This window comes from Plecotus auritus (genome assembly GCF_963455305.1).
Source record: "Plecotus auritus genome assembly, chromosome: 10".
NCBI classification, from domain to species: Eukaryota; Metazoa; Chordata; class Mammalia; order Chiroptera; family Vespertilionidae; genus Plecotus; species Plecotus auritus.
In genome coordinates, this window is record NC_137785.1 from 23,828,350 (window position 1) to 23,946,386 (window position 118,037).

A 118,037-nucleotide genomic window follows, 5' to 3' on the forward strand; every position below is an offset into this window, starting at 1 on the left:
GGGTGTGGCCTGAGGTACCCCGACCCAGCACTGGGGGTGCACCTTGAGGTCCTCTGTCAAGCCCAGCCAGGCAGGGGAGCGAAGCCTGAGGTCCCCTGTCAAGCCCCACCTGGTGGGGGGAGCAGCCTGAGGTCCCCCGGCCCAGCACCAGGATGGGAAGCGCACCTTGAGGTCCCCTGTCAAGCCCTATGGGGGCGGGGGAGGGCGTAGCCTCAGGTCCCTGCTGATTGCTCGTTAAGGCTCCTTATGGGAACTTGGCTTCAGCTGTGGGTGCAGCCGTCTTTGTGACGGAGTGATGGTCAATTAGCATATTCCCTCTTTATTAGATAGGATTTTTTTCTGAGATGTTAATTTCATGCTAGAGAAGGGAAACTATTATAGGTCCACAGAGAGGAAGAACTTAATATGGACAATATGCAAATAAAAAGCCACAATTGTCTGCAGTGTTTGTTAAAGTAAGCATCTCATTGGCGTTAACTGACCCATAACAGCAGCATGCAGTGCGTAGAGACATATTGTTTAAGTTAATTAACAGAGAATACTCCATTTAATTCAATAAATACAATGAATTAAATAAATTTAAAAATCTGTTCCATATTTGGACATTTAATAGACAGAGATGGAGACGGGGCTGGGAATAGCAGAGAAAAAGAGAACCTGGGAGAATAGGAAAAAGAGAGCAGACAGAGAATGTCAGGAAGACGAGGAAGCTTTCTTATCCTATAAAATCAGGACTTCTGTCAACCGGCTAACTGTGACTCTAAGAAGTCAGTTATCACATACTGTAAATTCATCCATACTGTATGTCAGTTGCTTGACCTAACATATATGAGTGTACGTCTACGGGCACGGCTGGCTGAAATAGGCCTGTGTCTTTCTTCTCACACAGGCCACGTCTATAAGCCTCCTGCTTCAATGCCCCGTTTCCTCTTCTTTCCAGAGACTGGAGAATCGAAAGATGCTTTCAGAATAACCGACGCCCAGAATCATTCCCTCCAACTAGGGCTCCCAAGTCCCTTCCACGTAGTCTTTCCCAGTTTCCACAGAGAATTCAATTTCCTTAGTCTCGCACGTCAAGTCTTCCTGAGTTTCACCTTAATTTTCATAGAGACAATATTCCTTTTTACCCTCATGTTCCCACAATTTCTGTATCGCTTAATTTAACCAATTAATGACAATAATAAACACAACTGTCTCTAGATAAGCATATAGACCAACGGGTAGAGGAGGAAGTATATTGGTGGAGAGTTCAGCCTGCTAATGTGTTTCCCAGAAGAAATGCAACAAGTATGTTAATCTAGTGGGTCAATTAGGTGAAAGTTGGTCAAGAGAGCAACTTAAACGTTTTGTTTAAAAATTAAAATTTGATTGGACATTAGAAGTTAGAGGTGGCTTTTTTGCATTAGCTCACTTTGTTCAGCCATTCATTTATTCTTTCATTCAATAAATATTCCTTCCCCGATCTCACAATACTAGACAATGCTTGCTGCAGCCTGATTGGCCGGGTCAGTATTATCGTGCCCATTTTATTGATGGAGAGACTGAGGTTGAGCCATTTGTCCATTTTCCCACACATTGCAAGTAATAGAACCAGGCCTCAAACCCAGGACTCCTGATTATAGATCCCCAGATGCTTTGTACTATGCAATGCTGTGGGTTCAGGTTTATCTTCCCCTTAGACCAGAAGTTCAGGTTCTCTGTATTGACAGAATTAGGTAGGAAGCATGCAACTAAAAGCCATTTTGGGGAAAAAAACAGATAAATGGACGGAAAGGCAATGTTCCCAGTGTAGGGAGCCAGAGTGCTGAGGGCAGAGAGAAGTCACACCAGATGGAGTTCTGAAGAGAATTTAAATAAGGGACTATTTAGAGAATCAAGTTAGAAGACCCAACAAGGCCTATTGGGCACGCAGGGACCAGCAAGAATGGCGCGGTCACCACCCTAGGCCTAAAGACAGGAGAGAGTGTTACTGGAGCCCGGGGGCTGGAGCCATGGAGGAGGGATGGCAAAGGCTCTTTCTTAACTGAACAACTCAACTTTAGTCAGGCCCCTCTCAGCCCTCTTCTCCATGAGGCCTCAACCTTGGCGCCATCTTGTCTTTGGCCTGCTGAGCCCAGCTTTAGCAAATAATCATGCTAATTAAGTTTAGAAAGAACCCCCACCTTTGATATCCTTGGCCTGCCTTTAGCAAGAATCCTCTTAAGTCAGTTTAGCAAGGATCTCCCTACCCTTGATGTCTCCTCTTAGTGATTTTCCACCCTCTGACCCAGCTGTCTCTGCCATATTCAGAGGTGAGCTCAGATTCTCTCCCTTGTTGCAAGAGTCTCAAATACAGTCTATCTTGCATCTTTACCAAGTGTCAGAATAATTTCTCTTTAACAGGATCTCCTGGCAGGAGATGTGTCCATGGAAAGAAGCAGCCACTGAGGGAACCTCAGCCCAAAGCGGGGAGTGTGCCGGGAAAGAAATGCCCCCACCTCTCTCCTCCCACCTTCCAATAGCCTGGCTGAGCCCAACAGGCAATCATAAGGGAGGGAGCCCAGGTGATGGTGCAATTGATAAGGTCAGAATTCGATTTCCCTTTACAATGTTAAGAATTCTCTGTGCCCTGACCGGTTTGGCTCAGTGGATAGCGTCGGCCTGCGGACTCAAGGGTCCCAGGTTTGATTCCGGTCAAGGGCATGTACCTTGGTTGCGGGCACATCCCCAGTGGGGAGTGTGCAGGAGGCAGCTGATCGATGTTTCTCTCTCATCGATGTTTCTGGGTCTCTGTACCTCTCCTTCCCAGTCTGTAAAAAATCAATAAACTATATTTAAAAAAAAAAAAAGAATTCTCTGAGACTGACCCGAGAGGAAGTGGCAGGGGGAGGGCCTCCCAGCAAGGGCAGTATTGGTGCCAGCCCATTGAGGGGGTCAGCGGGAGTGGGCAGGGGCAGGAAACCGATAGGCAGACTCAGGCCTGCCAAACCTCTTGACTCCCAGAAGGTGACACCTAGACCAGAAAAGGCATTTGCAAGAGATTGAAGTCCGACAAGGTGTGGCAGTGACAACTCTCCAGTCTTTATCCTGATTCAGGGAAGTCCTGGTAAGGGCGGACTGTGGTCTTCAATCTGTTCGATGAGAAATGGTCACAGAGCCTCTCTCCCCACCTTTTACCCCTGTTACTGCACAGCTAGCAATTCTGCAGAGGCCTCAGCTACTTTGTGCAAAAGCGAAATTAGGGAGACCCCCACTCAGGACCACGTACATCTAACCTTCAGCCCCTGGGCTTTTCAGATACCAGGGCACGCAGTACCGTAGAGCCTTCGAGGGACTCGCGCATGCACAACCCAGAACTCAGCAATGGGCTACTGCTGACCAGTGGGGATGCAGGAAATGATAAACAAATGTGTCCCCTTTCATCTTCTGGGTGGACAGTTTTGAGATGAATTTCTTGGGTCCCCTAGGAGGTCCCATAGGATCGACCACACAGTCACCCTAGCATTGGGCAACTTGGTATATATCTGGCCCAGCAACCTCTGATTCCCTCTTTCACACCCCCATCCTGCATTCCTATTTTCTGGAATCATGTGTATTATGTAACTTGGAAAAGAAAAATATGAAGCTTTCCAATTGATCTCAGCCTTCTGGGAACCAACGGGATGGGAATGGCCTTGCCTCGAGTACTCAGACTCATAATCCAACCAAGATTCTTGGTCAACAAATACATCTTCATCCCTGAAATGCTGCCACTTCTGAGTCTGAGGGATTAAAATATGAATAGTCGCTGCATTAGTTAGGACTCACTTGTTGCAAGTGAAAGAAGAAGATATCACATCAACTTAAGCCAATAGTTTGGGGGAGGGGAGAGATGGGGAATTTACTGGCACATGTAAATTAGAGGTACAATGGGACCAGGGGTTCAACATCATCATTGTCATCCTCTCTCTTGGTCTCTCTCATCTCTCAGTTCTGTTTGTCTGCATGTTGGCCACATTCACTTCTAATGCAGATGAGCTATTTCCATGCAAAGGACTTTGAGCTTACATTCTACTCAGTTAGTGACAGAAAATAGCAACTGTATAAAAATCCCAAGGAACAATTCTGATTGGGCCTGCTTGAATAACATGTCCACCCCTGAGCCAATCACTATAGCCAAGGAATCAGCTACTATGATTGGCTAGACATGGGTCATGTGCCCACACTTGTGAATGGGGCCTGTGAGGTTCAACAGAAGCTTTTGGAAAGAGCTTTGGGGAGTAATAATTCCCTAAAGGAAGGTACAGCAAATGCTGTTGGTGTTCCATGTATATCCCTCAGGGCTTACTTCTCCAACTGCCCAAATCTGCAGCTCTGGGTGGAGGGCTTTATCCCAGATTCACAGAACATGTTCTGCCTACTGGCCCAGCAGGCAGGAAGTGCGGGCTGGTTAGCCCCGTGAGCAACTGTCAGCCAGAAAGGATGTATACACTGAGTGGGAAGATTATTATGATCACTGAAGGCATAATAATCTGGCCACTCAGTGTATATCTTATATAATAAAAGGCTAATATGCAAATTGTCCCCTCAACCAGGCGTTCGACCAGCAGGCAGGCTGGCCAACCGTCCATGTCCCCTCCATATATATATAATATATATATATAGAGAGAGAGAGTGGCCAGATTATTATGTGTTCAGAGATCATAATAATCTGGCCACTCAGTGTATGTACCCTATCAGTCTCTAAGGGGGATGTTATATGTTATACACAGGGAACTCTATTTCCCAGAGTTCCCTGTGTATAAAGCTCCAACCACCCTCAGAATCGACTGGCTTTATCTGTGCTGTTAGGACCCCTTCCCTTCACTGTCTTCTCTTCCCAGTCATTATATCCTGGACTTTCCAAATTAACTACTTTAACTTGAATTCTAGCCTCAGCGTCCATTTCTGGGGGAACCCGGGCTGGAGGGGGGCATTGGTAGGGACAGGGTTATTACTTTATAAGAAGGACAAAAATAAGGTTTGTCTCCCATGGCCCTGCCCCTTCATTCACATGCCCATCTGTGGTATCTTGGGTCAGGCATCTGAGGAACAGCCCCTGAGGCCTGGATTCTCTGGCAGTGCTTGGTGGAGGACAGCTCTCAGAAGAAACTTAAAGGAGCTTAGGAAGCAGGATGGGGCAGGAGAAAACCTGACTAAGGTGATTTTAGCTTAATCCCAGAAGGAGCTCTGGAGCGTGAATAGAGCCACAATATTGTGCCCTCTCCCTTGAGGAAAGGTAGACCTTGAGTCTCTGATATGGCCAGGCCTTGGCCGCAGGCTGCCCTCAGCGGGAGGGGGCTGACACCTTTCAGGCCTTCTAGGGTAGGAGGGCTGCTAGTCACAGGGGGCGGGGATTCGACAGTTTATGGATTACAGGTTATAGGCTCTTCCTGGACTCAAACTGCTGCTCCACTCCTCCAGGCCTTCCATCTTGGTCTGGGATCCCCTTTCCTCCCTCATCTGCCTGCTGATCTCCCACTTATCCTTTCAAACACAGCTCAAACACGGCCCCAATAGTTGTATGTCATGAGCAGATAAGGGTGCCAGGAAGGTTTAGTGCTTGAAAAGAATTTCAGTTCCTAGAATTTACCATGGCAATAGAGTAAAAGAGAATTCTAAATCTCTGGGAAACCGGAGATGAGTGTGTGACTGGCGTGGCAGAGCCGTTATCAGGCACTTACTGCAGCGCCCCAGGCACCACGCTAACCCCTCTCCAGGCAATAGCTCACTAAATCTTCCCTGCAATCCTTGGGGGTAGACTCTTTTGCAAACCACATTTCACAGAGGAGGAAAATAAGGCACAGAGAGGCTAGGTGATTTGCCCAAGGTCACACAGCCAGTACACGGCAGAAGCAAGTGTTGAATTCAGACCACTTACACCATCTGTCATTACCGAATACTGTACTGAATGAACGATGGAATGAATGCGACCAGCAGAACCAAAATAACGCAAGCTCCAGAGAGGAAAGCTCTGCTGAGTCAGGTCAGGCCATTCAAGTCAATCCCTACCGTGGGGGAGAGAAATGGAAGGACCGGCAGTTCAAAGGCTCTGGTTGCCCCTGGGGAGAAGGTGCCCAAGATGGGCACCCCCTCCGTGAAGCAGATTCCCAGGGACCAGTGTTCCTTCCTCCCCTGGGCCCCCACAGCCAAGGGCCAGCCTCCACCTCCCCCTTATCTCACCATATTGCAATTGCGTGTTCACGTGTCTGTCTCTCCCACTTCAGATGCGGGGCCAGGTTTCACTCCGCCCTTTTTGGCCAGAACTTGTTTGCCCAGCTTTGACACAATTCCTTTTTCTTGAATAAAGGAGAGAGACAGGATTTGAGACTCGAGGAGCCCTGGTGAGAGCACGACCAGACCCCGACTCCAGGAAGCAGCGAAGCAAGAAGCCAGTTATTGGCACGAGGTCAGAGCAAGACCAGGAGCTCAACTGACAAGGTACTGACCAGGCACTTGCTCTTTCTGCTAAGAAGGGGCAGACCTGGGCCTGGCGTCTGAGCTTCCCCAGGACCAAGGGGTCCCAGCATCCAGGGTTGTGGGCGCCAAGCGGATCGCAGGGGAACTCGGAGGTAACGTCGAAGAAGGAGATTGTGAATTCTGAAAGGAAGTGTCCGGGAGTACTGCCTGTTGCTCTGTTCCTAGGATCTCACAGGTACTTCTGGGCTCTGTGGGAAAGTGTGCTGTGATCGATTAGCTATGTCTGTCATGGATATAGGATTGGAAGTGGGGGTATGAATATTATGTGTTAACCATGCTAGAGAGCAGGGCTATGGGAGAAGGGAGTAAGGCAGATTACTAGTAATAATAGCAGCTAACGTCTCTTAAGCACTTAAACTGTGCTAGGCACCATGTTAAATGCTTTCTCCTCTCTATTTCATTTAATTCTCAAACTAACTCGAGGAGATAAGTGCTGTTTTTGTCCCTCCTTTAGAAGGTCAGCTCCATGGGGGCCATGATTTCATTTATCTGTGCTGCTTAGTGCCGTGTCCCCAGCACCCGGCACAGGGCAGGCACTCAATTAAGTATTTGCTGTTGAATGGATTAACTCCCATTTTACAGATGAGGAAACTGAGGCCCAAAGAGGTAAGTCACTTGCTCAAGGTCATAAGTCACTTGCTCAAGGTCATGCAGCTAATAAGTGCGGCCGCTAGCACATGTGGCTATTGAGGGTTTGAAATGTGGTTTGGGAGACTGAAAAACTGAATTTTTAATTTTAGGTAACCTTAACTAATCGGAATTGAAATGGCCTCATCGCTGGTGGTGACCATTTGGTACAGCGCAGTTCTAGAGTCTGAGGGCTTGACTATCCTGGGCTGACGCTAAATGCGGGATTCAGAGAACACACAGCCCAGGTTCTCCGCAGAGACATTTCCAGGGATAATTCCATGGGGGAGGGCAGGAGGCGCAGGCAATGCATGACTCTACAAGTAACTGCATTAGTGCTCTTCCAGCCACAGCAATTCTGGGAAGGCTTTTATTCATCTCATCTAGCTTTACACATAAGAGACTGGAAGGTTCCAGAGGAGGACAGGTTTACCTGCTGGCCTTGGACCCCAGCCAAATTTGCAACTTTGAAACCCCAAGCACTTCATTTTAACAGTTGGCAAAAGGAGAAGCACGTGGTCAGCCTGGCATGCCTGGTCAGCCCGGTGATGCCAACTTAGGGACCTCGGCTCTAAGGGATGAGCAGCTCTGACCCAACAGGCTTTAAGACAGAGACAGCTTCAGGTCACACCATGCCGCACAGAGAGCCTCCTGTACATCCTATCCCTGGTACCTGCTTCTCCTCTCTTCTTCTCAGAGCCTGTCTGGGGGCTGGTATCTTCCTTTCCCTCCAGTCACATGATCTTGAGAAAGATTTTGTGCCTGAAGTTGATGAGGGCTAAGGTGTAAATGACAAAGAGAAAAGTGTCCATCTCCAAACGGTTTCTATTGTAACAGGAAACAAAGGCTTAAGCCCAAAGCCAGCTCTTTAATTGGCAGAGGGTCAGGCAGCATCAGCACCGAGTTCACACTGAATTCATATTTATGGAGCTTTATGTACCAGGAACTGTCAGAAATGCCATCATGTATTAAGTCATTCAACTCTCTGTCAACACCATAGAAAGGAACAAGTGCTGCTCCCTTTGGAGATGGGGAAACTGAGGCACAACAAAGCTACATAGTTGGTCTAGGTCAGTGGTCAGCAAACTCATTAGTCAACAGAGCCAAATATCAACAGTACAACGATTGAAATTTCTTTTGAGAGCCACATTTTTTAAACTTAAACTTCTTCTAACGCCACTTCTTCAAAATAGACTCGCCCAGGCCGTGGTATTTTGTGGAAGAGCCACACTCAAGGGGCCAAAGAGCTGCATGTGGCTCGCGAGCCGCAGTTTGCCGACCATGGGTCTAGTTCATACAGTTGGGGAATAGCCAGGCCAAGGCCCAAATCCAGACAGGGCTGGGGAGAAAAGGATTGGGGGAGGAAGAAGGAGGAATCAGCAAGTGCCAATTGAGGGAGGCATTTGTTCTTTCATTTGAGATTAGGGACCCAAGGATGGGCCCAGACTCCCACTGTCACTCTGTCCATTGTCTGGTCTGATACTCCCAAGGCAACTGTTGCTTCTTGTCTTCTGGCCTAAACAGTTACAAACTTACAAGAATGAGCGGGCCAAGAATTCCGCTTATGGACATGATACCGGTTGGCCTCTAGGCCCGCTCATGTTTTTTTTTGTGTGTGTGTGTGTGTGTTTTTTCGTTTTTTCTGCTGTGCTGCAATTTTTCTAGATTACTCAGCCTTTGGAAGGGGAGCTGGGCCAAGGACAACGTTTGGTGAGAAGAACAGAGTGTTTAAAGAACAGGCCCCACCACCTCCTCCCTCCCGCCGCCTCCAGGAGACTGGGACCCAGGAAACTCCCTGGGGAGGGAGGGGTGCAGCTGCAAGTAGCAGTTCTCATGATCCCGCCTCTGTTGGTCACGGGAACGTGGCTGGCAGCTTGCTGACATCTCTCCTTGCCACCTTAGTACCAGCTGCTACCTCCTGGGCACCAGGCGTGTCAGAGCCAACTCGATGGCCAGCTGCTACTCCTGGGCACCAGGCAGGTCAGAGCCAACTCGATGGCCTGAAGGAAAAGCAGCGTGCAGCCCTTCGGTGACCCTTCCAGCATGCTAACTCACTGGCTAGCTGCTTGGGTGCTGGCATACAATGGCTGGGTCCTCATGCTGGTTGCTGCACTTACCAGCTGTATGATAGTTGATGCGCCTTTCAATCGTTCTAAACCTCAGTTTCCTTATCTGTAAAATGGGGATAATAGCATGGACCCCTTAGGTTACGGGGAGGATTCCACGGGTGATCAAGCGAGTATTTGCACGTGGCCTGTGCATTACCCACGATTAACCTAGATCTAGCTTGCCTAGACCTTCCTCCTCTCCATCCCGCCCACCCGCCCACCCCCCCACCCCGTTTTTTGTGCCATTCTGTGTATCCAGATGACATGTTTCTTTACAAGGGTGTGACATTTGTTTTTGAACTGAGGTATTGAGAATGGAAATAACATGAGCCTCAAGTATTCCTCTTTGGTGACAGTTCCATTTGTACCATCTAGGCTCACCGTCACACAGGGCCCTACACTCAGAAAGGCCCCACACTCGGGGTTGACCGCTCTGTGACTGTTGATTTAAAATCGTTCATGATTCTCTCTTCTGAATTTGTGTTGTGTAAGCAAAACCCAATGGCACAATAGAGCATGGAGCCTTGCGTCATATGGGATCCCACCTCTCCTCACCCCCCTGCCTTTCCAGGACGGTTCTTGGCCACTCACACCTTTGCCCCTGTCCAGAGATCGGTGCCTCCCAGAGGGGGCCTGGACACAGGTGCAGGAAGGCTTGGGGCTGGGTCCCAGGTGCCTGTGAGGGTCTGTGTGAGTTCCACAAGTCCCCTTGCCCAAGGGAGCCTGACATGAAACAGCAAATAAAATGTGCCATGATAGGCTGAGAGAGACAAGAGAACAGAGGAAAAAGCTTTTTTCCTGCTTAATGAACAGGGGGCCCGTTTTCATTGTGTACCGGACCCTGAAAATTATGTAGCTGGCCCTGGTTTCACTTGCTGGCGCCTGGATCTCAGAAGTGAGTGCTAAGCCACTGTCAGGGGTACTACTAGTATTACTAGTATAGCCTTTGGTGGGAGGGAGGTCAGAGCCTTACAAATATGTATTCCTCTGTCCCAGCACCTCCACTTTACCATCAGACGTGTGCAAAGGCACATGGGTAAGACCATTCACCTGGCATCATTTATCATATGAAACCGGCCAGATGCCCAACAATGACGGAGGATGAATGCATGACCCAAATCCAGGGATCAGATGCACTATTACAGTGGTCGGCAAACTGCGGCTCATGAGCCACATGCGGCTCGTGAGCCGCCGTTTGCCGCTCTGTTGACTAATGAGTTTGCTGACCACTGCACTATTACAATCATATTGTAGAACAGAACTTATTGATCTGAGAAAAACTCATATTTGCAAAAAGGGGGGGGGAGCAGTGCCCAAAAGCCCACACTGCATGACTTCATTGTCACAGATGCATGGAGAATATCCTATCTAATAAAGAGGGAATATGCTAATTGACCATCACTCCGTCACAAAGATGGCTGCACCCACAGCTGAAGCCAAGTTCCCATAAGGAGCCTTAACAAGCAATCAGCAGGGACATGAGGCTATGCCCTCCCCTGCCCCCATAGGGCTTGACAGGGGACCTCAGGCCGAATCCCCCACCCAGCAGGGTTTGACAGGGGACCTCAAGGTGCGCTTCCCGTCCTGGTGCTGGGCTAGGGGACCTCAGGCTGCTCCCCCTGCCTGGCGGGGCTTGACAGGGAACCTCAGGCTGTGCTCCCCACCCAGTGGGGCTTGACAGGGGACCTCAAGGTGCACCCCCATTGCTGGGTCGGGAGAACTCAGGCCACACCCCCCACCCAGCGGGGCTTGACAGGGGATCTCAGGCCATGTCTCCCACCTGGTGGGGCTTGATGGGGGACCTCAAGGCATGCCCTCCGCCCCGGTCTGGGCTGGGGGACCTCAGGCCACGCCCCCCCCCATCCTGGCGCCGGGCCAGGGGACCTAAGGCTACATCTCCTGCCTAGTGGGGCTTGACAAGGGTGGGACTGGCCAGGTCTGGATCTAGCCCAATGGGGCGGGGGCCAGCTGGGTCTGGGTCTCACACGATTTTGAGGCGCATGTGGGTGGGCAGGGACTTGACTCTGGGTCCTGTGGTGCACCCCAGACTCTGACAGGAGAAAGGTTTTCATATACATTTTACTAATTTTCTTTCATCTCTGACACTTCTATTATAGAGAAAGGGCAAATATCAATATTAAATTATTTCCTCTAATTAATCCCCTTTTAATGTGCACGAATTTCGTGCAGAGGCCACTAGTATGAATATTAGCATGGGGGACATACTGGGACGATTTACGCTTAAATGCTGACAGCTGTTCTCCTCAGGTGGCTGTTTTCTTCGCTTTTGAATGTGCCTGTTTTCCAAGTTCTCTGCATGGAGCATGCATCCCTGTTATTGCACAGAGGCACGACAGTGCAGAGAACAAGGTCAGGCTGGCAGCCTGTGGAGCCAACTGCCTGGGTTCGAAGCCCAGCCCTGCTCCTTAGAAGCTCTGCGACTTTGGGCAAGTGATTTAACTTCTCTGGACCTCAGTTTCCCCATCTGTAAGCAGAGAAAGTAATGTTACCTCCCTCAACGGGTCAAGGAGATTCCATGGGTTAACAAGTGCAGGGAGCTGAGAGCAGTCTAGCACAGTGGTCGGCAAACCGTGGCTCGCGAGCCACATGCAGCTCGTGAGCCACGGTTTGCCGCTCTGTTGACTAATGAGTTTGCCAACCACTGGTCTAGCACATGGAGCTGAGAGCAGTCTAGGGAGCTGTATGTAGTAGTTGTTCATGTAAGTGGTGTTACAGTATATAAGGGGGAAATATGAAGAGACAACAAAATTGACAATTACTATTTTTGGATGGTGCAAATGTGGGTGGTTTATTTTCCCTTTTGGACTTTTCTGTATTTCCCAAGTTAAGCATGCATTACTTTTATAATTTGAGAGAAAATGCTAATTAAAGAGAAGCAAGCGAAAGGGTGGTTCACGAAGTGGTGTTAGGGAGAACAGGATGAAGTTCAAACCTGCATGTTTTTCAGGTCAAGGTCACATGTGGATTCCTGAGCTTGTTCCAGGCCCTTCCTGCAGGCTTCCCCCAAGGTTGTGCATTTTCTCCTGCATAAAGAGCCCAACATCTGAGAGATGACACCAATGCCAAGCTAGAGGCTCTTAAAATATCTATAACTTAATCTCTCTAGAAAGATATAGATAAATCCATATATACAGAGTGATCCATATATGTATATCTTTATATCCATATTTATATTTATCTATTGCTAGAGAGCCTTCAACTCTAACTATAAAAAAGAATACCTCCCGCCGAAACCGGTTTGGCTCAGTGGATAGAGCGTCGGCCTGTGGAATGAAGGGTCCCAGGTTCGATTCCGGTCAAGGGCATGTACCTTGGTTGCGGGCACATACCCAGTAGGGGGTGTGCAGGAGGCAGCTGATTGATGTTTCTCTCTCATCGATGTTTCTAACTCTCTATCCCTCTCCCTTCCTCTCTGTAAAAAATCAATAAAATATATTTAAAAAAAAAAAAAAAAGAATACCTCCCTCCCACAGCACTCTGACTATAACTCTAACACAGGACCAAGCATGATTTGTTCATTTACTTGTTTGCCTCCTTCCCTAAGATCCCGGGAAGTGTCTTCTTTCTATCCTTGGCACCTACCACAGTGCCTGACACATAGCAGGAGTTCCCTATAAGTCTGTTGAATGAATTAATAAATGAAGGAGTCCATGAATTTGTGTAATGGCAGAGATTTGTGTGTCAAGATACAGGCATAGAGCAAGTAGTGGGATTTGCTTTGTTAAGGGTAGAGAGGGGTCAAGGAAGGGTCAAAAATGGGTAAGTAAAGCTTCAGAGTACAGGCGATGCCTGAATAAAGTATTGAAGGGTGAATGTGTGTTTGTCCCCATAGAAAAGGGGAGAGAGACAGGGGACGGTAGGTATTTCTCTCTTTCTGCTTCCAGTGCAGCTGGAGAGCGGGTCCAGTTCCTGAGTAGGGGCAGCTGGGGACTGAGAAATAAAAGAAAGAGACAAGACACAGAGATAGAGGAAAAAGCTGGGACCGGGTGGGACCACCGTCCTCTTCTGATGGAGAGACAGGGACCCAGAGCCAATCCCGCGAGTTTATTTTATATCCCAAATACCAGGAAGTTTCACCAAAAGGTCAAGACAAAAGGAGATTATTTGCATTCTTGAGTAGGCCCTGGGCATTCCTGGTGCTAGGCTGGATTTAGATATCAAAACCACTTCCCCACACCAAGGGCTGAAATGAAAGTCAAGCTGACAACACTCTTGCCCTTTTGGCAAGGTGTGTTCCCAGGGCATGGCTTTGCCAATGCCACTGGGTTCAGCTGACAATAACTAAGGAATGCCCATGTGCCTTCCCAGGGGGCCCTCTACAGGGGACAGCATCCAGGCAGTGACATCATTTAAAAGATCCTCTAGGTCAGTGGTTCTCAACCTTTTTAATGCCACGACCCTTTAATATAGTTCCTCATGTTGTGGTGACCCCCAACCATAAAATTATTTTCGTTGCTACTTCATAACTGTAATTTTGCTACTGTTATGAATCGTAATGTAAATATCTGTTTTCCGATGGTCTTAGGTGACCCAGCTAGCGGTTCTCAACCTGTGGGTCGTTGTAGAGCCTGAGACTATCGGAAAACACAGATATTTACATTACAATTCATAACAGTAGCAAAATTACAGTTATGAAGTAGCAACAAAAATAATTTTATGCTTGGGGGTCACCACAACATGAGGAACTGTATTAAAGGGTCACGGCAGGTTGAGAACCACTGCTCTAGGTGATTCCAGGGCTAGTTTTATCCTCACTCCCTTTAATTTAAAAAAAAAATTTTCTATACTTTTGTTTCTGAACAAATAATGATATTTAATATAAACCCTAGTTGTCAAAAATAAAAAAATCCCATAACTGTAACACTTCCAAAGAGATGCAGGTTGTGGATGGGCAATGGACTGAACTAGGAATAGGAAGGTCAAGGAGACCAGAGCAGGATATCTGTCTTATTAACCCCATTCACAGATGAGGACACTGAGGCTGGGAGGCAGAGCTCACTCAGAAGAATTCGATGGAACTTAAGCTGTACCACTCTGCCCCTCTTGTGCCTAGAGACACACAGTCCTTCCATCACTGCACAAATCCTTGTTGCATCCTTGCTTAGCACCTAGAGTGATCCATCCACACCCAACCCAGAAGGCAGCCTCTGTGAGTGGTGCTATGGAGAGAGAGGCGACAGAGCCAGCCTAGCCTGGGGTGGGGGGCTGAGGGGCAGAGCACAAAATACCTCGCTGGAGCCATCCATGGAAGGGGCTAAGTTGAGTGCTGTGTCTAGAACAGAAGGGACAAAGAAAGGCCTTGGGGATGTACCTGGTCGTGCTGACTCCAGCCCTTATTTTCCCTTCTTTTCTGACACTCTTCAGTGACTGCATCTAGCCATGCTTTATGCAGCCCTGAAAGATGCTCTAGATCCCTTCAGGAGAAGACAGGGAATAGAAAAACAGGAAGAGAGAGAGGTTTTTTATTTGGTTTGGTTTTGTTAAAGTTTTATTGAAATACTAGAGGCCTGATGCACGAAATTCGTGCAAGAGTCGGCCTTCCTTCCCTGGCTACCGGCACTGGCTTCCCTCTGGCACCTGGACCCAGGCTTCCCTCTTCCCTCTGGCACCTGGACCTGGGCTTCATCAGGAAGGACGTCTGGTCTAATTAGCATATTATACTTTTATTATTATAGATGTCACATATAACACTCACCCTTTTAAACTGTATAATTGAGTGGCTTTTAGTATATTCACAGAGATGTATGATCATGAATAAATACTATCTAATTTCAGAACATCTTCTTCATCCCCAAAAGAAATCCCTTATTCTTTAACAGCCACACACACTTCCATATCCCCCCTCCCCCCAGCCCCTGGCAACCACTAATCTACTTTCTGTCTCTATGGATTTGCCTTTTCCGGACCTCTCTTATACATGGAATCATACACATGTGTCCTTTTGCATCTGGCTTCTTTCATTAGGATAGGTTCAAGGTTCATCTTTCTGTAACCCGACAGGTTGATTGGTGATGGTTAGATCCATTCATTCCATAAACAGTCACTGAGCGCCTACTGTGTGCCAGCCCTGGGGGCTAAGCCAGAGACCCTGCCCTGGAGGGTTTCTACTGGCTGGGGGGGGGGGGGGGGGGGAGAGAGACAATAAGTGAATGAAAAAGAACATGATTTAAAATATTAGACGCTAAAGTGAGGTGTAAAGCTGGAGGCGAAGAGAGAGGGGATGTGGCTATGTGGAAGGTCAGGTAAGGCTTCACCCTGGGATGAACGCAGGGGACTTTCCAGCAAAGACGGAAACGAGGTGAGAGCAAAGATGCCCTTGCGGTGCCCCTCCAGCCCTCAGCGCCTAGACACCATCACCTCCCCAGGGGACCTTGCCTTGCCCGTCCACGCCGTGTGCCCGCGCCTGGCACAGTGCGTGACACCTACTAGGCATTTCGCGCGACCGTGGCGGCCCCGAGCGCCCCGCCCGCCCCAGGCGCAGGCCCCGCCTCGGCGCAGCTGAGCCCACCCCCTCCCGCCGCCGCCATTGGCCGCGCGCGCCTCCGCCCTCGGCCTCGCACTTCCTGGCGGAGCCATGGCTGCGCACCGGGCCGGCCCCGGGGCTGCGGAACCCGCGCCCCGCCGCCCCGCCCGCCCGGCACCCCCGCCGGGAGCCCCCGCGCCGCGCCCGTAGCGCCTCCAGGTGGCCTCCGGCCCGGACCGCCGCGCACCGCCGTCGGGGGGCGGGGGCGGGCCTGCCTGGGAGGACCCCGGCCCGGCAAGCGCCTCCCCGCCCGGCCCCCGCGGCGCCCCTTTGTGCCCGGGCAGGTGTGCGGCGGAGCGGGGAGGGGCGCCGCCTCCAAAGGTGGGACTGGTGCAGCCTGGGCGGCCGGCCCGCGGCCCAGGTGAGTGTCCCCGCGTCCCGCCGGGGGCGCCGGTCCGGGTTGCGTCCCGGCTCCGCCTCCTCTGCCTCCTCCGCCTCCTCGCAGCCGGCTCGAGCCTGCCGGGGCGGCCGTTGTGCCGGCAGTTCCGCCGGGGGTGCCGGGTCCGAGCGAGCGACAGCAGCGGAGACCCTGCGGGCGACGGTGAGTGCTGGCGGGCAGCCGTTTACATCTCCACGACGTGTGTTTCCCCGAGCGCTGAGGTCGAGCAGGTTCTGGGTCGAAACCCGGGGAAGAAGCTTGGAGAAGAGGCTCCCTGGGGACCCTCCGGTCCGGACGTGGCCTCGGTTCCCGTGTTTACGAAGATCTTTTAAGCATCCTGTCCATGTGGATGAAAGCACGGAGGCAGCAGACACCCAACACTTGTAGAAATCGGCCCCAAACCTCTTGCCCGGAGACAAAAGGGAACCTACACAAGGGGAAACTCTCTAGAAATCTTGGCCTAGAAAAGAAAGCTTTTCTCACTCCTGGCAAACGGAGCCTCGGATTGCCGCCTGCAGTGGTGGCGAGAGGGACCTGCCGCTTCCTGTGTTGTGACCTTGGGTGAGCCCCTCCTCCACGGGAGCCTAAGTGTCAGAAGTGATGGTGCCACCTGCCTCAGGGGTGAAGGAGAAACAAGGAAGTCAGGGGTGTGCAGTAGGCACTGCATGAATGTGCTTTCCTTCCCTTCCCTCCCAGAGTCCTCCAGCTGCTGAGGACCCCTCGGGAAGGACAGGGTCATTCTCACAAAGTTGCTAATTTGTCAGGTTGTCCCTTCCTCCCTCCCGGGAGCCGGACAGCGTGGACTGTGCCTGAAGTTATTCCTCCCTTGGGGATACTGGAGCCCCCTCTGCATGTCCCAGATTATCTTGAAACAGCGCTGACTTCTTGTTATATTGTTGTTGTTTTTTATTAGCAAAGACTGTTTTGTTCAGTAGGTAACAAATTGACTCTTTTTAACTCAGCAGGAAAAAGAATTCTTCCTTAAACCCTCAGTCCCAGCATGTAACTTGTAGCCCATGTTGCTGGCTCAGCCCCTCCTCTGCTTCCCCTGCCACCCCTCCCCCCCGCAAGTCTCCCAAAGGCTGGCACTGTGCTGTCAGTGAGTCGCTTGGCATTTCAAAGCTGGAAGAAACCTCAGTGTCACCTGCTAAACGGGCCCATTTCATAGACAAGACCCTGAGGTCTAGAGAGATTAACATGCTCCATGCTCGTTTATCCTGAATGTTCCAGGCAGGGCAAAGGCCCAGCAGGTTTCCTGCCTGCGGGCTTTTTTCTGGTCTCTTTTTTAATTTTGATGGCCAGGTGGAATAACCTAGGGGTTAAGTGCATGGAAGGCACTGTGGGTTGGAATCCCAACTCGGCCAGCTTCTTCCTGTGTGACGCTGTCTGATTACTTCCCCTGCTGCTATCGGTTTCCTCCTCCACTAACTGAGGATAATAATAGTGCTGGCCTCATGGGGTTGTTGTGGGGATTAAATCAGGAAAGCACTTAAACCAGTACCTGTGAACATGCTTTATATATGGCAGTCTTCACTGCACCACATCCTCAACTTCATCATGGTATTTTAGAAGTATGACACTCATAATAGACTGGGTTGCATTCAGCAGAGCATCACAATTAAGGGCTCAGGTTTGGTTCCCAGCCATTTACCAGCTTTGTGGCCTTTAACTCAGTATCCTCATCTGTAAAATGGGATATGTGACATCACTCATGGCAAACGGAGCCGCGGATTGCCGCCTGGATTGGTGGCGAGAGGGACCTGCCGCTTCCTGTGGTGTGACTTTGGGTGAGCCCCTCCTCCCCAGGAGCCTAAGTGTCAGAAGTGATGGTGCCACCTGCCTCAGGGGTTAAATGACACAGCACATTGGAAAGAAATCCCGTCGCTTGGTTCCAGGGTCATCGTCCGGGCTCTGAAATAACTCTTGTCACTGTAACCTTATTCTAGCCAAAAGGCTTATCTATGTGAGATCAAGCATCGAAAGGTAGGTATTTGTAGGAGGTGGTTTAGCTAAAAGACATGGTGTCAGATTTTAGATGCCAAAGGAACACTTGCTAAATGTGTCCTAACAACCTGATTTTTTCCAACTCACAGCATGAGTTCTCTGTAGTACACTGCTTTCCCTCCCTCTGTCCTCTGTGTGACTGCTGTCACCTTTGTTGTCATTCCTGTGGTTGAGCAGACCTGCAATGAATGAATGACCTGGAGTCATCACTGCCCCTGTGTGCTGAGAAACCCTGTTCTTGTTGTAGGACTGTGACCGCTCTTATGATGGAGGGAAGCCGGCTGACGAGAGTGTCTCGACCCTACAAGATCAGCGAATCTTCAAAGGTCTGTGAATGGTCGCTCACCACCTGTGCAAATTGCCTAGGAAGTGTGATGCTTTTCTGATGAGCTCATTCTTAATGTGTAGACTGGTTTTCTAGTGGTAGTTAGTGGTGTTAATCTTCTTAGAGGTAGCACAGGCCAGGAGTGGAAAAATCATAAAATCAGAGAGCTGGGATGGTGAGGTATGGGAGAGACACAACTCAACTCATTTATTCTGCACCTCAACCCTGACATGGGTGGGTCAGGATAAAAGCCATGGCATTGCCATTCCCCACTTGGGGGCTCGAAAACTCCCAAGGACAAGTCCATTGAGAAACCAGCACCGACCTTGTAGCGGGGGCAGCACATTGCAGACCTGGATGTTAAGGGCCCGGGGTCTTCCCCCGACATGACTTTCTGGGGCCGTAGGAGTGAGTAAGGGTGGCCTCCCAGGGCTGGGCTACCAACCTGTGTCACACTGGGTGTATCAAAACCACCCTGGGAGAAGGTGAGGGTGTCTCATTAGAAATGCATGTCTGGCCCCACCTCGTACCTGCTCAGTTAAACTCTGAGAGCCGGACCTGGGAATCTGTGCCTTCATCAAACTCCTCCAGGGCCTGGGAGCAGCCCTCTCCCCACAGCGGCATCGGTAAGGATTGGGGGCCTGGTTTTCAGGACAGTCTCCACTTCCGCCTGCCTCTTTACATGTCAGTACCACCCTCTTTTCTTAAAAAGTGGCCCTTTTTGGAGATTAAAGTTTATGGTTACCTTAGATCATTTTCAGTGAGGCCAATATTTTCCCCCGGGGGGTGGGATTGGTTTTTGGGGTATGGAAAGACTCACTCTTTTTATGATTAAAGCACAGCTGTGCATATAGTACATGCATGGACACACAGAATGTATGTGGTGTTCACAATTTCATGGGGGATATTAAAAAAAAATCTTAAAAGAAGATTGGAAAAAAAAAAAAAGGTTGAGAAAGACCACATTAGATAAAGGGAGTTGTGGGAAGACCCTGGATTTGAGAAAAAAATGAGAGAAAGCGGTTCTGCAGATGTGCATACAAGAAAGCGGGGTTGTAACTTTCAGGAGAGGTCTGTCTCCTGAGAAACGGTTTCCTGTTTCCTTTTGCGTGTCCTGGGAAGGCTTGCCAAGCCTGGCTTTATCTACTGTGAAAACCCAGGAAGGTCTCCCTGCTGTCTCAAAGGGGCTTTGTTTCAGAGCTTGGCTGCGGAGACAGTGTCACTTTCTAAGTTTGATAGCGCTGGAAATCTTTGTCCCTGAAAGCCAGACTCTGAGTTGGTTTCTTTCTGAATCAAAGCTTTTAGGAGTAGGGTTCTCTACCCCTTGCTTGATTGCATTTATAACATAAACGCTATAAGTGTACCTTGATTTTCTAGACATTAACATACCCATGTAGCCTGTAGCGAGATTTTTTTTTTAAAAAAAAAGAAATTACCAAACCTCTCCAGTCCCTACATTGCCACTCTCCGGACTTCCAACCCTGCAGGTTTGCCTGCCCTTGAACTTGATGTAAATGAACCAGAGGGCAGGTGCTCTTATTGTGCCTGACTCCTTGCACTCAGCGTTATGCATCTGAGATTCTCGGCCAGCTGGTGTGTGTAGAGGTAGATTGTTCCTTCCCAGCACAGTGGAGTCTCCTATTGTGTGACCACCGCTGTTCATTTAACTCTTCTAAAATGTGTTGGTCCATTTTGACGCTGCATTCTTCTGTTATGAAATACCCCGTACCTGCTGGTCTGTCCAGTGTCAGCTCCTGAGTCCCTGTGTTTCTCCACCCACCTTGCCTTGCCTCTGATAAAAGCACTGACATGGAAAACAAAGGCATAACCGGGGTTAAGACCATCAGAGAATGTTGGAGGCCGGGGCTTCGAAATCATGCAAAATGCTGCACGTCTGTTACTGATGTCCCTTTAAAACTGGGAAATCGTGTTGTCTGCTTTTTGAAAGTTCTGTCTGCAGCTACACGGAAATAACCAGGTACAGAATTAAATGCGCCTGCTTAGCCTGGAGACCCGGTTTTAGAAGCAGCGCTGCCCTCTTCCCTGCCCTGGCTCCCTGCAGCAGATGGTGCCCCTCGGCAGCTGGCATCCGGGCTTTCCCCGATCCCCGCCCCTTGGAGCTGTTTCCCTTGTTACTCAGCAGTGTGGGGTCATGTGTACCCCAATTGAAGTGTAGAGTCTCAGCAGCCTCCTCAGCTTAGAGTCGACCAGGGGCCCAGGGTGGGCAGACAGCCCACCTGATGCCCCTCACTTCTCTCGGGACACCGAGCCTTTACTATTACAGGGGTGCCTGCTGCTGCCATGCGTTATAATTTCCCTCCTTCAGTCCACACCTGAGAGGGGCCCCAAGCCAGTGTGTGTTGGAGCCCAGACCATTCCTGCTTAATTAGAAGCCAAAACCAGGCCAGCCTGGCTCTCTGCTACTAAGCAGGGTACACGGAGCTATCCATGTATGGGCCCAGGAGAAGCCGTCCTGGAACATGAGAGCAGTGAGTCTGGCTCGCTAAACTTGAATGGGAAGGAAGCTTTAGTCTGGTGTCCTCATCAGAATGCGAGGCCATTGTCCATGCCTGTGATGTAGTTGGAGCGCTTGATGTTGGAATTATCCAGACAAGGCAAACAGGCAGGACCACGGGGAAATAAAGGACCTCAATTACAAGCGTGTTAGAGGCAGTAAGGAGCAGATTTGGAGGGGGGCTGGAGGGAGGAATGAAAGCCACTGCTGTAGGATACATGTTGACAAGAACCTGTAAGAATTCGGGGACCTGAAAGCCAGTCACACAGCTGCTCACATCTGAGCCCTCAGTCCATCTTCCTCTTCTCCTTTTCTCACTTTCCCCTTTTCGGGCTTCATGCCCAGCCAGCCCCTTTCCTCAGTCACCCTCAAATCAATGAACTCCCTGGTTGTAGTTCTGAAGGCCTGTTTTTCCCATATTGAATGTTCTTGTTGTTTTTACAGTGAGGAAATAAGCAAGCATGCAGTATCCTGAAAGCCCAAAGCATAATTAGTTCTCCAAGGATTTAGAAACTGTTGTCTAGGTCTGACATAGTTTTGTATCCTCAAAAGCACATGGCAGGCATATAGCACGGAATAAGTGTCTGCCGATCTGAATCTGTGGAATGGATTCCTATTTATTATTCATATTAATTGATTTGTTCATTGTAGTGTAGCATGGTGATTACAGGTCTGGGCTCGGATCAGACCTACCTTCAGATCTCAGCTCTGCCGCCATCACAGTGGGGCTTTGGGCCAGTTTCTTAGTCTCTCTGGCCTTAGTTTTTCTCATCTGGAAAATAGGGATTATAATAGACGTTCTCTTGGAGGGTATTCATGATGCTCAAATGAGAGTGCATGTCAAGGGTACAGTGCAGGGTACATGTAAGCCCCCAGAAAAAGACAGCGTCTCTGCATTTCACATTCAGTGTATCTCTTTCAACCCTGGCAGTGGCTGGGGAAGCCATGTTTCTGGAATGAGGGTCTCCAGAGCACTTACTTTGGGTCGCTAGAAATGGGGGTCTCTGTAGCATCACCACGTGCCTTTCTAAGACACAGAGAAAGCTGTCTTCCCTGGCACAGAGCTTCAGTGGGGATTGCTAATCACAGCAGCTTCCCTGGGGCAGGCTTTTTGCCATGACACCCCCGCCCCTCAGCCACCTGAGAGGTGAGTATCCTCATCCTCACGTGTGAGATGAGGAAATGGAGGCTCAGGGCCTCCTCGTGGCTCAACCAAGATCACATCGCTAGTAAGTGGCGGAGCTGGATGCAAACCTCGATTCTATTTGACCTTAGAGTCTGCGTCCGAAGCCACTTCTCTATCCTGACAGGACAGCATTTTTCAAATCTATGTGCCCCTGACCCACAGGAAGGAAGGGTGGGAAGGAAAAAAGAAACCTTCTGGGAATTTTATTTATAAAGAAGGAAAAGAGAGGTAAGAGGAAGAGAGGAAAGAAGGAAGGAATATTGATTTTGGGAATTTTATTTACAAAGAAGAAGGAAGATATATCCAATACACATAAACACCCTCGTTTCCTGCAATGCACTGTACTTTGTTTCCCAGTCTCCTTCAGTCCACTGTATTTATTTGTTAATCCTCACCTGAGGATATGTTTTCCCATTGATTTTTAGAGAGAGTAGAAGGGAGGGGGGAAGAGAGAGAGAGAAGCATCGATCGGTTGCCTCCCACACATGCTGACTTGGGCTGGGGATCGAGCCTACAACCCTGGTATATGCCCTTGACCTGAATCGAACCTGTGACCCTTCAGTCCATGGGTCAACGCTCTAACCACTGAGCAGCTGGCTAGAGCCATTCCACTGTATTTAACATGCTGGTTGTGTCCCACGATTGACTCCTGCGGTAGTGAGGGGACAGGTTGGCGCGCTTCCCCTCTCTGGGCCCAGGTTCAAGCCCCTGACACATGCTCTCCCACAGGTGTACCGCTGGTCTGAGCACTCGACCACAGTGCTACAGCGGCTGAATGAGCAGCGTCTGCGTGGCCTCTTCTGTGACATCGTCCTGGTGGCCGATGAGCAGCGTGTGCCAGCCCACCGCAACCTGCTGGCCGTGTGCAGCGACTACTTCAACTCCATGTTCACCCTGGGCATGCGTGAGGCCTTCCAGAAGGAGGTGGAGCTGATTGGTGCCTCCTACATCGGCCTCAAGGCCGTGGTGGATTTCTTGTACGGCGGGGAGCTAGCCCTGGATGGTGGCAACATCGACTACATCCTGGAGACGGCCCACCTGCTGCAGATCTGGACTGTGGTGGATTTCTGCTGCGAGTACCTGGAGCAGGAGGTGAGCGAGGACAACTACCTGTACCTGCAGGAGCTGGCCTCCATCTACAGCCTCAAGCGGCTGGATGCCTTCATCGACGGCTTCATCCTGAGCCACTTCGGCACACTGTCCTTCACCCCTGACTTCCTGCAGAACATCTCCATGCAGAAGCTCTGCGTGTACCTGAGCAGCAGCGAGGTGCAGCGGGAATGCGAGCACGACCTGCTGCAGGCCGCCCTGCAGTGGCTGACGCAGCAGCCGGAGCGTGAGGCCCACGCTTACCAGGTGCTGGAGCACATCCACTTCCCGCTCATCCCCAAGAACGACTTGCTGCACCGCGTCAAGCCGGCCGTGTGCTCGCTGCTGCCCAGGGAGGCCAACTGTGAGGGCTTCATTGAGGAGGCTGTGCGCTACCACAACAGCCTGGCGGCCCAGCCGGTCATGCAGACCAAGCGCACGGCGCTCCGCACCAACGAGGAGCGCCTGCTGTTCGTGGGTGGCGAGGTCTCCGAGCGGTGTCTGGAGCTCAGTGATGACACCTGCTACCTGGACGCCAAGAGCGAGCAGTGGGTCAAGGAGACACCCCTGCCGGCCCGACGGAGCCATCACTGTGTTGCTGTGCTGGGGGGGTTCATCTTCATCGCTGGCGGCAGCTTCTCGAGGGACAATGGAGGGGACGCAGCGTCCAATCTTCTTTATAGGTATGACCCCCGCTGTAAACAGTGGATCAAGGTGAGATTAAAGCCAGATTCTTTCTTTACTCTTGAGGACTTTTGCTCTCTCTAACCTAACCTTGACTGCCCCTCCCTTCTTTCTGGCCTTGACCTGTTCCTGCTTCTGAAGAAGGTGTGATGATAAAGTGACCAGCCACCTAATTCCCACCCTCCCCTGTGCCTGCACCTGGTTGGGGGAGTGAGGGCTGACCTGCAGGGTCAGTCTAGAACTTTCTGCTCCTAGAAACGCTCTAGGTCTGTGCTTTTCTAATGTAGTAGCCACCAGCTCTGTGTGGCCGCTGAGCTCTTGAAATGTAGACAGTGGGACCGAAGGACTGAATTTTCTATTTGATTTCACTTTAATTTACATTTGTGTGTAAATGGCACACGAGGTTAGTGGCTACCCCATTGGATATCGCCGGGCTAGAGATTTGACCCATAGTTCAAATATTCTTCCTGTGGCTCAGAGTCCCAGCCACGCTCCTCTTTTGGAAAGGTGTGGAGCTGGTCTGAGGAGGCCGTGAAGGCTCACATCTCCGGCAGGTACGCTAGCTAATTCTGGGAAGAACGTGAGTCTTGGCGTCAGACCTGAGTTCACATCCCAATCTGGCTAAGTTGTAGCTGGGAACTTGAGACTGGTCCCTTGCCTTCTCCAAATTTCAGCTTCTTCCTCTGGACATGGGTGGGAGAAGGGCATTGACCTTCCAGGTTCAGGGGTTGTATGTGGCTCATGTTGATGTGCCTGGCAGAGGTGAAAAAGTGTTCCTTTCCCCCCACAAACACCTCTCTAGACCACATCCATGAAGTCGGTCTCAGTCTTTATCCTCATACCTCAGTGGCTTTACTTAACGCAGTGTTGTTCTGAGCTCAAAACTCAGAATGGACTCTGCTGATCTTCTGATTTTATTCTCGAAAATCTACAACCACCCTCCACGGTGTAAGTGCTGACTCTAGGAAGAGGCTCCCGGCTTTGGAGCCCGTCCTGCGAAGCTTGGCGGTGGCAGCCTGAACGATGGTCTCCTGCAGGACTGTGTTGACTTGTGTGTTCTGCTTGGATTCTTAAAAAAAAAAGTTGGGTCTTTTGCTTTTCAATTTCCTTTTGAGTTCCACTTTCTGCCTGTTAACACAATGGCAATCAGCATTCATTAAAAACCTATCTGAGGGGTTGGCAAGAGGAAAGATGAACGTTTACTTTAAGAAATCACTAAATCAGCAGTGTGTCCTCAGAATTCAAGTACATGAGGCTGGCCATGTGGCCAAACAGGTTTGGGGAGCTGTGTTCTCCAAACCCCTTTTGGGGATTCGCAGTGTCTCAAGGGTCCTTGGGGATGGAGAAGTCCCTCCGAAGGGACCCTTCTTTCTTTAGGTTTAACTCCCTTCCGCCAAACTCACTTGGCCACTGCCTCACTCTCTGGGCTGTGTTCCATAGGACACCTTTGGGAAGTGGTGCTAGATGTTGATGATGTCCAGGGTTTGGGGAAGGGAAGGTACAGGTGTCTCGCCTCCGCAGGTGGCCTCCATGAACCAACGCCGCGTGGACTTCTACCTTGCCTCCATTGAAGACATGCTGGTGGCCGTTGGTGGCCGGAATGAGAATGGAGCTCTCTCTTCAGTAGAGACTTACAGTCCCAAGACCGACTCCTGGTCCTACGTGGCCGGCTTGCCAAGGTAATTGGGGGTTTTGTGCAAACTCTTCGAATGTGACGACTTTTGGATTACAGTTCAGTTCACCTCACTTTCTGGATTTTAAGGCTTCTAATTCCAGGAAAAATCTCCTGGCTTGTAAATAACAGAGAGTAGACCATGAGAGGCAGAGGGCGAGTCAGGGCTCCTGTTTAGGCTGACCTTGTACAAGTGTCAGCTCTGCCATTAAGACAAAAAATCCCTCAGTTTCTGAGTCTCTTCACTTCCTGAGTTTCAGTGGATAGGTACCCACCATTACAGACCCATACAGAGTCGTTTCCCTGCCCTAAGGTCCCTTGTGCTCCACTGCTTCATCCCTGTCCCCTGCCTCCGAACTGCTGGCCACCACTGACATTTCCTGTCTCCCTAGTCTTGACTTTTCAGAACCTTATGGGTGGAGTTGTACTACACTTCATTCCCCGTTTGCTATATAATTTGATCAGGTACATGTGTAGCATGCTGTTGCTGTTTCCAGCCCTTATGAGAAGGAAAGCAGTCTTGTGATTATGCCCATTTCTCAGATGGGGAAATGGAGAGGGGGCAGAGCTGGGAATTCTTGCCCAGGCAGTCTGACTGCACAGTTGTCTGTTTACTTCCTGTGTGGTGACAGCTGCCATCTATAAAGAGTTCACGGGGTGCCCACTCCCTGCATTAGGCCCTCAAATCCTCACAAGCCCCTCACAAGATGACAGGTTGTCCCCATTTTGTGAGGAAGAGACTGCAGCCTCGGCCCCGCCCAGGACAATACTGAGCTCCCCCTCTGTCTCTGTCCATCCCTCCACAGGTTCACATATGGCCACGCAGGCACCATCTACAAAGACTTCGTGTACATCTCGGGGGGCCACGACTACCAGATCGGCCCCTACCGCAAGAACCTGCTGTGCTACGACCACCGGACGGACGTGTGGGAGGAGCGCCGGCCCATGACCACCGCGCGGGGCTGGCACAGCATGTGTAGCCTGGAGGACCGCATCTACTCCATCGGGGGCAGTGACGACAGCGTGGAGTCCATGGAGCGCTTCGACGTGCTGGGCGTGGAGGCCTACAGCCCGCAGTGCAACCAGTGGACCCGCGTGGCCCCGCTGCTGCACGCCAACAGCGAGTCGGGCGTGGCTGTGTGGGAGGGCCGCATTTACATCCTGGGCGGCTACAGCTGGGAGAACACGGCCTTCTCCAAGACGGTCCAGGTGTATGACCGCGAGAAGGACAAGTGGAGCAAAGGCACCGACCTGCCCAAGGCCATCGCCGGCGTGTCCGCCTGCGTCTGCGCCCTGAAGCCACGACTGGAGGACAAGAAGAAGAAGGGCAAGGCCAAGAGGCACCAGGACCGGGGCCAGTGACCCCGCCGTGCCTGCTGGGACCTGGTCCCCACCGCCACCTCCCAGAGTGTCTGTAGACCAGCAGCGACTTCATAGAACCCTGGAACCCTTATGTATCCCTTAGCAGCTTTTTTTACTTTTATGATTCTTAGTATTTCTATAATATCACCGTAATCGATTAAATATTCTACGTAACTGTACATATTATCTTGCTTGAGTAATTAAACCTCGGCCCAGACAGGAAATATCCCCTTATGTCTATACAGGGCTTCTCTCCACATTACCAATTTTGGGGGATACTGCAAGCACCCCCCCTGAGAGTAGCTAGGGCAGGGGTTACATAGAAATGTTTGCAGTAAAACTAGAGGCTTCGGTGGAACATTTCAGATCCTCCAGCCCTGAGCCTCCCCAAACCTGGCTGAGCTTTTAAAAATGCAGATTCCTGGACCCCGCCTCAGAATGACTGCATCTAAAACTACCGGGAGTGGTGAAGGGGGTGGCTGGAAACTGTTTAACCAGTTCCTGGAGCGACTGAGCATCAGCCACATTAGGGAATCACTGGCAGGGTCAAGTGCATTTGTTTTTATAAGTGGGGACACAGGGACCTGGAGAGGGTGAGAGAGTGACCAGGGCTCACCAGGTCACCTAGGGAGACCTGGACTTCTCACCCGGAAGGTATCCCCCTTAGGATTTTCTTATCAAGTGACTGTTGTTTCTGAATACTTGGTTTTCCTTGTTAGTAATCTTCCTGAGTTCTAAAAGGGTTTGAGTAATCAGGGAAGAAGGGAAAACAAGGCCTGAAGCTCTTTATAAACATTATTCTACAATTTGTGCTTTTTTTTTTTTAACTTTCTCTTTTTCCTGGCACCCACTGTTTCTGATGTACTGAGCCCCCAAATCTACATTTATTTCTCAGGAAAGAAAAAGGCAGCACCCTAGAATTTAGCATTGTTCTCTGACTCCAGCTCCTAGAAGCATTTCTTGAAAGCTTTTACACGAGTGAGCGCACGTTAACCCCTCAGAAGGTTGTTGAATGTCTCACCAACTCAAGCCACAGACCCTGGTCCCAGCCACCGGCTGCTAAGTAGTTTTGTGCTGCTGGGCAAATTCTTTAATAAGTCGGGAGCTGTTTCCTCATTCATTAAGCAACAGGGTTAGAGGAAATAATGGCTAGGCTTCTCCCAGGGGTGAAGCTCTTTCCGTCCGTATAAGCTATTAAAATATTCAGCACCTCCTTTTGAGATCTGTGACCACTCTGCACTGATTTCTGCAGTTACTAGAGCATCAAGAGTCTGTGCCCTTTAAGAGGAGTTTGAGACTACTGTCCCAAGACACTGTGTAACACAAAGTATGATGGGAGGAAAGGAATGCAATCAGTTTTAATCATGGGCCAAAGGAGGCATTCATGATCTATACCTTGGCAGAGATGAGAAAATTTCAAGATGCATTGTTAGCATTGATATTAGAATAAGAATCTCAATTAACTTTATTTTATTTTTGTCTCTTTACTGCACTTCCTTTCTTTCAAGGTTTTCCATGATTTTTATAGCAACCAGGAGAGCTGTGAGTGGGCGTTTAAAGCTTCATTACCCAAATCATGGCCCTCTATTGCTAGTTGGGAAAGCAGTCTGCATAGTTAGCTAGTTTCTTGTATATGGGAGTCTCTAGAGGCTTACACACTGTTGAGAAGTTCTGCAAGGCATACAAACAAACCAAAAAACTACACTCTTAATGTGGCTTGACAACCCTTCTGGGTATTAAAGGCTCTGAGAAGTCCTGCATTAACTATTAACCTTCCATCAACCAGCATCTCCAAACTTCATTGAGCCTGAAACTCTTTTTTGTCTCATACCTAGTCTCAGCCCTCCATGAAACATATTTTGCAGAACTTCTACAAACGTTGGGATAGCTTAGCCCCTCCCTTTTCCAGGAAAGGGTTCATTGCTCGAAGACCCTTTAGGAGGCACAGAATCTATGGTCTGTTCTCCCTTGCTCAGCCCAAGTAAAAGAGGTGGTCAACCAGAACCCAAGGGCAGGAGGGGAAGAGCTCATAGAAAGACTATTTGTGCCTTGGGAGACAGATGACTTTGACCTTGGGAGTGGCCAGCCATCAGTTTGTAGCCTAAGCCAGCTGTTTTATTTTTGACTGCCAGGACGTGTCCCAGGATGCAGGCCTCTGGCCTCTGTTCTGACTTGTGCCTTGGTCTTACAATGTCCTGCACCTAATAATTTGTGACGTCTCTCCTCCCACTATGAAGGCACTTTGTAATCCACACGGCTTAGAAGCTAATATGGAGGTGGAGGGGCCATTTCTTTAAAGGTAGACTTGATAAGTAAGTGTCCTCTTGTGATCCAACTTCAAATAATTGGTGGTGGCTCCACTTATCCTAAGAAAGTTCCTTGGGGTCAATGGCGGGGCCAGCATGGTTTTCGCTGTCCATGTTTCAAGATGGAAATCACCGCTGTGCAGTCCAACTAAGAATGGAAGGAAATGGCTTTAACTCCGTTTGGCAGGTGGCCATTTGAACTGCAAAGTCTTGAAGGCGTCGTTTCCAACCAAAGTGACAAAGCCCAGATTCTTGCAGGCTGCCATCTTGAGACGAAAACAGCGACGTTTGCCACTGTGTCATCAAATTGTCAGTGCTTCAGGCGGAACTGTGCGAGTATCTGGATCGTTGGTTTTCATCTTTAAGTATGCTGGGCTTTTATTCAGATTTTGTTGTTTGTTTGTGTTGTTTTCCCTCACTTTTAAAGAACTAGAGTTTTAACTTTATATTAGTTGTAGGTTTTGAGTTTGATCCTCATCCCAGTTGGAACTTGTTGGCTCTTAAGACATAAATGGGATAATGGGAGGGCATAGAAAAGCTGGAGAAACCCTTGTTCCTTAGAGTGCTCTTTCTGCTGTCGAAGCTATACAGAGACTGTCTCAGCAACCTGCTTGTATGGATGGCTCAATCAGTATTTTTAACATTCTGCTACATTAGCTAGACTACCGGGTAGGACTTCCAGATTTTGATCTGAGCAGGAAACCCATGTGTGTATTATATTCTGAATGTTCCTCCCCTTGCCCCTGACTGACAGGTGACCTGACCTCATGATGACTTAATAGAAACTCCAGAAGCCAACCCTATGAGGTGTTCAGTTTTGGGTGGAAACCCAAATGCCAGAAGGGGGTGGAGTCCCTCCCCTGAGGTCCAGGCTCTCCCTCAGCGAATTCAGGTGAGTTTACCTGTGGTTCAAAGTCCCTGGCTCCAAGTCTGGGAGTGAATAACCTTTTGGTGATTTGAGCAGTGTGGGTTGGGAGAGGACCCGCCCCCCACATACACCCCCATATAGAACTACCGGCTTGTCTCTACCCTGGTCCTCCATGGCATGTGGCTTGGCCAGCTCCAGCCCAAGCAGTACCTCACAGGCCTTTTAGCTCTTGGAGTTTTTCGCTAGAATCTCAGACCGCTGGGTCCCTAACGTGGAGAGGCCGTTCCAGCCATGGCCTGGCTACCCTCGCTGTCTCTGCAGATTCTGAGTGTCTTCAGAGGGAAGGGGGCAGTGTCCTGACCTCCAGGACAAACTTCCGGAGCGTAGCAGCTCCACAGGTACGTGGAGATCCTGCAGAGTGCATCTGCCAAGCCTGGCAGTTTTTAAAGTTTTTTGAAATGTTTTGATACTTTTTGATACCATTTGCTAATAACCGTTTTGTAGGTTGCCTGCCGGGGTTTTCCACCTCACCCCCTGACCCCCACCCCCTTGAGCTTGCACTAGACAGCAGATGTCCCATAGTCAGTGCCAGGATATTGCCCGCTGCATGTGGCTTTGTCTTGGATCTTGCTCTCCCCCGTGGCTGTGGTCTGATACAACTCTTGAATTTTGAAAGGTCACACATGGCCAATGAATATGAACCATGACTGTCTGAGGCCCCCAACTGAGCAAGAGGGCACTGTTAGCCAAGAGGACACTCACTCCCTTAAGACGTCCCATACTCCTTCCAAAGCTCCTACCTCAGCAGTGTGCACAGAGTTGAAAAGATACCTGAGGACAGATCCATAGATCACCTTTCTCATACGGGTTATTTCTCAACCCAGGGCATGGCTGGGGTCCTGATCCACTCTCATCCACCCATTCTTTTAAAGAAATTTTAGCATGAAACCCACGAAATCTGTAACAGTGAACCGTCTTGCACTTTATAGAATTATTGCCCTCAGCATTGGAGGTTGTCCATTTCTTTGTGGGTTTGTTTTTGTTTTTTTAACATGGGTAGGATTTGTGGCTTCTGATGATGTTTTGGGGATCTCAAGAAATTGTCTTTTGGTTGCCTTAGTTAGAAGAGTTGAGTGAATGTACAAATTTGGTGGGCAGCAGGGAAAACGCCTTGCAGGTGAGTTCTTTGAGAAAAAGAACACCCTTCAAAGTTACTGGAGGCCATCTTTACAGGTTTCCTTGAAATTGAAGGACAAATAAAGTCCTTTGGAATCCATCGAAGTTAATCATTGCCATCAGCCTTCTGTCAAAATTAGTAAGATATTTGACAATTAAGTAATTCATTGGGTATGTTCTGGCTACTAATGCTATCAAAATCTGTAATCATGTGCTTGTTTTATGATTTGCTGCTTTTGTATTTGTAATTTTATGACACTCAAAGCTTTTCTGTGTCTTATTTCTTTATAATTAATTTCCTGCACGTTGATTTTTTTCTTTAATTCCATGCAGAGTATTCATTTCTCAAAACACATTAAAATGATTTGCCTGCTAGGATATGGCTTATTTTATAATTGCATTCGTAGTCTTGTGTGGTTATTGTAATGTTCTTTAGTCCTATTTTCTCTGCCCAAATAAAAAAGAACCCCTTGAATGTTGAGGCCAAATATAATTTGGCAATTACCAGACTGCCTTTTACTGTTGTGGGGTGCTGGGACATTTTGATTCGGCTTTCATTGTTCTTCTAATTATTATATTTTGTGAGGAATTTCATTCAGATCCTTGATTGCAGCACTAAGTTCTGAGACCTGAAATGAAACTATTTGCTTAAATTTGTGTCATTTGGGGTAATTGACTAGAAAAGGAAACTAGAAACCAGAGAAACATAGTTTATGACAAGCAATTTATTATCTTTATCAGAAAGATACAATAACATCTCTATAAGAACAGAGATCGCCCTAGCTGATTTGGCTCTGGATAGAGTGTCGGCCTGCAGACAAAAGGGTCCCGAGTTCAATCCTGGTCAAGGGCATGTACCTTGGTTGCAGGCCCCTCCCCAGCCTGGGCCCTGGTCTGGACTCGTGCAGAAGCCAACCAATCGATGTGTTTCTATCACATAGACGTTTCTCTCTGTCTTTCCCTCTCTAATCCACTGTCTCTAAAAGATCAATGGAGCCCTAACTGGTTTGGCTCAGTGGATAGAGCGTCGGCCTATGGACTGCAAGGTCCCAGGTTCGATTCCGGTCAAGAGCATGTACCTTGGTTGCTGGCACATCCCCAGTAGGAGGTGTGCAGGAAGCAGCTGATTGATGTTTCTCTCTCATCGATGTTTCTAACTCTCTATCCCTCTCCCTTCCTCTCTGTAAAAAATCAATAAAATATATTGGAAAAAAAAAAGATCAATGGGAAAAATATCCTGGGGTGAGGATTAACAACAACAACAAATAAACAAATAAATAAAGAGATCTATGGGTGTATAAATTTAGATAGACTAGCCTAAAGCCTCTTTCACTATGAAGTCCTATCCTGTTTAACTCCTAAACTAAAAAAACACACAAAAACACAGGTCACCTTTTGCCCACTTGGGGCCAAGGTGGTGCCTCTGCCGTGTGGTTTTGCAAGGCCAGCAGACAAGCCCAGTCACAAGGGGCACCTTTAGCAATTCAGCGTTGGGAGGAGGATGGAGCTACCTGCCATGCCCATCACACCTGGAAACTGGATAAGAATTTGCCTCTGAGCCAATGAGCTGCCCCAAATGGGACACTGGCCGTCAGATGCTAAAGCCACTGGGATTCTTTTATTTTAACCTCAGAAGAATCTTAGGTTAGAAACAAGACATTTCGAGAGGAAGAATCCAAGTCTCGGGTTAGTGATCTTACCCAAGCTGGATGACCTTCCCTACCCCGCTGGTCAGTGCTGGAATCGGTCCGGATTCTCTTGAATGTAGACCCTTAGACGAGGACTTGAAGGCAGGTGGTTTCTTTGGGAGGTGGTCTCTTTGGGGGAGTGGTCCCCAGGAAGCCCAAGTGAGACAAGGAAGGAGGAAAAGCAGATAAGAAGGTGCATTAGCCCGGCCAGTGTCGCTCATTGGTTGAGTGTAGACCTATGAATCAGGAGGTTGCGGTTTGATTCCCAGTCAGGGCACATGCCTGGGTTGTGGGCTCAATCCCCAGTAAGGGTGTGCAGCCGATCAATGACTCTCTCTCTTCATTGATGTTTCTCTCTTCTTTTTCCTTCCTCTCTGAAATCAATAAAAATATTTTTTTAAAAAAAAGAAAAGGAAAGGAAAAGAAGGTGCTTTATCTATTGCCAAGTAGTAAGTCATTATGGTTTTAAGTAGTGGCTTAAAACCATAATAATAAATTATTTTTGCAGACACATCTGAGGGTTGATTGGGTCAGCTAAGCCAGTGGTCGGCAAACTCATTAGTCAACAGAGCTGCAAACCGCGGCTCGCGAGCTGCATGTGGCTCACGAGGCGCAGTTTGCCCACCACTGAGCTAAGCAACTCTCACTGGGGACTCACGTCCACTTAGCTGGTGGCTCCTGGAGGCTCGCTGTACGATGGGGCCTGTGGGAGGACTGAAACCGCTGGGCTCAGCATCCCTCTCTCTCACTCACTCTCACTCTCCCCTCCCCTCCCCTTGGGTCTCTCTCACATGGTCGCTTTACCCAAACTTCTTTTATTTTTTATTTTTATTGATTTTTTACAGAGAGGAAGGGAGAGGGATAGAGAGTTAGAAACATCGATGAGAGAGAAACATCAATCAGCTGCCTCCTGCACACCCCCTACTGGGGATGTGCCCGCAACCAAAGTACATGCCCTTGACCGGAATCGAACCCGGGACCCTTTAGTCCACAGGCCGACGCTCTATCCACTGAGCCAAACCGGTCAGGGCTACCCAAACTTCTTATGCTCCTGCTCTGCTCCCAGAGCGAGGGTCCCAAGTGTGATTAGCAGCCGCCCCATGGCCTGGGACGTCACAGAGTGTCCCTTTGCTGCATTTTGCTCCTTGAGGCCATCATCACAAAGGCCCCCCAAATTCAGGATGGGGGACACAGATGGCATCTCTTGCTGGGGAAGTGGCAGCACATTGGAGCAGCAGGTGTGTTCCTGTGTCATCTGCCAGAGGAAGGAGAGAGGACGCGTTACTGGCCTCTGCCCTTGGGCAGGGCTCTCTCAGAAGCCTGGATGCCCTCTCCTCCAGGGGAGGGGAGGGGAGGGGAGAAAGATTGAGGGGGAAGGATAGAAGGAGGGAGACGCTCTTGTCAGGAGGCATCAGGAGGGCTGGGCCTTCATCTGGGCCTGGATGATGCTGGCCAGGAGCAGAGACTTCCCTGGTCAATTCCTCCAGGGAACGCGCCACAGCTGTCCCCGTTACAAACTAGACCTGGACTTGGTGGGCGGAGAGGACACAGCTGTTCAGTGTCTGAGAGGCCTTGGGGCAGCAAGAAGCACGGTGTGTGAGGGAGGGCGCTGTTGGAGTAGCTGAGCCTGCCCTGAGCCACCACTGTGGCTGTGGCTGTGGCTGTGGCTGGCATCAGAGGACAGTGGGCCTGTGTCAGACACAAGTCTGCCAGCTGAGACCCCTCTCTGTTGACTACTGGAAAGTGACCACCATTTAAAGTCCCCACGTCCCTCTAAGATGCAAACATGTGAGCTGAAGGGTTAACCAGGGGAGTCCTTAACTTTCACTCCACCATCAGCTGAGATTGCTGTCCCCTAACTCAGAGATGGCAGAGAGGCAGCAGGTACAGACAGGTAAGTCTGCGTGGGGCTTGGGTCTGCAGAGAGGACCAAAACCCATCTGGTCAGAGCCCCCACGGACAAGGTCCTCACCACACATCAGGCCATTGTCTCAAGGACCTGCCCATATTCTTGAATTAAGACCAGCTCACATATCACCTTCTCCGTGGAGCTTGCTGGCTTTATATTCAAGAAGGTGACACATTCACTGGGCGTCTGCTCTGTGCCAGGCAGGCGCAGCTGCAGATGCTGGGGATATGGTGGTGAACACGGCCGCAGGGGCCTGCCCGAGGCCGACTCCTCGTGGTGAGAACAGAATCACAGGCAGGGCAGGTAGGGACAGGTGGTACGAATGTACTAAAACTCATCAAACTGTACACTTTAGGTGAATACATGTTATGTGTGGGAATTGCAACTCAACAAAGCTTTAAATTTTTTTCCTGTGAGGGAAGTGTGCACGGCAGGTGAGAGGAACCAAGGGCACTGGGCCAGAGAGAAAGTGGTGAGAAATGAGAGCTGGCAACAGCTCTCAGAGGACCTGATCCCCTTCTTCAAAGGGAAGTGTCCTCTGCCCTTTCCTTTGTAGAGGGGCGATGAGGGGCAAGGGTAGAAGGCGGGAGACACTCTTGTCAGGAGGCCTCTGCCTTCATCTGCGCTGGATGATGCTGGCCAGGGACAGAGACTTCCCTGGTCAGTTCCTCCGGGGAATGCACCCAGCTGCCCCAGTTACAAACTACACCTGGACTTGGCCGCTTAAAACAACAATTTTAACTATGTAGGTGGGACCCAGCTAGGAGATCCTACTGCTCCAGCCGGAGGCTCTGAGGTACAGCTCCACTCAAATGTCTGCTTTGGGGAAGGCTGCCTCAGCAGGGACCACTGGACACCCAGCCTTTCCCACATGGCGGTCTCAGAGAGGTCTGAGGAGTTCTCACCTGGCAGCTCAGGGCAACCGAGAGAATGTTCCAGGAGACAGGAAGTCAAAGCTGCCTAAGTCCTTTTTCTAAAAATTAAATAAGGAAAATGTATTCTGTGTGTGTTCAGGAATCTTAACAAAGAGCCAAGTCCTTATTCACTGCAAAAATAAAAGCCCAGCAATGGATGAATAGATGAGCAAAATGTGGCCCATCCATACAGTGGGATATTACTCAGCCACAAACAGGAACGAAGCGCTGACACAGGCTACAACATGGATGAGGCTTGTGCTAAATCAAAAAGCCAGACACATAGGACCACATATTGTATACTTCCATTTATACACAATGGTCAGAATAGGCAAATTTATAGAAACACAAAGTAGATTAGTGGTTGCTTAGGGCTGGGGTAGGGATAGGAAGGGGTGTGGAGCAATAGCTAAAGGGTAGGGTTTTCTCTTCGTGATGATGAAAATGTCCCAAACTTGACTGTGGTTGTGGTTGCACATGTCTGTGATTATACAAAAAATCATGGAACTGTACACTTTAAGTGGGTGAATTGTATGTTATGTGAGTTATATCTCAATAAAGCTGTTTAAAATATTACAGCAATAATTCACCCCATTCTCTGAGTTCTGTGTGTTGATCTCCAAGCTAGCTATAGGCCGAGAGCCAGAATCTCCCTATTTGAGTTCTAAAGTTGGGGACACCCTAGCCAGTTTGGCTCAGTGGATAGAGCGTCGGCCTGCGGACCAAAGGGTCCCAGGTTCGATTCTGGTCAAAAGCATGTGCTTTGGTTGCAGGCTCCTCCCTGGCCGGGGCCCTGGTCAGGGTGCATACAGGAGGCAACCAATCTGTTTCACATCGATATTTCTCTGTCTTTCCCTCTCTCTTCCACTCTCTCTAAAAATCAATAGAAAAATACCCTCAGGTGAGGATTAAAAAGAAAACACCCAACATTAAAATTGGGGACAAAAGGGTGAGAATAAAGGCAGCATTCATTTTGGGCCTACTGTGGGAGCAATTCTGTGTGTGCAGTCCTCAGGGATTCCTCCAGGGGGCGCTCTAGAGCAATGGTCTTCAAAAGGTGGTTTCAGAAATGGCCACTTAAGCATCACAGGGAACTTGGTAGATATGCAGGTTCGCAGGCCCTACCCCAGATATCTGCTGAATCATCCCCCAGCAATGTGTGTTTTCACAAGCTCTCCTGGGGAGTCTCAGGCGTGCTCCATAGAGAACCACTGCTCACTAGGGGGTTCTGTCTCCCCCCTCCATCCACAGGCGTTTCTGGGCTAGGAGTCTCTGCCAAACTGCTAACAGCTGTGCCGGGTTTGCACTGGCCAAAACCTGAACCACAGGCTTCTCTCCGGCAAAGCACAACCCAGTCCAGGGGGAGCTGAAACTTTCAGCCTGAAAAGGCTAGAGAAGGTCTTGGAGCAGATCTCTGCAGGGGCCACACACCTGCTGCTTCCCAGAGAGAGTGAAGCGTGTTTGTGGACTTCCTGTTGACAGGGCAGGAAGCCCTTATGCGTGACCCAGCCCTTTGAATGGTCTCCAGCATCCGCTGGTGTGGCAACTCTGTGCTCTGCTCAATGTGATCATTTCACCAGGCAAGCCACAATAGTGATTCATCCTCCCTGGAAGTCACAGCCCCACCCTTTCAGTCCTCTAAAGGTGCTAAAAACATGTCATTCCTATACGCAGTTCTGAACTTCTAAGTGCACCGAAGCTGTGGGCCATTTTGGTTCCGGAATGAGACGAAGAGACCTGGATTCCAATCCAATGTTTATAACTAACTAGTGACCTGGTGCACGAAATTCGTGCATGGGGGGGGGGTGTCCCTCAGCCTGGCCTGCACCCTCTCCAATTTGGGACCCCTCAGGGGATGTCTGACTGCTGGTTTAGGCACAATCCCTGTGGGATCAGGCCTAAACCACAGTCGGACATCCTTCTCACAATCCAGGACCACTGGCTCCTAACCCCTCACCTGCCTGCCTGCTGGCCTGCTCGCCTCCAACTGCCCCCCTGCTGGCCTACTCACCCCCAAATGCCCTCCACCCCGCCGGCCTGATCGCCCTAACCACCTCTGCCTCAGCCCCACCACTATGGCTTTATCTGGAAGGACGTCCAGAAGGTCTCCTAGTCTAATTAGCATATTACCCTTTTATTAGTATAGATAGCCTCGACCAAGGCTTCACTCAGTGTCTTTTCTATTTTCAGAATGGGGACCAGATCACATTTCTGTGACGTGGGAAGAGCATGGGCTGTGGGTCAGGAACTTGGATTTTAGCCTTGCTTCTGCTGCATGCTACCTGGGCAAGGCACCTCATATCTTAAATCTGTTTCTTAAGCTGTGGAATGAGATGTTAGAGATGATTGGTGTCCCTCAGAGTGTGACTGCACAACCTTTGTCTCCTAAGCAGCTACCTAAAGGAGTTCTGGTCAGGAAAGGTTTGGGGGACTATGGAGGCAATGTCCTCCCTCCTGGAGGTTTACATGAGGGTACACATTTGTATATTACAAAGTCCCATCAAAGATACCTGTCTAACTTTGGTTAAATTTATATTTCCCAAGCTTGTTTGCCCCTGGCCCTTCTCCCTTTCCCTCTATTAATAACCACAGAGACTGTATAAGACACAGTACCATTTGGGAAATGGGAAGCTAAAAGATTTCTGTGTCCCATGAACTCTGACAGCCAATGATCCTTGCCCTATCGCCCACAAGGAAAGATGCCATGATGATATCAAAGAAGAGGGTTAGTTGACTTTTTAGGATATATTCCCCATGGAGGACTGTGGCTTGATGTGGTTACTATGTTTTAAGGTCTGGCTTTCAAATTTGCAAATCAAGAACCTTAATTTGATTAATGTATCTGTGATGGTTAATTTCATGTGCCACAGTGTCCAGACATTTGGTCAAACATTACTCTGGGTGTTTCTTTTTTTAAAAAAAATATTTTTTATTGATTTCAGAGAGGAAGGGAGAGGGAGAGAGAGATAGAGACATCAATGATGACAGAGAATCATTGATCAGCTGCCTCCTACACATCCCACACTGAAGAATCAAGCCTATAACCTGGGCATGAGCCCTGACAGGGAATTGAACCGTGACCTCCTGGTTCCCAGGTCGATGCTCAACCAATGAGCCGTGCCAGCCAGGATACCCTGGGTGTTTCTCTGAAAGTGTGTTTTTTTTTGGATGAGATGAACATTTAAATGGGTGGCTTTTGAGTAAAGCAGATTGCCCTCTAACATGTGTGTGGGCTTCATCTAATCCAGTGAAAATCTTAATAGAACAAAGACTAAACTCCGCTGAGTAAGAGGAAAGTTACCAGCAAATGGCCTTCAGACTTGAACCACATCAGCTCTTCCTGGGGTCTCCAGCCTGCTGGCTCACCCTGCAAATTTTGGGCTTGCCAGCCTTTATAATAACACTAGTAGCCCTAACTGGTTTGGCTCAGTGGATAGAGTGTCAGCCTGCGGACTCAAGGGTCCCAGGTTCAATTCCGGTCAAGGGCACGTACCTTGGTTGCGGGCACATACCCAGTAGGGAGTGTGCAGGAGGCAGCTGATTGATGTTTCTCTCTCATCGATGTTTCTAGCTCTCTATCCCTCTCCCTTCCTCTCTGTAAAAAATCAATAAAATATGTTTTTTAAAAAAATAATAACACTAGTAGCCCTGTGCACAAATCCGTGCACCTGTAGCTCGCTGCCACCCTCCAGTAGTTCTCCGCCTGCTACCCTCTCTCCCGCCTCCCACTCATAGCTTGCTGCCCTGCCCCCTCCCGTAGCTCTTTGCCGCCTGCTTGTAGCTCGCTGCCCCACCCTCCTGCTGATCCGTGATCTGGTCATTATGCGGTTGTTCGTTATGCTTCGTGGCGTAACGACCATTTGCATATTACATCTTTATTATATAGGATGAGCCAGTTCCTTAAAATATCTCTCTCTCTCTCTCTCTCTCTCACACACACACACACACACACACACACACACACACACACACACCCTATTGGTTCTGTTTCTGTAGAGAACCCTGACTAATAGGGCATCCACAAGAAAACAGGCTCAAAGACTCTGCACATGAGCCAGACTTTGAAAGACAGCATTCAGGGGAACTCCTCCCAAGAGGCAGCTTTTGGCTGATGCAGCTGGCCATCCACTTTATGGAGAAAGAAAAGTAGGCTGAGATAAGAACGTGTATAGATTCATGGGCAGTGGTAACTGGCTTGACTGGTTGGTCAGAGACTTGGAAGAAAAAGACGACTGGGGACAAACAGGACTGGAGAGGAGGCATGGGATAGGTATACACAAGTGGGCTGAGTGTGTAGATCTTTGTACCACATGTAACATTCTCTGAAGGGCATTCACAATGCAAGAGGCATTGAGCAACTGAGTAAGCACAATGACATTGCCAGTAGATGCCAGCCAGTCGTCCTTGGCCACCCCAGTGCTGGCACATGGCACGTGAACAGAGTCGTCATGGTAGCAGGGGCAGAGGCTGCACATGGGCTCCACTCGCCAAGGCTCATCTAGCTGCTGCCACTGCCAGGGACATGGGCCAATGTTGAGTTCCAAATATGGCACCATTCACCACGGAGACCCACCTCCCACTTGGTGGCCAGTGGGTTACCTTATACCCCTTCCACCCTGCAAGGCTCAGCAATTCATCTAGGCTGGAATTGACAGTGTTCCAGGTATAAGTGTGCCTTTTCCCTCCACAGGGTCAGACTATATATTCACCACAGTGGTCAGCTCTCGGATTGGAACGTACACCATCGGCTCCCCTGCGAATCCAGCTTGTAGGCAGCGGCTAGTGGGACTTCTCAGCCTCCATAATCACATGAGCAAATTTCTTATAATAAATCATTGTATATGTATATCTATTGGTATCCTATTGGTTCTGTTTATCTGGAGAACCCTGACTAATACAATGTGATAACTTGAAATGTAGAGAAGACCTTGGGCATGAAGATGTTCATTAATATTCTTAAGAATCGCCGAAACCGGTTTGGCTCAGTGGATAGAGCGTCGGCCTGCGGACTGAAAGGTCCCGGGTTCGATTCTGGTCAAGGGCATGTACCTTGGTTGCGGGCACATCCCCAGTGGGAGGTGTGCAGGAGGCAGCTGATCGATGTTTCTCTCTCATTGATGTTTCTAGCTCTCTATCCCTCTCCCTTCCTCTCTGTGAAATATCAATAAAATATATTAAAAAAAAAAAAGATTACCTTTAAAAAAAAATATTCTTAAGAATGAACAATTAGAAACAATTTATATACATGAAACATGCACAGGACAGAATATTGTACTATCACTTAAAATAATGTTTTTATTCTTAATAAAATGGAAAAATAATTACATTAATATTATAGGAAATACAAAGTCAGATATCCAATAGTAATAACAACAATAACATTCTCATTTCCTGAGCAGTAACTAAGTGCCAGACACTATCTTGGGTGTTTAATATGCATCATTGAACTAAATTAAATTCTCACCATTATGTTAAAAATATATATATAGCCCAGCCAGTGTGGCTCCATGGTTGAGTATCAGCCTATGAACCAGGAGTTATGGTTCGATTCCTAGTCAGGGCACATGCCCAGATTACGGGCTCGATCTCTAGTGTGGGGTGTGCAGGAGGCAGCGATCAATGATTCTCTCATCATTGATGTTTCTAGCTCTATCCTTCTCCCTTCCTCTCTGAAATCATATATATATATATATATATATATATATATATATATATATATGGCCTTGGAGATTACACACCAAAAAGCCAACAGTGTTTGTCTTTGAAAAGAAATGAGTTTTTTCTTCTTTGCCTGTCCATATTGAGCTTGTATCGCCTTTATGATTGGAAAGAATTAAAACAAACTGGATTTTTAAAAGCAAGATGGATCCTCAGTCTCCTGCCTCTGGCCCTTCATCCAATTAGTTTGAGATCATAGTACTATTGGGGGTAGCCCATGACCGGTGGGGGTGCCCCTCTCCCTCTCTTGGAAGGCTACTATCCCCAGAATCTTCTGTCAAAGTTAAATCCAAAATTATTGTATAACTAACATATCAATAGTGATAACAGCAGCAACATCATCTTATATGCAAATCACTTTAATTGTAGAGCACACACAGCATAGTAATAACCTAGCAAATGCAATTACACTTTTATTATTTTTTAAACTTGCATTAAAAGAAAGCATCTTAAATTGGAAAGAAATAATCCATGTCACAGGCCAGTTAGCCAGAAACTGTTTTTCTGTTTGGAGGTCCCAGAATGATCGTCATCATATTCACTCCTTATGAAACTCTTACCATGCACCAGGCGTCCTGCAATGTGCTTTGCATTTGATGTCTCAATCTGTATACCTCGCCACTGTACTGGAGGTTTGACATGTTATCACAAGATTACCGGTGAAGAAACAGACTGAGAAAAATCAAATCACTTGCTGAGCGGGCAAAGCCAGAATTCAAGCCTAGGAGCATTGAACTCTGAAGCCAGGAGATCTGGGTCACCATGCTGCGTTGCTGGTGGCGACGTGTTCTTAAGCTCTGCTATGACATTCATACAAGGTGTGTTGATGGAAACGAAGAGAAAGACAAGACATAAACGCTGTGCCTCCAGACAAGCACACTGCCATTCTCTTAGCTTGGGTTTCTGTCATCAGATTGAGAGCAACCAGGGAAGTTCTGGGTGTAGTTAAATACCTCCTCCCAGACTGTCCCATCTACCCAGTCCAACGAATCAGAAATATGGCATTAGGTGAACATTGCCTCTCTCTCACCTCTCACATCAGTGCTTTCGGTTCTTTCCCGTTAACTAGCTCCTCTGCAGCAGCCTGTGCAGGATGGCTGCGTTGGGAAGTCTATGAATTTTCATCAGTTTCAGGCATGGCCGTATCCAGGAGCCCGAAAATTGTCTCCAGCTTGGGATTCAGTTACAGGTTCTTAACTTGTGACGTCCTCCTGTCTCTTTGTGCTCCTCAGCCTCACCACCTTCCCACCTCACCTCCACTGGTTTCCATGCCAGGGCATGTTATTATCCCAAATGGGGACACCAAATGGCCTTCGACGTCACCTCAGACTACTACAGCATTGCCTTCAAGTCTGCTCAACAGTTATCTGACTCTCAAAGACACGGGGAGACTCTGAGGGGACGTTAGGAGGAAACCCAGGCTTCCAGCGCTGGACTTAACCCAGGTTCACCTGCTGCTGAGTCATGGGTTATTGTTCTTCTTCAAAATCTCTTGCTTTTTGTTATGTTAACGTAAAAACATTCAAACCTGTAAAGAATTTTTGTGGGTTCATTTGAACCAAACTGTCAACAATTGCGGGGAAGCACTCTCTCAACAGATTGGGATAGTGCTCCAGACAATGGCGGGTTTTCCTCTATTTTTATACATAGCAATCAAAGAGGGGACGGGCCCTGACTGGTTTGGCTCAGTGGATAGAGCGTCGGCCTGCAGACTGAGAGGTCCCAGGTTCGATTCCGGTCAAGGGCATGTACCTTGGTTGCGGGCACATCCCCAGTAGGAGGTGTGCAGGAGGCAGCTGGTCAATGTTTCTCTCTCATTGATGTTTCTAACTCTCTATCCCTCTCCCTTCCTCTCTGTAAAAAATCAATAAAATATTAAAAACAAAAAAAAAACAAAGAGGGGACGGGACATAGGTGGGTTACATGAAATCCATTGAGATAGATTAGAGAGGCGGGAGAAAGCAAAGCGGGGCGGGCGGGGGGGTCATAGCAGAGCTTAAGAACACGTCGCCACCTATGTCCTGTCCCCTCTTTGTGTGGGGAGGGCAGGACCTCTGGGATTGGATAAAAAGTAAAATGATAGACACACACTTAGGTGGGTGCAGGATAGTTAATAGTCAACAATTAACATGATAACAGTAACAATGAAGGAATTGGTGGTACCTGTCCTGGCACCCAGGTACATTAGGTTGTGCCCCAAGGGGTCTGGAAAAAGTAAAGTTACAAATTACCCAGACATTTCAAGGATATGTTATCATAGATGCAAAAAGACAGATAGGCTCAGTTAAGGTAAAGGTTGACCTTGTCAGTGAAGGTACCGGCCTAGGAGGTGACTACCCACCATAACTGCTTTTAGTTAAAGTTTCATTTCAGACCATCCTTTGTGGTTACTTTAGGTCTCTGAGTTTGCGAGACTGCCATGCAGGCCTTCCCTGAGCTTGTCATGTTAGCATGTGGCCCCTTTCATCCACAGTTATAATAATCAATCTTGCCTTTAGAGCAGCAAGATACTTGTTTTTGTAGGCTAGATGTGATTTAAAGAATGCTTCCCTTCTCTCCCTCCCACTAGCTGTCTGTGTGGCAGAAAAGAAAAACCTACATTAAGTGAAAATCAATGAAAAATAAGAATTTCTTGGATGAATGGGAAAGAGAAGGGTTTGGAGGGGTGACCAGATCAAGAAAAATGAAAGGGTATTAAGTAGCGATGTCGACACTTTAACTCGTTAATAATGTGAATGCATTGCGGTTAATGGATCATTTTACGTGGTTTAAATTGCTGTCACATTCATCATCCCAGTTGGCCTACAGATCTCCCCTATGAGGCGGGCAGGACGCATTACAGTCTCCTAACTATATAGGAACCGAGTGACAGAAAATCAGTGAATCTTCCAAGATCTTAGACTGACGTGGAGTCAGAATTAAGAATGCAATCAAGACCACTGGTACTTCTCAAACTGCCAGTTTTAGAAACAGACCCGGGAATGTAAAGTACAACATGGGGAATACAGTCAATTATATTGAAATAATTGTGCATGGTGTCAGATGGGTACTAGACTTATGGGAATGATTACTTCATGACATATATAAATGTCTAATCACTATGTTGTACACCTGAACTAATATAATATTGATTGCCAACTGTAATTTAAAAATGAATGTCTAAAAATGTTTTTAAAAAGACCAATGGTACTTCTTACACTTTCTTTACTCCCTTTCTTTAGCATTTTTCCCCTGGCCAAGGTCCTATTAACGTAAAAAAAATTCAAACCTGTAGAGAATTTTTGTGAGTTTATTTGAGCCAAACTGTCAACAATTGCCAGGAAGCAATATCTCAATGGATTGGAATAGTGCTCCGGAGAATGGCAGTTTCTCATCTATTTTATACATTGCCATCGAAGAGGGGAACGTAGGTGGGTTACATGAAATCCACTGGTGATAGATTAGAGAGGCGGGAGAAAGCAAAACCCGGAAACCTCTGGGATTGGATTAGAAGTAAAATGATAGACACATATTTAGGTGGCTGCAGGAACAATTAACATGATAACAATGAAGGAATTTGTGGTATCTGTCCTGGCCCAGGCACATTGCCCCAAGGGATCTGGAAAAAGGGAAGTTACAAGTTACCTAGACATTTCAAGGATATGTTATCATAGATGCAAAAAGACAGGCTCAGTTAAGGTAAAGGTTGACCTTGTCAGTGAAGATACGGGCCTAGGAGGTGACTACCCACCATAACTGCTTTTAGTTAAAGTTTAATTTCAGACCATCCTTTGCGGTTACTTTAGGTCTCTGAGTTTGCAAGCCCGCCATGCAGGCCTTCCCTGAGCTTGTGAGGTTAACATGTGGCTTCTTTCATCCACAGTCCTTTTAGATGGTGGTGTCTGCAAGCTGATATGCTGTCTGGGGACAGTGCTAGACCTGGGGAAGGACAGAGACAAGGAAATAGTGCAATGTAGAAGAGAGGAGCTACATTATACAGATACTTCCCTTAAGAAGAGACTTCGACTATTGAGTTCTGCCATCAAAAATTAAAAAGAGAGAGAGAGAGCAAGAGAAGGAAAAGAAATAAAAGGGTGAGCAATTCCACTCCACACGCCATTCAGTGAGAGGCTGGGTCTCAGTGTGCAATCTGTCTCCCCCTCCTCCATCTGTTCCCTTCCCTCCCAGAGGCAGATTGTTGGTCTGAGTTTGAAGTTGATGTTCATCAATGAACAGATTTCAGATAGCAAGCCCTGCAGAGCTAGCCATAATTAGAGGCTCAAGTGGACAACCTGAGATTTGATTTGGCTCTGGATGAGAAACCCTCTGTGTTGTTTATATCATGTGACACAGAGACAGAGCCACACAGGGAAGAAGTCCACGTGACAATGGAGGCAGAGATGAGAGTGATGAAGCTTCAGCTGAGCAACGCCATGGATTGCCAGTAACGCCAGAAGCTGGAGAGAGGCATGGGATGGGTTCTTCCTCAGAGCTTCCAGAAGAGCCGACACCTAGATTTCAGGTCTTTGGCCTCGAGAGCTGGGAGACAATAAATGTCTATTGTCTTAGGGCCCCCAGTTTGTGGTCATTTGTTACAGCAGCCACTGAGCACTCACACAGCTAGCTACCAGGCAGGCTATTTCCTGAGACACATGGGACTTCTCTGATGGGCAAACTTGGCTCAAGGACTCCCAGACAACCATGCCGAAACTTTGAAAGACTGCACGTATCTAAAGACTCTTCCTATGCAGCCCTCCTTCCTTCCCCTTGTCTTCCACAGGGGACAGCCCTACACTCTACTCCCAAGGCTCCACCAGCTGCCTCCCAATTTCCCACCTGAGTGGAAAGGAATTGATTCTCAGAGGACCTGAACTGACACTTGCATATCGCAGATGCAATGGTTGTCAAGATCTTGCTATGTTTGCTTCACCTATTATTTTTTCCTGTTTTCCCCCCTCAAGTATTTTATTTTTTATTTTATTTATTTATTTTTTTAAATATTTTATTGATTTTTTACAGAGAGGAAGGGAGAGGGATAGAGAGTTAGAAACATCGATGAGAGAGAAACATCGATCAGCTGCCTCCTGCACACCCCCTACTGGGGATATGCCCGCAAGCAACCAACGTACGTGCCCTTCACCGGAATCGAACCTGGGGCCTTTCAGTCCGCAGGCCGACGCTCTATCCACTGAGCCAAACCGGTTTTGGCAGCCCCCCTCAAGTATTTTAAAGCAAATCCCGTGTAGCACGTCATTTCACCTTTATGTATTTCAGCAAACATCTCTTAAAATAAGAAGCTGTATTTTCTAGTATAACAACAATGCCACTAGCATGCCTAACACATTAATGCGTAAATAATTCCTTGGTATCCTTCAGGCCTTACCTAGACTTCCAGATTGTCTCAAAAATTTCTTTTCATGGTACGTGGTTTGACTCAATTTCCAAGTAAGATCCCAACTCTGCATTTGGCAAACCCATGTTTAAAATCCCCGTCTGTCTCATTTATTAGAGGTGCAGTTTTAGGCAAGTCATGATTTAGGCAATCTTCTTTCAGTTTCCTCAGCCCTAACATGTGGAAACCAATAGCTTCCACCTTACTGGGTTTGGTGAGAATTCAGTGAGGTCATTCGTTCATTCATTCATTCTACAATTATTTACTGAGTGGCTGCCAAATGTCTGGACCTACCAAAGGTTCTGGAAATATATCCGTGGAAAAGGCTTCGAGTCTGGTGGAGGTAGGCAATGCCCACATAAGATAACTATACCATGAGCTGTCGGCTAGTGAGATGTTCTGCAGAGAAAAATAAAGCAGATAACAGGAGGGAACGTGGTGGGCAGCCATTATAGACAGAGTGGTCAGGAAGTCCTTCCAGAGGAGGTGGCCACCAGAGAACTGAGTGAGCGAGGGAACAGGAAGTTTCAGGCAGATGGAAAGGCACCTGCAGAGGGGAGGGGGGGCCTGCTTGGGCCTTAGAGCTGTCACTCTCAAACTTCTTGGTCTGGTGTTCTTTACATTTTTCAAAGTTATTACAGACTCCCAAAAGCTTTTGTTTTTGTGAGATAGCTATGCTATTTACCATTTAGGAAGGAAAACTGGGACATTAAAATATATGTATGACCATTTAGTAATCATAAACTCATTGTACGTCAGCACATAAAAACATGGTTTAATAAAAAATAACTATTTTCAAACACATTTTTTTGTGTGTGAAGAGTGGCATTTTTTTTGTTTCGTTTATTTGTTTGTTTTGTAAAGCTCTTGAAGGTCTGGGAAACAGCTGGATTCTTCTATTGGCTGCTGAAGCCAGTCTGTTTCGATGTTGTTTTGATTGAAATAGATGAAGAAAATCCAGCCTCACTCAGATAACATAGCTGGGAAGGGAGGGAGGAGTACTTTCCTAAAAATTGTATTCCTCAAGAGGAATGGCCTTCTTAGACAATTGTGGATATTTTCCTTTGTTTTCTGCCAAAAGAAGACACGTTTCTTAAAGGAAAATTGCAAAGTGGAATGTAAAATCATATCAATGAACTTTTTGTACCCCGTTTGATCAAAATCCATTAGTCTATCTTGTATTTTGAATGGACCGTTTAATCATCGTGATTTTATAACATCCTATATGGGTCATTTGGAAAATATTGATTCACTAAGTTATGCAGATCTTCCAAATACTGAAACATGGCATTATTCATTATTTTTTAAAAATGTATTTGTTACTATCACCACCATCTCACCAGAAAAGTCTTTTAAGTGTTAGGAAGTTGCCCAGATCACAATGGTGGAGATGAGTTTCCCAAAATTCTAATTTTTGTTTGAAAGCTTGAATTTAAAAAAAAAAAAAACTGATTTTAGAGAGAGGAAGGGAGAGAGAGAGAGAGAGAGAGAGAGAGAGAGAGAGAGAGAGAGAAACATCAACTGGTTGCCTCCCGCATGGGGGTCAAACCCACAACCTGGGTATGTGACCTGACTGGGAATCAAACCTGCCACCTTTTGGTGTTCAGGATGACACTCCCACTGAGCTACACTGTCCAGGGCTGAAAGCTTGAATTTTATCATGGAAAATAAATCTTGTCAAATGCCCTGAGTCGTTCCTGTGCAAATATTGCCTTCCTTCCCAAGAAGTCTGGGAATAATAATGATAATTTCTACCATTTAGTAGCTCTTGCTGTATGCTAAGTTTACATGTTATCTTGTTATTATATTTACATGTTATCTTTTTTAAAATAAGATTGCATGTCTTTTATTTTTTAAAATATATTTTATTGATTTTTTACAGAGAGGAAGGGAGAGGGATAGAGAGTTAGAAACATCAATCAGAGAGAAACATCGATCAGCCACTTCCTGCACACCCCCTACTGGGGATGTGCCCGCAACCAAGGTACATGCCCTTGACTGGAATCAAACCTGGGACCCTTGAGTCCACAGGCCAACGCTCTATCCACTGAGCCAAACTGGTTAGGGCAGTGGTCGGCAAACTCATTAGTCAACAGAGCCAAATATCAACAGTACAACGATTGAAATTTCTTTTGAGAGCCAAATTTTTTAAACTTAAACTTCTTCTAACACCACTTCTTCAAAATAGACTCGCCCAGGCCGTGGTATTTTGTGGAAGAGCCACACTCAAGGGGCCAAAGAGCCGCATGTTGTTCGCAAGCCGCACTTTGCCAACCACTGGGTTAGGGCTATATTTACATGTTATCTTGTTATTATATTTATTATATTTATTTTCACTACATCTCTGGCAGGTAAAATTTTTCCCACTTTATAGATGAGGAAATTGAGATTCAGAGAGGTTAGATAGTGGCCCAAAGTCACACAACTAGTGGTATTCCTCTATGCAATCAGAGTTCCAGAAAAGAATTTTCCAGGTAGGATAGGCCTACTTGAAATATCCTGCCCCCTTGGGGCCAGGAATTAACTCCTGCTTGTCGGATCATGTACCCATCGATTCGGATGGTGAAATATGTATCCCTTCTGACAAAGACATACTCATCAAGACTTAGCTCAAATGTTACCTCTTTGGGGAAACCTTACACCTTCCCTGGGATATAATAAATACTCTCTTACCATTTGTTGAAAAATGGTAATAAAACTCTGTTACCATTTGACAGGCACAATATTCCATGTGCTAGCACCATAACTTCATTTCCTCCTGGCAACATACTTGCAACGTAGGTGGTATTAACCCCTCTATTAATTTCCTATGGCTGCTGTAACAACAAGCACAAATTTCCTGGCTAAAACCAAGACAACTTATTTATTTTACAGATTTGTAGGCCCCAAGATTCACTAAGTTCCTTTGGAAAGCTCTAGGAGAAAATCTGTTGCATTGCCTTTTCTAGCTTTTGGAGGCTACCTGTATTCCTTGGCTCATGGCCCCTCCCTCCATCTTCAAAGCCAGCAGCAGAGCATTTTCATCTTTCTCTCTCTCTCCTTCTCCTACTCACAAATCATTTATCTCCTTGTATTGAAATCATGTGTTAATATCTCTGTGAGTAATTTAAAAGTTTGAACTGTGTCTTATTTATTATAATTTGTATTTTTTGTTCAAGTACCATTTTGATAAAAATCAGATACAAACCATCATAAGTCACTGGTTTTCAGATCTCTTCCAGTGTTTATCCATGTACAAACATAATGTTTCTGTGGTTGTAACCACAACATGGATACAATATTATATTCCATTTCCCCAGGTTTTTGTTATAAAAAATTCAAACATACAGCAAAGTTGATAGTACCACTTAGACTCAACAATTGTTAACATTTTGCATTATTTGCTTTCTCTTTACTAGTATGTATATTTGTGTTTACATGATTTTTTTGTTGAACCATTAAAAATAATAACTCATAGGTACTATGACATTCACCCCTAAATTCTTCAGATGCATAGCCCAACAATGAAAACATTCTCTTACATGAACACATTATCCTTATTACACTATGAAAATTACCAACAATGCACTAAAATTATCTATATCCAAGCCATATTCAAATTTCTACAATTGTCAAAAAAATATTTACTAGCTAAAAAACAAAACAAAACATACCAGTGTCCATCCAAGATTCACTGCATTTGACTTTTTAAAAAATTGATTTTAGAGAAAAACATCGATTTGTTGTTCCACTCATTTATGCATTCATTGTCTGATTCATGTATGTGCCCTGATGGGGGAATCAAACTCACAACGTTGGCATATCAGGACAATGATCTAACCAATCGAGCTACCCAGCCAGGGCTCACACATTTTATTTGATTATGTTTTTTCTGCTCTTTATGTTAGAACAGTCTCTCTCCTGACATATTTTTCATGGCATCCCATTTTTTAAAAAGACCGGGCTACATGTCTTATGGAATGTAGGACTAGCTCTGTTGATCTCGCAGCACTGGGTCTAGCAATAGTAGACTCTATGCATGTTTGTTGATAACGGTTATGAATAACAATCACAGTAGCTAATTTTCATTGAGGGCTGGCTCTTTTAGCCAGTGTACTCACACTCATCTAATTTGATCCTCACGGAAATCTTATGATATTTTATTAGTCTCATTCATAGCTGAGGAAACCAAAGGCTTAGGAAAGAGAAGTGGCTTGCCTGACATCACTCTAAAAGGGGCCAAAGCAGATGGTAAACTGCCTAGTCAGAAAGGGGGCTCACTGTTTCTGATAGATCCTCCCTGCCCCCAACTGGTGGGCGGAGTATGGCGTAACCTGCACCTGCAGCCTGGACATTCTCTCTCACCCTATGAACTCTGGACCTACTCCTTTGCCCACCCTCATCAACACAACTTTCCATCTACTCTCTACCATCAACCCCTCCTTCTCTACATCCTGCTGGATTTGTCTGTCACTGGCTTGAACCCTCATCATAGCCACTCCAACCTCAACCTATTGGACCACTAACTTAACTCTTACCTATACCAGACCTCAACGCACCCTATACAACAACTCTCTCTTTAATACGGAAAACACTACCTGTTTAACAAATACCTCTCAAACCACTACCTCAACTACTCCTACACCTTACTACTGTGCACTATCTATAAATTTACCCCCGCCCTTAGCCTGCCCTCCACTGGGTATTTTTCTCCTCTGTGGGACTACAGCCTACACCTGTGTCCCCCAGGGCCTGTCACACTCTGTCTTTATGTCTTCCTAACCCCCAATCTTTCTATCAGAACAGAGGAAGAAACTCGAATCCTCTCTTGGTCTTCTCAGACCTCGCCACAAAAGGGCAGCCCTTGTTCCCCTCTTAGTGGGTAAGGGAGTCCTCACTGCAGTAGGGACAGGAGTAGGAGGCATTTCCTCCTCTATTAATTTCTACCACAAATTGTCTGCTGAATTTTCAGAAGATATCTCCATCATTAGCAATTCCCTTGAATCCCTTCAAAGGCAGGTAGCCTCCTTAGCAGCAGTAGCCCTACAGAACCAGCGTGCTTTAAATCTCTTGACAGCAGAAAAAGGGGGTACCTGTGTCTTTCTTGGGGAAGAATGCTGCTACTTTGTAAATGAATCAGGAATTGTCAAAGATCACATTAAATCCCTCCGGGACAGGATTGACCAAAGACGACATAACCAGCTAGAAGTGGGGTATACCATCTTTGGCTCACTTACCTCATGGCTCCTCCCACTATTAGGACCACTGCTATTTATTCTTTTAATTTTGCTCTTTGGCCCCTGTCTCATGCGCTGTTTCACTAGTTTTTTGCAGAACAGAATGTAGGCGTTTGCCAACCAGAAGGTGGTAGAGATCTATCTGGCCTTGAATTCAGAACCTAGAGACACCTATGTCACCAGAATCCTTGAGACCCCTAGTAGACGCCCCTGAAGACATCCCCTCTCAGCAGGCGGTAGCTACGGAAGACGGGCCTTCGACCCCTGACCTTGCCCGGACTCTCAATTTTTTTTTTAAACTATTACCAAAAGCCTGGAATGATAGATCCTCCCTTCCCCCAACTGGTGGGTGGAGTATAAGGTAACCTGCACCTGCAGCCTGGACATTCCTGAGTACCTAACCAGGCACCTTATATGGACTATACATTGAACCACCAATCAACACCTGCCAAATACAGCCCTTGTCCCTATATGACCATACATTAAGCCACCAATCAGCACGTGCCGAGTACCCTAAGCCCCCATACCTTCCCATTCCTCCCCTCAAAAGGTGTGTTCACCTCTGCACGTGTTGCTGTTCTTCCCTTGCGAGACAGCCAGGCGGGTCCTTCTCCTCTAATAAAGCCTGTAGTCCTGGTTTTTTGCATTCTGTCTGATCTTTCAGTTTCTTGAACCAATGACCCCAAAGCTGGTCTGTCTGGATACACATACAGCGGTATGTATGTAATCGGTAGCACTGCTTACTAATTTTGCCAGGCCTCAAGTGCGTTTGCTTGTTTGTTTTTCAGTATCCTCCAATTGTCAAGTAAAAGGCATGGCAGAGTAGACTGTCAGTATTTGTGGAATGAATGAAAAGTGAGTAAGTGAATGAATGGATGGAAACGTGATCTTCATACACCAGAGGAGTCCTCTGGGTCTTCAGCGCTTACTCCGGAGACCCTGGCCCAGGGAGACTCTGGGGCTGGGGCTGGGGCTGCGGCTCCCGGGCACCGGACGTCTAGAGTCCCGCCCATCAATCACTTCGACAGCCTCTCACCAGGTGAGAAGCCGGGACCACCTTGGTGCTTTGGTGTTTTCATCTCCCTCCCCTGCGCTTTCCCCCTCCGGCCCTGCAGCGGGGCTCCGGTGGCTCCAGTTCAGATCCAGGAAGGCCCGCATCCACCCCACAGGCGCGGGCTCAGAGTCCACCCCGGGCCAGCTCCCGCGGCACACGCCCACCTGTCCGCCGCGCAGTCGCAGCACGAGCCCGGCGCGCCCGGCCTCCCCGCGCCCCGCCGTGCGCGGCCAGTGCGCAGGCGCGGCGGCCGATGCGAGTGTCTATGTGCGGGCGAGAAGATGGCGGCGGCGGGGGAAGCAGCGTGAGGAGTCGGGCGAGCGACAAGGCTCATTGAAACGGGCCGCCATGGCCCTCCGCAGCCCACAGGTAGCTGCCGGCCCGTGCTCTCGGCTGGAAGGGGCCCCGAGACGCGGCGGACGGGCAGCAGGGCGGGCGGCGGGCGAGCGCCCGCACCCTGGCCCGGAGCGAGGCGTGTGGGAGTGGGGGAGGGCGCCGGGACACGCTGCCTGGGACTAGGCCCCGAGCCTCCCGCAGTCTCCGTGCCTCGGCCGCCCGCTGCCGCGGTCTGCCCCGCGCCGGAGCCCGCCGTCCTCTGCCCGTAGGAAGCAGCGGGAAGAGGGCGTGGGGGGGGGGGCGCGAAGGGGTTAAACCTCCCAGGCTGGACCGCGCCGACTATGGAAACGGGGCCCTTGTCACCCGGAGAGGCAGCCTGGGGGCTTCGGCAGGCCCATTGGGCGGCAGAGCTCCAAGCACTCCCGTAGCCTCTCTGCCCCGAGCGAAGCCACCAGATTTGGGGGTGCCCTGTTTCTCCCCGTCTCCACAGGCTGCTTTCTCAGCTTGATTGACCACGGGGGGCTTTGCTTGCTGGTTTACTAGTTTTTAGACTCAAGTCATTAAGGAGCATCCTTAGGTTACTGTTGCAAAGAAAACTAAAAATAAGTCGCCAGGACTGTACTTTTACTCGCGAGTGACATCTTTTGCACGAATCCATGTCAGCCTGCCTGACACTATGCACCCTGTCACAACAGTATCTAAAGGTTAGGGGATGTTTATAATAATCCCACAGAGGAAAGAAAGTAAAATGCACCTTTCGATTTTAGGGAGATGTGTAGAGTTGAGTTCGAGTCACACTCCTCCCCTCCCCCATTACAGATACTCTGGATAAAAAATCAGCATGTGTTATTTGTCAAGTTTGCTGTAGACTGCTGATTTGTTAACATCTAATCCCTAGAAGTTACTGCACTTGGTTTATACCGTCTCAATGTTCTTTTGTATTAAATATGGGGGAATGAAACAAAGTAGCTATTCGGTAAACTGGTGGCCGGTAAATCCTAACCCTTTTAAAGTATTGGCTTTTGTTGCCTTTTCGGAAATGAAGTTGATTTTAATAACTGTTGTAATTAATGCGTGTTGTGGAATTTAAAGCGTGAAAACCTTTTAAAAAATTAAAACTACAGAGTTGCAATTTCATTAAACTATTGGTACTGTAGTTAGTTTGCACTAGAAGTTTCTCCTTTTAACTTTTTGTTCATGTGTACATCTACTCTTTAGTATTTAGTATCGTACTTGGTACAAAAAAGAGACTTAGTTGAACAATTTTTACAAATGTGTAGTTAAAAGATTTTAAGAGATTTGGTATTTGCTTTTTTCTCAACTTAAAATATGCATGCAAATAGCTTATTATAGTAAGTATGGACAGGTTCAAGTGCATTGTGAACTGATGTGTAATAGAGTAGTCATGGTGTCCGGCTTGTGTGGCTCAGTTGGTTGGGTGTCGCTGAGCACCCAAAGGTTGCCGTGTTTCGATTCCTGGACAGGGCGATTGATGTTTCTCTGTCAACTATGTTACTATCTCTCCCTTTCTCTCTCTGAAATCAATAAAACAAAACAAAACTATATTTTAAAAGAAAAAATATTCATAGTGATTTTGAAATGAAAAAATAATGTCAGGCACAATTCACTACCATTATTATAGGCACTAATCACAATGCAAAATTGATTGAAATGTTAATTAGCAGTGATAATATGTGAACCTAATTGTAATTTTGTTTTCATTCATTGTTCTAGTACTGTATTTATGTTTTATACAACAATATGGCCTATATACATCTTTATAAAATCGGAGTGGCAAAAGTTAGCTGAACATAAATGCTAGCAGCACTTTGGGGATATTCTTTTAAAGTATGGTTTAAATGATATTAAGTTCTAGCATGGAGAGTTTAGCAATGGAAATAGTATGATTTCTCTCTTTTTAAAAATTTTTAAAAAAATATATTTTATTGATTTTTTACAGAGAGGAAGGGAAGGGATAGAGAGTTAGAAACATCGATGAGAGAGAAACATCGATCAGCTGCCTCCTGCACACCCCCTACTGGGGATGTGCCCGAAACCAAGGTACATGCCCTTGACCGGAATCCAACCTGGGACCCTTCAGTCCGCAGGCCAACGCTCTATCCACTGAGCCAAACCAGTCAGGGCATGATTTCTCTCTTTTTTAAAGTATAGTAATGAAAACAAGTAATGAAGTTATATGTGATGAGATTTAATGATCGAATCCTGCTTGAGTCAGGTTGAGCATTTTAATAAATTTTACTCAGTTACCTGCTGTCCTAAAGGTCCTTCAGCCTTAAAGGCCATTCATTCATTAATTCAACAAACATTGATTGAACGCTTACCCTGAGCTAAGCACTATGATATGCATATTGCTTGTTTACTATTGGGAATAACAACCACAAGTTAACAGTAAGGGTCCTGTTTATCTTTAAAAAATATATTTTTATTGATTTCAAAGAGGGAGGGAGAGGGAGAGAGAAACATCAGTGGTGTGAGAGAATCATTGATTGGCTGCCTCCTGCATGCCCCGCCACTGGGGATGGAACCCACAACCCTGGCATGTGCCCTGACTGGCAATTGAACCTCCTGGTTCATAGGTCGATGCTCAACCATTGAGCCACACCGGCAGGGAGTAAGGATCCTATTTTAAAATTGGATTAAGGTTACAGTTTTAAAACTTTATATATATTATGTCTTATTTCCATACTCTTGATCGAATTCTGTTTCCTGAGTTGATATGAAACAGTGCAAAACTTGGAAACATTTCTGATGCCAATAGCTTTCAATATTTTAACCAAGACAAGTGATGAACTTTGACAATTGAAATGTAAGTACCTCTCTAATTTATGAATATTTGTTGTCGAGAGGGAACTGATTAAATTATTTGGGATAATTAATTTGAACAGATTAGTTCTGCCTTAAACCAGAACAAATTTTTGTGATCATTGAAGTCATTTATAATGACATCCCCACAGTAATGCTTCCTATACCCTATTAGATATCATGCGGCTACTGCTGTCCTGGTCCTCTGCAGCAGGTTCACCTCAGTCTTTTCATTGCCTTGAAATAGTGGGGCCCCCACATTTTACACTAGGGGATATTTTGGATCCAATTTTACAGCATATGGCAGAGTGTTACTACAGGATGTCCCCCCCAAAAGGTATACACTTTTGATTATAAAGTCAGTGTTTATTAACATATAGTTCATTCTTTTTTTTAAAAAAAAAAATATTTTATTGATTTTTTTACAGAGAGGAAGGGAGAGGGATAGAGAGTTAGAAACATCGATGAGAGAGAAACATCGATCAGCTGCCTCCTGCACACCCTCTACAGGGGATGTGCCCGAAACCAAAGTACATGCCCTTGATCGGAATCGAACCTGGGACCTTTCAGTCCGCAGGCCGACACTCTATCCACTGAGCCAAACCGGTCAGGGCAATATAGTTCATTCTTAAAATGTAAAAGAATCTATAGAAATAAGTGTGTGTACATTTTTTTGGGACACCCTATATATTGATGAATATCTTTATATCTGACAACTGTATTAGTAATTCTTGAGATATTTTTATTGGAGTCTTACATAGGAGCAACTGAAGTATATAAAATTATTTATATATAGGATACTTGGAGATTCCTTTTTTCCTTTGCATACTGACAGCAAAGTATTGAGACATATCCTAAGACTAGTTACGCTATTTAAAGTTTGTGAGTTGATGGTTGTTGCCTCAGTGGTTTCTACAGAACAGCAGTGCAGGTGAATGGAACTCAGGGCCTTGCCCTCATGCTCTGGAGCCCATATTGTTGGGACCAGAGTGTACTGAAATTACAGTGAATAATAAGTGGATCTGCCTCGTTCTAAACTCCTCTTAGAGCAAAAGTTAGGATATATATTCCAGAGCTTTTTTTTAAATGTGGAACTGGCATGATTTAATAGTGTTCACATAGGAAAACTTAAAGGAGAAAATGATTACAAAGCTTAATGGTTATTCACTGCCAAGCCTAGTGACACATTTACTTTGTGCTTTCTTTGCTCAGAAGAGAGTATTCAAATACTTGAGAAAAGTCTCTCTCTACTTGAAGTAGTTACATCAAGGTTATTTTTGTTTGTTTTAGTGTTTTTACAGATTTCAGACATGTAAGTACTTGCTAATAATGGATCTGGTTTTTCAAGTGGCACATTAAAGGTTGTTGCTCAGGACATTTCTTACTTTCTAATATACCAAGTATGAAAAATAGGAAGAGTTTGCTTTTGAATTTGTAATTAGACTTATATTTCTATTAACTGCCACACATACAAAAATCACTGTGGCACAAAACAGATAAATCTGTTTGCAGTGGAATTTACTGGCCTTAGGCCATTGGATTACTGTCATTTGTCACTTTAGTGCTATTTCAGCAGTGTAGATGTTCATTTTCAAAGACTTACATGTGCTTGGACTGCAGTTTTTCTGTTCATTGAATTGATCTTCCAAAAAGTCTTTCTATGACCATTTCTGTCCACTGGCTGGATTAAAAATTTGTGAAGGTATACTAGTAATAAAGGTAGCCCAAGGGGTATGTTCATAGTATTTGTTTCAAGACTCAAACATTGTAGAATCTATCATAAACCTAGATGTGGAGTCCTCAGAATGTAGACTTTTCACGAGCTGGCTGCTTTCTATTTGAAAGCTCCTCAGCCATACCCCATTTTCAGCAGAAGACCCGAGAAACCAGAAGCTGTCAGCCAGTTAACTCCATTCTGCCCTGTCTTGAAACATGCCTTGCTGCGGTTGTCCTCTCCTGTGAATAGGGTAGGTGAGGTATTGAGGTAGAAGTGTGGTTTGGGACAGAGAGAGGCAATGCGGAGAATTAAAGCATGTATTTCTAGGCTTTTTCTTTCTGGCTTCCTTGAGAATTGTTAGATGATAATATGCATGTATGGTATTAATCCAGTGCCTGCCACCAAGTGTCTACACACTCATGATGACTAGTCTTCTGATTTTTAGGCTCATCCCAATTGGTCTTTGCAGCTTTTTTGGTTGCCATTCTTTAGATCAATTCTCTATTTTTCTGGTATCAGCGCAAGGGCCATTTCCTAAGACTGCACTCTCTTACTCAAGTAATAGAAATGTGTTAGAAATGAAAGTGCATCCTAATAGGCTGGGGTCCCCACTATTCTGCCTTCTTGGTATTACATTTAGTCCCTGCTTTCCCCCCATATTTGATAGTGGTGGATTTTTGTTTCTTCTTTCGTCTTTATGAAGAAACTAGAGGCCTGGCGCACAAATTTGTGCACAGGTGGGGTCCCTCGGCCTGGCCTGTGATCGGGGCAATTGGGGCCACAGGAGGTTGGCTGGGGGAGGGGCCGCGGGAGGTTCTGATTGGGGCTGATGGGGCCAGCTGGCCAGGGGGAGGGACCGTTGTGAGGTTGGCTGTGGGAGTGCACTGACCACCAGGGGGCAGCTCCTGAATTGAGCATCTGCCCCATGGTGGTCAGTGCATGTCATAGCGACTGGTTGACAGGTCTTTTGGTCATTCGGTTGTTCGGTCGCTTAGGGTGTGTGTGTGTGTGTGTGTGCGCGTGCGCATATATATATATATATATATATATATATATATATATATATATATATATAAATAATAGAGGCCCAGTGCATGAATTCGTGCATGGGTGGGGTCTGGCTGGCCCGGCCCCAATCAGGGTGGATTGGGGCCGGGCCTGTCGGGAGGAGGAGATGGTGGGAGGTTGGCTGGCAGGCCTGGCCAGCTGGGGGGAGGGGCCGAGGGCGATTGGCTGGCAGGCCCCACCCCTGATTGGGGTAGGGGGACCAATCGGGGCCAGTGGCCTGGGGAGGGGCCATGGGTGGTTGGCCGTCTGGCCCTACCCCTGATCAGAGTGGAATGACCAACCTGGGGTGGAGCTGACTGGGGGGAGGAGTCGCAGGCCAGTTGGGGTGGTGGGGGCCCATCAGGGGCCGGGCTGGCCGGGGGGAGGGGCTGCGGGCGGATCCGGGTGGGACTGGCCCACTAGGGGCATGGCTGGCTGAGGGGAGGGGCCGCGGGAAGTTGGCTGGCCGGCCCCACCCCCTTAAAAACACAAATTAAGACTGCATCTGTTGCCAAAACCAGTTTGGCTCAGTGGATAGAGCGTCGGCCTGCGGACTGAAAGGTCCGGGGTTCGATTCCGGTCAAGGGCATGTGGCTTGGTTGTGGGCACATCCCCAGTAGGAGGTGTGCAAGAGGCAGCTGATCGATGTTTCTCTCTCATCGATGTTTCTGACTATCTATCCTTCTTCCTTCCTCTCTGTAAAAAATCAATAAAATATATTAAAAAAAAAAAAGACTGCACCTGTTGCCTGGCCAGAGTGGCTCAGTTGTTCTGTGCACCGAAAGGTTTCTGGTTGGATTCCTGTCAGGGCACATTCCTGGGTTGCAGGTTCAATCCCTAGTTGGGGAACGTCCGGAAAGTAACCAGTCAGTGTCACTCTCTCATGTTGATGTTTCTCTCTGTCTCTCTCTAAACCAGTGGTCGCCAACCAGTGGTCCGTGAGGTCCAAAAGGTTGGCGGCCGCTGCTCTAAACATATCCACAGGTAAGGATGAAAAATAATAAAAACAAAATAAAGTATGTCTTTAAAAAAAAAAAAAAAAGACTGCCCTTGTTATTGTGGATGGGAGTCCCATGAATATTATAGCCCCCGACCCCCACCTGAGCTATAGTCCTTAGCTGAGATCAACTGATTGCACTGCAAGTGGTTGGTGATGGCTTTTTGGACCATTTTCTTAACTTTAGTCTTCTCACTGTTGACAAAAATAGAAGTTTACCATTGTGATATGTGTCAAAAATGTTCATTTTTGTGTTTAATATATTGAGTAAAGCTGGATATCAGTATAAATTACATTTTGCAAGCCATGGACCTTGTGAACTAGAACTGCCCAAGAATATTTAATATATGGTTCTGCATAGAAAATTTTGATTTGCCTTTGGTCTAACGAGGTGTTACAATCTGCATTCATTGTTTCCACGTAAATATTATAGTGTCATAGTGTTCTTTGCACAGTGCATTTTTATTTTATATCATTTAAATTTAGTCAGGACCAATTAACTTGTGAATTTATTTGGTGTTCTGATAACTGTCAGGAGGATTTCTCGTAGTTTTTTTTTGCATCTGTGTTTCTCTTATTGTAGACAGTTTTAACTCTAGAGGAGGCAGCAATGCCTCTCTTTTTTAAAAATATATTTTTATTGATTTCAGAGAGGAAGGGAAAGGGATAGAGATAGAAACATCAATATTAAGAGAATCATTGATTGGCTGCCTCCTGCACTCCCCCTACTGGGGATCTAGTCCATAACTGGCGCATATGCCCTGACTGGGAATGACCTGGTTCATGGGTTGAAACTCACCCACTGAGCCATGCTGACTGAGCCAATCTTTTTCTTTTTGATAAGAGATGTGGAAGCTTTGGAGGAATAGAAGAGAATTTGAAAATGACATTTAATTCTAGAATTTGGGGAGATGCTTGCCCAATGTGGTGAATGAACACACACACACACACACACACACACACAGTTTTTCTTAAATATTGATATTTAAGTAGAAATTCCTGTTAAATGGCTGCCAGGATATGTACATTTATTTGAGACCTGGGGTTGACCTTCTGGGTTGATCTGATAATTGGAAAAGGGAGAACATGTTTATTATAAAACATTAAGGATTCAGTAATTGACGTGGAGAATGTTGTGCAATTTATAAACTACATGGTTTATAAAGTGCCATGGCTGGTTTGACCCTTGCAGCAACTCTGTAACATATTGTTATTACCATTTTACACAAGTAAAGTGAGACTCAGAGAGGCTGTGACATGGCTTTTAAGTGAGTAATTAAGGACTTAAAAGCAGGCCTTTGAACTTCTAAATTCTTTGCCTGTTTTACTTTACCAAGCTGCTTTTCTGGAAGAGATTGATAAAAGGATAACATTTCATATTATGACTTCCCATAGTAATTCCTCAATGAATGTTTATGATGGACAAATGAATGACATGAAGATTTAGCCCTAGCTGGTTTGGCTCAGTGGACAGAGCGTTGGCCTACGGACTGAAGGGTCCCAGGTTCATTTCCGGTCACGGGCACATGCCCGGGTTGCGGGCTTGATCCCCAGCAGGGGATGTGCAGGAGGCAGCCAATCAATGATTCTCTTTCATCATTGATGTTTCTATCTCTCTTTCCTTCTCCCTTCCTCATTGAAATCAATAAAAATATATTAAAAAAGATTTAGATGTTTAAAGATGGAATATGTTACTATTACTGTTACTAATATGTTAATAATTAATTACTAAATACTGCATGGGATGCATTTTGATATAAGTTCTTATTAAGGCATGCTAGTTCTAAAACATGCAAACAATATAGAAGTATGTAAGTTAAAAAATATAAATCAATCTCTTCCTCTCATCCTTAATCTTCAGTTTGATATATATTTCTATGCTTTTTTTCTGTTAGGGCATTTATTTATTGGGTGATTGTTCTATTGTTCATAATACATACAGTCCTAAGCAGATAGTCATTGAACTGAACTTTTTGGAGCAAATCTTATTTTTAAAATTACTGAAGGCACCTATTCAAATATAGTTTTCTTATTTTTGCCCAATTTTGTCAGGGAATGAAGCAGATGTACTGGAGGTAAAAGTGGCTCATTGGGACCCAGTATACTGAGGATTATGGAAGTGCTGTAGAAATTTCTGAGTAACAAAATGTCTAAACAACGTTTTTCTTTAAAAGAAAGGGTATTTTGAAGACATTTAGCCCCTTAATTGTAGCAGTTATATTTTCCAGTTTTTTTGTTGTAAGAGAGGTCTGATTTAAATTCAAATTATTGTTGATAGGTCACCACTGCACTAGAAAAGATTACTGAGAAAATAAATCTTTTGTTGGAGAGATTGTAGGTCATCAGCCTGAGTGAATAATGGGGAATTGGGTAATTAACCTGGGTATGTTCCTATCTTCTTCAAAATCAGGTTTTCTTCTCCTCTCCCTTTTGTTTTTATCAAAATACTGCAATGGCAAAAAAGAAAGCACTCTCCTCCCACTCCCCACCTCAGGTCCACCTCCCCAGAGACAACTGTATTCAGCCATCCACTTCTGACTAATCAAATGCAAAATCAGGCCTTCTAAGGGTAGCATTCCATTTCATTTGGAATTAATTTTTAGGGCATCAGACCCTTATTCAGAAGTACATATGAAGGACTGTATATCTTGTGGGGTTGTTCAAAAATTTTTGGTGGCTGGGCATTAGCAATATAGAGTTGAAAAGAGAGTTTCTGTGCTTTAGAAATTCACTGAATAGTGGGGAGAGAAATCGGGTAATTGGTGAGTCCTGTTTAGGGTAGTAATTCACGTAACAGGTGTGAACAGCATAGTCAAGAGCATTCATTTATTCATCACATAATTATTGAGTGGCTCCTGTGTACCAGGCACTGAAGATGGAGTGATGAGCAAAAACAGTCATTGTCCCTCTTTCAGGGAGCTTGCTATCTAGTGAGGGAGACAGTGCTCCTCAGATAATCACAGTAATGCATGTATTATTCCTAACAGAAATGTGTCCAAAAGGAAGGGAACACAGTCTGTTGGCATGGCCTAGGGAAGTCCAGGAAAGGTTACCCCAGAATTGGTGCCTTAGCTGAGAGCTTGAGACAATGGGAACAACATGTGCCTTGTCCCTGTGACTGGAGTGAGTTTGGAGCGTTTAAGGAACTCAGAGAAAGCTAGTGTGTCTTGAGCTCAGTGCTGAAGATGGGAGGTAGACAGCAACCTTGCATTCTTTCTTAGAAGATACTGTCTACCTTGAGAAAAACGTGGAAGAGGGCATGATACAGCACTTGACCATAGAATCTCAAAATCAGATTGTATTTTGGCTTACACTCTCACTGCTCTATGTAGAATAGACTAGCAGGGTCACAGTGGCAATAAGATCAGTAGGAGGATTCTTGGACTTTTGACTAGGGAGGTTGTAGTAGATAGAAATGGCATAATCTAAGAGATAATAGGGTGTACCAGTAAAGTGGTTTGAAAAAAGGAGAGTGTAACTGTGTGTCAGGAGAAGCTGGGAAGATGTTTCTTCTAAAAAGGTGACATTTAGAGATAGAAGCATGAGGACAAGGGCACGTAGGAGAGAACATGCAGAGGAATAGTCTCAAAGCCTGCGGCATGTTTGGGAACCAGATAAAGAATTATGACTGACTGATGTATAGGGTGAAGTGATGGGGCAGGAATCGGAGGAGAGGTGAAGGACCTTGGTAGACCAAGCCAAAGACTGTGTTTGATCTTGTAAGCAGGTGGGTGTCTGTGGGGAACCACAGGTTTTCGGAATAATACCACAGGTTGTAGGAAGTGGGTAGGTAGTTCCATGCTGTGTTAGCATTGCTGATTGAGATGATTGCACAGAGGACTCGTGGGTTGTCAAGGCTATCACTCTTCGGGCTCTCCTCTAGGTCTGGGAATGAATTCTCTGCTTACCTCAGCACCTCAAGCATCGCAAACCCCAAAACTTCAAGGAGAAAAATGTAGGGCATTCTGTTGGGGACATCTGAGGCAGATTAATGCCAGGAAAATAGCCCTTGAGTGTCATCAGTGATAATTGGATAGAGTCTTTAGGGAAGGTCATTTGGGGACGTGATTCGCTTTACTTTTTTAGGGGAGGTACCTTTAAAAATAAGCTTTTTTTCTTTTCATGCTCCTAGAAAATAAGAAAGCATGAAAAACGTATCACCCATTATATCCCACGATTCTGAGATAACTGCTGTTAATACAGGTGTGGGGAAAAAAAAAGGTTTACAGTTCATATGGAAAAAGACATGCAGGTTATGATTATTACAGTAGCTTTATTAACTCAAAAGAATGTCACGATAATAAGACAAGTAATACAATAATTAATAAATGAATAATACAAGAGTAAACTCCGTGTTTCATTACTCACAACTGTAAACCTACTTTTGCCCACCCTGTATTCTGAAACGCTTCCCTTGAGTACTTTTTGTAGTAAACTTTAGACATTTGGGGTCATTTTATATAGTAGTATTTAAATTATGATCCTTGGTCATGGTCTTCTCCCAAGATAATCACCTGGCACCGTGATCATCATCCAGACATGCTGATTAGAGATCCCTGTGACCAGGCCCCAAATCTGTGTTTTGGATGACTTCTGCATGTTATCTTAGCCACACTCAAGTTTCAGAGACTCCATACGATTTTTGTTGTTGTTGTTGAAGTATTTTTCCATTGATTTTTAGAGAGGGAGGATGGAGGAGAGAGAGACAGAAAGAGAGAGAGACAGACACATCAATCAGCTGCCTCAAGCATGCACACCAACTGGGGTCAGGGATTGAACCTACAACCCAGGTATGTGACTTTGACCGGAAATCAAACCTGTGATCCTTTGGTGCAGCCGCCGATGCTCTAACCAGCTAGCAGTGGCTAGGGCTCCATATGGTTTTGTTTACATCTTTTTCCACTTAATCTGTTGACCACTTTCTCATGAATGGGATTAACTAAATCATATTTTGAACAAAAAATTTTTAATTTCTCCAATCTAGGTTAGGTGTGAACAACAACCAAAAATATAGGTTGTAACACTCTGAAAGGTGATATTATCTAATTTTAGCATTGAGTGGAATAAATTGTGGAAACAGAAGCAGCTGAAAAACCTGAAAGTTTTGAAGATCCACCACACTGGATCTTCACAATGAGATTTTAGTTTTGTTGAAGTTCATTAACTAACTGATTAATTCCTTCTCATCAAACTCTTTTCAGCTCTTGCTGTATGCTGGAGTGTTTGTTGGGGTTTGTAAGTTGTAAAACGCAATTACAAAAATACACGTAAGTGTGAAAATGTTCCCCAAAGCTGCAGATGATTTGCAGATGACTGCTGTGCTCCATATCATGAAACAGGACCTAATGATCAGTATGGGAGCAGCGCAGACTCCACCACAGCTCATTTTAACCGTGACTGTCTGATGTCCCGGAGGTCCGAACTAACTTTCTAATTCACTTGATTTTGGGTCAAAATCTCTTTGGGGATGTGTGTACACAGCCAGCCAATTTGCCATCAGAAGTTCTTGCTGCTTTATTTGGTTACTGGTCATGGATTTATCAGCTTAAGAAATTTTTGCCTCCAGTTTTTCACAAACTGGTGCTAAAAAAATAATTGCTCTTGGTACTTTTTTAAAAATATATTTTTTAATTGATTTCAGAGAGGGAGAGAGATAGAAATAGAAGCATCTATGATGAGGGAATCATTGATTGGCTGCCTCTGCACACCCCCCTACTGGGGATCAAGCCTGCAACTGAAGCATGTGCCCTGCCTGGAAATTGAACTGTGACCTCCTGGTTCATAGGTCGATGCTCAACCACTGAGCCATGCTGGCTGGGCTGCTCTTGGTTCTTACAGAACTCTTGGCTTTCATGTAAGAACTACACAGTGTGAGGTAAGTGCCAGGAGCATAAACTTTCTTTTTCATCTGTGACTAGAGTTCTGTTTAGTGAGAAAGGCAAGGGAAAAAAAATCTTAATGTACTCTTCAGTTTTGGCTGGAAGCTTAGCTGAATATAATTTGAACTTGACACAATGATTCTGTAACAGTATTCTAGCAATGACTAGACCTGGACACAGAGTTACCAGGACTGAGTTTCAAAAGAGTTTGCCTCTCATCCCAAGGTACATGTTGAACAAATGAGTGTTTTTTTAAAAAAATATTTTTATTGATTTTAGAGAGGAAGGGAGAGGGAGAGCTAGAAACATCAATGATGAGAGAGAATCATTGCTTGGCTGCCTCCTGTAAGTCCTACACTGGGGATCTAGCCCGCAACCCAAGGCATGTGCCCTGACCAGGAATCGAACCGTGACCTCCTGGTTCATAGGTCAGTGCTCAACCACTGAGCCACACCAGCCAGACCAAATGAATTTTTTTTTAGGTGGACAGAAAGTTAAAGTACCTTTTGTTTCTTTGCCATTGATTTCTTCTTGGGTGATAGATTTGAGTTAGCTTTGTTAATTAGTTCATCACTTCTCTATGAAAAAGGCAAGGAATCCCATGTTTGTGGCTTTGAGGGCCCTGTGGACTTTGATTCTGTAGGTGCTTCACCTTTTCTCCTATGGTCGGTTGGCCATTCGAGGAGGCCTGCAGCCTGCTGGGCCTGTATTGAGCCTCGTGCCCAGGGTGGTGAAAAGAAGACATGGCCCTGCTTGGTGAAGGTAACACCAGACAGATGGTCGTCTAACTAGAGCTCTGGCAGGTGCCCTTAAGTAGGCGTTCAGGGGCCCTGAGGGTGATCTGATGGGTCCCGGAAGGTTTTTTTGAATATGTGTGTTCTGGTTCTCCTCCAGTGCCTCCACTGCCTAGCACAGCATCTTGCCTTAGCTGTGTGTCCAATGGGTAAGTTAATTGACAAGAGGGACCAGTTGAAGGAAATAAAGAGCACACCTGGTTGTCATTCAGTATGTTCAGGGCTGCATGTGGGTTTGTTTTGTTGTTTCTGGTTCTGGCAATGAAGAACGACCACAGCATACAGATCCATGATTAAGAAGAGGTGGGCTGCTATTCTTATTTCAGATTGATGATAATTTCTGCAATAAGAATGCATGGGTGACCTCTAAGCTTCCTTTAAGATTTTTCATGGCTCTCTGTATCTCTGTTATGTAGTTTCTTCAATCCAGGTGCCTGACCTGTACATCAGATATTTCTCTCTGTTTTGTTTCGTTTTCTGGGCTGTTTTTTAAAAATGTAGTTCTGAGATCATAGGACAGTTATTGATGCGAATAAAATGTTTTCACCATAGCTTTCCCATGCCGAGTTGGTAGGCCATGGCAGTGATCCTTTGATGACATGGCAAGAGCAAATGCCCTTATCCCCTAAATTTGAGAGCCAAGGAGATGTCAGCCTTCAGGTAGAAAGCCTGTGTGTCAATGATGAGCTTGGAAAGAGAACTTTTCAGTTGGCTTACCTGTTATTTTTTATATTTGCCACCTTTATCACCATAGATATCCCAGCCAATGTCATCATTAATTCACTAGTTTTTTAATATTTTCTTTCATTTGTTTAATTTTTTTTCAGTTACAGTTTACATTCAGTATTATTGTGTATTAGTTTCAGGTGTATGGATCCATTTTTTTAGTTGTTTCTAATTGTGAGTTGATTCTTTTCTCAGAGCTAATTAGAACACAATAGTAAACTGAAGGATAAATGTCTTTTAATTCATTAATTATTTTGGAGGCATAGCTGGAGTTATATTTTGCTAAGTAATATAGAAGAATAATTCGTATTAATTGAAAACACTACTTCCTGGCTGGTGTGGTTCAGTTGGTTGGGCATCGTCCCATGCACCGAAAGGTCACTGGTTTGTTTCCAGGTTGGCACATGCCCAGAGATGGGGGCTCGATCCTAGGTAGGGGGAGTGTAGGAGGCAGCCAATCAATGATTTGCTCTCACATATATGTTTCTCTCTCCTCCCTTCCTCTCTCTAAAAATCAGTAAAAAAATCTTTGAAATACTTCTTTGTCAGTGTGACATGGCAAATCCTTAGCTATACAGCATCCGTTTTGCATTCATTATTTTAAGCAGATAGTGATTTTGCATCTTTTACTGCTTCTAAGTAACTTTGGTTTTCATTAACAACCAAAGCAACTCATTAAGGGGAACATTTGTACTTCCTCCTTAAAATTGGAAGGAGAGGGGTGTATGTACAACTAACATAAATACTTCTTGTTAGGCAGCTCTAGATTTTCCAAGGTATTTGAAGAGACCATTGGCAAGGCCAGCAAATCAGAAGAAAACCATTTATGTAGAAGCTCTGATTTAGTGATGCACCTTCCTTTCTAGCAGGTGGCCTTCGTAGCCAAGCTTTTGTTGGTTTGGTTCCAGCATATTTCATTAAGTGAGAAATCCTGTAGAACAGATGCGTTTACAAGTTTTTGCCCATGTAGCACTCTATTTAAGGAAACACTGGAGTTTTGATTCAGTGTTGTTGGCAGTAGTTGTCCATGTGTGCAGTGTGGGGTTTGAGTAGGTGGTCAGGGGATTTAGGCAATTATAAAGGCTGAGCTATGTGCCAACGGTCTGAGGTGGTAATTGAGTGATGATGACACAGAGGCTTAAATAAAGGCAGGCACCCTTACAATGATAGCATGGAGCAAAATACAAATACGCACAGTAGTTTAGGTGGTGTTTGTGTATCACTAGTAAGAATGTTTGGACTAAGGAACATGAAATCTTAAAAAATAAAAACAAACCCAAATCTGAGATCACAGGACAGTATTAGATGTTTACAAATACAGAGTACTTAAGAATTCTATTTATGTAAATGAAAGATTAATTCTGTGGTCATTGGTATTCAAGAGCTGTTTTATAATACAGCTTTATCCTCATTTGTAGACGTGCATCAGTTAATTAATTTGATTTTGCATGAATTAAAAAAAACCTTATTGTGTTATACTTTAACAATAAATGTACCCATTTTAAGCTTGCAGTTGGACTTTTTAAGACATTTTTATTGGTTTTTGAGAGGAAGTGAGAGGGAGAGATAGATACATCAATGATGAGAATCATTGATTGGCTGCCTCCTGCACGCCCCCTAGTGGGGATCAAGCCCATAACCCAGCATGTGCCCTTGACTGGAATCGAACTTGGGACCCTTCATTCCGCAGGCAGATGCTCTATCTACTGAGCCAAGCCGGCTAGGGCTAAAGTTTTCTTTAAAGTTTCATCAATTTCCTTGATGATGTTTAATTTAAAAATTAGATATAATATCTTAATTATATTTAAAGATTATACTTAAAAATGAAAACTGTGCTCCTGGCTGGAACATCTTTGGTGATGGTTAAAAACAATAAAAACCTGCTGAAACCGGTTTGGCTCAGTGGATAGAGCGTCAGCCTGCGGACTGAAGGGTCCTGGGTTTGATTCCGGTCAAGGGCATGTACCTTGGTTGCGGGCACATCCCCAGTGGGAGGTGTGCAGGAGGCAGCTGATCGATGTTTCTCTCTCATCGATGTTTCTAGCTCTCTATCCCTCTCCCTTCCTCTCTGTAAAATATCAATAAAATATTTAAAAAAACAAACAAAACAAACAAACAAAACCACAATAAAAACCAGTCAGAGCAGTCAAGTTAAAATTTTGTCAGCCCACTTATGACTGGGTGTCTAAACTACCATTGTGAGTTTGCAGAGGTTATCATTCCTTATCCCTAGAACTTTATTTGTTGTGGTTTTTCTCTTTTCTTTTTCCTGAATTCATTTGTTCAACGAAGTATTTTAAGCACCTACTAGTATATGCCAAGTACTGTATTAACTGTTCAGGATACAAAAATGAATTTAACTTGGTTCCTGTTTTGGAGGCATCTTATCTAATAAAGAGGGAATATGTAAATTGACCATCATGCTGTAACAAGATGGCTACGCCCACAGCAGAGACGGGGATACCGTAACACAAGATGGCTGCGCCCACAGCGGAGGCCGAGTTCCCATAACCAGCTTTAACGAGCAATCAGCCAGGACCTGAGGCTGCATGGCACTGGGCCGAGGCCGGGGACCTGAGGCTGCGCACCCCCCCGCCCCCCGCCTTGTGGGGCTTGACGGGGGACCTCAGGCCGCGCCCCTCACCCCGGTGCCAGGCAAGGGGACCTCAGGCCGTGTCCCCCACCCCGCGGAGCTTGACGGGGGACCTCAGGCCGTGCCCCCTGCCTGGCGGGGCTTGACAGGGGACCTCAGGCCGTGCCCCCCCACCCAGCGGGGCTTGATGGGGTTGGCACCGGCCGGGTCTGGATCTAGCCCAGTGGGGGTGGGGCCGCCGGGTCTAGGTCTCTCGTGATTTCGAGGCCCACATAGGTGGGCAGGGACTTTACTCTGGTTTCTGGTTTCCGTGGCACGCCCCAGATTCTGACAGGAGGTAGATTTTCATATACATTTTACTCATTTTCTTTCATCTCTGACACTTCTATTACAGAGAAAGGGCAAATAGCAATATTAAAATATTTCCTCTAATTAATTCCCTTTTAATGTGCACGAATTTCGTGCACAGGTCACTAGAAATAGTATATGTGCAGTGAATTTCACCCATTTAAAGTACATTGTTTGAGGAGTTTTAACAAATGTATATATTTGTGTAATTACCCTCCACCGTTGTGTAATTAACTCCACAGTTAAGACAACTGTATCTACTATTTCCATCACTCCGAAAAGCTCCCCAAAGTTTCCCCTGTGCCCCCTTGCAATCTGTCTTCATCCATCCCTGGCTCCAGCAAAGATAGAACTATGGTTGATCCTTGAATAACTCAGGGGTAGAGGTGCTGACTCCCATAGTCAAAATTTTGCATATAATTTTTGACTCCCCAAAACTTAAGTTGTTTCTTGCCATCAGTCAGTCCTCGGCATTTGAGGACTTCCAACCATGGATCAAAAACAGTACAGGTATTTATTTTTAAAAAAATTCATGTAAGCAGACCTGTGCAGCTCAAACCTGTGTTGTTCAAGGGTCAAGTGTACTGTTTCAGTTTTCTTTTGTATTGACAGTCTTTTTTCTTTTTGCCCCTCCCCTCCCCTCCCCTCCCCTCCCCTCCCCTCCCCTCCCCTCCCCTCCCCTCCCCTCCCCTCCCCTCCTCTCCCCTCTCCTCCCCTCCTCTCTCCCCCTCACCCTACTTAGCACTTAGGTGTTTGCAATAGTTGTGAAAATAGGTGGAATCTTCCCTAATTTATCAGCTGTGTTCCATGTGATAAAAATTCTATATAGCAAGTTATTGAATAATGAAGGTTGTTTCTATTATCTTGCTGTTTAGTACTAGTTTAGCAAGTTAAAATTTAACTGCCATTGTGTAATATAACTAATTCAGACATGGGACTGGAAAGTTGGTAAGTTGGCTTTTTGTTAAATGAATCAGGTTCTCCAATTTGGAGATGCAGTCTAAAAACAAGTTTTAGCCCAGAATCTCCATGAAAGCACTTAAGAGTATATTAAAGCCAACCTATTAAAAATCCTACTTTGGAAGGTGAGAGGATATCTTCTGATAGGATTTTAATAGTCAGAATAAAATACACAAACCATGTGAAACTAGACACTAAATTGTAGTACTTTGACATTTGAATCCTAAGGAGGGTTGCCGTCTGTGGGTGTGACTTTATTACACAATTTATCCATTTTTGGGACTTCTCTGCCCCAAGAAAGTAAAGCAGAATTCTGCTGCAACCCAGTCGGTTGAGGAATAAGCCTTTCTCTGCCTCCCTCTTTCTATTGTCTCTTTCTCTCTCTCTTTTTTTTTGTTTTTTTTTTCTTTTGCCATTTGTAACACTCATTGCAACTTGCAGTACACTTACTTGCACTGTTACAAAACTAAATGTCACTGTGTCCTGAACCCTGTGTTTGTCTAATTCAAAGTTTATTCTCATAATCGAGTACATTTCACTGTGGATAGTTGGTGCTCAATACACATCAACAAAATTCCTGTTAAATCATCAAAATTCCTGCTGTGCTTTGACTGTTTAAACAATGTCATCCCCAGATGCCCTCAAAACCACCCACATGGCTTTCCAAATTGAAAGTGCTTTGTGACTGTTTAATAGCTACCAGTTAGCACCCATCAAGTACGGGATTGTGATCAATAACATTTAGTAAATAAATTAAAATGTTTATTTTTATGCAAGTACTGACCTGATACTTTTTACTTCATTTATTTTGAGATATAATTCATATACCATAGAATTCATCTATTTAAATAAGTGTACTAGTACATTTCAGTGGTTTTTAGTGTGTTTGCAGAGTTGTGCAACTATCATCACAGTCAATTTCACTCCAAAAACCCCATACCTATTAGCAATGGACTCCCCCTGCCTTTACCTCCCCTCCCCCCCAGCCCTTGGCAACCACAATCTACTTTCTGTATCTAGGGATTTGCCTTTTCTGGACATTTTATATGAATGGAATCATACCACATGTGATTCTTTGAGTCTGGCTTCTTTCACTCAGCATGTTTTCAGGGTCCATCCAGGGGGTAGCCTGAATTACTAGTAGTCTGAGAATATTTCCAAACCGGTGTTTCTCTTAGTCTCTGTTAGATCCAGGAGATCCTCTGGAACTGGGAAGGACTTTGGAGGTTGTCTAGTCCAGCATCCCCTCATTTTAGAGATGAAATTAAGGCGTTTATTACTCAAAACAGTTTATTAGTTCTTAATATTTCTCATATCCCAAATTCAGTTTCCTTGGGTCTGGAATCCAGGGAGAAGACGATTTCTCCTAGGTTTCCTTTTATCTGTGACTTGGTTCTGTCCTTTCACCCTGTGAGGCTTGACTTTGGGTCTGTACGTGGGAGTTGTTCCTGAGTAGTTGTCTGACTGCCTTGGAACCTGTGAAGTATGATGCACATGCAGCAAAGTGTGTATTGATCACTGCCTTTGTATCTTAATGTTTACCTCAGAGGCTGATCTCCTGTTTCCATGCGTTTTGGGAAGCAGAGAACATTGATTGGGTAGCACCCTGCACATGCATTCACACTTCTGGAGGTGAAGTTTTGGAAGCTTGATTGAAAACTTAGTATGCTGTACTGCAGTGCCTCCTGGTGCCATGCTGTAGTGGTAGTCCTCCATTTCTGCTTTGCAGAAAGTGGTCTTTCCTGTGGACTTTAGATCTGTGGAGAAATGTAGGGAAACAGCAAACACCTCTCCTCCATCTTCCTTGGGCGGAAAATCTTTGCTTTTCCTTTAGCACAAACACTGGTATTTTCAGCTTTGCCCAGCCCTATCCCTAGGGTTTATAGACCTGGGCCCTCTGACGGGTTGGCTCATCCAGCGCAGCTACACCCAGGGGCTGTGCATCAGGGAGGTGCCTTGTTTCCATCCTAACTGTGTTGTGGACATGCCCCCTTTTTCTCAAGTATTTCTTATATATGTATTTTTCATGTCCTCCTAGAAAGGATGAGAAAATAATAAGACATGAGACCAGTGGGAGTTCTGTAAGCCTGAGCTGGGGTCAGTTGGACCTGAGGGAAAACGGAGCTTTCTTCGTTGTGGGGGGTGGTGGGAGTGGGGAGAAGAGCCACTGTGCCTCCTAGGCTCGCTTCCTTAAGGGGCATGGAGAGGTTGGACGGTCTGGTGGTGTGTTCTCCTTTCCTGTGGGCGTCATGGCAGTTGGGAAAGGAACACTGATGTAGCTTTCATGACTCCATTATTCACCTACCTCTGGTGGGAATTGCTTGAAACCTAGAGCAGTTTCCAGTTTTTCTGCTTTATTTGATGCAGCTATTAGAAGAGTAGTGTTATTAACGACATTCCTGTAATGTGGTGTGACCAAGAGAGGAGCTTCAGGCATTTTCTTTTGTTTCATCCTCACAGCACCCATTGTTGAGCATCTGTGCTAGTGTGTGCTAAGCCCTGCACCAAGCTTTGGAAATGCACTGATTTGTTCCTCCTGTTTAGTTTCCCATGCAAACTTAATTGTCCTATGTTTTAACTCACTCTGCTCTTACAGGACAAACTAATTCATGTGGTCAGTGGCATTTTCTTACCCACTGATTATAAATCCTGTAAAATCTGACACAGAATCATTTTCATCTTTTTTTTTTTTTTTTTTACCCAAACAATATTTTCCCCCTAAAAATCAACTTTAAAAAATCCTCTAAAGGGAAGAGAATGTTTCACGCTTACATAAATAGATAAAGGTTTTCCTTGACAGTTTTCATGGCAAATTTCTGGATCTGTTTGAGTGACCAAAGGTCATGCTTCTTGAAACCCACTCCCTGGATGTTCTTGTGAATGTTGGTGGTGTTGTCTCTGGTCACTACCTCACTGATGGCAGAATGGCTCTTCTTCTCACCACCCATTGAGGGAGCTATCCAGCTGGGCCCAGGTTAGAAAGGAAGAGCTTCACAGCATCACTTTCAATGCATAGTTTCTTTGTGGACTTTTGTATGTATATGTAAATTATTATGTCAAGATGTTTTTTTGTTTTTTTTTAAATATATATTTACAGTTTTGGTAGCTACTGCAAGAGAGCCATCCAGAAATGTTTTCCCCCAGAATATCAATGCATCCTTATCAACAGGCTGTGAGAGTTATTTATTCACATTTACAACAATAATGGGTAATATTCATTCATATAATACTTGGTTACTGGTTATTTTTGAATCACATGCTTGCAAATTTCCCTGCAAGTTACTAGACTGTCAGCTTTATTATAGCAGAGAATCCACAACTCTGTTTTATCATTTTTATTCCTAGTACCGATCATGGTGCAAAGCACTTACTAGGTGTTAGTTTCCAATTAAATGAATGAGTAATCAGTGAGTGATTGTCTTTTGTAGAAATCGAGTCACATTTATTCTTGTCAGTGACTTATTTCTTGGAGCTCCAGGGAGAATATGAATTGCCACACACTTGTTAAACTTGCTTCCATGCAGTTTAACCATTTTTTTCTTTGTGTGTGTTTCTTTTCTTTTTTTCTTCTTTTTAAACCATTTGTTTTTCCAGAAAGTCACATTCAGAATTCTATGCAGTGAGGGTACATAATTAGGTTTGTGTCTGTCAAGTAATGTTTATCTGTGCATCAGGTGTCAGTGGATTTTTAAAGATAAAAATTGCATACATACTGGTATTTTAAAAAATCATTAAGATCATTAGTACTTTCCTTTTTTTTGATTTTTCTATCTTCCCATTTGAACCACATTTTCTGCTTCTCTTTAGTATGTATGGCAGAAAAAACTAAAATGGAAGTGGTAACATGAGTCAGCAGAAAGGTAAATGGAACTCCAACTGGAAATGTTTGTGAATAAAAAAATTGGCCTGCAAGCAGGACTCTGCTTATGAGTTTGGTATACAAAACTGACCTGTTTCAAAATAAGCTTTAACAATTTCAGAGTTTTCTGTGACAGTTTTGTAGAAAAGGCTAAGTAGTATTTTCTTGTTTGTAATTGGAAAATAGGATACCTAGAAATCTCACTTTATAGACCTTTGATTTAATGAAGGAAGGATCTTGGGCATTCTAGCCTGAATATATCATAGAATTGTTTTAATATATGGTGGTTTTTTCTGAAAGTATATAATTTGTATATTTTATGTGATCAATGACTCACTCTCTCCTTCCTCCCTCCCTCCCTCCCTCCCTCCCTCCTTCTCTCTCTCTGTCTCTCTTTTCCTTCAGTATATTTTTGGAGACTTTAGCCCTGATGAATTCAATCAATTCTTTGTGACTCCTCGCTCTTCAGTTGAGGTAAGACAAAACTTTATTTTATTGAGTATATGTGTAGATGTAGTTAATGGTTATGTTTTAATGTTGATTTTTTAATTTATGCTTTTTGATAAGGAATACCAGGGTACAGAAAAGTGCAGGAACTAATATGAGAAATGCCTGAACCCACCAACCAAAAATAAAAATACTAGTATACACACTTTGAATAATTATAAAGGCAGTGTTTATTAAAATAAATTGCATTTTAAAAATGTAATAGAATCAGGTGTTAAAATGTGTATCCATTTTTTTGGGACACCCTGCATTAACATTTAACTATATTTATAAATAGCAAAACATTACAGATACAGTTGAAACTTCCATTATACCCCTCTTTCATCTCATTCCCCTATTCCCAGAAATAACAACTCTGCTGAAATTGGTATGTATTGTTTTCTGACTGTGGTTTTTACCATTTACTACATGTTTATGTTATCAACAGATAGTGCATTGTATTGTTTTATATGAAATGTCACATAAATGTTTCATACTATATTCATCATTTTAGTTTGTTTATTTTAAGCTAATGTTCTTTAGATTTATCTATGCTGATGCATTTTGTTCATGTTCTTTGATTTTTTTTTTTTTTTTTAAATATTTTATTGATTTTTTACAGAGAGGAAGGGAGAGGGACAGAGAGCTAGAAACATCGATGAGAGAGAAACATCGATCAGCTGCCTCCTGCACACCCCCTACTGGGGATGTGCCCGCAACCAAGTTACGTGCCCTTGACCGGAATCGAACCTGGGACCTTTCAGTCTGCAGGCCGACGCTCTATCCACTGAGCCAAACCAGTTTTGGCATGTTCTTTGATTTTAATTGCCAAATACCATTCATTGAACACATCACAGTTCTTCTTGTTGAGGACCATTTAGGTCTTTAGCTCTTCCCACTATTACAAAAATGTTGCAATAACCGTATTTGTCATGTCTTCTCATGCTCCTCTGGGTTACTCCAGCATATATTCTAGGAATGACACTGCTGGGTTGTGCAAGTGATAAACATCTTTAGTTTTACTAGGGACTGCTTATCTGCTAAGTGGTTTTTTGTTTTTGTTTTTAATCCTCACTCGAGGGTTTTTTCCCCCCATTGATTTTCAGAGAGTGGAAGGAAGTGGGGTAGGGTAGAAAGAGAGAGAAACATCAATGTAAGAGAGATACATCGATTAGGTTGCCTGTCACAGGGGCTCCGACAGAGGCTGGGGATGAACCTGAAACCCAGGTATGTGGCCTTGACCAGGAATCGAACCTGTGACTCTTCGGTGCACGGGCTGACACTAACCACTGAGGCGTGCTGGCCAGGGCTCTAAGTGGTTTTAACATCACAGTGCATGAGACTTTTCTCTATCTCATTTAAAAACAAAAAAAATCTTGCCTAATTCTCAGTATAGGCATATTTAAGATTTTTGTTAATAGATTTTAATTTAATGGATTATAAATAGATTGTCATTGTTTTAATTTACATTTCCCAGATTACAAATAGTTGAGCACTTTTTATTATTTTCATGTCTATAGGTGATATATTTCTACTTCTGTGAATTACCCGATCTCTATCTCTTGTCTGTATTTTTTATCAAGTGGTTTTTCTTTTTCTTATTGACTTACAGGGTTAATAATCTTGGTTCTGCATGTTACAGGTATCTCTCCTAGCATGAGGGCTTTTAAGCTTCATATATGATGCACCTTTTTTTTCTGGGTAAAGAGAGCACACTTTTCACTTTAATGTCTAATATATTGACTTTTTCCTTCATGGTTTGTAGATTTTAGGTTTTCAAAAAAATACCTTTAAAGAAATTTTTTCCTTCCTTAGGTAATAAAGACATTTGTTTTCTTTTAAAACTCTTAAGGTTTTTGTTTTTACTTTAGCATGTAATACAACTTAAATTGAGGCACTGATTTTTGTATGGGTGTGAGGTGGGGAATCTAATAACCCCTCCACCATGGCAGTAGAAGTGGTCTCAGCACCATTACCTAGAACTTGGCCCTTAGATGTAGTACCACCCAGTCAAGTCACATCTCCATATATGCTAGGTTGATTCTGGGTCCCCTGTTCTGTTGGCCTTTTGCTCTGTCTCAGTACCATATGTTTTAATTGCTGAACCTTGTCAATCTTCTAGCAGGGTACACATCTTCTTATACTTACAAGCTATTTTGGCTTTCCTTCATTCTTAACTCTTCCTTAGGAATTTATGATCAGCACCTCAAATTCCATGAAAAATCCTATTGAAATTTCAGTTGGAATTGCGTTAAAATTGTGGATGAATTTGTAGGAGAATTAACATCTTTATGATAATTTTCCTAAACATGATTGTGGTATATTTCTCCATTTATTCAGGTCTCCTTTTATGTTCATTCTTTATGTGATTAATGGTTTCTGTTTTAGTTTAATAAAAACTTACCTGGAACATTTTTCCAGCTTATATCTATACTAATAAAAGGGTAACATGCTAATTAGATCGGGTCAACTGGCCATCTTCTAGATGTCCGACTTCCTTCTGGACAAAGCCATGGTGGTGGGGACCGAGGCAGAGGCAGTTAGGGGTGAGATTAGGCTGGCAGGGGAGGGCAGTTGGGGGCGACCAGGCCAGCAGGGGAGGGCAGTTGGGGGCGATCAGGCTGGCAGGAGAGGGCAGTTGGGGGCTTTAGACAGGCAGGCAGGTGAATGGTTAGGAGTCAGTGGTCTTGGATTGTGAGAGGGACGTCCGACTACCGGTTTATTTGGACATCCCTTGAGGGGTCCCAGATTGGAGAGGGTGCAGGCCGGGCTGAGGGACACCCCCCACCCCCATGCACGAATTTTGTGCACTGGGCCTCTAGTTTTAAATATAAACACTGTTGAGCCCTAGCCGTTTGGCTCAGTGGATAGAGAATTGGACTGTGGACCGAAGGGTCCCAGGTTTGATTCTGGTCAAGAGCATGTACCTTGGTTGCAGGCTTCTCCCCGGCCCAGGCCCTGGTCAGGGCTCGTGCTAGAGGCAACCAATTGATGTGTTTCTCTCACATTGATGTGTCTTTCCCTCTCTCTTCCACTCTCTAAAAATCAGTGGAAAAATATCCTTGGGTGAGGATTAAAACACACACACACACACACACACACACACACACACAGAAACCTGTTGAAATTGCATTGAAAAGGAAAACTGAGGGAGAAATCAGTATATCAAGTAAAATCTTAGTTAACTTTTAATGAAACCTAACTAGCCTTTTAGATTCCTTAATTTTAGGTCATTAAGTAAATATACACAGTTGTACATTTGCACACATCCTATATAATAAAAGAGTAATATGCAAGTTAACCATCACTCCGCTACACCCACAAGCCACGCCCACAAGCCCATCAGGAGCGAATATGCAAATAAACCAACCAAGATGGCTACAGCCACAGAGAGCAGGAGGGAGGCTTGGGTTTCCCTGGCAATGGAGGAAGCCAAGCTACCTGCCTGCCCTTGCCGGCCTAGGCCTCCACTCAAGGCTACAAAGTTTCAATGATAGAAGATACATAAATCCAAATCAGAAATGGCGGCAGCCACAGAGCTGGAAAGAGCAGGAGGCTAGGGTTGCCCCTGGTGATGGAGGAAGCCAAGCTTTCCACACACCCTGGCGGGCCCAGGCCTCCGCTTAAGGCTACAAAGTTTCAATTGTAGAAGATAAATAAACCCCAGATACCAGAGCCTCCGCTTGGGTCGCCAGGGAGCGGGGCCGGCCTACAAACCACCACAGGCCCCTCGCCCAGGCCGCCTCATGCCCCAAGGGAACCCCCTGATCCGGGACACCCTTCAGGGCAAATCAGCTGGCCCCCACCCATGCACCAGGCCTCTATCCTATCTAATAAAAGAGTAATATGCAGATTGACCATCACTCCAACACACAAGATGGCTGCCCCCATGTGGTCAAAGATCCTGTCCCCATGTGGACACAAGATGGCCACCACAAGATGGCCAGCAAGGGAGGGCAGTTGGGAGGGACCAGGCCTGCAAGGGAGGGCAGTTGTGGGCGATCAAGCCTGCAGGGGAGGGCAGTTAGGGGTGACCAAGCGGGCAGAGGAGGGAAGTTGGGGGCAACCAGGCCTGCAGGGAAATGCAGTTGGGAGGGACCCAGGCCTGCAGGGGAGAGCAGTTGGGGGGGACCAGGCCTGCAGGGGAGGGCAGTTAGGGGTGACCAGGCCTGCAGGGGAGGGCATTTGGGGGAGACCAGGCCTGCAGGGGAGAGCAGTTGGGGGTGACCAGGCCTGCAGGGGAGGGCAGTTAGGGGTGAGTAGGCCTGAAGGGGAGCAGTTAGGCATCAATCAGGCTGGCAGGGGAGTGGTTAGGGGTGATCAGGCTGGCAGGAAGAAGCAGTTAGGGGCAATCAGGAAGGCAGGCAGGCGAGCAGTTGGGAGCCAGCAGTCCTGGATTGTGAGAGGGATGTCCAACTGCCTGTTTAGGCCCGATCCCACCGAGATCAGGCTTAAATGGGCAGTTGGACATCCTTCGAGGGGTCCCAGATTGGAGAGGGTGCAGGCTGGGCTGAGGGACACCCCCCTCCCCCGTGCACGAATTTAATGCACCGGGCCTCTAATATTAAATATTTATGTACTAGAGGCCTGCCTGGTGCATGAAATTTGTGCACGGGGGGAGGGGGGAAGGTGGGAGGAGGGGTCCCCTCAGCCCAGCCTGCACCCTTTCCAATCTGGGACCGCTGGCTCCTAACCGCTCACCTGCCTGCCTGCCTTATCATCCCTAATGGCCTTTGCCTGCCTGCCTGATCGCCCCTAACTGCCCCCCTCCGCCTGCCAGCCTTATCACCCCTCACCGCCTCTGCCTGTTGGCCTGATCGCCCCTAACTACCCCCCCCCCCCGCCAGCCTATTTGCCCTCACTGCCCCCTTCCTTCCCCACCGTCCTGATTGCCCCCAACTGCCCCCCAACCCCCCACTGGCCTGGTTGCCCCCAACTGCTTCCCCCCCCCCCGCCCCCCCCGCCGCCCGTGCCGGCCTGGTTGCCCCTCACTGCCCCCCGACCCCCCCACAGGCCTGGTCGCCCCATGCAGCCTGCTGTTCGGTCGTTTGGTTGCCCCTCACTGACCCCCCTGCCGGCCTGGTTGCCCCACACAGTCTGCTGTTTGGTTGTTTGGTCGCCTCTCACTGCCCCCCCCCCCCCCCCCCCCCCGCCCCCTGCCGGCCTGGTCGCTCCACACATCCTGCTGTTTGGTTGTTGCGTGAGGGCGTCCCGACCAATTTGCATATTCCTCTATTAGGATAGATGGTGTTGCTTTATTTGGTAAAATGGGGCAGGAGAAGCTAGTTCCTTAGAATATGAGTCAAAAGGCCAGGGTTGGGGTCTGGCTGGACCACTTACACATGACCTTGGCAAGTTTTTTACTCTTCACCTTGGCTTCTTGGATTCTAAAAAAATTTTAGAGGTATGGTGGTGGAATTAAATGAGAACACATTGAAAGTATTATTTTAAGCTTCGAGATGTAAGAGATTTGTTACTTGTTTTCTTCTCTTTCATTTTAGAAAAGAAAGAAAATAAAACATCAGGTTTCATTTTAGAAATGCATATAGTTCACTTCCATCTCTATTTCTTGTATTCATTGATGTTAACAGTTACGATTTTAAGGAACCTAAGGATATGATACAGTGAAAGCTAAATATATATTGTATTTCCTAAAACTATATAATGTATCTATGCATTTTAGAATTCTGTAGAATTTAAGGATTGAAGTTTAGTGTTTTCTGATAAGAAAATAGTTAACTAGGAAAAATATAATCAGATCCCACATTCCCTAAGCATTAGTTTTAATTGAGGTTCTACTCTATATATTCTACCAGTGATTCAAGTTTTAAATAATTTGTCTTGAATCACAGTAAAATATGGTGGTGCTTGCCACAGTCTAACAGTCCTCTCTGCAATTAAGGTTTTAAAAAACAATAAAGCCCAACTTCTGTACTTTGTGAAAGCTTTTCTCATGTGTGTGCATATGTGTGGGGTTTGTGAATGTCTGTTTGCAAGTAAGTGTTGGATTGAAAACTTGGGTTTTCCTGGTGATATGAAAGTGGAAAATGTACCACATTTCAAGTCGAGCAGGGTTTCTTTCTCACTCTGCTACTTAAACAGACTCAGTGGTCTTGGGCAATTTCCTCCATCTCATTCTTCCTTTTTTTAATTGAAACTGGAGAATGCTTATTTACTTCAAAGAAATGTTGGGAAATCATTAATGTATGGTGTGATACTTAGTGTGTAATAAATGTTAATGGATATAGGGATGCTGGTGGTAAAGTTATGTCACACTTTTTTTTTTTAAGAATAGTTTATTGATTTTTAGAGAGAGGAAGGGATGCGGGCAAGGAGGAGGAGGAGCAGGACAGGTTGCGGGGAGGCAGTGGAGAACATCAATGTGAGAGCGCAATGTGGACCAGCTGCTTCCTGCACGCCCCCTACTGGGGATTGAGCCCTCAACCCAGGCATGTGCTTTTGACTGGGAATCAAACCCGGCAACCTCCTGGTACACAGGATGATGCCCAACCAACTGAGCAACACTGGCCAGGGCTGTCAGACTTTTTATTTGCAAAAGTAATGGCTGTGTTTCATTAAAATGAATTATAGTAAAAAATCATAGTGTGTCTGGGCCTATTCAGGGTCTTTGCTTTTTTGTTTGTTTCTTTTGAGCATGCATAGGGCTAGGGTATAACAAGTGTTGTCTATCAAAATCAAATGTCCAATAACCTGTAAAAGGGAAATACAGGCTAATTAACATGATTGGGTTGAGTTATTATCCTCAATATCTAACTATTAAAATTTGGGGGCTTGTATGATAGTAATACAGTCATATAGGACATGGACTGTTTAATGTAGGGATGCATGGTTGGAACAGTGGGTGTTATCTCACTTCTGCATAATCCTTTGTTTGGCCCTTTACTTTGTAGGTAAAACTGCACCTCTTATCTGTACTGTTCCTACCAGGTGGCATAAATTAGAATCCAGCCCTGTTCCTCATATATTTTTTTGGCTATTAAGAACTTGATAAACCACTGCGAACCTGATGCCCACAAAGCAGCACTCGGCTTCCCCAAAGTGGGACACAGACCCCATCACCACCCTGGAGCGACACCCCACCAAATCGCAACCAACGCTGCCAAGACCCTATGGCACAAAATGCGGCCCACGGCCCAGCCCAGCCCAGCAACGGTTGCTGTGGGCACCGGGTAATGATGTCACATAGCAACCTCCAGCTTCCTCTCCCTAGCGACTAGCCTCCTTGCAGTTTCTTCAGCCCAGGAACACGGCTTGCTTTATAGCCAGGTGCAAACATTTTACACTTTAACACGTTAAGCGCCCAGTCAGTTATTGGTGACTGACACTAGACTTTCCGTTTGGAAGATAAATCAGGCTGGGCGCTTAACGTGTTAACCAAATGTCTGTGAAGCGTTTTCACGTGCCTCATCTCATTTGATCCTCACAGAAGTCCTGGAGTAGGTGATAGGAGACTTGGTAGAAGCCTGTGTGTTTTGTTTTTTTTTTCATTAGCTGGAAAATGGAGATTTAGAAAGTTTAGAAACTTGACCTGATTGAAAAGAAGTAAGAAATGGTGGAACTTGAAAATGACTTCAGGTTTTCTCACTGCATAGAATATAGGCAAACACTGCTGCAGTTAAATATTTCACCCTTTGTTCTCCCTGTGTGATCTACAATAATAATTTGCTTTGTGTTGATATTTACTGCTGTGTTGCTGACAATTACGTGAAAGAGAAGTTAGGGTGCTTCACTGGGCTGGAAAACGTTTAGCTAAATCAGAAAGCAGGTCTAATTAAGCAAGTTTATCTGTCTATCTATAAAGCTCTTGCTGGCGCCAATCGCAAGCATGTGTTTCCATCTGTCATTGTTGATCATGAATTTGGTTGACACTTCTATTGTAGAGAAAGGGTGAATAGTGATATTAAAATATTACTTCTAATTAATTTCCTTTCAATGTGCACAAATTCGTGCAGCGGGCCTCTAAAGTGAAATATAAAAACAATTTAAAAAATAAATAAAATTTTAATTTAATTCAATTTTTAATAAATTAAATTATTAAATTAAATAAAAAAATATAAATGTTAAAATATACAAACATTCTTTCTACAAAGCATCATTCCTCTCAGCTGAGAGTTTGTCTCTCTCTTAGTTTGCTTGTTTGAAAGCTTGCCACTGACAAGATAGGGTGGTCAGTACTGCAGTTTAACAGAATTGGAAGAAACAAATTCAGCTGAGTGATCTTAAAGCCATACCTTGGGGATATTGCAGGTTCCCTTTCAGTCCACTGCAACAAAGTGAATATTGTAGTAAAAATGAATCACACGAATTTTGGGTTTCCCAGTGCAAATAAAAGTTAACAGTAGTCTGTTAAGTGTGCAGTAGTATTGTCTAAAAAAACAAAGTATATACCTTAATTAAAAATACTTTATTGTTAAAAACCATTAACCATTATCTTAGACTTCAAATAATAATCTTTTTTGCTGGTGGAGGGTCTTGCCTCAATGTTGATGTGCTTTCTTCGCAATATCTGTAAAGAGCATTTGTAAAATGAAGTGCAATAAAATGAGGCATGCCTATATCAGTATTTTAAAGGTAATTTTAAAAATACCTTTCTAAGCTGTGTTCTAGTTTAGAAGCCAGGGTTATTTAAAAATGAATTTCTCCAGCTGGAAAAAGTACAGTCAGCTTATGAATAACTATGTTATGAACTCCAGTCATAATCGTGTTATTGGTGTTCAAAATAGGGATAGAATGCTAATTCTTCTTGAAACTTCCCAGACGCTCATCATTAGAGACAACACATAGACCTCAACCAGCTACTGAATAACAAGCCCGTGATAGCATTGGGTAGGCTATAGGTGCACGGCACATGCATGTGTGTGGGGGTGGGATGTTAGAATTAGGACAGTTATTCTCAGTGGTTTGGTGTCTTAATATTTCAGAGGAGAGACTTAGGGTTTATGAGGGTCTTTTAGACAGCAGAACAAATGGTGGCAGCACCAAAACGATTTTAAAACATTACCTTATCAAAGGTCCCAAGTCCTGTCTTCACAAGACTGTTAGCACTTTTTCAGACTAAGGTGATTTGACTGTATCTAATATAACTAGATTTTGTTTCTTTACACTGCTCAGTTTACTTTTGTCTGTGAGATTTTATGCTCTTGCTTTGGTTTTTATATTTTGTTTCTTATAAATAGCTATATAAAGCGGGAACTTTAAGCAAACAATTATTACAGTTTATTCTGCTGTGTATTTTTTTAAAATATATTTTTATTTCAGAGAGGAAGGGAAAGGGAAAGAGAGAAACATCAGTGATGAGAGAGAATCATTGGTCGGCTGCATCCTGCATGCCCCCCGCTGGGGATTGAGCCCACAACCCGGGCATGTGCCCTTGACCGGAATCGAACTTGGGACCCTTCAGTCCACAGGCCAATGCTCTATCCACTGAGCAAAACTGGCCAGGGCTATTCCTGCTGTGTATTTATTATATCCAATTACCACAGATTGAAGGACTTCTTATAAGTGGAGGATGTTTTGTTGAATTAAAGGTCCCATGTGCCGCTAGAGTAAAAAAAGAAACACACACACTTCAGGGCCGGAACTCATTCCAGCATTCAGTAATTCCCACAATTACACTCTTAACCAGATTTGTATATAGTGTTTTAAACACACTAACAGAAAATGGCAGTATTGCCCTGGAGTCTGCTGGGTGATAGCTTTTCAAATTCTGCTTCTACCACTTAACTAGATTCTGAAATATACAGGGACATTAAAAAAAACACACAACTTCTAGTGACTTAAAATTGTATCGATTTCTATCACCAGGGGGCACCCCAGTGTTGTTGGTAGAAAAAGGGAAGGCATTCTGTGTCTGGGATTCTGCTAAACTTCTTTTGTGGCTGCAGAGGAACATGACCCCTATTTGTGGCTTCTTCAAATGCACCTTTCTGCTCCTTATGTTGGCGCCAGCGGTAAATGCTAGAGCACTTGGTGCGAGTGTTTGAATGGTGTGTGGAATGAATGGTCTTTGCACTTCAGGTGCAAAGCCAGTGTAGCACATCTCTGGGTACAGAATGCTTTCTCCTTTTGTGTCAGTGTGAAGATTACTGGGGTGCCCCCGCATGGTGGAAATATGTGCAGCTCTTAAATCCTGAAAGCGGTCATTTAATTTTGAATAACACTGCATTTTCTTAGCTTCTTATTTGTCATTAATTCTCTGGGGAGGGAACTTACTCAGTTACTTGGAGCGATAAGCTTTTATCTCTTATTATTGGCTTGACTTCCTAAGAGTTAGTTGGAGAAACCAGTTGAGGAAGCCACTTAAGCAGTAGTTCTCAGCAGTAGTGGCATGGGAATCACCTGGGCGCCTCTGAGTATTGCACACTCTGGGACCCCACGCAGGCGTGGGGCCATTGTACTGCCAGTGCTGCAGCAAGCAGAGTTTGAGAAGCATTGTGATTTTGTTCTTTTGTTCTGCCTTCAGGTAATAATTATTTGTCTACTTCCCTTGCCATCTAAACTTTCTTATCTCAAACATACGCATTTGAAACATTTTCAGCTCTTAGATATTATGGAATAGCTGGGAAGGAGAAAAATTTGATGTATTTATAATACCTTTCTACAGACACTTGCCATTTTGCTTGATCTTTTCCAAGCAAGGAATGTGATTTCTAGCTATTAATTTAAAGCATTGTATTAAAAAGGAAGCCACAATTCACAGACTTTTCTTTCCCAGTGGGGCTTTCTCTATCCCCTACCCATAGGCCTGGCGGTGCTGACATGTAGTGATAGTGAACACGAAGTGCTGACGGTCACTAAGTCATCTTTACCAGTGGACAAAGATAGGAGGCAGTGGTGTTTATGGGCAGTCATCAACATCCTGTGAAACAAAGGGTATAGCATAAGCATTTTATTGAAACTGATTTACTTGTCAATTGGAGTTTTGTGGGTTTTCTTTTTACCACATTTTTGGATCTATTTAATAACAGATATTTTAAATTATTCCTATGATATCTTTTTCTTAAATGAAGATGACTTACTTTTACTGTCTTTCCATGTGTATGATTTTGGTAAGAATGTCATGAAAAGTTACATGGATAAAGAGTTTTAATGAAGTAGCATGTGTTGGGTTTTAACATTTTGTTGAATTAAAATTTTTTTGATTCCCCACGCAGCTTCCTCCATACAATGGATCAGTTCTGTGTGGCACACAGGCTACAGATGAACTTCCTGATGGTAAGTAAGCTTGTTCTCCTTTATTTCCCCGATGTGGATTCTGGCCATGTGTACTGAGCCAGCATTCACCTGGAAACAGTGTTTTCCTCTTTGTTCATGCTTTTTGAATAAACATTCCCTTATAGCTTGATGTTTTGGCTGTAAACTGTAGTAGATTTAATTACTGAACCACTTTGACTAGTGAATTTAAGTTTATTCTATGCTTCATAGTGTCAGACATTCAAGGTTTAGTTAAGGAAGTAGTTGTTCAGTTCTTTTTTTTTTCATTAGCAATTCATCATAGCCAGTGCTTTTTGTCAGAGTTCTGTCAGTCTGCGTGCAGAGGCTGCTGGGCCCCGAGCTGGCAAATCTCTGAGCATGTGCTCTTGGTATGGCTCAGTGGCAGTTTGAATCTGTTCCTGCACTTTTACATTTATGACCCTATCTGTCCCGAATGTTCTTGGAAATTCAGGTAAGCTCTTTACCTTCTGACTTGTTACTTGTTTTTGATCTCTGTCATAGACAATGAGCTGATTCCTGAAGATGGTGCTTGTTGAGATGTAGCGATTTTATATTAAGTGCCTGGTGTTCAAATAACAGCAGGGCCCTTATTGCAGGCTACCACTGCACAGGTCAAATTTGTCTAGACCATTTTTCAGTTTGGTTCACGGCAAAGGCCCTGGCTGACCTTGGAGAAGCTGAAAACTAGACCTTTCCTTTAGTTCCCTGTTTTGTTAACATGATCAGACCTGTGAAAGGAGTTTTAATTATAATTTAAGTTTAAATGTAAACATTGAAAAGGCTATCTAAACTCTTTATAGTAAAATCAGAAAGTGGTTATATCTAAAATTATCAACAATTTTATAAGAAACAGTGATATAGGAAATCATAAGGGAAAGAGCAGTTCTAATGATGGCTTAGGTTGAGAATAAAATAAATGAAGCTAGAGGGACCCAAAGGCCCTTGCCCTGCTGCCCAGCCTCTGGAGCAGTGTTTTTATCTGTGTCAGTTGGATTTCTCTGTGACTATATACTTTGCACATAGTAACATCTGCAGTGAGCATGCTGCAGATGTTTACTCATTGCTTTAAATTATTTCATTATTTTCCTTTCGTATAATACCTTTGTCTAGCTCAGTTAGTGGCTCCACCATCTTCACAGTGGCATATGCTAGAGATCGGAGGCTTCACTGCGAATGCTGCAGTGAACAGACTTCAAGAAACACCATGTGAGGATATAATTGTTTTCTTTGAGCTGGGTTTCCTTCTCCCAACAAACCACGGCATGCCTGACCTGAGCATTGAGTTCCTATGTACCCATTACATTGACTGGATTGTTCAAAGAATTAATTTGCAGGACTTCTTCCAGTCTTTCAGTTTGACAGGGCTTTGTGCTAACCTCTCTGCCTTGCAGTGCAGTGTACATGTGTGTCCCTGCCGAGAATTCCTGGGTAAGAAAAGGAACTGTTGCCCTGGTCAGGGGGCTTAGTTGGTTGGAGCGTCGTTCTGTATACTAAAAGGTTGTGAGCTTGGTTCCCAGTCAGGGCATATACCTAGGTTGTGGTTCCATCCTCAGGTAGAGCATGTACAGGGGGCAACCCATCAATGTCTCTCTCCCTCCCTCTCTCTCTCTCTCTCTCTCTCTCTCTCTCATTGGTGGCTTTATATGTAAACTTGCTGTTAAATGTAATTATTGTCAGTAGTCATTTTTCAGGAACTTTTTGTTGTTGTGCAGGCCCCCTCCCGCCCCTGCCCCAATCCCAACCCCAAGGAAGGGGTGTTTTGTCAAAACAAATGAAGAATTAGGAGACTAGGCCCTGCCCGCACTTATTGGCACACAACTGGTTTCTCTCTGGGACTGTTTTTTCCTTCTATAAAAAGACTTCCAATATATTTAGTACTCTGTAATGGAACATAATTCTTTTGGTACATATTATGATTTTTTTTTCTTGAAATACATGCCTTGAAAAAAGTTGGCCTCTTATGCTAGGCTTGGAAAAATCTTCAGTTATACACTAAAAATGAATTATAAGGCATGTGTTCTTTTCTTAACTGCAACATTTATTTATAACTATTTTATCAGTTATAAGCTTACATTGATGCTTGGTGTCTGTTAAAAGACACAATTGATTCTAAACCTAATTTCAGAGATAAGAACTATGAAAAAAACACACATCTTAGAATGCATGGAGTATCTAGGATGTCAGCTGGGAAGAAGTATTGAAGGGTTCCAAAGAGATTTTTAAAAGTTCATGGCCTGATTTTTATCTTTTGGTAATTTTGGAGATACCTTCACCACTCATGGACTTAATCCAATGTGAATTTATTTAGTGGACAATTAACATGCATTCATGCAAGACTATTTTCAGACTTCAATTAAGATTATCAATGGGGGACTTCAGGAGATGGATAATTTTAAAAAGTGCTTTTGAAATATACCTTTATGTAGAGGATGAATTCTTGGTATAGTTTATGCTTTTTGAATTGTGAACTTACACTAACTAGAGAAGCCATATATATTTATTTATTTATTTTTAAAAATATATTTCTTTATTGATTCATTGATTTCAGAGAGAAAGGAAGAGGGAGAGAGAGAGAAACATCAATGATGAGAGAGAATAATTGATCGGCTGCCTCCTGCACCCCTCCCACTGGGGATTAAGCCTGCAACCCAGGCATGTGCCCTTGACCAGAATTGAACCTGGGACATTTCAGTCCGCAGGCCGACGCTCTATCCACCGAGCCAAACCGGCCAGGGCAAGAGAAGCCATATATATATTTAGAGAGAGAGAGATTTTAAGTCTCTAAGTTAGTCGTGATTTTCTTTTATTTACTTATTTTTTAAAATTCTCACCTGAGCACATGCCTGGAGGGGGGGTGCAGGGGAGGAGGAGGGCATCGATGTGAAAGAGAAACATTGATCAGTTGCCTTCCCTGGGGATTGAACCTGCAACTCAGGTATGTGTCCTGAACGGGAATCAGCCGGCGGGTGACCTTTTGGTGCACAGGATGCTGCTGAACCAACTGAGCAACTCTGGCTGGGTGTGATTTTTTTTTAATTGTCTAAAAAGCTTATACCTTACTCTCAGGCGTAAAGAAAGCTAGTCACGTCAGATTTCATTGAGGGGTGTTTTTAGACAGGCACAATATTATTTGCTTTATATTATAATTTTAATTTCTACCCTCTGGAAGTCCCAATAAGCTACTCTGAAAGTAGAAGATAAATTTAAGCTGTTTTTCATATCCCCAAATTAAATATAATCTTATAGTTATTATTTTAGCAAATTATTTATTCATCAGAGAAATAAAATGTCAGCTTCGTTCATTAGAAGAAGACTTTAGTGTTTCAGTTTTCGAAGAGAAAGTAAATAATTATTGGCATTTTTATAGTTTGTATAGCTGTATCCTTAACTAATGGGATGTTTACTGACTCTTTTCTTTCTAAATAGGACAAGAATATCAGAGAATTGAGTTTGGTGTTAACGAAGTAATTGAATCCAATGACAATTTGCAGAGAACTCCCAACTACAGTATTTCAAGCACATTGAACCCTCAGGCCCCTGAATTTATTCTTAGTTGCACAACTTCCAAAAAGACCCCTGATGACATAGATAAAGAAGCCAACTACAGCTCCATTGACTGCCAGTACCCAGGCTCTGCCCTTGATCTGGATGGCAGTTCCAACACAGAAGCGGAAGTTTTGGAAAACGATGGCACCTCGGGTGGTCTTGGACAAAGGGAGCGTAAAAAGAAGAAAAAACGTCCACCTGGATATTATAGTTACTTGAAAGATGGCAGCGAGGGTAATATTTCCACGGAAGCCCTGGTCAATGGCCATGCTAGTTTAACCATCCTGAACAGCATATGCACAGAGGATGTAGAGTTGATGGGCAGTATGCCCTTGCTGGGAACACCCAGGACTTGTAGCAGCCCTCAGGATTCCACAGACTTCGTCAGTGGCGCTGTGCCTGGAGGTTCTTTCCCTAGGGCCCTGGACAGCAATGCTAGGACTGCAGGGCAGCCTGAGGGCTGCCAGGGGCCTGACTTTGAACAGTCCTGCCTTCCTGCAGAGGCTGACAGGGACAGCCTGTTGAGGACAGCTGTGGCTCACCCTTATGTTGGGACTGATACTACTGAAAACCTTGGCGTTACTAATGGACAAATACTTGAATCCTTGGGTGAGGGCTCAGCTGCCAATGGGATGGAGTTGCACACTGTGGAAAGCACGGACTCGGACCCAGCTAAGGCCGAGAGCACTTCCCCTCCCGCCGAGGCCCTGGCCTCTGTGGTGGGCACCACTCCTGTCAGTCAGCCTAAGTCATGGGCCAGTCTTTTCCATGATTCTAAGCCCTCTTCCTCCTCGCCTGTGGCTTCTGTGGAAACTAAGTATTCCCTTCCTGCCACATCTCCCCTGGTCTCTGAAAAGCAGGCTGAAATCAAGGAAGGGCTTGTTCCAGTTTCAGAGGATCCTGTAGCCATAAAGATTGCAGGTATAGTTCAAAAGATACAGGTCGAAAGTGAAGAGGGGAGCAGATCTCATCGCCTGTTGAGTGAGAAGTTTGCGACAGTCTGGGCTTATAAACTGTGGTGATAGATTGTTACCCAGAGCAATAGTAGATTACCTGTTTGTTAATAGGAGTTTCTGAAGAATGCCTGTGCCTTACATGTTATCTAAAATAATATATAAACAAAATGAGAGGGGGTTGTCATAGCTTTATGTTAATTGAAAAATCTCTGTCTGTTACCAGTCCTTTTCTATTGACAAATGACATTTCCATTTCTTGCCCTTTGATCAAGTACTTTTGTTCCATTGTGACTTGTCCTATCTATTACACCTATTGTACACGTTTGGTATAATTCCTGATTTGGACTCACTTTGCATTGTTTCTATATTTTTTAAGATACAAGACAGCATTTGGGTTGTTTTTTTTTAATGCCTGTTTTGGATTGAGTAAATGGATTTTACTTAGTTTTAACACATCAAAGTTAGCTGTTGACACAAAAAGAAAAACTTAACAGTTTGACTCAAAGTTAAGGTTTTATTTTGAAGTGGTAAGGCTTAAAAGTGAACCAATTCACAATAAAAATGTAAAGCTGCATAGTTTGCAACTTGTTAAATTAAGGTAGGACGTCGTAAATACAGAGGATCATGTATGTTTTATGTATCTAGGAAGCCAGAGCTATTTCTTCAGGTTTCATCATACCCTGCTTATAACCTACTCAGCTTCTTACCCCATTAGCCGAGTTAAAGTAAGCTGTCTTATTGATGCTTCGTGTGATACCTTCTGATTCAACATCTTGGAGCACCTGACAGCATTACCAGGGACGAGGATGAATGCAGTAGCAAGCTCTAAAATGTATACCCTTTTATGAATGGTCAGAATTCCATCAACTATAACCATTCTTTTTTGATGGTCAGAATTCCATCAACTATAAACCTTTTTTATGAATGGTCAGAATTCCATCAAATATAAAACATTCTTTTGATGGCAGTAAGTTGACAGCAAGCATTACTTTTTCTTTTTTAAGTGAGCATTTTATTCCTTATACAAAATACATTATTTACTCTTGGTGTCTTCAGTTCTCTTAAAATAAGGAGATAATTGATAGGCCAGTCATCATTTTGGACTTCATACCTATTTTTAAAAGCCAGGTGATTTTTTTTAAATTATAACTTTTAGAATATATTCATTGCAAGGGAATGCTGTTAACAGGATAAGACAGTGTTAGTTTGTATAGATTAAGTTAAAAGCTTATTTTAACCTATAATGATAAATGCATGGTAGGATGCTTTTGAAAATGTACATTCTAAGTTGAAAGTCTTGAAGTCATTGTAGTTATACTTTTGTTCCTAAAAATTACTTCACAAAAGAAAACCTCTCATTCCTGGGGAATTTTTTTAATCTTTAGTTACAATAAGAAAGAAAAGCTTCATTTCAAATGTTTTAAAACATTATAGTCATATAACTTTCAGTGTGGTTTGACACATAGTTTGCTTTGTTCTACATGTGTTAAAGTCTACTTAACTTGCTAAATCTAATGTTAACCTGCTTTGTAAAATGCTGTGTATGTAGGAGCTCTTAGTTACTTGTATTAGTGGAGAGCATTGCTACAATCCAAGTAATTATTTTTGAATGAATGTGATGTGTCTCTCTCCCCCCGCCACCCCCCATTTTATTTTCTTAATCCTATTTTGATTAGGCCAGTTACAAAGATGAGTTAATCATCTGAGCAAAAGTTTAGTTCCTTTTAAAATACTTGATTCTTTTTTTTTTTTTAATACTTTATTCTTTTGAGCCTGTTTATTGAGCCTTAGAAATACAGAACATGGTTTGCTGACAGTTCTCAGTATTACTTTCTGTAAGATAATGCAGTGGTAGTAGTCACACTAAATATCACTTGGAATCATATAGAGCTTAGGTAAAATGGTATTGTTTGGAATATTTTTCCCTTTGTCATATTCTCCTACTTATAGATTTACTTTATAAAAGTGATAAAAAATGCATTCAGTTTGCTATGTCAGATTCTCTATCACAAACTGGCCTTACATGGGCATGTCTTTAAGCATAGGCCCTCTATTTTAAGCAGCATTTAACTGAAATTCTAGCTTCATTAAAATATCTTGATTTTGGTTATCATAGCATTTGCTGTACATTAGCATCTAACTGGTTCTACTGAGAGAGTAATTTTTATGTTTATCATTATACTTACTAGCTTTTGGGAAAGGGAGAAGAGAACAGTTCAGACATTGTCAACTGTTTTTTGAATTCTTCACATTTCTGGATCATCAGCCCTGTCATTAAGTCTCTGTTTAAAATGCCAATTATCTTTTGTATAATCACAAGTGAGATACTAATTAGGGTGACAAGTGAACTGTAAAAGAATACAGATCACATATAAGGACTTTTGAAGTGGAATACAACCAACTCTTGATTATTCGTAAACTGTTTAATCATTACATTAATGGGTTCTGCTTTCACCTTCTTGGTGGCAGGGCTATCTTCACAGTGTAGATTATTTGTGAACATTTTGTTCCATTGGCTGTTTCTTAAATATAAACTCTGTGTAACAAGGAGATGAAAGGGAAGAACACTTCAACTGAAACACCAGTAATGGAGAGAGCAAGAAAATTATTACAAGTTGAATCTGCTCAGGAAAATGAATTTCTGTGTCCATATTTAATTGAAATGTAAACAAAAATTTAGCCTTTTATTGACCTTTGTTTTGGTGGTTTGTAAATCATATTTATATTCACCCACTTGCCCTTGGGAAATTATTTCTTAAGTAGTTTGCATTTTCTCTTCAAATTCTCCAAAGTAGCGGTAATGTAGCATGCCCTAAGCTAAAAAGAGGTACAGCACTTGTTGGCAGGAATCCACCCTTGTGGGTTGAGAGTTCAATCCATATCTGATTCGATATGTATATGTCCTCACTGAATTTATCATATGTCTCTATTTTATAGAACTAAACTGAGAGCCCCTCCACTAAATAAAAACACAAGCCGATCTGTAATCAGTGGTACACTTGGGTTGCTTTGCTGTCCTCCACATGATGAGATAACCAAGATAGCATACATATGTTCTTCCATAGTGATGTTATGAGGAAAAGAGAAACTTTTGGATAATGTTCTGGACAATTAGGAAGATGACAGAAAAATAGGTCAACATATCAGAATGTCAATTATGGGGCCAATTATTGAGTGAAAGACTCAGTGAAAGTTCTGCACCTAGCATTTTCATGGATTATAAATGGTGGTATGACCTCTAAATCCTAATTTTAGGAAAACAAAATTTGATGTGTAAAATGTGTATAGGAATAATCATAGCTTATATTGACTTAAAAGTTTACAATGCTAGTATTGCCACTGAGTTTATAAATCACTTCATTTAAATGGTATGTTGCAACATGCAAGCTCCTATATGTCTTGTAAAATACAAGAAACGATATTAACCACTCATTTTTTCTGCATGCCAGATTTCACAAAGTTGAACTTTAATCCAGACATTTAGTGTTTGAGCTATTACAAAAGTGAAGACATCAGTTTCAATTTCTCATCTTCTATATGATACGGAGTCCTTCTGGCATTTGTTCCATTCCAGTAACATTGTTTTGGGGAGGCCCACCAACTGCTGGGGGAAAGTTGGGCTGGGGAAGCCATTTAGGAAAGGTGCTCTCTGAATGGGTCTGAGTAGTAAATTACACCAACAGTGATGATTGAAAAGAAGGGAAAAGTTCAGCATTACAGTAAGCTTGTGATTTGCTAAAAACAAGGGAAAATAGCTTACTAAGAGTGCTGACTTGGGACCACATGTCAGATTTAAAGTTTCAGTTTCAGGAAATAACTTTGACCTCTCTCCTTTATGACTGTCCTTTCTGGATTTGATTCCTTTTACTTTTATAATTGTAGTGCTTATTGGACTTTAGGCTAGGAATGAAATAGTGAAGGAAATGGTGATATTGTTAGAAAAGGAACTTAATTAAATAGAGCCATGAGTTATATGAAAAAATTAAAAACGGCATTCATACTGGCTTGTTTGCAAGTCATGAATAATTGACTTTTGAATTATAGAAAAAGGATTCATTCATTTTAACAGGATTCAAAAATAGTGACAGGTGACTACAGGAATTAGAATGGTCTTACATATGTGCTATTTTACTAGGACGGAGAAGAGAAGTGCACCGACGAACTTCATCAGAAGTGTGTCTGTCTCAGTTTGGGGTTATTGAAATTATTTGGGGCAAAATGCTCAATGTGCAATATGTTACAAAAATGAACCTTTAAATTATTTAGATATTTGGCTTTAAGAGAATCCTAATATTGCAATCTTTTTGAAATGGAACTTTATTAATATACTAGAGGCCCGGTGCACGAAATTCGTGCACGGGGTGGGGGGTGTCCCTCAGCCCAGCCTGTACCCTCTCCAATCTGGGACCCCTTGAGGGATGTCCGACTGCTCATTTAGGCCCGATCAAGTAGGGCAGTTGGACATCCCTCTCACAATCCAGGACTGCTGGCTCCCAACTGCTTGCCTGCCTGCCTGCCTTCCTGATTGCCCCTAACCGCTTCTTCCTGCCAGCCTGATCACCCCTAATCACTCCCCTGCCACCTGATTGATGCATAACTGCTCCCCTGCCAGCCTGTTTGCCCCTAACTGCCCTCCCCTGTAGTCCTGGTCCCCCCCAACTGCTCTCCCCTGCAGGCCTGGGTCCCCCCCAACTGCCCTTCCCTGCAGGCTCGGTCACCCCCATATGCCCTCCCTTGCAGGCCTGGTCCCTCCCAACTGCCCTCCACTGCTGGCCATCTTGTGGCAGCCATCTTGTGTCCACATGGGGGCAGCCATCTTTGACCACATAGGGGCAGCCATCTTGTGTTGGAGTGACAGTCAATTTGCATATCACTCTTTTATTAGATAGGATATTGGAAAAACAATTTTAAGGAATTTAAGCTAATATTTCTTCTTGGAGTACTGAAAATTATACTCTAAAACTCTTCCATAAATTAATATTAGCGCTTTATCCTATATAATAAAACCCTAATATGCAAATTGACCGAACGGAAGAACAACCAGTCGCTATGATGCGCACTGATCACCAGGGGGCAGACGCTCAACGCAGGAGCTGCCCCCGGGAGATCAATGTGCTCCCACAGCGGGAGCGCTGCTCAGCCAGAAGCCAGGCTCACGGCTGGTGCAGTGGCGGGAGCCTCTTCCACCTCCGAGGCAGCGCTAAGGAGCAGCGAGCCCGGCTTCTGGCTGGCGAGCACAGCGGTGGTGGCGGGAGCCACTCCTGCCTCTGCAGCAGCACTAAGGACCCCTCAAGGGATGTCCTCTTGCCGGCTTAGGCCTGCTGCCCGCAGAGCAGGCCTAAGCTGGCAGGTGGACATCCCCTGAGGGATCCTGGACTGTGAGAGGGCTCTGGCCGGGCTGAGGCCTCCCCCACTGCCCCCCCCCCCCCCCCCCCCCCCCCAGTGCACAAATGTCGTGCACTTGGCCTTTAGTTTTCTAATAAGGATTATGGAGTGTGTAATGAGCTGACAACCCTGCTAGGTGTTTTCTGTACATGTGTTACATTATCACTGTAGCCTCCCATGTCTGATCATGGTGTAGTCTGTTACAGGTGAGGAAGGAGTGAAGTCATCTGCTCCAGAGTGTGAAATGAATTGAAGTGGCAGAGCTAGGGTGTGAACCCAAGTGTCTGGTTTGTCTTCCTGGACCCTTGCCCTTGCCTTTGCCTGCTTTTCCTCAGGGGCACTCCTGGAGGCTTACAGAACGATGTGATAAAGTGGCCTTTGAAGTTTACTGGGTCATTTCTGTCCAATTGGAATGTAGCCATTTACCATAACCAATAACTTTAGTCTCCAGATGGTTAATTCATCCCATGCTGTTGTCTAATACAGGGGTGGGGAATGTCCAACCCGTGGGCCATATAAGGCCTGTGAAATCTGGCTTGGCCCTGTCAAGGCATTAGGGGTGAGTTAATTAAATGTTAATTAAATATAGCAGGCTAATTTTTAAATTTTGTATGGCCCGTGAATGATGTGATAAGTATCCAAGTGACACTTGGCAGGAAAAAGGTTCCCTATGCCTGGTCTAATAAGTACTTACAGTATGCCATTCACTAGGTGAGTGAGTAACAATTGGCCTTGCCTTGAGAGTTGTCTACGGAATAAGGTAGGAAAGGAACAGATGGCAGCTCTTACTAGCAGAAAGAGAAGGAATCATTTGCAAAAGATGAGGAGGAGACTTGATGTAGCCAATAGAGATGACGCTATCAGGCTAGTGACAGGCCATGAAGTTCTGTTACTCAGGACGGGGAAGACTCAGCCTAGTACTTAGCAGTGTGAAGGTGCTGTCTATACAGAGCTGTGTATTTAGGGAAGGAGCTACACCCCCCTGATACAAGGTAGTCAGTGATAGTGTCTGTTGCTAGGGAGATACAGTGTGTAACTTAGATGCCTTCAAGGAAGATTGTTTCCAGTTTTTAGTTAATCTTACTTTGAGAGTAGTGTTTAGGATCTTTGGAAGATAGTAATAACAGAATGGTTATGTATTTTAGCATATGGAAGACTTGCCACAGTAGAGAAAAATTTTCTAGAATAAGAGCTTAATCATTAACATTAAGGAAAGTCTAGATTGTTCAGTGTCTCTTTCCTAAATCTGTAAAGACTTACTAATCTACATTTATGAATATTGTACCAGAAGGCTCTTTCAAAGAATGCTAAAGACTTAAAAATAAGCTAGTTTTATACATTTGCTAATGAATCCTTTGGTTCTACGTTGTTTCAGAGTTTTTGCCTTTTTAATTTTGTAGATATAGTAGAGACCCGGTTCACGGATTCTTGCACCGGTGGGGTCCCTTGGCCTGGCCTGCACCTTCTCACAATCCAGTATCCCTTGGGGGATGTCGGAGAGTCAGTTTCAGCCCAATCCCCGCAGGCCAGGCTGAGGGAACCCACTGGGCCTCGAGTATGCATATAAGATTTTTGGTTAATCGCTTCCTGCTCTCCCTCTCCCCCTTTCCTCTGAGATTCATCAGTCTGTTCCGTGTCTCCATGCCTGTGTGTTGAGCGTCAGCCCCCTGGTGGTCAGTGCGTGTCATAGTGAACATAGAATGGTCGCTTAGGCTTTTATATACAGTATATAGACTAGAGGCCTGGTGCACGGATTTGTGCACCAGTGGGGTCCCTCGGCCTGGCCTGCAGGGATTGGGCCGAAACCAGCTCTCCGACATCCCCCGAGGGGTCCCGGATTGCAAGAGGGCGCAGGCCAGGCCAAGGGACCCCACCGGTGCACAATTGGGGCCGGGGAGGGACTGCGAGGGCTCCAGGGAGTGTCTGGCCCGTCTCGCCCAGTCCCAATCGGCTGCACCCCAGCAGCAAGCTAACCTACTGGTCGGAGCGTCTGCCCTCTGGTGGTCAGTGTGCATCATAGCTACTGGTCGAACAGTCACTTAGGCTTTTATATATATAGATGTCTACTTGGAATGTTCTGTTGCAGTTATTGAAGAAACCACTAGGTGATGCTAAGAGACTTGAATTACAGATTGTGGAAGATCAACAGTGAAATGGCTTTTTTTACCTGCTTGCTCCTTAAAATACACAAACCAAAAGTAATGGCGAGAAGTTGGCATCAGTTCAAAGGAGGGTTGATTAGAAACTAAAGATTTCTGTCCAAACAATGCATGCTGTTTCCCAGCTGAATGTTGGAAAGAAGTCAGCTAGTAGTCAATTTTAATTTGGATCTGTTCTCTTCCAGAGGGTTTGAATGTTTCATTCTTCAGGGGTGCAGGTTATTCTGGGCGTGTAGCTTAGTTAAGAACATAAGAGGAGATGACTTTTCAGTGGATCTTAGAGCAGTTCATTCTTGATGTTTTTGTATCTGCTTTTTCAGAGTGGAGTTCGCCTTGTAAATGAATTTTTTGTTTAACGATATGAATTTAAAGTGCTTTTATCTATAAATATATTGGTTATTTTGTGTTTTGAGTCTATTAAAACAGTTGACATGGAAGGGAAGTTTTAGGTCTTTTATACCTGTCCCTGGCCATTTTCTTTCCATTTTCCCCCAGTGTCTGTATTAAACAGGAATTAATATCATCAAGCCTCTTCTCCACCTCCCTCTTGGACCTACACCCCAAATCCTCACCCTAAAAGACTTTGCCTCCTATGCCCTTGAGACCCTGAAACCTGCTTCTGTCCCCACTAGTTCAAATTTCCTGTCCTTCTGGATCACTGTTATGGGTTCTTCTGGCCTGTCGCATAGACATGGTGCTGCTTACGGTTCCATTTCTGACCCATTGCTTCTCATGCTGCATGTGTTGTCCAAATGCACACTTCCAGCCCAAGCTGCAGGGGCCTGTGTGTATGTTAAGTAAAGATAGGTACTTGCTGATCTGTGATTGTAAGTGTACTATTTACTGGTGTCATCTGGGTACCTCTTAGCACCTCTAAAAAGTAAACTCATTATCTCATCACAGTACAGAACAAAAAGTAATCCACTCATCCTGTTGTATTTCTCCTGTGGGTAGAAGGCACTGTTACCCCAGCTGGGGATGTGCTTCTGGTATCAACTGCCATTTGTTGTCATCAGCTCTGGCTGCCTCAGGGTTTATCCAGTCCTTGGGTTGGGCTGAGCATCCCCTCCACTGATCCCTTTCAGCTTCGCCGGACCTGTGATGTCCCTTCCTCACTGGCTGCAAGCTCTCCTGCAGCAGGGCCGCGCCCAGCCATTTCCTTCTCTCTATCTCCGTGCCTCCAGCAGTTGGTGCCCAGACAGGGCTCTGCAAAGGGCAGCATGTCGTTTAACAGAGGTCCTGGGTTAGGAAGGCAGTTGATTTTGAGTCTTATAATTCTGTAAAAACTTAATTGGTTCTAGATATAAAAATACCATGACAAAGATTTATAGGTGTCATGCTGGGTGTTATTTGGGATTGATGCTTATTTGAAAATGCAGGGGTTTTTGTAGTGTTTATATTAACTAATTGCCATTCTGGGCACACATGGGAAATTAAGACTGTTGTGATAATATGGCTCTAAGACAAGATGTGAAAATCTGTTGTAAGTAGATCTTAACCTATGGAGAAAAGTTAATATCTGAAACCTTAGAGTAAAAGGATTTTAATGTGGAACCCGTTGTCTCTTGAGAAGAAAGAGCCCAGCTTCTGGAGCAGGTAGACCCAGGTTCACGTGTCAGTTGGTTATGTGACCTACACCAATTACCTGATCCCTCGACCTCAGTTTTCTCACCTGTAAAATTGGAGTGATACTGCTGTTTGCTTGATAAGGTTAAGATGATTATGAAAAATACAGATAAAACAGTACAGTGTCTGCCGCATGACCGCTACTGTCTGTGCTGCGTGTTATCACATGGAGGCTCCTGGTTCAGTTCTGTAAATGACCCATTACTCATCGAAGGCACAGTACTGTTCCCTGTAGTAAGAGAGGTGAGAGGAGTTTTGCAAGCTTAGTCCAATTGAATAGATTCCATTGGGTTCTCTTGAGCCTATAATGTTTTCCTTTTTATAAATGGGAAAATTATTCCCTGTGCTTCCTCAATTAGAGGAAAGAGGGCATTTACTCACAGGAGAAATGGAGTGTGTTGATGTTAGAATTTTGCAAATTAGTTCATTTAATGCTTAAGTCTGGGACCAGCCAGAAAAGGCTTCTTTTGTTTGAGCAATGCCTTGGAGGGATGCTGCCATTAAATGTATGCTCACCTAGTGCTTCTTTCCTAGTGCACAATGTAAAAGTAAAGGGAGGCTGTGTGGTCTGGCCACACACAGACTATGCATTTCAGGTGCTGGATGTGCTACCTTGCTCCTGTGTGATCACAGGCAACTATTTAACCTTTCAGGGCCTCAATTTCCCTATTGGTGAAAGGGGATAGGGGTGGTACTCCTGGATTAATAAGGATTAAGTACAGCCAGTTCACATATATAAATTGTAAAGCACTTGCTAAGTGTATACAGTGTCCATAAATTGTAGCTGTCATTGTTACAAGTTTCAAAATGACATTTCTGAAAAAAAAAAATTCAAAGTATTTAATTTTAAAAATCATTACAGCATTGTATAAGGATGGCATTTAAAGCTATTTTATGACTATGAAGCAGGGAGATGTCCATGGGTGAAACCCAAAGACAAGAAGCTTGTTTCTAAATGGAATAAGGGAATTCCGGTGTACAAAACAGTCCCTAAACTCGACTTCTAATGAAAAATACAGTTCAGGTAGTAGAAGATAGTAGTCCCCAAAAAAACAGTCATTGAGCACCCATTGTGATGTGTTGTGTGCTGGAGTAGTTGCTGGTGATTCGTTCAGACATGGAGGAGACTCAGGCTCTGCACGGAAACCCCTTTATAGCCAGGGTCTCCAAGACCATGCTGTTACCAAGGCAGGCCTAGCTGTCAGTCTTTAAGAGGAAAGGCTGTGTTTTTAAATCCTCTAATACTGACATTTGTTCCTTATTAAAATAGTTATCATGCTTCCTAGTTATATTCCCACAAGAAGACAAATGTTGGTGTTTGGGAGAACTTTTTTTTTTTTTTTTAATATATTTTATTGATTTTTTACAGAGAGGAAGGGAGAGGGATAGAGAGTTAGAAACATTGATGAGAGAGAAACATCGATCAGCTGCCTCCTGCACACCTCCTACTGGGGATGTGCCCGCAACCAAGGTACATGCCCTTGACCGGAATCGAACCTGGGACCTTTCAGTTCACAGGCTGACGCTCTATCCATTGAGCCAAACCGGCTAGGGCTGGGAGAACTTTTTAAAAATTTTAATCATTAAGTAATGTACATGATGTTGAATGGAGTGAAGCTTTAACCCCATATGCCTTTTCTTTGGATATGTGCTTTATTGGAGGGGTTTTGAACACTCTCCCAGATAGAGCATAAGAATTTGTTTCAGTGTTACTCACTAGATGTCATTAACTTCTTAAATATGCTTCTTTACTCTTTCAGAGTTACTGGAGAATGTAACCCTAATACATAAACCAGTTTCATTGCAACCCCGTGGACTGATCAACAAAGGAAACTGGTGCTACATTAATGCTGTATCCTTCTTAGATGCTGCTCCAAGGCCGACTTACTAGAGTTTTCTCATCCTCAGCCTCCATGGGGCATCTACCCTAAATTTTGAATCCAGAAACGTGGTTCCTTAGTTTGCCTACCTTGCTTCTAAACAGTGTTGTTCCTCATGCTCCAGAAAGATTTGTTAATCTGGTAATGACAGAATCAGGCAAGTTTTCTTAATAGAGTCGTCCCAAATACTAGGGAAGAGTGACCATTTACAAATGGAAATTTTGTTTTCGTTGATTTATCTTGGTTGAGTCAAGTTCTTGTATGTAAACTGCTGATTGCAGAGTAAACACTTAAGTGGGTATCAAAAGGCAGTTATCCCCATGGTTATTTGGTTTATTCCCTTATGTGTTTACATATCTAAGTTGTTCAGTGTCCTTGGCTTATTTAGTTTTATGTGCTCTTGTGCTTGATGTGCCTTTTGGAAAATTGGTGTGCCTGTTTCCTTTCCTTTATACTTCCTTACTGCCAATATTTAGACACTGCAGGCACTAGTTGCTTGCCCTCCGATGTATCACCTGATGAAGTTCATTCCTCTGTATTCAAAAGTGCAAAGACCTTGTACGTCAACACCCATGATAGACAGCTTGTAAGTAAGGTGCTTAAAAATGTATTGAAGGGAAGTGGGTTTTTCCCCCTCTGATTATTAGAATTCAAATAGTTTAGCAAAGTTTTGATTTCCTGCAAATGAGCCCTATGCTATTTTTTAAAAATTTAGTATTCATGATTTTGTATGGAAGTTAACCAGAAATGGAATTGGAGCATTGTTTGTCTGTTTTCTTTAGATTCTGTGAAATAAATTTTAGTGTTTACCAGCTTATCACTTAAAATATACCAAAAACTTATATAGAAAAGATTTAAGAACTCACTAGCTGTTATAGCATTGGTTGCCTAAAATTTGCTATCTTCATACTAATTAATATTCTACTTAGCCATCAAGGCTTTTTAATAAGAGCATTTCTTATAAAATAATGTACTTCTAACATTTTCCCCCTCATGTTTAGTGTTCGGCTAATGAATGAGTTTACTAATATGCCAGTACCTCCAAAACCCAGACAAGGTGAGTAAAATGAGCTCTTCTGATGTATTACATATTGGGAGTTTGAAGTCAGATGACTGAATTTGATAAATTCAGTCTTAATGGGAGGAAAAAATTTTAAAAAATAGATGTTACTATACCTGTGTTATTTTCAGCATTGGGTGGGTGTGGGAGGGAGTTTTGATGATTCTGCTTTTTGTCATTTTTAGGCTTCCTTTTTGTTATGAAAATCTATGTTCTGTTTCCATTGCAGCTCTTGGGGATAAAATCGTGAGGGATATCCGCCCTGGAGCTGCCTTTGAACCCACATATATTTATAGACTCCTGACAGTCATCAAGTCGAGCCTGTCTGAAAAGGTTTGGGACTCCTCTAACGTAGCCACTGGAGTATTGCCTTTTACTCCATTTTATGCTTTAACTGTTGCTTATTCAGGGCTTGCCCTCTTTGTAAGTGCTGTGATTGGTGGGTGTGTTCCGTAGATTTAGGCTTGTTATGGAGTTGGTTGGGTTAATTTAAAGAGGTTGGTGATAATCATAATTAGAACCAACTCACGTATCATTTACTGTGTACCAAGTATTGTTGTAAGTTCTTCCGTATATTAACTTACTTAACCCAGTGAGGAAAGTATGATTATTCTCTCCTTGTTATGCTTGAGAAGAGTGAAGTCATTGCTTAAGGTCACACAGCTTATACATGGGCAGAGCACAGCTTTAGCTTCAGCTCCCTTATCCCTGCCCTGCACTGCCATTCGCCTCCAAAGGAGGCATTTGGGGCTGCTAATTTCAGGACTCCCAGTGTGAATGAAAATCCTGGGCTTGTGTAGGGAGGTGGTCCTAAACAACTAGTTCTTCTATTTAATTTAACAAAACACCAACTTTTAACTAACTTTTCTTATAAAGGCAATGCATATTTATTGTAGAAAATTTCATAAATACAGAAAAGCATAATAAAAAAATCCCATTAGTTCCATCACTTGGAGATAACTGTTTAATCTATCTTTCCTTTCCTCCGTCCTCCCCTCCCCTCCCCCATCTCAGCTGTCCAAAGAAAAACTCAAATGTTTCAGGGGGAAATACTTTACATGAGAATGTGTTGAAAATTTAAGAGGAAGCATAGTTTGAATATGCAGGTAATTACATTCCCTGCAGGTCTTAGATAGTGATGATAGTAATCGGTTGAAATTAATGTGGTCATATTTACCCTTTTCAGGGTCGACAAGAAGATGCCGAGGAATACTTGGGCTTCATTCTAAATGGACTTCATGAGGAAATGTTGAACCTAAAGAAACTTCTCTCACCAAATAATGATAGTAGGTTATGATGTATTTGCTACAAAAATGTGTGAGAATATTTTCTTAAGAATTATTTATTTTGCCCTAGCTAGTTTGGCTCAGTGGATAGAGCATCAGCCTGCGGACTGAAGGGTCCCAGGTTCGATTCCAGTCAAGGGCACATGCCCGGGTTGTGGGCTTGATCCCCATTAGGGGACATGCAGGAGGCAGCCACTCAATGATTCTCTCTCATCATTGATGTTTCTATCTCTCTTTCCCTCTCCCTTCTGCTCTGAAATCAATAAAGATATATTAAAAAAAAAAAAAAGAATTATTTATTTTATTTTATTTTTAATTCTCACCCAAGGGTAGTTTTTTCTGTTGATTTTTTGAGAGAGAGTGGGAGGAAGGGGTGGGGGGAGAGACAGAAAGATACAGGATTAGTTGCTTCCTATATGCACTCCAGCCGGGGCTGAGGATTGAACCTGCAACCCAGGTATATGCCCATGATCAGGAATCGAACTGTGACCTCCTGGTGCATAGGTCCACACTCTATCACTGAGCACACTGCCCGGGCCATTGTGTTTGTTCTTGGTGTAGAGTCTTGATGTAGAACACACCCTGATTTTGTTCATAAGACTATAATGACAAATCTGTGTAGGTGATGTATGTAGAACTTTTTTTATTTTAATGTTTTTGCTGTTCTTGTGAAGAGTATCCTAAGCAGACTGTCTGTTTTCCAGAACTTCCTATTTCCAATGGACCCAAAAGCTACTCAGTGAATGAGGAAGAGCAGGAAGAACCAGGTGAAGGAAGTGAGGACGAATGGGAGCAAGTGGGCCCCAGAAATAAGACTTCAGTCACTCGCCAGGCGGACTTCATTCAGACCCCAATCACTGGCATTTTTGGGGGACACATCAGGTTCATGTTTTTCTGGAATATTTTAGTATTTGCCTTTTTCAAGGTTTTGAGATTTTGCTAAAGGGGGGAGGTATAAGACTTGTCCTAAGACATTTTGACTTGCTGGTTTCCCTCTACACTTCTGTGTACTCTCCTCTTGGACTTCTAATAGTTCTCTTGCCAGCCACCACTGCTTTCACATTACCCATTGTGGCCTTTCTGTAGAGGGCGCTGTACCTCAGGGACCTGTCTGCCCCCCCCCACCCCGCTCCTGACTCCCCTCCATCAACATTTACATTCCCTCAGCCCAGCTGTTCACAGCTAGGTTGGAAGGGAAGAGAAGAAATTATGTATCTCATTGCAGGAATTGTAGGCACTAGACCAAGTGAGTTAAAAGTTAAGGGAATGTGGAAGAGCTACTTGTACATAAAGGAGGACATGTGACCTTGCCTGGAGTACCTGGCACCTCCTGTGCCCCAGTTCCCTAAGCCAGCTGCTTTACATGCATTCACCAAATCCCCCTAAAAGGCTTTTATTTATATAATTCAGCCATTCAGTACTACCATGATGTTGAATTCAGTAAGACTCGTACATCTACAGGGAGATTTACACATCTGGTCTGAAAGGACCTCATTATAGCACATTTCCTCCCCGAAAGCCTCACAGCAGAGCCTACCAGGGTGGTGTATTAGTGAGACTCTTAGCCTTTCATTGTCCCAAATGCTGTGTATCCACAAGAAATAATACCCTTTCAGGCATCAAGGGTTAGTTCAATCTCTCCCTGCTCTGAAACAACTTAGACTGAGTACCTTTCAACAGGCTAATGAAAACCTCAGAAAATGTGCACTGACTTCTCACAAGCTTGTCAGTGATGCTGGAGGACTGGATTTAGAAGCCAGTTGTGCCATGTGACCTTGAACAAGTCACTTCTGTGCCCTTTGCTGCGAATTACTTCCAGGGCCCCTTTCTATTCTGGAGTCTCTCATGTGTCATCCTGTGGTCAGGTGTGCTCTGGGGAATGCCCAACCTCCGATCGCTGCCGCTATAACTCGTTTTTGCCAGATATGGCTCCTTGGGTTGGGCCATGTTGGGAGAAGAGAGCAGGGGCTCAGGTCTGTGAACAGCAGTGAGAAGAGGCTGAGTGTGCCCCGGGCTCTCCATTGGACCAGCAGCCTGATGTTAGCATTCTTGGGGCGCTCACTTAGGGATGGGAGAGAGGGTGATGTGTAGACAGAGCATCATATTTTTGCCCGGGTGTAGTATCAGAATTACAGTGCCCCTGATGGCCAACATACCCAAGTTCCCAAATTTGTCCGAGAATGACCCATGGGAAAAGCCAGAATCCACTTTGTGGCATGTCTGGCTTGGCCTGAATGGTTCTGCCATGGTTCCCCGCCTCAGCCTCTGGGTTCTTTGTGTTGAAATTGGTTATTGATATGTCTTTTTGAAAAATGGGAAAGGAAAGGAAAGGAATTGCTTCTTATAATTTTCTTTGTATAGCAGCCATCGTTAAGTATGATTCTCTATTCAAACAAATGGAAAGGTTTTCTTCTAAAATTCACCGTTCTGGTGGCTTTTCAGTTTCCACAGAAAGAATCTTTGTTTGTTTTTTAAATCTTTATTGTTGAAAGTTTTACATATATTCCCTCAGAAAGAATCTTTCTCCACCTTTTTCCCCCGGGATGCTTTTGATTAACTCTAGGCCCTTTGAACCAAGAGGACCACTTCTTGATTTCTTCCCCAACTTCAATTAGTGGTTTTCCCACTACTCCTCTTTGGAACCAAGGGAGGGGACGAGTGTGGACATGCTTCCTCAGACTGTGTTGGGAAAGCAGCGTATGAAAATCAAACCCTAAGCAGAAAAGCTTTCAGCTCACTCTTCATGGGTCTGCTCTAAGAAGTCTGAATATCTAGCCACACCCGTTTTATTCCGTCTATAAACTAGGTCACTCAGGCTGCAGAAATAGAATCCCTTGTTGAACTCTTGGAATATTTCCTTGCTGAGGCTAAGTGACAGATGGGCCCAACACACAATTTTTACTCAGAAAAACTTAGAAAAAGAAAAATGAAATGAAAAACCAGCTAAGAAAACAAGGTTGAATTGGCAGCCTTCTTCTTGAGGGAGGTAGCCCTGTTTCCTGGAATGTTAACTTGTTTTTTATTATATGCACCCTGCTCCTCTTCTTTGTAAGTCATTTTTATAGGGGAAAATGCCATTAAAAATATTCTGTTTACCTTGAGGTTTCCTCTCTTTTATTAGAGCAGGCTGTGATACTCTGAGAAAATGAAATGTGTCAGCATTTTGAGGCCATGCTAGATAGTCACATTTATTAACTGGTGTATTAAATAAAATGTGGAGTGGAGGTGAAGGAGTTTGAAGGTGAAATATGTTTTCTTCAGAGCCCTTGAATAGGAAATTGCCAACTGCTGGATTTAGTTGTTAGAAATACTTAGGAGGTGGCAATCAGCAGAATTATTATTTTTTTGTTGTTAATTCTCACCCGAGGATATTTTTTCATTGATTTTAAGAGAGAGTGGAATGGAGGGGGAGAGAAACATGATGTGGGAGTGACACATTGATTAATTGCCTCCCGCATACACCTGACCAGGGCTGGGGATCAGGTGGCAACCAGTAGGTGCCCTTGACCAGAATCGAACCAGGCACCTTTCAGTCCATGGGCTGACGCTCTATTCTCTGAGCCAAACTGACTAGGGCCAGAATTATTTTTAAATTCAGTATATTTTTGGCTTTTCTGTTCTCGCTGGTCTCCTGAAGGTGATTTTGAATAATCTTATTTTCAGTGTTTATTCCTCTTCTCCTGTTGGATAATCTTAAGAGAAAGTGGGAAGGAGTGGTCTCTTAAGTTTTTTGTTTTTGTTTTCAATTTTTAGGTCTGTGGTTTACCAGCAGAGTTCAAAAGAATCTGCCACCTTGCAGCCATTTTTCACGTTGCAGTTGGATATTCAGTCTGACAAGATCCGTACCGTCCAGGATGCATTGGAAAGCTTGGTGGCAAGAGAATCTGTCCAAGGTTATACCACAAAAACCAAACAAGAGGTATATTCACGGTTGATCTTGAACCTGTCTACCGAGGCACTCGAGTATGGTGGACAGAACACAGAATTAAGAATGAGGACAGGTGGATTTGAGTTCAGCCTCTTAAATCAGTTGCTTAACTTTTTTGGACTGAGATTTTTCACATTTTTAGATGAAATGGTTGAAACAGATGATCCTAACAATCTCCTTTAGCTCTGAGTCATGTAGCACAAGGTAACGGTCTTGGGGATTATTTATCCTGAGTTGCGTTTAACTTTCTGGCTATCTAATCATGGCACCACAAAGTCATTGCTACCCCTATCAGAGGCCTGTGGCTTGTTTACATTCCTGATATCATAGAGCACAGTTTCATGAGATTAGTCAGGACATAAAAGAGATTCATAGCACATCTGTTTTGCATTTGATTGTAGATCTTCCAGGACATTGAAGTTGAGGAAGTCATTGTTCTGGTGCCTGTTGTTCTTTGATTTGATCTGGAAAAGACAAAAGTCTTTCAGACTTGAGGAGTGGAAACACAGATTGTAGCTTACTGTGATGCACCTGTCAGCTCAATCTGGAGAGATGGGTAGATTCTGCTCTTTGAGAGCTTCCTAGTTCCTGGCTGTCTCGATGTACCAGTTTATGCCTGTTTCCAGCTCTTCAGTTGAGAATGTCTCCTCCATTATTCTCCTAAATTGTGGCAATGAATTCATACACATGTGTTGGGAAATGAGTGCAGGCTAGTGATGGGCAGTGCTTTTTTTGAACAGTTTGTGGTATTCCTGTGAAGCTTGATTGAAATAATAGTGTATAGTGACTGCAAGGTGAAGAATGATGTCCCAGTGTAGAACACGTGTCAGCTCCTTGCATAGCTGAGGTGGACATACCCTTGCCTTGCGACTTGTGACCTGAGTGAAGAACAAAAGTAGGATGTGTTCCTCTGGGGACTTCAGTGCATCTGGGGTCTCCTGCATTGGATTGGTGAAGCCAGCTCTTGGGTTCACCTAATTATGCCTAATTATGAAACTATGCCTAATTCTCTACCATATTTTCTGATTCCTTCTCCTGGGCAGTTTTGTTTAAAATTGAATAGTGGTGGAAGCCAGTGTCAGAATCTTGGCAGTTGGCTTTGTGAATAAGCTAAGGAGATTCTAGTGGTGGGACTTAATGGAAGAGAAAGCTAGTGGGTACTTGTTTCAGGGAGGTTGCTTTGTGTGGCAGGAATGTGAACTTGGTTGTGGGGACTGTCCACAGCTTGTTCTCTGGCAGCTGTGACTCCAGAGGTGGATGCGCTGTCCTGGCCACTGGCCACTCTTCTGCGCTCTTCTTTGAGCCAGCTGTGCAGGTCTGCCTGCTCATCCTGCTGCGGAGGCTGTCCCTGGGCTATCGGGAAAGCCCTTTGTGATGTATCTGTTGTTCCCTCTGTTGCTTCTGCTGCAGTTAAACTTGGAGTTTGGGGAGGAGGTGGAATGGGAGTTACGGATTGAGATAGAGGTGGTTATTGGACTATTGTCAGAGAGTGCTAAGGAAAGATGATTTTTTTCTGGGTGGCAGGCTGAGAGAAAAGATTCAAGAAAGAAGTGGTGTTTTGGCAGAGCCTTGAAGGTTAAAAAGAACAATTCTAGCTGTTCTAGCTCCATGGTCATGATGGTGTGTGGTAATCTGATAAGAGAACACTCAGAAAAGCAGATACTTAAGGAAGGAACATTTTGGACAACTTGTGATATCTGTAAAGAGCAAATAACACAATTTCTGGAATGTGGTTTTTTAAACTTTTTAAAATACCAAGTTGTTTTTTGAATAATGTTTTTATTGATTTTAGAGGGAGAGAGAGAGGAAGGGAGAGGGAGAGGAAGAGAAACATCGATGACACATCAGTCGGCTGCCTCCTGAATGCTGCCACTGGGGATTGAGCCTGCAACCTGGGCATGTGCCCTGGCCATGAATTGAACTAGTGACTTTTTGGTCCATGGGACGACACTCAACCAACTGAGCCATTCTGGCAAAGCCCAAGTTTAATTTTATTATACTTTTAAGTCAAATATCTTTTGTGTGTGTGTGTGTGTGTGTGTGTGTGTGTGTGTGTGGTGTGTGTGTGTGTGTGAGAAACACAGGATGATGGTCCATGGGAAATGTGATTAGAATCTGCTTTTGCTGAGTGATAAGAAAGTGTGCCTCCATTTGTATGGAAACCCAAAAACACATTTAAGAATTTCAGATTAGCCACCTAGTGAACTGCTTGAGGTTTAACCAGTTAACTGCCAAGCATCCAAAATGGAAACCATCCCCACATGACATCATTTAAAAAATTAAAAAAAACAAAACATATTTTTATTGATTTCAGAGAGGAAGGGAGAGCGGGATAGAAACATCAGTTATAAGAGAGAATCACTGATTGGCTGCCTCCTGCACACCCCCTATTGGGATCAAGCACTGCAACTCGGGCATGTTTCCTTGACCGGAATCGAACCTGGGACCCTTCAGTCCGCAGGCCAACGCTCTATCCACTGAGCAAAACCAGCTAGGGCACGCCATGATATTTTGAATTTAATTGCATCTGTAGACGCTTATGGTGTACAAAAGGTTAAGGTAAGAATGACAGGTCTCCACACAGAGAAGCATCCCAGAGATACTTCAATCCAGCTCTCCCAATTCTCAGGTGAGGAATCCGGAGCCATCATTCCTAGTTTCATCTGTTGAGCTGTGGTCATGCTTTTCATTCAGTCACAGATTTTCATTCAGTCACAGATTGTGTTAGATACAGAAACACTAGAATACAAAGACACGGTGGGCATGTTATCTTTTCTTAAAGAGTTTATAAGTATAGAGAACAATAAAGGAATGAAGTATTGTTGGTGAAGTTGCATTTTAATAAGCATTCATTAGACATGTGGAAGTATATATTAAGTTGCATTTAATAAAAAGCATTTATTAGAAGCTATGAAAGGGTTAGAATAAGTAGTTTTAGGGTTAAAGCATCTAATTCAAGAAACACATCAGCCTCAGTTTCATCAACACTATGAGAGTTATTAAAAAACAAGCTAATAAATATATAACTCAAGATACCACTAAGTTAGCTTTTTTATGCTTCTGCCTATTTGTCATTAGTGCCACAGAGCAAAGATTGTTAACGTGAGTTCACAGATGGTCTCAGGCACCCAAGGGATCCTCTGCAGTTGTGTTTACAAAGATATATGCATTTTTCTAAGAAGGACACTAGTAGCTTTCTAAGGTGTTGAAAAGATCTCACAACCCCGGAACGGTCCAGAAGCTCTGCCATGTACTGTAAGGAGTCGGCCCTTGAGGTCTTTGAGTGGAAGGGGCGTGGCCTCTGCTGCCTGGAGTCAGATGGCCGCTGGACCTGTGTGCTTTGTGTCCCAGGTCGAGATTAGTCGGAGGGTGACCCTGGAAAAGCTTCCTCCTGTCCTTGTGCTGCACCTGAAACGATTTGTTTACGAGAAGACTGGCGGATGTCAGAAGCTTATAAAAAATATTGAATATCCTGTGGACTTGGAAATTAGTAAAGGTGAGAAATATGTAAGGCAACAGCGTCTGTGGTGACAGTACTCCTGGAAACCAGTGGGCATTTGACACATGAGCATTTCTGTAGAAGGTCAAGATGAAGGAATTTCTTGACTTTTAATAGACCTTTTTTCAAATTCTCATTAAAATGGCTTTTTAAAAATAAAGGCAAAAATAAAACATACAATCTTACTAGATTAGAAAAAATAGGTTTTATCCATCAAAATGAGTATCAATTTATAGATTAATGGTACAAAATAATTTTTCTTATACTACGTATTAACAACTGTGTGGGTCAGCCTGATTAAATGGACTTTTTTTTAGTGAATTAGGAATATTCCCTATAGGCCACTGGGGGTTTCTCTGACCCAGTTGCAGTAACATACCTGTTAGGTTTGTGTGTTGCCACGAGTCTCCATCATGTAACCTGGGCTTAGCAGCAGCGGCACATTCTGGCAAAAGCACCAAGTTCAAGTTGTCTTGCTGTAAGTACAGCTTGAAGCAGCTTTCCTTGAAAGCTTCAGAATTTATGAAAAATGTTTTCTGATAATGAAGCTTGATTGGGAGCAACACAAGTTAGAGGTGATTCTCAAAATAATCAGAGTGTCTGGAAAACAGGAAAGAGGACAGGGGATGGTGTCTCCGGGTCGGGTAGAGCCCTGGGTCCCCGTCACCTTCCCTGCCTCCCCTCCCTCCCCACAGCACGGCACCCACTTGCCATGCCTTTTGGGCCAGGTGACTCAGGAACTAACTGGTGGGTGGCAGCCTATGCTTATGATCGGCTTCTACACCCCAGGGATGTTCCATTTCTTCCTGTGGCTGAAAATGTGGACTCCTGTGCCAGTTTCTGGCCCTCCCCTCCTCTCATAGCGAGCTGCTTCATTCCTAGGCAGCATGTTTTTCTGATCCCATCTGAGGACCAGAACAGGGAAGAAACTCCAGCTGAGAATCACATACTGAGTCATAGTCCCAATCTACATGGCTTTCAGGAAACAGCACGCCAACAGTGACCCACTCTTGCACCTTCCCTCACCCCCAAATTAACCACTTAGTTGGACCGACTTGTGTGGTTTCCTACAGACACTATTTGCATGGCTTTTCTTGTTACATGTATTTTTATATCAGCTGCCACCTCAGATGCTTTCTAGAAAGAGAAATGACAGAGCTGAGAAGTAGAGAAGGAGCCAGTAATCTCCGGGTGAACTCTTCCCAGCATCTGAGTGGTGCTTCTGTAAAGGGGAACTGTGTGCTTTAAGGACGAGAGGGCCTGGCCTGCACCAGCTGGTAGTCGGAACCTCTGTGGAGAAGCCATATCACTGTTGTGTAATTGAAGTTGTGTGGGCCTGACTCCCATGTAAAATACTTTACTGCCTAGGTTTTCTAAGACTGTTTTTTTAATTTATTTTGTTTTTTGCCTTTAAGAGGGCAACCCCCCCACACACACTTTTTAGAACATCTGCTTTTTTTAAAATGAATTGTGCTATTATTTTTGAATCTTTTTTTAAAAAAAAAATATATATATATTTTTTTAAATCCTCACCCAAGGATATTTTTTCCACTGATTTTTTTTTTTTTTAATATATTTCATTGATATTCTACAGAGAGGAAGGGAGAGGGATAGAGAGTCAGAAACATCGATGAGAGAGAAACATCGATCAGCTGCCTCCTGCACACCTCCCACCGGGGATGTGCCCACAACCAAGGCACGTGCCCCCGACCGGAATCGAACCCGGGACCCTCCAGTCTGCAGGCCGACGCTCTGTCCACTGAGCCAAACCTGTCAGGGCTAGAACATCTGCTTTTAAGGAGTTTCTAGCATGAGATTAATAGTTTCAGTATGTTACTTATACTTCTTTGATGGATTGGTTGCTGATTATGTCTTTTACTACACTGCACAGCTAATTTTCTTCGTGGGTCACTTTTTATGCAAATAAAGGAATGGAGTTTTGTTTCCCTGGTCCACCAGGTAGTTCTGTGAGTGGAGACTTGTTAGTCCTTTGCTTCTGTTACTCTGAGACTCTCTGTAAGTGCTTTTATAGATCGGAGCTGTTGATATTTTGTTTTTCAGAGCTGCTTTCTCCAGGAGTTAAAAATAAGAATTTTAAATGCCACAGAACCTATAGACTATTTGCAGGTAAGTAATTTTGTACACTAATTCCCTGTTAAAGCAATGATAAAAGAGTTTCTACTTAGGCATAATTTTGCCATAATGCCACTTAACATAAAGACTAGATTTCACTATCGGTATTGCTATGGAATTTTTAAGTCAGGAAATCATTTGAAAATGTGTGTTTTACCTGAAATTTGGTGCTTGGAATTCGACAAAATACCCTCTTGGCTCTAAACTGAGCCCAACATAAGACCTTGTTGACATGATCATTTCTGTCTCAGACAGAGGAGTAGGTTTAGGCCGCCAGGCTGGCACTTGGAGAATGTGACCTTTTCCTGCTGCCGTGTGGTACCTGTAGTACATGGTGCTTGGAGTGGCTGTGACATGGAGTCACCCAGCTGGGTTAGGCGTCCCAAACTCTTCATATGGCACTGTCAGGTGTGCATGAGAAGGTGGCCTGAGCTCACATGCTTCTTAGTCAGTCACGGGAATCCCCCTCTGGGGTGGGTAAGGGGGGTGCTGGACAGCCCTGTCCCAGAACCAGGAGCCTGGAGCTCCCTGTGGCTCCAGCTTGTCTTCTAGGCCTTTTTTCCCATTCTTTCTCTTCTATAGCCTGAGTCTCTTGTGCCTTGGAAGCTTTATATCTCTTTTGATAGTTATTTGCAACAATTGTGTTTGCTTTTCTGGCTGTCTTTATTAGCATTTTCTAGCTTCTTTGTCATCCTTCGGTGTTGCCTTCGGTGAGGTAGGTGCTGTGAGTCATCATAGAAGACATTTCATAGAAAACTTGGGATTCTCATTTTTTTCATGTGATATAGCATATTCCTATATCACAATCAATTCCATGAAAATTACGCTTATCCTATATAATAAAAAGCTAATATGAAAATTGACCGAACGGTGGAACGACTGGTCACTATGGATGCATACTGACCACCAGGGGGCAGATGCTCAATGCAGTAGCTGCCCCCTGGTGGCCAGTGCGCTCCCACAGGAGGAGCACCGCTCAGCCAGAAGCCAGGCTCATGGTTGAGGGTGGTGATGGGAGCCTCTCCCGCCTCTGCGACAGTCAGACATCCCCTGAGGGCTCCCGGACTGGGACTGTGAGAGGGTGCAGGCCGAGCTGAACCCCCATCTCTCCCCCCCCCCCCGCGCCCCCCCCCCCAGTTCATGAATTTCATGCACCAGGCCTCTAATCTTACCTAATAGAAGAGAAACATGCAAACTAACTATCACTCCACTACGCCCACAGCCAGTCAGATGTGAGTATGCAAATTAACCCAACAAAGATGGAGGTTAATTTACATAGGGGCAGAGGGGCGTGATGCCTGCTATGAGGGGAAGGGGGCGGTGGAGGGAGCTGTTGGAGCGGTGCTCTGGACAGAAGCAAGGACTTGCAGGCTCCCGGGTGGGCCGGGAGCAGGGACTGGCCGGCTCCCGGGCAGCTGGGGAGCGGGGATGTGCCGGCTCCCGGATGGCCCGGGGAGCAGGGACTTGCCGGCTCCTGGGCGGCTGGGAGTGAAGCCAGGGGAAGGAAGGCCTATTCTTGCACGAATATCATGCAACGGGCCTCTAGTTGTAATATAATTCACTAATTCCTTCTAGTGGGTATTTAGGTTCTTCCATTTTTTCATTGTTATAAAATCTGTGTCTAAGATTCTGATACTCTCGTTTAGAACAGTCTCGAAGTGGAGTTGGCTAGATCAAGGGCATGAACTTTTTGTAGGTCTCTGGGTGTTTTTAGATGTTGATTACTTTATACTGTGGCTCTGTGGGGGTGTCTTTCATGTTCTAATTTCCAGTGTTCTCTCTAAAGTATTAAATATTCAGCTGGCTGATAACCCTTGCCTAAAGGGCTGACAAATGGAACAACCCTATTTTATCAGCATTTGTTTTATTGTTTGTGATGTATTGAACATTTAAAAGATGTTAAGATGTATGTGCATACCTTTTTATTGTAAATTGTTTAAGGTCTTTGTGTTTGAATAAACTGCCTTGTGTCATTAAGTTCTCTCTCTCCCACCTATGTTGGTAAGTGTCTCACAAGACAGACAGCTGTTTTGGAGGTAGTCAGGCGGGTGTGTTTAAGCTGTTGGTGTGCAGTGCTTGTCTCACTGGGCCCCCACCGGGCCCTCTCTTCCAGTGGTCTACCATCACGGCAGCAGTGCGACGGGTGGTCACTATACTACGGACGTCTTCCAGATTGGTCTGAATGGCTGGCTGCGCATCGATGACCAGATGGTCAAGGTGATTAACCAATACCAGGTGGTGAAGCCCGCTGCAGACCGCACAGCCTACCTCCTCTATTACCGCCGAGTGGACCTGCTGTAACTGCCTGTGCTCTGTGTGTGCCGACACCTGCTTGTAGAACATCAATTCTCACTGACTTCCTTCCTCTCTTTAGTGGCTCTTTAGAGAGAAACTCTTCCTCCCTTTTGCAAAAATGGGCTAGAATGAAAAGGAGATGCCTTGGGTTTGTGCACAACATAGTTTATGGTGTCTTCTCACTTCCAAATCAAAATCACTTGGTTGAAATAGACTGTCGCTTGATTTAAGAAAATACACAAAAATCCATAATTTTGAAATAATGCTGATTCCTGAGTTGGAAGGGAACTTGCATTTGATTCCCAGTCTGATTGCTTAGTAGGATGAATTCTGCACCAGCAACGACACTTGTAAATTTGTGAAAATGAATTTTATCTTTACTTAAAAAATGAATTTTTTAATCCATCACACTTTCTTCCCCCACCCTTTAGTTTTTGATAAATGATAAAAATGAGCCAGTTATTGGAGAAGAAATAGTTCTTCAAGAGAAATAAACACAAAAAATGAGTTGCTGGTTCCTAATAGGAAAAAAAAATAAATTTTAATAATTGTGTGACGAAAAACTGCTTACGTACACATTACAGATCAAACATTTGGAGTTAAGGTGTTAGTCACATAGATGGGTGATTGTAACTTTATTGTCATTAAAAGATTTCAAATTGCATTCATGCTCCTGTGTACACACAATGAAATACGGGCAAAATAATGAAGATTGATCTTACGTCCACTCTGTTTACTTTTGCTGCCTGCTCTTCTCTAATGCTGCGTCTCCAGTTGTACACAGTTTAGTGATGCCTAGGATATCAAGTTGTCGCCCATCAATAAAAATCACTAAGTTGGTCTAACACTGTGCTTGGTGTTTCTTTGACTGAGTGCCTTTTCCAGCGACTGGGATGCAGGCTGTTGGATCAGCTGACGTGTGTGAGAGAGCCGTGCCGAGACTCAGGCTATGCTTGTTTAATGTTTCCCAAGTGAGAACGGGGGTGATTTGGGTAAATGGGTTTGAATCTTCAAATAGCAGAAAAGGGGAGGTGAAGTCTCCCTCAGTTGTTTCTGTGCTGTATCTAACCCCCGTCCCCACCCCGCCCCCGCCCCCGCATTATCAGCGTCACCAAAGTGGTGGGTTTTGATGGGCCTAGCATCTTTTGTGTGCCACTGGGGCATCCTGGCACCGGACGCCACCCTCGCATTGTGGAAAGGAAGCCTTCCTGGACTGAAGAGGTGGAGAGGAGGGACAGCCACACTCAGGCCACCCCCATGGCTCTTGTGCCACTAGTGCCCCGCTTTCGCGC

General features: G+C 44.6%; 2 protein-coding genes across 4 annotated transcripts; both read left to right on the plus strand.

The window, feature by feature from the left end:
* The first annotated feature begins 15,977 nt into the window (after positions 1–15,977).
* KLHL36 (kelch like family member 36) lies at positions 15,978–31,698 on the plus strand. Of its 2 annotated transcripts, none has more exons than XM_080643549.1 (5): positions 15,978–16,297; positions 18,387–18,465; positions 22,895–23,968; positions 25,460–25,617; positions 26,417–31,698. In XM_080643549.1, exons 2-5 carry the CDS (start codon positions 18,403–18,405, stop codon positions 26,970–26,972), a joined length of 1,851 nt encoding a protein of 616 aa, XP_080499675.1. In that variant the 5' UTR covers positions 15,978–16,297; positions 18,387–18,402; the 3' UTR covers positions 26,973–31,698. The 2 variants fall into 2 exon arrangements, with proteins under 2 accessions (XP_080499675.1, XP_080499676.1); XM_080643550.1 differs by lacking the exon at positions 15,978–16,297 and adding an exon at positions 17,835–18,118.
* A 21,732-nt stretch (positions 31,699–53,430) lies between these two features.
* USP10 (ubiquitin specific peptidase 10) lies at positions 53,431–117,591 on the plus strand. Of its 2 annotated transcripts, XM_080645619.1 has the most exons (14): positions 53,431–53,561; positions 75,677–75,745; positions 86,932–86,992; positions 90,419–91,459; positions 102,425–102,516; positions 103,021–103,130; positions 103,546–103,601; positions 103,834–103,937; positions 104,791–104,890; positions 105,595–105,772; positions 108,644–108,809; positions 112,170–112,314; positions 114,379–114,444; positions 116,564–117,591. In XM_080645619.1, exons 1-14 carry the CDS (start codon positions 53,541–53,543, stop codon positions 116,749–116,751), a joined length of 2,397 nt encoding a protein of 798 aa, XP_080501745.1. In that variant the 5' UTR covers positions 53,431–53,540; the 3' UTR covers positions 116,752–117,591. The 2 variants fall into 2 exon arrangements, with proteins under 2 accessions (XP_080501745.1, XP_080501746.1); XM_080645620.1 differs by lacking the exon at positions 112,170–112,314 and having other exon boundaries at positions 116,564–117,588.
* Positions 117,592–118,037: the final 446 nt, after the last annotated feature.

Bases quoted from the DNA above. Each gene is read 5' to 3' on its own strand.
- USP10 (XM_080645619.1), top strand. From the start codon at position 53,541: ATGGCCCTCCGCAGCCCACAG. The intron at 102,517-103,020 runs GTATCCTTCTTA...GCCAATATTTAG, and splicing joins ACTGGTGCTACATTAATGCT to ACACTGCAGGCACTAGTTGC. The intron at 103,938-104,790 runs GTTTGGGACTCC...TACCCTTTTCAG, and splicing joins AGTCGAGCCTGTCTGAAAAG to GGTCGACAAGAAGATGCCGA.
- KLHL36 (XM_080643549.1), top strand. From the start codon at position 18,403: ATGATGGAGGGAAGCCGGCTGACGAGAGTGTCTCGACCCTACAAGATC. The intron at 18,466-22,894 runs GTCTGTGAATGG...GCTCTCCCACAG, and splicing joins AGATCAGCGAATCTTCAAAG to GTGTACCGCTGGTCTGAGCA. The intron at 23,969-25,459 runs GTGAGATTAAAG...TCGCCTCCGCAG, and splicing joins GCTGTAAACAGTGGATCAAG to GTGGCCTCCATGAACCAACG.